The sequence below is a fragment of the Cheilinus undulatus genome, linkage group 6 (genome assembly GCF_018320785.1).
Source record: "Cheilinus undulatus linkage group 6, ASM1832078v1, whole genome shotgun sequence".
In the NCBI taxonomy this organism is placed as follows: Eukaryota; Metazoa; Chordata; class Actinopteri; order Labriformes; family Labridae; genus Cheilinus; species Cheilinus undulatus.
In genome coordinates, this window is record NC_054870.1 from 34,966,422 (window position 1) to 35,108,578 (window position 142,157).

A 142,157-nucleotide genomic window follows, 5' to 3' on the forward strand; every position below is an offset into this window, starting at 1 on the left:
TGTTTTGATCAAAAGCTAAATTCTACTGTGTCTATGAGAGGAGGAAGTGGACAGGCGAAGTGACCTTGGCAGAAGATGATGACAAAAGACAACACACAAACAGCATACACAGCAGTCTGTGTGTGGGCTCTGATGCTCTTTCCATTTTAAAAGGACATTAGGGCTAATGGCAATGGTATCTTAGAGGTTTCCAAGCCTCGACCTTATATACTCAGAGCCAAAGAGCATCGTCCATTAAGTCAGCAAACAATATTTTTCAAAGTCCACGCAGGGCACAGGATACATGGCTGTGGAACAAACAAGCAATGAATCACGTGCATCTGAAAATATGTTGTAATGGAAAAATGTGTGAGATCACAGCTGGGTCTTCAGCCATTTTTCACATGTACTGCTATAAATTATTAGAAAATCTAATGGAGACTGCTCACGAAATAATCCTGGGTAGGCTTTTCACATGTTCCTTATGACGTACGTAAAATGGGCTGATGAGGAAGCGGCGAATAAAGCAACCAAGTCAGATATACGATGCTATGATGACAAATTTTTCCAACTAATACTTCAAAAACATTTCAATATTTCTAAAATAGCAGCATTGAAAAACAGTTGAGATTGCCTCTATCATGAATATTCTACACAATAAATGTAGTTGTAAATAATGGCTTTGTGTTGTTAGTGTAGTATCATTGACTAAACTCCATCTGGTAATGCTTAATCACACAATGCATGAACTCATATAAATAGCAGACATCCATATTTGACATTTAAATTGAAAAGCTTGTAGAAAAAAGCTGTAGAAGCATCTCACGGGAAAAGAAGACTGCTGTCACCAGCTGGTTTCACTTGTTGATTGAAGCCTTTAGAATAAACCCACAAACTTTGCCAAAAAGCTGCTGTGTGACAACTCCAACACCCATTTAAAAACAAATTCATCTTGATTTTGTTTTTTAAAAACCTGATGATGCCTCCTAGTGTCTAAGGCAAAGAAGTGACCTATTTCCCCAGATGGCTAGGAAGCAGATAGAAACAACCTGTAGCAAGGAGAGGATCATTTTCCATTTTTCATCACTGAGTAGTTTGGAATATGCGTTCAGGGAATTATACAGACCAAAACAGGACTGACATTGCATGTCAAGAAATGAGTGCAGTAGTTTGTCTGTCAGGAATGTAGCTTATTTTCAGAAATATTTCATTAAAAAGACAAATTGATGATGGAAAGAGCTGAGGGCAAGCAAACTCATTTAACCTTTCAAATGTTTGGAAGTTAAATAGTTTTATTGAGTTATTCAGGCCTTCAAACTTTTCACGTTCAAACTATAAATATGTGATGAACCTGACTGTATTTCATATCAGCCTGATAAATGTATGGTTCATTGTAGTCTGTTACCTACTTAGTAGCTGTTTGCTAAGATAGCACATTCCCCTTCTGTCTCTCCAAAACTCACTGCAAAAATTCCTTTTATTTTATTTTTTTTAATCAAGGCACTATGCATACAAAAATATTACAGAGGGAAGGATTCCTCAGGCACATCACATTAATTTCATTAGGACTGAATAGAATCCCAGTTGACTTGCCTAGTGGAAACCGGGTTATGACCTTGATTACTTTAGCATTACAAGTTACACCAGTATGTAAGACATAGATTGCTTTGAGGTATCTCCAAGAGGACAAAAAGGGTTTAACTGTTCTCCTACATGACAATTTTTAATGCATTTAGCAAAGTCCACAATATGCATTCTCTGTGCTGTTGAGGATTTTTTCTGCAACATCTGTTTTCATCTGAGTTTGCACTTCTGCTAGCAATAATACTGTATTTGAGCTCTTAATTTATGGTGATAGTTGTGAAGTGCAGGTCCGCAGCCAATGAGTTGCACATGCCCACCTCCGTTTGGCCATTTGTTCTCCGTTTTATTTGTTCAAAATCAAACAGCCTGCCACAAGCTTTATAATATATAATGTACCCCTTTTAAACATAGAATTTCAAAGTTGTACCTACCCCTGCCAGCCTGGTCTGCTATGCTGTGTATCCCAGCACATTGTGAGAAGTGAAGTGACTTCTTAGCAGTATGGCAAAAGTCCCCAAATGCTGTGCCAAGGCAAAGTGGTGTGCCCAAGTAAACAACCAAACATTATAAGTCATGGGCTGTCCATGAACAAGCTGTTATAAAGATCTGACTCTTTTACATAATCCAGATCCTGTTTGAGAGTCCTTTTATTTTCTTCTTTGGTTTCCTATTTAATATGTTGTGTGTGTCTGTGTGTTATTTGATTTAATAGTAGGGATGATCTTTTCCCCACACTGCTTGACTCAAGGCACACCAAGCATTCAGGACAAGTGCTTGACCGTGTAACATTGTTTTATCTGGTGCCCAGCTAGTGAGCAGATTTCATCTGACCCAAATATATTTTTTGGGAAAGTGTATTTAAAAAAAAAACAAGAATTACATGAGTAAAAACCAAACACAATTGGAGAAAAATACCTGCACAAATGTAAATCATATGTCAGGACATTGCTAAACTGGCACCCAAATGAAGAGCAGTTTGGGAGTCAAATGAGTCCACTCTTGTTGGTAAACTGAGCCAAATGTCCCAGATCACTAAAAAGAGCCTTAATTCCCATCACTATACATTACGACCACAACAACTAAAGATAATGAAACGTGTTTCAGAGGCTATTTTGCATTGATATCTATATGGTACGCTTTACATTTTGGCTTGGTCTTAAGTGTGCCTTGAACCAAAAAAAAAAAGTTTGAAATCCGCTGCAGTGCACCATGAATAGGGCTCGTTTTTAAAAGCAACAGGTCTCGTGCAGTGTGGGACGGGGTGGTTGCTATATAAATAAAAGGATTCAGGTTTCCATGTGTTTAAAAAACAAGGCTCAATGCGCCACCATCATCGTGCAATATCACAGACAACTTGTATGGATTGGAAAGCAGCCATTTCCATGAATCTAGACACAAAGAAATTAACACAACCACTTTTCAGCATCAACACTGTAAATGCCAACCTATTGTACGTGCACATGTGCTTCTTGCATGTGGATGAGAATGTTTTTCCATGTCTTATTGCTAAGATTTCTTTTTCTTGTTATCTCACTTGTGCATTAACACATGAGCTGGTGTGACTCTCATGGAAAAAAACACACAAAGCTGGACACATCTCAGGCTCTTAACATAGATGTGAGAAGCTGCATGGCTTGATCCAGCCTGGGATTAGTGATGGCCACAGTCTCTTTGTGGCTCTGTGGCTGCACCGTGGTGACAGCAGCTCAAAGATAAGCCTGCCACTCTGCTTACAGACTGTAAAGGCAGCACTGCTAATTAGCAGCTCTGTCCTGTGCTGATTAATTCATTCCATGTTGCCTCATTTATTTAATCTCACAAAGGTGATTTATTTGCATGGAGTTTAATTGTTTCTTTCACAACTTTCCCAACTGTAGGCCTGTTATGTAAGATTTTATTAAAAGCTGTTTACTTCATTATAACCAGTCAACTGTGTATTGAGTGCTGTGGAAAACTTCCGTAAGATCCATCATGCCTAAGAAGCGTGCCGAGTGTGTAAATAAAGCCTGCGATGGCCGCTCCAGGAGGGTCAATAAAATCTACGAGCTGAAATGCATTTAGAGCTCCTCAATGAAAACCTCATTGGTCATTCTACCCTTGCGATTTGCGAGGATACCCCACCCAATCAATACAAGGACCATTAGGCTTAACAAACCTGGATTTATCTATAAACTGCCAACAGCCTCCTCAAAGTATCAACATATTCTCCAGGGCTGCCTGCCTACCTGCACTGGCTCACAGGCAGGTGGGTCGAACAAAGCAGTGTCACCTACTGTACTGTGAAACTCATTTGTACATGTGGTGACGCAGATAAAACCAGTAATTCCAATAATGTAAGGCTGTTCATGTGCTGTGTTCATACCCCGCTGTTTACTGTGATTTGACATCGAGCAAATGTCTCAATACGGGGCCATTTTTTCTGTAATGAGAGGTTTTATTACAGGATTTTTTGTGTGTCTGTCAGTCATGTCACTCCCTGGTGGCTGCAAGACTAAGATATGAAACTTGAAAGAAAAAAGAAAAGAGTAAAACCTCAGAAAAAAACACAGTGGACACTGTTAATAAAGGTTTGACATTTAAAATGGGAATGCCACGGAAAAAAAAAAAAGGTTGTAAACAGAATACTGTGTTTTAGGGATGGTATTTTACAGTAACTGCATTACTTGAGTTCTTGCATGACCTTAAGAACAAGTACCACAGTAATGGCCAATTACAAAAAAATACTAGTGCGTCTTATACAAACATAGACTTGCTGGTCCACTATGTTTTCTGTGGTGTGCTGCTTATTAGTATTTCAAATTCAAGTTCTGAATGAAATAAGAAGAAATGATTATGTAACAGAGTTATAGTTGTGTACTAGCTATGGCTGCAGCAATTGATTATTTTAATAATCAAATATTCTGACAGTTAATCAGGCATAAGAAATTACTTTTGCCTTATTCAGAAGCAATAATTATACACAAAAGAGATAAGAAGACAGGACTTTTAAAGGTACAGAGCCAGACGTGTTAAATATCCGGGCTAAGGCCAAAAAAGACCAGTCTAAGGGGCTGATTCCACAGACATTTTTTGCTTATCAGGCACAGGCACAGTTTTAAACACAAATTTAGATGTAAAATGGCAACAACTTTATGCATCATTTGGACAGAAATGATGCAGGTCAACCCCCCCAAAAAATTTGGAGTAAAAGTTTACAACTAGAACATTCTTTTTTTTTTCAAAGAACATAAAAAAACAAATTATGGACTAACATATTGATTTTTTCACAAAAATACCGAAAATGTCATTTTGGAACATTATTAAAGCATTTTATGCTGCAGTAAGTGCACAAGTTCTAAATAGAAAAAATATATAGCCTATTTTTTTTAGAATTTAGTTTGGCTCTAAGAATACATTTCCATTTTTTGATCAGCAAGGTCCAATGTTTTTTTCTGCATTTATCTATCATAACATCAGTAAACAACATACTTTTAACCAGCCTGAAAGATTCGGGGCTTTTAAGAAAACATTCGGGGCTTAAGCCCCTTACGCCACCCCATTGCTCTGGTACAGTATGTTAAATCGGAAATATTTACAAAATCTAAAGCCCAGCTTGGACCAAAGATTCACAATGAAACGAGACAGTCTAACCTCCAATTTCCACATACAGCGACCGTGCCGCAAATCGTACTGCGCAGCACATCGCTCCCTCTCTAGTCTATCAGAGCATTTCCACTGCCCATGCTCCAGTCCAGCAGCGGCATGTACCTGGAGCGCCACTCCTCTCCACTTTGTTCAAGATACGCTGCAGATCTATTTTCAGTGCTGGCCGCTACCAATCAGAGTCAATATCCGTTGATCAGAAAGCTCCAGACAGGAAGTCACAAGCGTAGAATATCCTTTTCTTTCAAAATACAACACAATGCACAGACTCCTGGTCGCAAATCATCACTATATCAACAATACGTCTCATCCTGCAGCAAGAGCAAAGGGTCACCAAGAGGTCAGTGGGTCACAAAGCTACAATGGCACCACTGACGAGGAAAAGTTTACTGTTGAGGACATTTAGCCAAAGAATTTTGCATAAAACCACAGATCCTTTAAACAAATATTAACCTTTTACTTCCTTATGTACTCACCCAATGGCAGAAGCAATAATATCATGGACTTATACCAGAGAATTGCAGGTAAGGATTTTGCTGATCTGTGACAGCTTGAATTAAGCCGTCTGATGAAGTCCTCTGCAATTCAGCTTGTCAAGTCACAGATAGCCTGTTGCAGGATTGTGTAAGAATATAAATGAGAAAAAGGGGAATAAAAATCTTATGAAAGGCTATAAAAGCTAATTTCGTTAAACAAAGTCGTGATGAATTTTGGAAATGATTACATCTATCTTTTATCCCCATATGTTTTTGTATGAAACTTCAGCCCGTAAACACTCCTGTCTCCTCCATCAGCGACAGTGTTTACAAGCTGAAGTTTCCAAGTGGAAAATCAAAAAAGATAGCTATAAGATTTACAAGAAGCAGATGGATGAAAAACTGAAGTAGAAACATCATTTTGAAAAGGCTCTAGTTTTTCCACCAGTGCTTGTAAGCTGGACACACGGCACTATATGAGCTAATAAGGCTGTAAGAGCAAAATTTGTCAGTGGAAAATTAATCATTCTCAGTGGATATCTTTGTCATAACAAGACTGAGCTAGCATAAGCATCCTTGAACTTTTAAATGTGTTTTACAGACTGAAGTTTTAGGCCATTAATATATTGTGTTGGCTAAATTGGAGTTGTAAATGTTGGTGAATGGGACATTGGCAGAGATCTAATATCGTGCATTCAAAAACAAAAAACATGCAAACAAAGAAAAAAAACATAACAGACAGGCTACTGTAAAATACCAGGAAAACACCTCAACAAAACTTAACCAGCTAATTTTCCCAGTGTAAAATCTCAGCCTAAGTACATTGTGGTTGTTCTTCACCCACATGCATCTGTGAGCACAAGTACATGGAGAAATCCTGCAACACCATTTTCTTTTTTTCACCACTTAATTGCCTTACTTAGCCTCACTGCTTTTGTAATGGGTAATTGGTTGTCATGACAAACACTCAGTCTATTCATAGCATAGCAAGGCTTGTGCAAAAAAAAAAAAAAAAATACAACCAATGCTAAAACATTTGAGGAAAGGACATTGGAGAGTTGTGATGGAGGATTTGTTTAACTCCGAAAGCTGAGGGGAATGCTAGCCTACTATTTCTCTTTTTTTCCCTGAATAATGTCATTGTTCACCTTTTAGTTACATCTGTGGAAAATTCAGGATGACTCGCTCTCCTACATTATTCTGACTCTGCTGGCAGGAGCTGAGTAGCTTTACTAAACTGAAAAGAATGGAAAACTGTCTTCTTCAATAGATCCATGCTGATATAATGCAAATGCACTCTTTGGAATCTAAGGGTTTCTTTCTTTGTGAACTCAGGAAAACGCCACAGCATGTTAGCATCAAACACAGCAGACAGCATCATCCAAGACCTCCAGGTACTTGTTACCTAAACACATGAATTATTCATGTAACAAGGGAGTAAACTGAGGAGACAGTAGGATCAGCTACCTCCAGCTCTGAATGCTGGATTCATGATAGAGTGTCACCAGTAGAAATCATATTATTCCTTGTTGTTAAAGCACCAATAAAAATTGTGAAACTCAGTGGGTAAATAGAAAGCTGCAAGAAAAAACAATAGTAGCCCAGTGTGGTTACTGCATTTTCAGGTTACATGTTCATAATGTAAATTAGACAGCTAAAGAGCTCTCATTTAAAACAGTAACTCAATCTAACAAGTAGAGACCAGACCAGTTATTTCTTGTGTTGAATTTAAGATTCTGTTCAAGCAAACCAGCACTCCATGTGACGTATATGATGAACAGCAAAGCCAAATTTGGATTTAACTGATGAATTTTACATTATAAGGGAGAAAAGCTGGTAATAATAGCTTACCTGGTTTGCAATTTACCTGCAAAGCATTCTAGTATCTTAAGCAGGGTAAACCAATAAGTTTGAATCAGTCCCGTTGTCGTTGGTGTTTTTCATCAGGCACCATGTAGTCTCCTTTTCCAGACATTTGTGATGCAAAATGGGTCATTCTGAAGAGCTCAGTGACTTCAAGCCAGGGGTGGGCTGGCCATCTGGCATACCGGGCATCGTCCCGGTGGGCCGTCGACCCAATGTGGGCCGGGCCGGTCTGTTAGGTTTTTTGTTTTTTTTTTTGTTGTTTTTTTTTTGTTTGTTTGTTTGTTTTGTTTTTTTGGAATTATTGCTTTGACACGGCCTATCAGACGGCCTATGTGGGGTGGTGCAAGTTTTTTCATTTTCTAAACTTTCTCCTGTTGGGCCTTCCAGCCACTCATCACTGGCTACAGAAGGCTAGCAGCGGCCATCGACACATATTATTGGTCCATTATTTCTTATTGTCAATCAATCATGGGCTGACAGGCTCAGAGAGCCCTGACAGTGCTGTCAGTCACTACAGGAGCCAGGCTGGGGCGGGACCTCGTCTGCAGGACGGGCAAACTGTTCGCTAACTTTAATAACTAGCCAGGAAAAATCTAAATGGGCAGGAATAAAAACACCTGAGTGGCGCTGAGAAACAGCGGACCAAAAAGCTAAAATCTCTTGAAGTTGAGGCTGCTAAATGTGCAAAACTGACGGACCTATTTGGTGCCATTGTCACCATCCCAGCAGCAGCGGGTACTGCTGCGCCGGGAGACGAGCGAGGAGGGGGTCAGACTTAGCAGCTGGAGCCGGTGGTGGTAAAGTCCGTGATCAGCGATGATGAGCGAGTGGAGGCAGACATGGTAAGTAACATTAGCCTGGGGTTGACTAGGCTACATTTTTGAGACATGTCCAAAACAAAGGAAAAAACATTTCTACACTGAATGTGATGTTACATTTATTGATAAAGTCAAGCAGTCATTTCTTCATCAATGCTTTACCTGCAAAGTGGCCCATGAAGCTTTCTGAGTGTAGTATTTAGTCCGTTCTTACTCTTGTTAATGGAGAAAATACATTTTCAACCATTCAGTAAAGTATCCAGTTACATAAAACAGGAAAAAAAAACATGAACTGTTTGTATGTAAAGACTAAAGTATTAGTTTTGCCTGATGATTTTGAATTATCAAGGGTCAAACACCGTAAAAGTATAATGGCTGCACAGAAAATGTTTAAGGTATACATATTTTGACCTGGAGCACAAGACAAGGAGAGATAGGATAGGAAAGGATGGTTATTGTCAGAAATTGTCCAATTTGAGGCTTCAGTAAAAGTGCTCAGGCTATTTCAAAGCTCTAAAACATATTTTCTTAGTAGTTTTGGTGCATTTCTCTGTCCAATGCCAAGCATCAGATGGAGTGATGTAAAGCCCACTGACTGGACTGTGAAGCAGTGGAAACATGAACTATGGAGTGACGAATCACACATCTCTGTTTGGGATGAACTGGATAGGGGATGTGAACCTGGTCTTCTCGTCCTACATCAGTACCATGTACATTAGGCGCGACCTAACAGCTTGGCCATCTGTGCCCCGTATTTTTGTTAAAGTGATTTAGATTTTTCATATTTAATTGATTTTTAATGTTATTCCACAGCATTGTTAAATCCACAGTAGCCATTAAAGACCTCGGCCTCAGACACCATCCAATATGGACCTGGACCCGGACCTAAAATCATTAGAAAGACAAAGAGAGTAGACAAAAAGATGAGTGAGCTGAGACAGGGAGTCTAGGGCCCTATGATTTCCGCTTTAACGGAATCGCGGACAGAATCATGGAATTGACCAATAAAAGCGGAATCTACTATTTAACGCAGACATTGTGGAAATTGAATTAATTTGACTGAAATGCTGTCTTTTAGAAAGAGGAATGTGTATCTGAGGAATATGTTCTGGGGGAACAATTAACTGTGGCACAACTTGTGCCTCACTTCACAAACACCTTCCCTCTCCTAAACAACACAAAGCATGTCAAACCTGCTGCACGAAACATTGGCAAACATCAGGTAGTGCAACACGGGGCAAGAAAACTTATCCGTGCTTCGAGTTATTTTACCTCACCACACCAGAGAGTCATGGAGAGAGAGAGGTGTGTCTGTGCGCAAGGCACACAGCTGAAGTCACAACTTGAGGACCTGCTCACCTCTCGAAGGCTTCAAACTCGAATCAGATGAACTTGAAGTCCCATAATCTAAATTATGTTACATTCAAGTATCAACTGGCTTAATAATTCCTCCCGTAGATACTGTAGTTCCCTTTGGTTGCTTAACGAGCCAATACGTGTCTGCATTAACATAGCAGTCTGATATGAGGCAGACGGACAGACAGCAATGTATGGAGAGAGATGAGGAGAGAACATTAACAGTCAGGAGTAAAAACACAATGCAGCATCAAACTGCATGGACTGTTACAGACTGAGAGAGTAAAGAACATTTACAGGTTTACTTTTAACCATTTAACTGTAATGTGACCTTCTTAATAAGCTACTATCACCCTGTGTTAGAGAGAACAGAAGGATTTCTTCATTTACATTATAAACATCAGTTAGGATGTGACTATACATGTGGATGTGTCTTACAATTATTTTATATCAGCGTTATCCAAACTGTGGCTCCTGGGCCAACTGTGGCCCTTTTTTCCAATAAATTTAAGGTTATTTCTACTTAATTAGTGAAGATTTTATTCATTTACATTAACAGGACAATCTTTTTATGGTAAAATTAGTGGAAAGGTTAAAAACGGAATTCCTAAAAATTAAAACAGAATTTGGCAAAAAATAAAACGAATTTCATAGGGCCCTAAAAGAGAGATTCACAGACAGAGAAACAGGTGAGCTGAAGACAAAGAAAATTTTCATATTTTATCAACGCAACAAGGACCTGAAATCGTACCCAGATCCACATATCCCATTAATTTAAGTTAGACATTATGATGTTCCAGACCTTTGGTTTAATACATTTGCTCTGACTGGACCTCTTTGAATCTTAGTTGATCATCCTGTTCTACAGTATATAATGAACATTTTTACCCCAATCAACCTTAATGGCAAACAAGGAAAATCCTGAGTATTTACCAAAACATAAACAAATAAACAAAATATAAACATGCTTTAGTTTGCTGTCTCAAAAATTCAAATCTATTTGAATAATTATGTCTGTCAGCATTAATTAGCTAATCACAATGAGATTAAGGCCCAAAATTAGTGCGTTACACCTTTTTAACCAATTTAACAGTTTGCTATTTTGTCCCTTTAGGTATCATTACACTTCTGCAGTGTGTTTGTATTCCTGATGGAAAAGAACAACCCCACTGCACCTTTGAATGTCTAAGATCATTTAATAAAATCTGTGGACAATTCATAAGTAATAACCTTCTTGTGATGTCAAATATTACACTCTTTTATTTTCTCCTTTAAGATGTTTATCATTATTTTTTGATATGCAAGTTCCTTAATTCATGGATAATTTAGTAATATTTGATCTAAAGCGTTTGTATTTCAAAATAAAAGTATGTTTACACTCAAACATACCCTTTGCTTAAGAAAGTGCAAAAATTCAAAATAAAAGCATGACCAAAAAAAAGGGAATTAAAACAAATGTGAACTAGATTAACATTGACCAACTACTGAAATTTAGCAATTGTAATGAACTGTTTGACAACCCTGATATATAAAAAAAAATCTAGAGATTTTCTTTTTTTCATTCTCTGAAGTGGATTTTTATTTCTTTTTAAGATAGGACAAGACAGGAGCCACTGGCAATATTTGAACCCAGCCAGTTGTTTTGTGGAGGACAGCCTCTCTGCATGGGACGTGTAGAAAATAACCACTGGGCTACTAATGCCCCAGTCAAAAGGAGATTTTTAATCTTTCATGACACATCTACATGCACTCAAATCTAAATCCTGGCCTTTGAGCTTGCTTTTTTTACTCTTGGAAGGACTATTGTGTATCCCATCTATCCCTCAAAATCTTTGATTTAAAAAGATTGAAAAAAGGAAGGTACAGATGAGTCAGTCACTGCAATTTCCCTATTCAAACCAACTTTGTCATTGACCCTGACCTATTCTTCATCCAGTACATCTCTGAGGTATTTAACACAGCAGCGTTAGAGTGATCTGTTTAGGCTAATGACAGCTCCTAATTTCCTCATAGTAACATTCATATCCTGTATTTTCTTTAGGCTTCATAACCCTGTGAACTAAAAGAGCGTCATCAGCAAGTTAGAGACAGTCAGCTGGTTTAAGTGAAGCATATCTTGGCTCACCACTGAAGCTTGTCTTACTCACTGGGTTCCTTTACTTCCTCCCCATCAACAAGACCCCATGCCCCCCTGTCTATACGAACAGAAGCCTTTCTCTGAACCACAGTAACCACAGTGATGGGCAAAATAGAGAGGAAAAAATAGGATGGGAGAAAGTTAATTTCTTGGATAAGGAAGGTATCGGGTAGGTTTTCCTGTATTAACAGGTTTATTCAGGTGTGGAATGATTTAGAAAGGTGACATCTTTCACTCTTTAGCAATTATAAATCCAAAAGTAAAGGTTCAAACTTTTCCATAGATACCTATTATTCTTTACCAGAGTAGATTACATAGTTGCAAATACAATGAAGACCTAAGTTTTACAGAGCTCAGCACAAAAGAATGGAAATCAATGGTTTCTTTGTGTATACGTAACAGAGAAAAAAGGGTGAAACAACTTTTGCAATTAGATGACTCATATATACAGCAGAAATGAACATAAAGGCTTCTTTTAAACATGGACTCCTGACATTTTCAAGATAATTTCAGGACAATAAGGCCCAAACATCATCATGAACTTGCCTTTCACACAATCAAAGCACTGCGCTTAGGAAGGACAGTAAATCTTTGGATATAATTTGCAGCTATACAATGCACTTCGATATGTGGCTCGCAGACAACCCTAGAAAAGCATCAGCATTTTTGATTGCCCTGCATTATGTCAGTAACAACAACACCACTCTTCTGCAAAATTTGCAAAATAATGTTACCGTAAGTTAGCTAATCACTTCTTATCTTAAGGCCAACTTCAGCCATACATTAGCTCGTCAACACCACTTTCAAGTGAAGTTGGGATCTTTTGAATTCATTTTTAGGGTCAGTTTTTGTTGGGGACTTTTTAAGTCAAGCTAATGATACCACTTCTAACTGGGATTCTCATATTTCAAAATCATTTATTCAATTTATTTGTTATTGTGACTATTGAAGCTAACCTGACAGGCTAGATGGACTGCTTCACAGCCCCACTGCATGGATACATTTCACATCAAGCTCCCATCGAAAGTGTTTGGAAAAGGAAGGTGACCGGAGGAACATTCTGACTGTCACATTCATAACTGGCCAATCAGACAGAAAAGACAAATTGAGCTAACAAGCTAATGCTGCAGTAGATTGTTGATGGCCAATCCTCTCCGTGCGTAAAACCGATACCAAGGCTAGTTGGGAGACGTGCAAAAACGTCTTCCCTGCCAAGACGCACATTAAATGTGGCTTTTGGTTGTTTCAAGGGAAAATATGGTCCAGTTCTGATTAAACTGCTACATCCTAGCTTATAGGTACAATGGCAGCCGCCATTGGATACACTGGCAGACCCCACCCGTAATGATCATAAACTCATGCCAGAACAGACCGGGAGAAGAGCGAAAACATCTTTTCTGAATGAAATGCTTTCAGTGTTGCTCTCTGCTCTTGTTTGAATTAAAACGTGTTGTCCAGTTTGACAAAACTGCTGCTGTGGCTAATTGCAATTAGTGCTAATGTGCTAATTTGCAAATTTGCCCATTGCCATAATTCCTGTAGTCTTAGTAATAGGTTTGTTTCCTTTAGTTGTTGGTGCAAGCTGTCTCTAGATCTGGGGGGACCGTTAAACCAGCTGCACCGCTAACGCTATATTAGCAGACGGAATTTTTGTTTTCCCTCATCAAACTCATCAAATACACAATCCAACAACTCCAAAACGCTCTTGTGGACAAGTTGTGACCTGTACATTCACCTCGCTATGAAGTAATAACGTATAATTATGGAATATTACGGCACATGAAGCAAATACTCTGAATTATTTCTTGAGTAAACCACTGGGTGGAGTAACACAGTGCAGCAGCCATGTCTGGAGTGTAGTTCCGGCTTTGCATTTTACTTTAAAACATCTCTGTCTCGTAATGTTCCAAGATTATTTCATAGCTTGGTGAATGTACAGGTCCCAACTTGTCCACGAGAGCGTTTTGGAGTTGTTGGATTGTGTATTTGATGAGTTTGATGAGGGAAAGCAAAAATTTTGTCTGCTAACATAGTGTTAGCTGTGCAGCTGGTTTAACGGTCCCCCCCCCAGATCTAGAAACAGCTTGCACCGACAACCAAAGGAAACAAACCTATTACTAAGGCTATAGGAATCATGGCAATGGGTGAATTTGACAGAATGCTGAAGTATCCCTTTAACTCTCACAAAGTCATGCCAAAGAAGGTCAGAAGTGAGTCCTTGCCCCAAGTAAAGGAGTTCAAATATCTTGGGGTCTTGTTTGAGTGAGGGTAAAAGAGAGCATCTGATTGACAGGTGCAGCATTGGCAGTACTGCAGGTGTTGTACCGGACCATTGTGGTGAAGAGGGAGCTGAGCCTGGAGGCAAAGCTCTCAACTTACCGGTTGATCTACCTCCCAACCCTCACCTATGGTCATGAACTCTGGGTAATAACCGAAAGAATGAGATTGCAGATGCAAGCGGCCGAAATTAGTTTTCTCTAGTGGGTGGCCGGGCTCAGCCTTAGAGATAGGGTAAGGAGTTCAGACATCGAAAGGAGCCAGTTGAGGTGGTTTGGGCATCTGATCAGGATGCCTCCTGGTCACCTCCCTGTGGAGGTATTCCGGGCATGTCTGGCTGGGTGGAGACCCCAGGGAAGACCTAGAAGGCACTGGAAGAATTACGTATCCGACTGATCTGGGAACGTCTCGGGACCCCCCAGCAGGAGTTGGAAAGTATTGCTGGGGATAGGAACGTCTGGGTGGACTGGCTTAGCCTGTTACCCCTGTGACCTGGCTCCAGGTGAAGATGAATGGATTGATGGACTTACTGAAAACAGTTCTAGTAAAACAAATATTGAAAGTAAAATTATATTCTAGGTACTGCACTGTCTTTAAGATTAAATTCTTCTTTTGCCAGTCACTTCCATTGACGCAAACTGGTCTGACTAATACATTTTCAAATGCAGAGGACATTAATCATTTGTGAAGGACACGGCTGATCCTCAGGCTTCAGCTGTGATTGATTCTTCCTGACTGATTGATTGACTCAGGCCAAATAAGCAGTGAGCTGGCATTTTCTGACACTCTTAGAGAAAATCCGTGCAGACAAACCGTGTCATTCAAGTATGTTGAAGACAGTGATTAAGTTAGCCAACACAGACCAGGGTATTTCTTCCTTTAAGTCATGCATAATGAAGGAAAAGCCATCTTCCAGCAGTAAAAGACATCAACGAGTTTTTTGTTTATTATGCCTCGTCTTAAAGGGATAAGGCTTTTGTTGTTCAGCCATGGAAAAAAGAGAAAGCTGTTTTTCATTAAAAACACTGAGTCAGCCGGTGTCCCTTGTCAGATTTTCTTCCGATTCATTTTCCTTCATTGCCATCCCTTTTATGCATGTCTTTTTTTATACAGACATACAAGACCCAGATGCTCTTTTCATGCAGGACTTTTTTGAAGTGTTTTGTTTATCCGGGAGCTGATTCATGAAATTGAATTTCTTCTGGTCATATTTGATTCTCCTGTTTTTATAATTGCTTCATTTTAGAGAAGGAAATCTGTGAGGGTTGTTTGAATTAAAAAATAAAAAATCACATGACTGTTCTAATTCAGCACATTAACTTTATCACAACTCATAGCATCATAAGCAGACGTGGATCATAAATAAATAAATATCTCCCATTTTCTGACTCTTATATGTCACGGTCAGATGCTAACCCAACCTGAAACTGTTGATTTCTCAGCTCGACAGGGTGCTGTGCTGTGCTGTGGGGTGTAGAGGTGTGGGTGTGACACCGGATGGAAAAAAAGCTCACGCACAAACACCTACTGTAGCGCCTGTGTTTGGCAGCTGCTCCTTTAAGCTCCCACACTGGAAACACACAACAAGAGCACACGCATCAATCTCTTCTGTCACGGTATCCCTGCCTGTCACCATGGTAACGCCCTAAAACTATAGCTGTCTGACAGGAGATTGACTTTAAACTGGAGTAAGTCGCTGTGATTTGTGGATTTGCATTTGAACACATGCACAGCAAAGGTGAGGAAATGCAGAGCTGCACACTGCTCAGGGAAAACTGTTCAGTAATAACTGCTGGATTTACCTTTAAGTGGCTCTGCAGGCTTGAATTTTGAAATTTAACATGATTATAGTTAAAGGCAACCAGTACACATGTTTTTCAATGGGGTTTTAATCAATCCAATCTCTGTTTTTTCATGTATGATAGTATTGAAAGTGTTGAAGCTTAAAAAAACTACATCTATTTAATAAAACCATGCTTGAAAGAAGAATTATTCCATCAAAAGTTGTAAGCAAACTCCAAATTACTGTCTAAATTGTACAAAGGCCCTGGTATCAAATCTGCTGTCTATATTGTTTGAATTTTACTCTTATCATTTAACTTGATGATACCAGTTTATATACCAAAGCGACAGAAATAACATTCCCAGGCACACAATATAAAGTTAATAATAAACAGTTAATAAACAGTAAACTGCAAAAAAAAAAAAAAAAAAACCTGCACACTGTCAAAGAGTGCACTTACACTAGGTAATCAATACTGAGCCCAAGGATGTTTTATCCCTACATTCTAGTTTTTTGTGAAGAGGATTTGGACCAGAGGTGAAAGTACACAATGCTGCCCAACAGACAACATGTGGACATATTGTTTAAAGACAACATTTGCCAAAGTGTTCCTTTTTTACCTTTCCACATTTTATTTGCAACAAGCTGTTCATGATCAATGAACAAATGAACCATCTCCCTTTGCTCTCTCGTTACGCGTCAGGGTCCGATCTGTCACCTGTGCGTATCTGCAGCTGATCAGATGGCAAGGAAGAGGAAAGGAGAGATGAGCTCTGTAATGCCCTCCTGTAAATATATGAGGGAAGTGAAATGTTTCATGCCATATAGCTTTTTTGTCCTTTTTTTACAGTTTTATTCAGAAATGTCAGTAAATTTGTTTACATTGACTTTGTCCCGTGCGAGGTCAACAGATAAACCAATCCTGTGCCGATACTACTGAAGGCTATAAGAAACAGCAAGTCTTTACAAAACGCCTTGTATTGATGACATATGAAACTATACTTTGGATTTAACAACAGAGATTCTTTCTCCTTTAGCTCATAAGATTGACTGTTCAATATAGTTATCAAAATTTTGACTTTTTCCTCGAAATTGTATTTTGAATTTATTTTCGACATTTCAACTTTATTACTATTAAATCTCATTCATTATTCATCTCACCTCATGGCCTTTATCCTCCTCCGTATTTTCCATTGTGAGTGCTCTTGCTGTTTTCAAGCACTGACCTGGCCCTGGCACGGATAGAAGAGTTATGTTGTCTGTGTGTTTCTGGGTGTCTTAAAGTACGACATGATGGTGTATCCATGTGCAGGCCTGGTTGGACTGGTGCAATTTTAGCACACAGTGGGGGAGGGTGGACAATTGCACTTTAACATGGTAGGGGACAACTGGTCCTCCAGTGAGTGCACTGTAAAATGCACACATCTGCTGCCAGTGATTAGGTACCAAATTTATTTGTACAGTTAAAACAGAGCTCCTTTTTGCTTAGAGCTTTAGGTTAAAGCTTTCGATTCTAACCATCACTTCTAAAATAAGGGTTGCACAATACTGGATTTCAACAGATGTGCCAGTATTTACAAAATAATTTCAGGATATCAATACCAGTCTTTCAATGTAGTTCAGACCTAAAACTTTGGTCCTTAAAACACACAATTTAAAGTCTAAAGCTGAACAAAGTAACAAACTTTAGTCCTGCTGATATCATACGATTATACCATGCATGAATAATTGAAATGTAATATATGGTAGAAAAAATGTAACAAACACAACTGTGTTCCACTGTCAAGACACCAAGCTTATTCCAATGTAATCAGAAAACGAGATACTGTTTTCCTTAACTTATTCATAAAAAATATAAGATAATAAAATAAATATATATGAAAAATAAATATAAAAAAGGAAATGAATCCATCCTTCTCCTGTGAAATGAAAATGCCCCAGGTATTTCCTTTCACTGTGACATTTGGTGGTAGATGTCCCCACAGGAAACAGGTTTGTATTGATCTAGGCTGAGAAGGTGACAGGGGATTGATCGTAACACATGACAGCCCTATTTACTGAACTCTTAAACCGGCCTTTCTGAGATTGCCCCGGGTCAGACAGAAAAAACAAATGAAAATAACCTGTCTGTTGTGGCCTCACAAATCAATGCATACAGCAGTCACATGTAAGAGGCTTCTTCAGATAACCAATAATATGACAGGAAGGACAGAAGAAACAAGAACTGTAGTCAAGATTTAATATGAGTTTTCTTTAACAATGGCTTTCTCTTTGCCACTCTCCCATAATAAAGCTTTGACTGGTGGAGAACCCAGGCAATTGTCGTATGCAGAGTCTCACCCATCACAGCAGCTGAAGCTTGTAACTCCTTCAGAGTAGTCATAGGTGTCTTGGTGGCCTCTCTCACTAGTCTCCTTCCTGCATGGTCACTCAGTTTGTGTGGACGGCCTATTCTAGGTAGATTTGCACGTGCCATAGAACTTCTGTTTTTTGATGATTTTCACTGAACTCCGGGGGATGATCAGTGCCTTGGAAATTTTTGTATCCATCCCCTGACTTATACGTTTTAATAACTTTTTCTCTGAGTCGCTTGGAGTGTTCTCTTGTCTTCATGGTATAATGGTAGCCAGGAATACCGATTAACCAGTGACTGGACCTCCAATACACAGGTGTTTTATACCATCACTTGCGCATTCATTGCACTCAGGTGATCCCCGTTTCACTAATTGTGAAACTATTAGCACCGATTTGCTTGACCTTTGTTAAAATAGGCCAGTCACTTTGAAGGGGATGGATTTTTACAGTACATAGTCACTTATTTTTATTACATATTTTATTTAATTGACATAACTTTGCAGGAATCTGTTTTCACTCAGGGTTTTTTGTAAAAAATAAATATATTGATGTTGATAGATTTATAAATTGTTGTACTAATTTAAAATATTTTGGAAAATAATGGGTTTTGAATGCATGAAAGAGCTTGAATAATTTGTTCCAAAATTTATGCAAAAATGATGACATTTTCAGTCAAAAAAGGTTGAAATAATTTCTCTTTTAAGTGCTTTTTTTGCTATTTTATTTATTGTTCATACTGCATGTTATCTGAAAAAAAAAAATCACCATATCTGAGAGTATAATCAGTTACAGTTTTCAATTTCTATTTGAAAGGGTCACAACAATATAAAGACATGCAAATGACAAAAGCATGAACGTATATCAAATTTGAATGTATATTTACAACTGGAGAGGATTATTACTGCCTTTACCTCTTGTCTACGGGATACATGATAAACTGGCATAAAATGGGATTTAATCAGGATGTCTAAGTCTTATATTTCCAAGTACTTTCATGGTGTATTGATTAGGAAAAAAAAATGGATCAAAAATATCTTTGAAGAGAAAGAGAGTATGACTAAATGCAGACTGGGGTCATTGCAGGGCTAAGATTTTCCAGGTCTGTATCGTCCTTTACAAATGTGAAGATATATAAAGGACCAACTTGCAGAGAAAGAAGCAGGGCCTTAGTAACAGTAGAAGTCTGCGTCCTGTAAAAAAATATAAAGAAGCAAACGGATTGGAAAAAATGAAAGCATACACCTTGGATATTTTCCAATTAAAGCAACATTAAGAACTCACACTTGTGGGAATCTTCACTGTGTCTTCCATAAACTTCTGAGTCTCCTTCACCACAGTTGCAGGAAAGTGTCCAATAATGCCCATCTGGTCCACGTACCTCTCACTGTAAACCTGCCAGTGAAAATAACACCTTTCTCATAAATTACCATAACACAAATTAAATATGCTATATGCATTTAACATTTCTTTTATCTTGACATAATCTAAACCCTTTCTCATTTCAAAAACAGTGAAACTGAATATCTAACCAATGGTCTTTCATGACATTTTGCTCAAGAAGGCCAGAGAGCATGCATTTATTCATCACAGCTGTTGCACAGCTTGTGTGTGTTTTGCAACCAATTTGAAAAAGGGGAAACATTTATTCACATACACTTCCAGACCAGAAGACTCCAGCACCCTCCTCTGGTGTGAGTTTAGAATACACATAGACCATCTGACCCTTTCTGATGTTGATGAATCTGCAGTCAGGAGCAATGAAGTCATCCAAGGCCGTGGCCATGGAGAGAACATCTAATTATACACAGAAAGCAAAAGAGAAGAGGGAGCTGAAACAATTAAGTACTTTCTGAAATGGTCACTTATAGATTTTTTGATGGTTATAAAGATATACACAATGCTACATGCTTTTCTGACTTACATGAGCATTCTGCATCTGCACAGGATTTGCTGTCTGCCAGTTTATCCATCTGGATGGCCCTTGTCGTCTGGTGCAGAAGTCCCACACAGAGCAGAATCACCAATGGATAACTCATGCTGTCCTGAAGAGCAGGAGCAGTGTTTAGAACTAAGGTAAACAACCAAGGGAGTCCAGAGCACCTCTGTATGTGGATTTTAGAGGGAACTTAAGGCAATAAAAATCCCAAAACACCCTTCTCAGCCAGGACTGAATGGGCTGAGCCCTTACATCAGAAGTCGCCTGACCAATCAGGGCAGAGAAATTCCACAGCCTCATACTTTTTATTTCCCACAGGGGAGTTGGCTGACTTTTCTCAAATCTCAGTCTTGCTGCAGGAACAAAAAGGCACAGTTCATGTGTACTCTGAGTCTTCAGCTCAGTTAAAGGGGAGTTTATTCTTTTGAAAATTCAGGAAGTATTTCCATGTTGTGGTCATTTTTTGACCATGTGAAAAACAGTGTTATTAATTTTTATGGTGTCTAATATTACCACATATACAGTCTTTGGATCACCTCGAATTAAAATGCAAAAGAAACAAATCAGAGTTAAACAAGCTGAGACACAAACTTACTGAACTTAAGATGTGATGATTAGTTTGTGTCACTTTGGGCCAATAGATAAAGCGTATACTAAACTGTTAAGTGAGGGGCAGGATCCACATTTGAAAAATAGATCCAGGTTAATCAAAATAACACAGTGCCTATAAAAAATAATTACCTCCTTGGATGTTTTACCCCCGAATTGATTTTATAAATCAATCATGATCAATACAATTTGTCTTTTTTGACCAAAAAAGTTATTTAAAAAAAACTCTTTAATGTCAAAGTGAAAACAGATTTCAGTCAAACAAAAATTTTGAATGGTAAAACAAATAACTACATAAATATTCACCCTCCTTATAGTGACTGACCCTATTCAACAGAGGTCTTGCCAATTGGTGCTGGTAGTCTCACAGTTAGTAAAATGGGGATCACCTTAGTGCAGTGAATGTGCCTCAAGTATTATACAGACACCTGTGTCTGGAAGGTCCAGTCACTGGTTAATCAGTATTCCTGGCTACCATTATACCATGAAGACAAGAGAACACTCCAAGTGACTCAGAGAGAAGGTTATTGAAAAGTATAAGTTTCCAAGGCACTGAATGTTCTGCTCAGTGAAATCCATCATCAAGAAATGGAAGGAATATTTCACGTTTGTAAATCGACTTAGAATAGGCTGTCCTCACAAACTGAGTGACTGTGCAAAGCTTTATGAGAGAGTGGCAAAGAGAAAGCCACTGTTGAAGAAAACTCATTAAATCTCCACTTGAGTTCACCAAAAGACATGTGGGAGACTCCGTGGTCAAATGGAGGAAAATCCTTTGGTCTGATGAGACCAAAATGGGGCTTTTTGGCCATCAGACAAGATGCTATGTTTGGTAGACACCAAACACTGCACATAACCACAAACGCACTATCTCCACTGCAGTGGTGGCAGCATCATGTAGCTTCTGCTGCTTCTCAGCAGCTGGCTCAGGAAGGCTTGTAAAGGTTGATGGTACAATGAATGTGCTGAAATACAGGAAAATCCTGGAGGACAGTGTTATTCAGTCTGCAAGAGAAATATGGCTTGGGAGAAGATTTATTTTCCAACAAGACAATGACCCAAGAAAATAGTGCGATCCCTGTGCACATGTCCAGATATACAAGCCTGGTTGAGACCTATCCACACAGACTCAGTGCTGTGATTGCAGCCAAAGGTACTGTACATCTGCCAGATACATCTTACCACCTGAACTTGAATAGCAGTGAAAAACAACCTTGTATTTTACATGTCAGTTGTTGCAGTAACAAGAGCAAAAGGCATGCTATGAATTGTGCTGAGGGCAAGTGATGTAAGTCTAAAATCAATTATTTGCAAAACAAGTTTGTTAAATTCATTATTCGAACCCTCTCTCTGGAACTCTTGGTAACATAAGTAGTCTTTGTGATCAGGAAATAGTTTAACAGGACCTTTGTTTAAGTGTTGCTTAACGATGGGCAACATACTTGTTTTTCCTCTCTTTACATTTGCATACTTTTGCATTGCAACCCATTGTGTCCTTTAAAGCATGGGGTCCAGGACCGCCCAGGGAGGGGCGCCAAAGATCTTAGGGAAGGGTGCAAGGCTTTGTATGCTATGAGGCTACCAAAACTAGATTAGCAAGTATTGATTAAAACCATGATAAAGCAGTTATTAAGTATGATACAGAGGTCTTTTTGATAAGAAAAACACGCACTGGCTTTTTTAGGGTGTTATCAGTGAAACAATTAAAATCTATGTTGATTTTCAGCAGCAGTGTGTCACTTTTTCTTCTCTCTTGGGTCCTGGGGTGGGGGGTGCCTCTCCCCTTTTCTTAAGTACATGTAGGGGGTGCTCCGAGGTCAAATGGTTGGGAAACACTGCTCTAAAGAGCAAGAGAGCAGTGAGTTGGGGCCAGTGCTGGTGTCATACTCTTAAACCAACACATAGTGGCACTGTTGTCTTCTTGCTGCATCAGAGAATTTCTACCACCTCTGTTTGTTTACTGGGTTGTTTTACCAAAGCCATGTATGTAATACTTAACTTTAAAACTGTGTTGTAGACAAAATTAGGTTTTTTTTTCCAAGAAGGTTACACTTTTGAAAGATGTAACTGATTTTAATTTTGGATCTTTGTCCTAAATCTTTATTCCTGAGCTAATACTTGATAGACAAGGAAACACCTTTTGATACATTTATGAGAGCATATTGTTTGTAATGAAAATCACAAACCAAAAGAATCACAGCAGTAACCCAGGTTTAGTTTTCCTCACATTAATTTACCTTTTTTCCAGTTTACCTCGCATACCATTACCTTTCTATTATTATGCCCACACCTTCATCTTTTATTGCTGCAGTTACAGCTTGCAGCAGTATTGAACTGGATTGCATCAGATAAACTTTTGTCCTCGTGTGTTTTTACAAGTGGGAGCCCAAAAAACTAAAAAAGGATAGAACCTACAACCTCTGCAGCATCAAAAATTCAAATAAAGTTCCTTCATTTATACTTTATAAAATAAAACTAATAATTTTGGATGGTCATTAGTGTCAGACGGTGGCCTGTTGCCTCCATTTTACAAATTTTGAACCAATGTAAAGTTTCAGACATGGTCCTGACTGTGACAATTCAGTGTTGAATAATGTGGAAATGCAGTGAAAAGTAGATATGTTGGGAGTTAGTGGTTGTAGCCCAGATTTAAGATTTATTACATTTTCTAAACATCAGATTTCTGCTTTTAATATCTCATTTATATATTTACAAAAAGTCATTTTTGAAAATTATTTCCTCTGTCTTATTTTACTTTTCTAGAACATTGTAATCAAGTTTGACCAACTTGACTGTGAGTGACAGCTAGGGGTTAGGGGTTGTTGGGTGTGGGGTAGTTGTAGTGTTTTGGTGGTAAGTATATGTGAAAATGCGCAAAAAATTAAATTAAAAGAATTTTGAAAGAAAGCAACACAAAACCATTTTAAATTCAGTGAGATATGATCTATAGATATTTAAATAAGGTGGCAGGTAAGTTGCCTTCCCTCTCATGCCAACAGATTTATCTTTTATCGCTCAGATTACAGGTTGCAATGGTATCGAACTGGATTGCATCAGAATAACTTAGGTCCACACTTTTTTGTTTGTTTTACGTGTTTGAACGAAGCAGATTGTCAAAAAAGCAGACGCCACTAACTACCACTGCATCGAAAATTACCCGTTACCCGTTTTAGCAAATTTACCTAAAAAAACCCTCAAATTATAACCATTTCAAAAGTGTAACTATGGGAGATCTTTTGATTTCAGTAAGGTAGGATCTTTACGTTCATCAAAACGTTAGCTGATACGTTTTTATCGCTTAGCTGGAGGAACTTTTTCGCTCTTTTGTCACTATATTATACAAAACTATCTTTATGAAGTCTTATGTAATAATTTTCTCTCCTGGCTGATGCAAAAAGAACTCAAAACGTTGTGTTTGTGGATGCACAATGTTAATGGCCAGGCGGGCGGGGTTTAAAGGTACATGAAATGTTGAACAAGTCAGAAAACAGCGTACCGCTCACACGCGCTCCACAGTTGTATGAATCACGCGCACCCACATTAACATATGACGTGAGCACACTGTACACTCAAAACGACTACCTCGTACCGTCCTGTTATTGTTCGGTTTGAAGAGTTAGAGGGGGTAGGTTCTTTGTTTTTATTTTGGGGGGGTGGTATATATTCAAAGCAGGCTTATTCAACTCAAATACACTCCCACGCGCGGCTGGACCGGGGTTTATTGTAACATTAGCATCATTTTATCGACATAGAGGCAAGCTAGCTAACAAGTTAGGTGTAATAGTAACGTTAGCTGATGGATGAGCGGGTATCGGACTTATTTGGCTCAGGAAATGGACACGGCTCTGGCTCCCAAGCGTCCAACTTCAAACCGGGAAATGGCTATGGGGTAGCCCCAAAAAAGCCCAAGAACAGCAAGAAATCCAAGGCTCGGTTCTCTCGCAACTTCAAACCAAGCAATAACACCCCGTTTCTACCTCCGGAGGTAAGCCTGAATTATTAAGTAAACTGACATTAGAGCTAGCGTTAACAAGCTAATATTATTTACTACACCCAGCAATGCTTGCTAATGATAATGTTAACTTGGGTTTTGTGCAATATGTGATGGGTTAAACGAATTAGCTTTCTTTGTTTTCGTATTTGGGTGAAGCTATCGCTCCATAACTTTTCTCTGTACTCAGTGACACGTAGCTGAATTACCGGTAGTAGGTCCCATAAAGAAAAATGAATGAGTTTGCTCTATTTCGCTTATATTTGCAATCTCACTTTAACTGCTGAATTATGATCGAAATTTCCTTTTGCTTTAGAACACAGTCGTGAGTCATTAAGATGTCTTTGAAGTCGATTGCCAAAGATAGCTTGACTTTTGCTAGCTAGTAGAGGGGGGCAGCTGTGTTTGTAAATATCTAACAGGGGGCGGGTATGTGCTCAGTCGCACTTTATCCGGCTAATGTTACTATTACAGCCCCTGGCTTTCACTCAAAGCCTGTTACAACACAGTTATGAAATTTTAGTCATGAAATTAGTTTATACTGTAAGTTTCATGGACGTTAATACGCTCAAAGTTGACGTTTATACATTTGTTAATAAAGAGCCACATTAGCTATAACCTAAGCAGCTACTGCTCTTCCTGGGGTCCAAACATGAAATCAAAATCCACACAAATTAGATTATCAACAGTCCATAGCAAAACATATAAAGACTGTGATTATAAATGCACCATAACAGGCCAAATACAAACAAGGAAAATCAGGATAAAGTTATTAAAAAACCCTCTCAAGTGCCCGAATGAAATCGATCAATTAAATACGTTATTAAATGCGCTGTGTTTGCACTTTAACAATATTGACTCAATAGTGACATTAAAGTATGTTTATAAAATGACAGAGAAATTGAACATATATCAGTATAATGTACCAAACAATATAAATAGAAAGTATGCAAAGTAAATACTGTTTCCTTTAAAGCTTTCCTAAACGGTGTACATTGATCTCCTTTCACCTTAACCTTTATCCAAATTATGTAGTAGTAGTAATCTTATTCAGTCAAAACACAAGTTCCAGACAGTGTAAGCGGTGTGGACATTTTTTACAAGATTGATCATCATGTTTTGAGTAGTGACTGAAAAAGCATATGCAGAAGCAAACTGATTATAAAAGCCTGTCCTGTATTCTTACCAAATTAAGTTATCAACTTCCAGAAATGCAAAGAAAAAATGACCAAAACCCCCTCAAATTATACCGTTTCTCCTAAATTGAAAATAACTTTTGAGTATCTTTGATTTATTTGCATTATTTTGTTGTAATAAAAGTCACAAGACTTTCATGACATGTAAATTTAGAAAAATAGCATCTGTGCCAGCAGCCTAGCAGTCTAGTATAAGGAATAAATGATATAAATTGTAATATAGGTTGTCTCTATCTTAGTAGTATGTATAGGTCAGTCTTGGCTGTTGTTGTTGTGTCCCCTAACCACTGTAGTGGCTCTTAGGACAAGTCTCAACATATTCCCTATCTTTAGTTCATGCTTCAGCTGATCCCCAGTTTGTCAACAACCACACTGTCCTATTAGCCCTACTATTAAAACACATCTGAGATAATTGCCACACATTTAGATATATTTACTGTGTAATCTTTATGAATTCTTTTATCATTTGGCCATACGAAGCAGCTTTGTATCAAGGCTAGTTAGTCAATTTCTATAGCTTACAATGACTACCTATTCTCAATAGTACTCTGCTCATTCAGATGGATTGCTTTTCTTTCTGTGTTTAAAAAAAAAATCAATAGCCTGTTGTCTCGCTTCTCTTCAGTCTGACAGCTGTTGTGTCTCTGTTTATCCCTCTTTTGTTTTTCTTCCTTGTTTCTCAGGCTGAAGAGGGAAATATAGAGTACAAGGTAAGCAAATAAGCTGTCATGCACAGACAGTGCAGTGTGCAAAGGATGATTTGGTTTCTTTCAAAATATTTTCTTTTTAACTCCTTAAACTGAACAAGAGCTGTAGATCAGCCTTTTTATGGATGTGGAAGCTGTATGTACAGATTGGTCTTCACTACAATAAGCTGTCAGAAATATGTGGCTCATTTGTTTGAATGTATAAAGGCAGTCTCATATGGTCTGCAATGGAAAACTGACACCACAAGGGATTAGCAAGATCATTTTTAGTATCTGGGCAGCAGTTTACCCTACTACATTAACAAAGATGAAGGCCAAATTTAATTGAATTAGTCCTACAGTAATCATCTGTATAGTTAGAGTTAGTTAAACAGTTGTCTAGGCTTTACATCCTTATTTTTCACAGGCGTGGTAAAAAGTTCAGAACTGAATTCTGAAATCTTTCTCTGGTCTAGTTGAAGTTGGTGAACCCCACACAGTACCGTTTTGAGCACCTTGCAACACAAATGAAATGGAGACTGCAGGAGGGTCGAGGCGAGGCTGTCTATCAGATAGGTGTCGAGGACAATGGCATGCTTGTGGGCCTATCAGAGGATGATATGAGGGCATCACTGAAGACGCTCCATAAACTGGCAGAGAAGTAAGTCACTATATTATCAAATTTGACTGATTGTGTATTGTTACTGTTTTAAATCAAGATCTAATGTTATATAAACAATTTGTCAACAGAGGAAATGGATAAAGTTGAATCCAGTTTGCCAAATAATTTTATGACAAAGTAAAGTAAATGTTTTTTGTTTTGCGTTTTTCCTGAAAGAGTTGGAGCTGATATCACTGTCCTGAGACAGCGAGAGGTAGACTATGATGCTGATGAACCTCGAAAGATTGCTGAGGTTCTCATTCGCAAGGTGCCAGACGATCAGCAGGTAAGTAAAAAAAAAAAAAAAAAATAGGCATGTTCTGTGTGGTTTTTGAAATTAAGCTGTTGATTTGTCCTTTTTGTTTTTAAGATAATTCTATTTTTTCTCTGTAATTTAGTTTTTGGACCTACGAGTGGCAGTGCTGGGTAATGTGGATTCTGGCAAGTCCACCCTGTTAGGTGTGTTGACACAAGGTGAGCTTGACAATGGCCGGGGCAGAGCAAGGCTCAACCTCTTCAGGCATCTTCATGAGATTCAGACAGGACGCACATCAAGCATCAGCTTTGAAATCCTTGGCTTCAATAGTAAAGGAGAGGTGAGGAAAGATCGGCCAGAGTAGGCATTAGTATTTGAAAACTGGTACAAACGTGGTACCGGTACCAAAACGTCCGATACCTACCGGTCCGAATTACACCAAAGATATCCATGGTTCATTTTGATACCCTGCCATGCCGAATGAAAGGCAAGATATACGTTACAGAATATGTGTGATTTATGTGCTAAGTTACACAGTTTCCTTTTCTTATCCCATGTTTGACTGGCATCTTATAAAGATGTTTCTGTAAATCATATATTATACCCAGGCACATGACTTTCGACACGTTTTTTTCCTCTTAAAGGTTGCGATTTAGGCACAGTTAAGTCACTGCGCTGTATTAAAATTTTTGATTTAGCACCAGTATTAGAAAAACCCTAATGATACCCAACCCTGTGCCAGAGAATAACCTAAATTCATCCTTTGTATCCTTCTAAATTTTCTATCAGCATCGGTACAAATGAAAAACAACATTACATGGTAATCACAGGGGCCTTGTAAAGTGTCTAAATGGATCAGACATGACTTGTTGATTTTTGTTGGTAACACAGCAAGCAAAAACATTTCATATGATGTCATATTATTGCAGGGTTACAACATTAACTAAACAGCATTATGCAAGAAATGTTAAAAAGTTTTGTCTGACATGACCCATACAGTCAAGTTGATCACAGAGGATTTTTTTTTTTATATATCTTCTAGGTTGTGAATTACAGCGAATCTCGAACAGCAGAGGAGATCTGCGAGAGTGCCTCTAAAATGATCACATTCATCGACCTGGCAGGCCACCACAAGTACCTGAAGACCACCATCTTTGGCCTCACCAGTTACTGCCCAGATTTCGCTATGCTGGTTGTCAGCGCAAATACTGGCATTGGTAAGTATCAAATGAATCATTTAAAGGTGACATATTATGCAAAATACACTTTTTCAGGCTTTTGTAGCAATAATATGTGCCCCTAGCCTGTCCACATTCCCCCAGGAATCAGAAAAATCCCTCTTTCTCCACCTTTCAGAAAATGTGTGCTAAAACTAGCTGTTCTCAGATTTTCCCCTCATGATGTCATGTGGGGAGTTAGCACCGCCCCCAGGTTCGGTTGGCCCTCTCCACTTGAGAGAAAGTTCTGCCCTGCTCTCCTGATCCACACAGAAACAGCTCGTTCTGAGCAGGGCTAAAACAGAGGGAGTTTTTTTTGACATACAATAAAACAATACTGGAGTGTATTTTAGCAACAAACTTCACAGGCATGTTTTAGGGACCTATGAGACCAATATAAACTTCTCTTAAAGCAGTAAAATATGTGACCTTTAAGCTTCAGGTAAATGTGTTAAAATTGTCACTCCTTTTTCCACTGAATTCATTGACTTTACTGTATAGATAAGCTAAGTTGAAAGTGCCTTTGTCAAAGTGACACAAGAGAGTTACAGACACTATCAGGGCCAGTCTGACAGACAGTCTATGTTTGTATACACCCTGCCTCCACACTGTAGTGGGCAGCTGGGGTTTAGCACTTGGCTAACATGTGATATCTGACCTTATGTAACAGACCACCGTTCCTACCACCTCCTCCTTGTCCCCCCGCCTGCCACTAGTAGTCCAAAAATATCTCAAATACCATCCATTCATGTCAAAGTCTTCTGACCCACTGGAGTTAGTTCTTTGCTTGATCCTGTTGAGACTTTAAAACCTAGGACCTGCAGACTCTGTTAGAAACCTTGTATGTCAACATTGCTGACCTTGCAGAAGAAACGTGACACTTGAGCAGAGTTATGCCCCAGGTATTTGAAGCAGTCAGCAGTCCATTTTCTATGATTTACATCGCTATAATTTTGACAAAACATATATTTTAGAGAAAAAGGCTAGATAAGTTAGGAGTCTCTTCACTGAGGCAAAAATGTTGTTTGCTGCTACATGAACATCGTCTTCTCTGAGGAAAGTAAACAAGTTTTTGAGGCAGGTTAGCATTAAGATTGTTCTCTGTGCTAACACCTAAATAAAGCAACTTTCGTTGCTTTCACATATTTTTTTCTTTTCACTAAACTGGTAACATAACAGTATAAAGATGACAGCCTTTGCTAGTTTGCACAAAACCGACTCATGAGCACATTAGGAATAAAATAAAGTGTCTGAATTTCTCACACTCTTTATGAGATATTCCCAGCAGCACTTGATGGTTTCTATACATGTTTCCTTTGACGTGTTAGATGATAAAAGTACAGGGCTCATCCTCGCTCCTCATATTTTTCACTGCAGGTAAAGACTAATTCTCCAGCAGCCATTACATTTCTTTCTTTGTTGTCAAGCTTTCAGCTTGCAAAGTGGTCTGCTCATGTCTCATAAGAAATGGAAGAGGCTGAGCCTAAACCACTTCCTTTATTTGGCACCCTCACTTATGGGTGTTTTTATTTGAACTGCTTTTTTATTGATAGTTCTGCAGAATATGCTCCTACTCATGTCTGTTGCAAAAGAAACTGAGTGCAGAATTTAAGACACCAAGGCTTTGCTTATGGAATACACTGTTTCATGTCCTTTCATGGCTTTTCTTGTTGTGAGAGCAGAAAGTCTTTTAATACAGTCTGGGGCTGTAATAATTAAAAATGTGATGTCAGAAGTGGGATTCGAACCCACGCCTCCAGGGGAGACTGCGACCTGAACGCAGCGCCTTAGACCGCTCGGCCATCCTGACCTGCTGCGGCATGCGCGCTGCTCCACTAGAAGTGCAGAGGAGAGAGAGAAAGGGAGGGGGAGGGGCAGAGGCATGTGCTGCATTTGGGTGCAGATAAGAACACACTGTGACCAAGAGTGTGGAGTCTGCGTTTTGAAGCATACATTTTAAAGACACATTATAGAGCAAGTGTTGCAAATGTTTTAGGACACAAATAGCGTGCAGGTTTGGAGATGGTATTGAGCACAGGCTGCTGGAGTTCTTAGAAAGAATTATGGTACATGCTGCCAGTGTTTGGCTGTCTGTTTTCTGCTGTTTGTCCTGAAACTAAAGTGTAGTGTAGATAGTTTTTGCCTCAGACTCCAGCCCAGTGCTTTTTTGTTGTTGCTCTTGTTTTAGTTTGTTTTATGACTGTTTTAAGAAAAGTCAGATCTTTAAATGCTTTATGGGTACAAGCATTTGTTTCAATAACTGTATTCAGCCACAAACCTGTCTTTTGTATTCAAGCTACTGTGTAGGTTCATGGACTATAATCAAGGCAGTTGTTGTTTATCTTTTGGCCAGTGTGCACATGTAACAGAAGGCATTTAATTGTTGATATACGCAGGAAAACACTGTTATGTCAGAAGTGGGATTCGAACCCACGCCTCCAGGGGAGACTGCGACCTGAACGCAGCGCCTTAGACCGCTCGGCCATCCTGACTTACAGTGAGATTGCATTCACTATGTTAATCGTGGGAGAGGGAGAGAGGGAGAGGAAGGAGGAGGGGCTGTAACATGCGCTGCCTGTGGGCCCAAATAGGAACACACTGTGACCTTCTGTAAAGAGTCTTCTGAAGCAAAGCCTTTAATAACATGGAGTTCTAAATCGATTGCTTGTTATATTTTATTAATACCAATAGCTAGAAGATGTGTAGATGAAAGCTGAACTCATCGAGGAGATGGTATTAGACATTTCAGTTTATAAGCTACTGGCATAAATGAACCCTATTCAACTGGTACCCACCAAAAATCTGTTTTGGAAATGTTTGGTTTATCCATGTGTCCTCAGATAGCAAGGATAACAAACATTTGTCTGTGAAATGGGAAAAATTACCAATCTAGTCAGCTCACTATTTAAATCTCTTTATAGATGTTGAGCATGTTAGTTTTATCTGTCGATGAATTTGAGCCAAATGTTCAATCTTATTTGATATAATTTATATTTTATTGAATTTAACATTAACATGACCACATTTTGGTCGACAGATCAGATAACCCATATTTACATATATAAAAAGATAAATCATATGTAACTACACACACACGCATATACTCATACAAGTATGTATGGTACATATAAAGTAAAGAGAATAAAGTGACATAGAGAAAAGTAGGAAAGGAAAACAAGCAAACAAAAATGACAAAATAAAATAAAACACTAAAAAGATTAGCATGAAATGGATCTTCCATAACTGATGTGCACCATGATTCAATTTATTTTACATCAACACTAGGGACTGTATGTTCATTGTCTACCCACTCTACTGATGTAATTAAAATAGTCCCCACATTTTACCAAACATTTCTCAATTCTGTCATTGCATGCTACTTTTGCTAGCTCTGTGAACCTTTCCAGTCCAAAGTTCAATTATAAGTGTACGCCCTCTTTAATTTATATAGATTTCTGATTGGATATCTCTCCACTGTGCTCTGTTGGTGTTGCCATGTTTATTTGGGTGCCTGCCCTTAAATAAGGCTAAATGGGGTAAATGGGGTCAAGAATGAGGACCATCCCTAGCCACGCTAAAGACAGAAAGGGGACACACTGTCTGCAACCCAAGAGCCACGGTTTAAATTATGAAACGTAGGGTAATGGATCTGCGTAAGGCATAGGACCTATCTTAAGCAGTATCCTTTTCACGTCAAAAAGCCAAAGGGCAGCTTGTTTTTTTAATAAATGTTTTGGCAACCCAACTTCACCCATCACCTTAAAGAACTTGAAGAAGTTGCACCATCTTTACCTTGGGTACACTATATATATATCCCAACAAGCAAAACAAACCAGCGCTCAGCTGATGAGAGGTTATTCTGAGTCTGTGTCACTCTTTCTGTAAATGTGCCATGGGTCAGTGCCCTTAAATCCTAATGCCATAGGCTGACATGTGACCTACATATATCTGAACCAGACATAATAAACGTTATATTTTGTCTCCTCTTTCATGTGCGAGCTGTGTTTTGTTGAACATGACCAAGCAGACCTGTCCCATTCAGGGCACTGCTGCGTGTGCAGAAACTCACAGCATTTATAATAATGTGTTCTTACTGGACCACCAAGTGTGAAACGACTTAATGACCAAATATGGGTTAACATCCTTTTACTGCAGTCTTGGAACCTTCCTACGAGAACACAACAATCATACATCATGGTAAAAATCTATCTGACTTATCAGTTACTGAAATAGTTTATTGACCTTTAGACTTAAATTCATCTGTCTGGAAGTAGTGTTATCTTTTGTCACAGCAACCTTCTACTTAAGGATGTGGAATTCCTTTTATGAGCTTAGGGTTGTTTGGTGAAAACACTGAGCTTTCCATTTATATAACGCAAACTGATCTGTTAAAAACCATATGTAACAGGTTAAATTAACTCCTTGTTTGTGACCTTGGTGATATATTGTTGCAGTAAAGTGCTCTTTAAATGTAGACAGTCATCACTGAGTACCTTCTTTTTCTATCATTTTTGCCAGCTGGTACAACAAGAGAGCATCTTGGACTCGCCATGGCACTGAAGGTGCCCATCTTCATTGTCATCAGTAAGGTGGACCTCTGCACGCGGGCTACTGTTGAGCGTACAGTGCGGCAGTTGGAGCGTGTCCTAAAGCAGCCGGGGTGCAACAAGGTGCCCATGGTTGTGAGCAGCACAGATGATGCAGTCACTGCAGCACAGCAGTTTGCCCAGTCACCCAAGTATGATGACTACATTTAAAGCAAATACAAAATCATTTCTTTGACTTAAAGCCCTTTTAATATTGTAATGCATTCTGATTGTGTGATGTGTTTTTTTCCGTAGCATTACACCAATCTTCACCGTGTCCAGTGTGTCTGGAGAAAGTCTAGACTTGCTAAAGGTTTTCTTCAACATCATCCCTCCTCTCAGCAACAGCAAGGAGCAGGAGGAGCTCATGCAGCAGCTTACGGAGTTTCAGGTAGGTGATCAGCTGACACATGCACACTCTTTTAGAGTAAGTAAACATACATTCAGTAAACATTTGGTGATTTAGAAGTGCCTGATGGTCGCGTGCATCATTGCAGGTGGATGAGATCTACACAGTGCCAGAGGTGGGGACAGTAGTGGGAGGTACACTATACAGGTCAGTGTGTTGAAATCTTTATTCCATCCTTTTTTTAATCAACTTTTTTGGTTGGTTTGTTTGTTTTGTATAACTCTAATTTACGATTCTCTTTGATTGTACAGTGGTATTTGCCGTGAGGGAGATCATCTCATAGTAGGGCCAACAGACTCAGGACACTTCCACAAGTTGACTGTCGGTAGCATCCAAAGAAACCGCTCAGGATGCAGGGTACTCAGAGCTGGCCAGGCTGCCACCCTCGCACTGGGCAACTTTGACCGGTCACTACTACGCAAGGTCAGATACTAAGTACCAAACTTACTAAAATCTTATCTCAGTTAATTGCTTGCCTTTGCATTTAGATGGAGTTTGATATTGTTTTTTGGGAAGATAAGTATCTAGTTCAGGGCTTTATTATTGATTTATATGGGAAAAAGTTACAAGCAGTTGGCACAGGCAGAAACCAAAAGAAATCATAAAACAATAATAGGTGCTGCCAAATGATGAACTAAAACCTTGAACATAGACAAATGTTAGGAGAAAGTAAACCAAAACTTGAGGTAAATTTATGTATCAGATGCCTTTGTTGTATAGTTACAATTCTGCAATAAAGCAAACTTGCAACAGAAGTTAATCAGTTTTAATGGAAACAATGTGTTTGAATTTCATCCACAGGGTATGGTGATGGTGAGCCCAGAGATGGATCCGACCATCTGCTGGATGTTCGAGGCTGAGATTGTGCTGCTTTTTCATGCAAAGACCTTCCACAAGGGCTTCCAGGTTACTGTGCACATAGGTAATGTGAGACAGACTGCCACTGTGGAGGCTGTTTATGGCAAGGTTAGTAAAGCCACTGAGGTTGATGTTTCCCTTCCAGTTTTTAAGCCCTGGATTTTGTGTGTTAAGATTTGTTATACACAGCCTGGATCTGACTTCTGATTGCTATCTTTTGTCTTCTGTATGATGTGATACTGTACCACAGGAGGAGCTGAGAACAGGCGAGAAAGCAGTGGTTCTCTTCAAGTTCATCAAACACCCAGAATACCTAAAGGTGGGGGCTAAGGTGCTCTTCAGAGAGGGCGTCACAAAAGGCATCGGTCACGTCACTAAGCTGCAGCCCATCGCACAGTACCTACCATCCCAAAGTGAGGACGATGAAGCCTAAATCTTCTCAAAGAACCACAACAGAAAAACACCGTCCCACCAAAAAACAGGGTGCTTAATTAAACAACCTCTTGCTTTCTCCAAAGAGCACCCTCTCCCTTGCACCATAATTCCCTTTAAGAGGATTTTGTTTTACCACCCTTTTCCAAACCCCTGTTGCCACCAAAGTCCTCTTCTGCTTTTCAAAAACTGCTCTTACTTCAGTCTGTTTTCTGCCTTTGAGTTGTAAGTGTTGCTTTAAATGGCACTGACAAGAGTAAACCCCTCAGCCACTACTCATCACATTCACAAAGCAACACCTACCAAAGTGATACATTGACCGTTTGGAACACTTAGATGCAATGCACACATTAATGAGTGGCAAGTATAAAACTGCTCTCTCACACCAATGTTTAAGTGCTGCTTAACTCAGTTTACACCTAAATGCACTCCTACCATACATTTTAAAATAGATGCACATACAGACCTGCACTGAAACATTATTGCCAGGGTTGATAAACCTTTGGCCAATGAATCGTTTACAACTATGGCAGGGTGTAACCTGTATCACAAATGACACAGCAGCTTGTTACCAACATAGTGCCTGGATAATAAAAACAAGCCTCCCAGATTAAATCTGTCTTGAAAACAGCTAATGAATTGTGAGGTTGGTTTCACACATGCTCTCCAGAAAATTTCAATACAGTTTGCTGCTGAAATCTTCTCAAGTTGACAGGTTTTCCCTTTTAATTCAGTACGACTTGTAATTGAAAATATTCACGATGAAGGCTTACTGGCAAGCAAGAAAGAGTATGAAGCATGCATAAATGTTGCACCAGGCATGTTATATCTCAAAGCTGGTGCAATATTCAACTTAATTTTCACTCGTGCTCTCTTGCAGTGAATCATCAGCTGTCTGATTTCACATGGAAATTTTTACCAGTTCTGGCAGGAGTGAAAAGGTGAAAATTCAAATGTTTGTGTTGAAATTTTCAGGAGTTATTTGCACATGTGAAAACACCATGAAAAAAAGTGAAAGTCACCAGATACTAGTGTGGATCTCACACATTTTGTTAGTTGTCTACAGGCTAGACCATCAAGCTGAACTGCAGATAAAGGCACTTTATTATAAAGGTAAAGGACAGCATTGTAGGGAATGCAAACGGGAGACCCTACCTGCCAAGAAGACTCACATTAGCAATCACCTTTTAACTAGTTTTATGTCACGTATGTCTGCAAGAACTGTTTTATTGTCACACATGATGCCTCACAATCGATAGTGCGGTGAGATTGCTGCCTATCTTTCAAGTGCTTTAGTTACTCAGGTCAGTGTAGATATGGTGTTAGACAGCATTCCACTCTCACAGAACTCCTCCTGTGGAGGTTTCTATTGCTGAATAGGCAGAGGGATTGAGGAAGAAAAGCAAGGGTGGTTCTCCCAAAGAGATGTTTGAACTTGGATTATCTACTATGTAATGCTGCCTACATACGTAGCTGTTTAAAAGCAATTGTGTTGGAGGTACTTGATGTCGTCTCCTCACTTGTGTTACTGATTTCACTAACTTGGATGGGGTTTAACACAGTGCCTAATGGAGCTACTGTTTTTGTAGCCTTCCATTACACCCCAGAGTTTTAAGACTTAAGTTGGTGCTACTCTTTAATACGTTTTAATATATATATATATATGACGACTTTGGAAATGAATGTTAGATGCTATCTGTTCACGGCTGCTGTTAGCCTCATCGTCTGTCTTATTAGAGCATGTTTGTGTGGATTATACATAAGCTAATGTCCCACTCATATCACTGATACAACTGAAGTGTGTGCCGTTTCGTTACACCCATGTTGTTCAGAGTTGGGTGCACACAATCAAGGAAAGGAGAACTAAGACTGCATTTCAACCAAAATATTTTCTAGCCTTTAAGAAGTGTTTCATCAGGTGTTTGTTTTAACACACCTGAGAATATAATATAGATTTCTAGTTCAAGATTTTACTGTTCATTTTAACACGTTTTTTGCTCGGTCTCCTTTAAGACACTTTTTCACTGTTTTAAATTCACGTTTCAGACCTGTTTTTCTTTTAATTTAAAGTGTAATATGTTGTTTATTTGGGTGAAATGCAATATTTATGTACAGATCCAATTTGTGTATGTTGATGTACATAAATAAAACTTTGTCTCTTTAGAAAGTGTGGTTTGTTTGTTTGTTTGTTTTTTTACTTTCACTTACCACATAAGTGCTTTATCTACTGGCTCACATAATATACACTTCTCACTTCCCAGAAATTTACTTATAAGAAGTTTTATTGACAGAATGATGTAAGACAAGGCAAGAATAGTTGAACACAGATTGATGGGTTCACTGTAGTAGAAAATGTAAAAAATGAACAGGAAAATGAAGTTTGTAACTACAGAACTGTTCTCATATGAAGGCAGCCAGTGTTAAAGTATGAACCCTTATTGTCTTTAAAATGAACATTTTATGACTCAGTTTCACAGCGGGTCTTGATGCATAGCTAATGAAATTCCAGTTCTTTATTTTTCATAATTATGCCATCTGCTGGCTAGAAGGTGAATTTCCATAAATGTAGACATCTACCATGTTTAAATAAGCTTCATTAATTCATCCATAATAGGGGTTGTCAAAAATGTGTACACATAAAATTCTGTTGAATTCTGTCGCTGACGTCGGGCCAAAACCTTGTATCTTTTTAATTCCCTAAAAGTGGTGACTTTGGAGATACGGGTTTTCACCTGACACCTGCAAAATACATTTAAAAGCAATAAAGATTTAAGCCTTTTAACCATCAATTTGTTGAAAATCATCAGTTTCAAAAAAGAAAAACATCATCCAAAGCTGCTGTAATGAAAGGGAAGGAGCAACCATGGTTCAGCTTGGTTACAAGCAATAAATAAGATAGAATATCCTAAAATGAGTCTTTAACCTATTTTTGGAACAACTGAAGACATAGTCCGTGCAAAAAAATTTAGCAATGTTTTAGTATTAAAATGTTGCCAATGTTAATGTGCCATTAAAAAATGTGCAGGAGTTTGCTTGCAGACTACTGCTGTAATACAATTTCATTGAACATAAACATTTTGTGTCTTTCTCATTCAGTATACTCCCCTTCTGCATCAACACACCACCGCAGGTCCTCCACTGATCAAAGCAGAGCAGTAGGTCTTCTTCAGTTGTCTCAGAAACTCTTGTTCTTTTCTAACTTCTGACACAGACTCAAAACGTGTTCCTTTGAGCACAGATTTTAGGATAAAGTCACACACTGCTAGATCAGGTTGACAGGCAGGGCAATCAAGCACTGCGATTTTATTTTTCAGAAACTGCTGATGCATCGTCTTGATAAGAAAAAAAACCATTTTCCACAGTCGTGGCCTCTTTCTTTGGACTTTTCTCGCGGTTTTCCCAGAACCTGTTTGTAATAGTGTTGATTCACCGTTGACCCTTCTGGAACCCACTCCTCCTGAATAATACCCTTGATGTCAAAGAAAATCAACAAGGCCTTGAATTTAGACTTGCTTTGTCGTGCTTTTCTCATCCTCAGTGATGGTGTTTAACAATGCATTGACTGCCGTCTTGTCTCAGGATCATCTTTGCAGATCAAATTTTCATCGCACATAATCACTCCTAAAAAATGTGGGTTTCCTTTAATTTGTTCCAAAATGTCTACACAAGTTAGCTTGCATTTTCCTTTTGACCAGGAGTCTCAGATGCCTTAGCAAAAACATGTGCACTTCAACCAGTAGCTAGCAGTGAACTAAAGACATCACTTGTTATAAGCTTGCAGGTGTTGTGTATGAAAACGAAACCTTCAATATATAACACTGACCGTGAATCACCTGGTTTTATTCTCATAAGCCGTCTCATAACTTAATAGCCACACCTCCTACATTTTAATTTCAGTTTTCCTGTAAAAACAAGCACATTTTTCACTGACTTGTCTCAGGATACAAACGCTTGTTTGAAAGTCTAATTTAGTTATTTCAAGATCTTGAGAAATTAACTCCTTACTAAAGAAGCAAGAGTAAAAAAAGTTGAATGCATGCTGCTTAGTGCTTCTAGCCTTCAATACATTTTTACTGAACTCATTGAAGTTTAAAATTTTGTTACTAATACTGATGTAAAATGCTCCTTCAAGTAATTCCTTTCTTAAAGAGGCAATAGTGGGTCAAATTATTTGCTAATTTGAAATTTAAAAAACATATTTTAATTTAAAAATTAAAAATTTCAAATTAACATTCATTTAATCCCAATATTTGGTCCATACTTTATGTATGTACATAAACATCTGTGACCCTAACTATTATACATTCAAACAAGTTCTGTGTTTTATATCCTTCTCAATATGGCTTCACATTTTCTAGGCAAATGCACAAAATCAAATAAATACATTAGATCAACATATTAATGATAAATATGCATTATTACAAATGTTTATTTTTCCTAATAAAAATGCAGCAAAAATTCAGTTCCTCTTGAAAAAGGCATCCAGTGTGCCTGTACTTCCTCCTGATTTCTGCCTCTTTGGTTGTGGTCCCGACTGGCCTCTGCCTTTTGTCTTTCCTCTGGAGGACTGGGCTGTGCCTGCTGCTCCAACTCTAAGAGGAGCTGGAGAGACATTAGAAGAAGCAGAAACAGGAGAAGAGATGCTGGCTGCACTGGTGGATGAGGAGAGTGAATTCTGGAGGTCTAGAGCAAAGTGATAGTCATTGTGTTCAGGCATGTCCCAGACCAGCACCTCTTTACCGCAGCGCTCACAAGTTATCAGGTCTTCTGTGGCCACATTTGGAGGAGGGTTATTTATCTCTGGATCAGTGTCGTTGTCAACTGTTTCACACAGCAACTTGTGAGGTGTAATCTCTGAGGTGTGCTGCTCCTGTAAGCCTGAAACAACAGGATCAGCATCTTCAACGTCTTCCTCAACATCCAGCTCAGAAGCCTGTCCTGCTTCCACCTTACTACATGGAGAAGAGGTCTGCGAGCTTCTTTCAAGACTTTTCTTCTGGAAGAAAGAGGAAATGCCAGAATTGGGGCTTGGCAGCCCATTTTTTGAGTGAGAGAAAGACAATTGAGAAACGTGCCTTTTGGTGTCTGTCTCCAACTGAGTATCAGTAGCGGAGGTTTTAAGTGACGTTGATTGGATAATTGTGAAATCTTCATCTTCATCCTCCTCCTCCACATCTTTTTTAACCCTCTGACTTTGTTTCTTTGCTGCTTTTTGGAAGAAGGACTGGATGGCGCTGGGTTGTTTGCATGCCAAGTCATTTTTCACTTGAGATGGTTGCTGTGTGGAGAGCTGGGTTGATGGGACATTGCTGGAGAGAAAGCCTGCAATGCCCCCTGCTGACGGGGCATCATTAAATTTGCTCGCTGAGAGATGGAGCATCGTGAGGGGTGGAGACCTGGAGACAATCCAAGACAAAGGGTAATAAGTCAAACCAGATCTATCCAACCAAGGACTGTAATTGTCCAACTGTATTGTTGTATTCTACAAGTAATTACCATGCTGCCTGGTGGTTCCCTGCTGCGTTGAGACTCTTGATAATGGCAAAGCTGTCAGTTGATATTTTGGTGGCTTCATAGCGCACTAAAGCACAACAGCGAGAGAAACTGCTCTGCTTCTTATCTCCGAGCTGACGCACACCGACTGTCAGTAACTTAGCCACTCGACCATTCTGTACAGTGGTGAAGGAAGGAAAGGAAACTGTTAGCATGAAACCAAGAAAGCATGAGAAAATAGATCGTACTTCAGAAATTAAATAACACAACCAACACAGATTTCTCACCGCATCTTTGTCCTTGGTCAGTCTCTCCTCCAGCTCTAAGGCCAGTTGATGAAGCCAGTACTGAACCTTAACAAGTTAGCAATGTTGATTAATGCTAAGGCTTTCTTTATTATAAATTACACTTCATATGTGTTTAAAAAAGTGCTGCCAGTTTATTTAAACAATCGCAATAAGCTACAGGTTCTGTGATAAATTACTCATGATTAATTAGATGTTTTTAATTAGAGAAACATTACATTACAGACAGACTTACAGCTTTCACCTTTTAGTACTTTGTTCTCTCTAGCATCCATATTTTATTGTTTTTTTCTCCCTCATGAATCCTGTGCATCTCGAGGGGGATTGTTATTAATGGCCAAACAAAATGGTCAGAAAGAGCCTCAGTCTGTGAGATAGTGGAGCTTTTTACAGGCATTGAAAACAGTGGTAGTATAAAAAGAAAGAGTGCGTGTCACTGGGAAAAATGATATTGTGGATATAGCTCCACATGTGCCTGTATGTGAGATATGTGCATGTAGGTAGAGGCAGACAGCCACAGGAGAAAGAGAAATCAAGAGCAGATTGTTCACTTATCAGTCAGTCAGGGTTGGTGCTGATTTCTCAGATGGAAGACATTATAAAAGTTAAGAAGTCCATGAACTTTTGGCATGTGTTTTCACCTAGTTTACAACTCTGCTGTGAACACAGGCCTACTGCTGTCTTACCGAAGATCACTTGTGAGCGTAGAGCCTCACTTTGCACAATTTTTTATCTACTCCAGTGTTTGTATTTACTGCGATAACGAACATGCAGTGTTTCCCCCACACAGGCATTACACCTTGGTGTGCATTTGATTCATTTATTTTTGGAGATTGTGCCATCCATGATTGATGAATAATGGCACATTCTCCACTTGCTCTGCCCCTCTCTCTCCTGCTAAACACTCATCCTTTTTCTCCTGTAAATCCACTTGCTGCTGTGGGACCTCTCTAGTCAAAAGTCAGCTTCTACCATTGTTTAGTAAGTGAATTTACCCTATAACTCTGTGGAGCTACCATGATGGTTCTGATCAATTAAATGTCCTTACACAGATCAGCTGCATTAAATTCAGACAGGAGAGAAAACTAATAATGACTTACACTTTAAGGTGCTGATAGAGCATGTTATTGAAGTATTAATGGAATCGTAAAATAATAAACCACTGAATAAAGTGGCAAACTTTTCAAAATATCAGGCACATGAGAAAATTAAAATAGATAATACTACAAACTTAATTATTACAATGAGCAGTAGAATTCAGTTTATAGTTTCTGTAATTCATTTGTTTCAGGTTAAAGTTACTTTTGTTTAAAGACATAAGGGTCTGTAGTGGTACTATTTTATATGTGAGCCTAGTTGACGACTTATTTGTAACTCAGAATGACTTAAGTTATATGTCTGTATCTCAGGCTGTTACAAAATGTTATAGACTTTATATTTGTTGTTAAAATGACTAATTATACTCTGATTTTGTGGGAATAACAGAGTGGGTATGTCTGGTGCATGGTGGGGGTATGTAGAAGGCCTCAGACAGGAGTCTGCTTAGGGCTTTACCACCCTCTCTCCAATGATAAGTCAGTGGGACTAAAAAAGAGAACATAATGATGGGCCAAACCTGCTCTTTTGTAGCCAGCGAGGTCTTCCCAGGGAAGTTTTTACTGCAGCCAATGGACTTGGGAAGCTGTCTGGGTTTCACTGCTTCAAACTCAATTCCCCGGCATAAATCGTACAGCCACTGACTGCAAAAAAGGCAGACAAATATTGTTTTTGGTGTTTGTTTTTCTGGAGCATTTTTATCAAACAATAATATTTATAAGCATTTATTACCAGGTATGCTGGGACAACATAGTGCAAGATTAGACTAATCAAAAAGAGTCAAACTGACTTTAAAATAAAAAGAATAAACCCAAACCCAAAACCTTTTTGACTTAGACATATCTGTTGTCTTACCCTGTCTTTTCTCCAAAGTGTTGTTCTAGGTGTGCCTTAGTGAAGCCAGTAAGATCTCCCATGTTTTCTACTCCAAGAGTTTCTGTAATGGAGGCTCCCAGTTTACCCCCCAGGTTGCGGCTGCATGTGTGAAATGAGCAACACGGGAGTTCAGTGTATAAATAGTCTACATTTGTTTGGTCTTTTACCAGTGCCATTTGTGATGAGATATGTCTCAATGGTAGTGTTTTAACTCACATCTTGCTGATGGGTAGAGAGTTGAAAAGTTCTGTCACTGAGTCCAAAGGCAGCACAGTTTGTCTGTTAGGCTTGTTTAGACCACAGGCTAGTTTGGCCAAAACCTGGAATGGATGTACACTTTAGAATAGAGGTACTGCATCCTCATAACTTGAGTTGTCAAGTAACCAGAAATTTAAACTTGAATAAAGTAAAAAATGCAAAATATTGACACTTGTTTCAACACCTGACCAAATTAAAAAGAAGTCTTAGGCATCCAACAAGGCATTTGCATTTTTTATAAACAAAATTGCAAGCAAAATCCTGCAAACTGTCCAAATAGCACAAATACATTGGCAGTGCTCTCTCTCAAAAAATGACTGAATATCTCTTTTTTTAAAGAAAGGGAAGGGAAAAGTGCTGCTTCTTGTGTGTCCTGAAGCTGTGAAAATCAGAAAAAAAGGCAAATAGTCTGATCCACACAGCACATGAAAAGAGGAAATCAATGTTCACTGCACAAAAAAATGCACACTAACTGCTCAGCCAAGCAACCAGTGCCCTGGGTGCACCTGGCCCATTTGCATGCATGTAAATGAGGGAAGGTTCAAAAATTTGGTACAAAATTGCTCCCCTCGCATGCAAATAAGCCTTGGTGTATTTAGAAATTAATTTACAAAGGCCAGCTCTGACTGCCACAGGTGGTGAAAGTGTTGAATTAAATGGTACAACTCCACCCACATGAAGAGCGCACACACTACTTATTTGGCACACAAAATGTTTCTAGAAATTGTATCTTTTGATTTGATTTTTCATTTGAAAGGTAGAAAGCAAGCTCAAATGGACATGCTTTTCCTACCTTGTTGTGTGATATCCCTGCTGAACAACGGAAACCTGTGACTTTCTCCACTGCTGCCCTCATTTCCTCCACAATGAGTGCACCCACAGTTAGCTGCAGTTCTGCTGAAGTCTGCCCTCCAAGTAGGGCAACAGACGAGGATTCCAGCCACTGGAGGAGACCTCTGGACCTCTGCTCCTCTGGTGACAAACAAGATAATGTTAAGAAAGTAAACTCTGTTTGAGATCTGTGGTTTGGTGAAGTGTCACTTTTTAACATCAGTCATCAGTAATAGATTAGTAAGACGTTTTGCTTACCTTTATCTAAGGCAGCTTCCTCTGCAGATGCTTCCTGGTTTTGTGGGAACCCCTGAATGTAGGTTGTCTTCAGCAGCTGTGGATCAATGTGTTTGTCGGTCATCGTTTTCAGCCTCTGCTGTACAGCAGCAGTCAGATCCATGTAGGCCTCATCTATGCTGGCTCTCTCAATCACAGCAAAGCGGGACATCACCTCAATCACTTCCACACTAGCTTCTCTGTAACTACAAATGAGTGAGGTGGTTATTTTTCTTTACAGACTGTCTCAAAGATGTTTCCATATGATGTGCATTCTGTCTAAAAAATGTTTAATGGCTTTGGAACTTATGTAGAAGTTACATTGAAAGACACCAGGGCTTACTGTGTCAGGTCTGCCTTGCCATGAGACTCACGCACTCGTGCCACCTGGAGATCTGTGCACAGTTTTTTTGCATCGTCCACCCACATGTTCCTTGTGACACCATGGGCCCGAGCTTCGTAGCTCACAGCTATGATACTAAAAGAGGATATATATTCACTTTAGAAGCACATTAAGATGCATGCTGTAATTGCAAACCACACTTTTTAAATCAAATTAAAAAAGATCATAATTGGGAAATAAAGGCGGGTGTGTTACCAACACAGAGACTACTATTTAAATGGTCAGTGCAACTAGTAAACACATGCTTAAAACAGCAGGGATGTATCAGCTGACTGGTTAACAGTAATGAATAAAAGACATTTACAACTGTGACTTTTACTCACTAATGTTATTCAGAAAGTACACCAATCCTGCTCTGCAATGTTATCTCTAGCTAATACCTATGGCTGCACTGATCACAAAAACTGACGTCTCTGTATCAGAAACTCACCTGCCTCCTTTCCACGTCTTGTACTGGGCCACCACACAAGGGGTATTTCTCAAATCTGGGTTGATCCTCTGCTCCACCTGGACGTAGAAACAGTCCATGTCCACTAACGCCACCACCCTTTCTTTTCCGTACTCCATCACGGAGAAGAAGACGAATTAAACCCCAAACAGGTCAGGGTACCGGGGAGGTCTTCCCACAAACTTAAATTTAACCGAGTGCTGAGTGGTACCCCTCTTCCTGCTGCTTTGTATTTCGCGCAGATTCCGCGCAGTTGTCAAAAGTTACATAAAAACGTCATCAACAGGCGACGTGGACTTCAACGGCGGCCATATTGATAAGGTCAGGCGAGCGAGCCCCTAACTTCGAAAAGTAGTAGCAAGTCATCAACCCATGGACTTTGAAAATAACTTAATTTCTCAAGGCTGGCGAATTTAGGATGGAAACTCAATTTTGACCTAACTTTAGTTGGTTAATCTGTAATTGTGGCCCATTTTTCGAACGTAGTTAGCATGCTACAATGAGAAATGATGGGGTTGGCGGGAAAACATCGCCATCTTGTGGCGAAGTCAAAACGTAGACATATTTTCTGAGGCAGCAGCTTGAGTTTGAAGCAACAAAGCAACTAACAAATCAAGTAATTTGAGTATTAAATTGCCTGAGAGTGTGCTTTATGCGTGCACATGTTTGATTATCAATAGTTGCTAACATTTCATGGCCTGTAGAGCTCACAGTTCCCACCCTCTATTTTGGCAGTGCTGGTTCTAGCAGTCAAATTTGCAATACAAATCCCCCAGATATTTAGTAGAATCGTTATTACAGTGCTTTTCATGCATGAACCAAACTAAACAGCTACCTGCGTACTTGTGACTAAAACATTTGATTCTGGGCAAACCGATCCCCAATGAGACTGGGCCCCAAAAGCTTTCCCCTTTTCCCCTCCTTAAGGGAGCCTTGATGAGCCCTTATTCTCACATTCTTATTCACTAGTTGGACTGTTTTTTCAAGCTTTACTTTTCAAGTAGGCTTTATCATGTATTTGTGCATAAATATGTCTCTTGCAGAACTAACAGTAAGGTTTCTATTGTCAGCTACTTCATTCCTAATTTTATGTTAATATTTATTGCTGGTAAAGTTCACCTTTAAAGTTGCCAAATGCCAGCCTATGAGTTGTGAGTATATAAAATATTCAAATTTTACAGGAAATAAAGAACACTCTGTTGAAATGTAGCTACAATTTGCAGCCTTGCAAACAGCCAGCTATGCAAAAGGTGAGGAACAGCATTCAAAAAGAGGAAGAGACCAGGTTAGAAAGGCGTGCCGTAATAATAAAAATTCTCATATTCTGACAACACTGGTGCAGACATGACTTCTCCATTTTTCTCTTGCGTAATACTGACTGGACTCATTGGCAAGTAGAGGTTTTCGTATGCATGTATAATTTAGAATATTGTGTAAATAGCTCACTGTTGTGTTAAAATGGCTGGTAACTGAATTTTTGGTGAATACACCGTGTAAAATAAATCTAAATAAAGCTAAATCTTGATACTTGCAACACGTTAGCACACAGTAACCTGCAGCCACCTGCTAAATACATAATCCACTTGAACACTAAAAAAGCTGATGCTGTTGTTTTTCAGGATTTCACTGTCAAATTACAACGGTGAGTAAGGTGTCAGTCAAAGCAGGGAGCTCCATCTCCATACCATGTCTTTATGGGGCTTCTCGCACAGGACATGTGAAATATTTGTGTAGAGGACGATTCTTTGCATTCTGCTTAGCAGCAGTCAAGACAAATCAGCCAGACAAAAAGGGCAAGTTTTCAGTTTCAGATGACACAAACCAAAGAATCTTCACTGTGACTATAAATGATCTGGATGCTGACAAGGATGACACCCATCACTGGTGTGCTGTGGAGATTAAGGGGGCTGATCTCAACAAGGAATTTTTGCTGTCAATCACCACAGGTAAAGTCCCTTGAAAATAAATGTCATATATTCACTAACTTGTAATAAAATCTGGCTTTGCTTTGATTTTTATGTCGTCCTGTTTTAAAGATATTCCAAAATTGTACGTGGACCAGCAGGAAATGACAGCGTTCGAAGGAGGAAGTGCGACTGTTTTGTGCCACTATAAATATGTAGACATGAAAGGTTGGTGTCAGCTGGGAAGCACCTGTGTTACAGAACACACAGGAACAATAGGTGGAGCAACAGTCATCATCAATGATACAATCCCAGGTATTTACAATGTGACCATGAGTGGACTGACAACAGCAAACAGCGGCTGGTATTTGTGCAACAGTGAAGCTTTTCAGATGCCAGTCCATTTAAGGGTTCATGAATTGACCTCAACAACCGCAGGCACCACAATAACCATCAACACAAGTAAGATACTAACAATTCTAAAACTATTATAAAAATAAAGCCAAATGGAGACAGATTAGACGGATAAAATCTGACAACACGTCATAATCTTGCACTGAAGAATATTTTCATGACATTTACCTTAAAAACAGTTTAACATGAAATATGAAACTAGTCATGTAGCCTACAGCTGACAGAAACATAAATCCTTATATTTATTTACTCAGACTTTACAGGGACACTGCCAGCAACTACTCAGCCTTCGTTCATTCAAACAAATGCATCTTTAACAACAAACTCCAATGGTTATCCAGCAAGTGGAGGGAGCCTGCAAGATAAACACAAGATGTAAGTTCAGCTCTGGTTTGTAATTTAATCTGCATATTTATCCTTCTCAACTCAATATATTTCCTTATACAGTACTGCTCTTTCTGTACACCAATCTGTTATAAAACACTAAAGCACATGTTTGAGCATGACTTTAAGGTATGATTCTTTATCATTTGTCTTGGAGTGAAAGAAAGACTTTTCAAGTCAAGCTCAAATGCAATTTGCTTTTGACAGTCCATGATGTTTAGTATACACATCAGAAATTCCAATTATAGCAAGATTCATGCATTCAATTGGCAAGTCACATTGTTCTGATAAGACCAGATTTTAAAGGCAAAAACAGGTAATTTAAAAAATGTCCTAAATTGCTTTTAATAAGTAAAATGATTCAAGCTTTCTGTTGTGATTAATCTCAATCTGCAATCTCTAGTTGATCACAATTAATTTCTTCTCTTTCTCACATTTTTAAATTCCACTACTTTGCATTAAACATTTTTGTTTCATTATGGATTTTTGTACTGTCATAAACTTAGGCTGAATAACTTCCTTCATTTATTTTAAAAGAAGATACAGAACTTTGGGCCAATCAAACACTAAAACATGAACTTAAACATGGGAACAAAGGAACTTGTTATGCAATGAAAAGGAAATGTGGTAACAGTAAAATGGTAAATGTTTGATATCACAAGCTGCAAATTACTTCTGACTTGTACAATGAGCTGTCTGAGTTGTTTTTGTGAAACAGGACATTAAGGTGCAGTTTCAGACTTAGTTAATTATTATTTAATCATTATTTGAAATTAATGTATGAATGCAAACAGCATAAGTAAAAAGAAAAACAGGGCTAGAATAATGTACCTCCTAGTGTCTTTAAATTAGTTTACCTAATTTCAATATAATTACATTTTACAAGAAATTTAGACTTAAATTTCTGCTTTTTATATTTGATATAGCATATTTATCTGGACATTGCAGGTAAATTTGGCTTACAAGTGAACTGAGATATTTTGCACTAGAAATCAGACAAATACACTTCCTATTATTAGAGTTTTGCAGTGTAAGTGAAACAGAAAAGAGAAAATTACATATAGAAGACAATTTTACGTAGAACAATTTTTTGTGCAAAACACATCGCTTTTCACTGTAACGAATTGCACATCCTTTATCTTCTAGCTCCACTGAAGTGATGATTCTCATCATTGCCCTTGTCTCACTGCTGCTGTTCATTACTGCAGCTTTGATTGGATGGAGGATGATAAAACATAGTAAGTTTGTTGTAAACTCTGCTTTAACAAACTCTGGAATTTGTTAGTGTGTGTTTTATTAACATGTCTTTTTCAAAACCTGATGTGTTTTAGGAAAGACCAAACCTGTGGTGGGTGACATCTGCATGGTAAGTTTATATTATGACTGGTGATGTTTGGCCATGTACTGTCATCTTCATCACTTCTTTCTCTAATCTGTACACTCACTATAGAACACATGAAGTAAACAGCATCAGACCAATAATTTACTCAATTACCTGGTAAAATATACTTTCAATTATTTTTTTTCACTATAAATGATCAGATCTATTTAGTTTTGGTACAAGGGAACATAACTAATTGTGCAAGTGAACGCATACAGTTCCTGTAGCAAGCATTCGCCCTTTTTGGATGTTATACCATTTTAGTGATTTTATAAATCAAGCACAACCAATATAGTTTGACTTTTTTGACAAAAAAACTTCATGTAAAAGTGAAAAAAGATTTCTATAAATTAATGTTAATGAAATAGAAATACGTAATGTCAAATAAGTGATTGCATAACTAACCCCTTTTAGAGAGTCTAGCCTTATTCAATAAAGGTCTAGCCAACTGATGTTAGTAATCTCACAACTAGTGAAATGGGGATCATCTGAGTGCAATGATTGTGTCTTATTGATTGTAGTATAAAGACACTTGTGTCTGGAAGGTTCACTTACTAGTTAATCAATATTCCTGGCTACCATTACACCACGAAGACAAAAGAATACTCCAAGTGACACAGAGAAAAGGCTATTGAAAAGTCAGGGGGTGGATACAAAAACAAATATGCAAGGCACTGAACATCCCTCGGGGTTGAGTTAAATACTTCATCAAGAAATGGAAGGAATATGGCATGTGTAAATCTGCCTGGATCAGATCATCGTCAAAAAACTGAGTTACTATGCAAGAAGGAGACTAGTGAGAGAGGACACCAAGTCACCTGTTACTACTCTGAAGGAGTTACAAGCTTCAGCAGCTAAGTTAGACTCTGCATCGTCAGCTGTTGTCTGGGTTCTTCACTGTCAAAGCTTTATGGGAGTGTGGCAAAGAGAAAGACACTGCTGATGAAAACTCAGATTAAATCTCCACTAGGCATGTGGGAGACTCCATGGTCAAGTGGAAGAAAGTTCTCTGGACTGTTGAGACCAAAATGGTGCTTTTTCACCACCAGACAAGATGTTATGTTTGGCAGACACCAAACACTGCACATCACCACAAACACACCATCCCTACTGTGGAGCACAGTGGTGGCAGTATCATGCTGTAGGGATGCTTCTCAGCAACCGTCCCTGGAAGGCTTGTAAAGGTAGAGAGTAAAATGAATGACTGTGAATGTGGGAAAATCCTGGAGGACAATCTTTTTCAGTCTGCTAGAGATCTACAGCATGGGAGAAGATTTATTTTTCAGCAAGACAATGATCCAAGTGTTAAACTGTCCTGCTGGGTTTAGTTTCATGGGTTTATTCATACACTATATGAAGCCAATTGTTTCAAATATAGAGTGACAAGTCCATTTTATTGAGAAAATGATTAGGAAATTGGACATATTAAAGTCAATTATTTTTAAATTATGTATTATTCTTACAATATTGTAAATTTAATTTCCATCCATCACAGAGCCCTCGACCTGAGAACGACCCTGCACTCCTCTATGCTACTATCAGTCATGATAAACATGGAGCAGCCCAGGAGAAGGTAAAAAAAGTTTTTTTTTCACCTTAAAAGAATTGAACTAGTGTGTCTTTACCCTGAAATTCTATGAATTTGGCTGTGAATTTCACCTACCAGAACCATGAACCTGAAGAAAGCGTGATGTACAGCACCATTATAATGAAGGATCATCTTCAAGTATGTGACAAGGTAAATTCATGGGCATCTAATTTAACTAACCATTTGTGAATACATTAAACAGACCAGTACTATTATTAGTCCATAATTACACAACACTTTCATCTCTCTGCTTCCCTTTTGTCATTAGGTTGAACCATCAGATGGAAGTGTGATCTACAGCACAGTGAAACCTACAGAAAAGTAGCATCTGCAAATGAGCCGAGGAGAATGGAGGACATTTATACTTCAAATGTGGCAGCACTAATTGGAGTCCTCATGCTCTTTAACAGCATATTATATATTTTTGGATAATTCAGTCAGTCTTGCTGTCTTTCGTTGAGATGTACACATCATGAAAATGTATGCTCTAAAACTTATGAGCATAGTTGAGTTTTAGTTTGAAATATTGTGTCACTGCAGCAGTCAGACCTGTGGGCTAAAATGACCTGCAAAACAGACTTAACAGAGGAAGTGGTTTTCTAAAGAAAATAGTTTTTCTCAGTGATCCAGCCATCAAGCTGAAACCGTGCTAATGTAACCCAAAGTGATTCAGATATAGGCTTACTTCAAGTGAATATTAAGTCCTTCCACATGCACAAGTTTTGACAAGATTTACATTTCAGTACCAGATCTAACTCAGTATTAATTTTATGAATTTTTCTTATGCACTCAGTCTTCATTTCTTCTTCTATTAGGTAACCGCAGCCTTTACTTGAATGGTGGTCTAATACGTCTGTCGCAGCATATAGCATTGCCATGGAGAAGCTGGATTGTGAGTAAAAGACTGCATAATGCAGTGGAAACTGCTACTAGAAGCTGCTCTGCTGTTGCTGCATCTCAATGAGGGTTTTTGTTACTTACTTGTGATTGACCACGATCGTACTCTTGCATTGTTCTTAAGTTCAATCACTCCAACTCACCTCACAATAATGTTTTGGCCCTGCCAACTGCTTAGCAGGGCAAGGTAGGCAGCTAATGTCTTGTCTTGAATTAAGAACAGTTCAACAGAAGCAGCACTCCACCTGGTGTATTTACTAAACAGTAAACCAACATTTTGGTTTTCGAGTTTCTCATAATAAGGGAGAAAAGCTGTTGAAAGTGCCCCTCTAATTCGCACTGCAAGTGATCCCAGAGTGCTTTGAAAGTATCATGCAGCGTGTACCAGGGAAACTACTTTTAACAGCCTTCTCCCTTGTGTGAAATCTATCAGCAAAACTAAAATGTTCATTTACTATTAAGTAAATACACCGTATGGGGTGTAGTATTGAATGAACAGAGTCCTCAATTCAATATAAGACGTAAACAGTAAAGATGGGCAGAGTTGAGTAATGCTGGTTGTTTTGATTTAGACCCCTTTGGAGGTGGACTTAACACACTGGGTGTTTAAATTTTTAAAGTTTGACCAATATGAAGCTAACATGCAGTCAAGATTTTGTACAGCTGGATGGATGGAAGGATATTCAAGAATATGGACATACTGTGGCAGGTCCAGCTTTTCCAAAGTACCTCCAATCCAGTAGAATTACAGGGCTTAAGTACAATCTATTATTGATACTTTCAATCTGTTTGAATTTGGTTAGGCCCACTGACAGATATAGGGGTTTACCAATAGTACTGATTAATGGAGAAATGCAGATGCAAAGTTTCTGCCTGAAATCTATGGTATGTTCTTTGCAAAGTTGCACAATCTGTTGTTTCTGCCCATCAGTGCTAGCATTTAACCAGGTTGTCCAGATGGAGTCTAGACACTGGTGGTGGTGTTGAGAGATGCAGGATCAGATGAGGAGTACCAATGAGGTGGCATGGAGGAAGAGACTGAGCTATGCAGAATGAGCATGAGACCTGTGAGGACCTGAACTAGACGCTGATTTACTGAATGGAGGCGGCGGGGGTGGAGGAGGGTTGCAGCGTCTGCACAGAGAGAATGACAGATTTAAAATCTGTCAGGTGCATGGTGATTGGTCAAATGAGGTTGTGGCAGAATCTGATTAGCTGAGTACTTAGGAGAGTGAGTGCCCACAATCAGCTGATAGTCTGAGCGGGAAGAGAGAATTCTCATTCTTTTTTTTATTAATCAATGACCTTGGATTTCTAACTGAATTTCAATCATGAGTTGTCTCATGTGTACTTACCAAAATGCAGGAAATTAAGTGTTAGATATTCAAAATTTCGTGCATATTAATGACTTTGATCGAATAAATGTTGAACTGTTGTGAAACACGTGTCCCTGTCTTTAAACCTCAGGATTACCAAATTGCTTAAAAATTTGAATGGTCCACCCCCATTTTGATAGGTGTACTCTGACAAAAGGATTGTTCTCCTTTTAAATCATTTGAATCAGCTCAGCACATCAGCTGAGTTAACATCAGTTTACAGTTTATTAAGGGAATACAGGCTTTAAAAGTGCAAGAAATCATCAATCATGTTGGGCGTTAATGACCAAAAATCTTCTTTGTCCTAAACCATGACGTTTCATAAATGGTGCATTAAAACTGAAAATTCAGTCCTGGTCTAGTGTACCAAGAAATACATGCCTTTAATTTTTGGTGTGCAAAAAGTGGTATTAATGATCTCAGTTCAGGTCTTACAAAGGTATTAAAATCTTTAAATTTAAAGTTTTAAAGTGTCAACCCTGATAATATAAACAGCAAGCATCAATGTAAAGAAATGACAGACACATCAGTAGTGTTTGAAACTTTTTGAAACCCAGCATCTGTAGTTCCCAGTTCTCACTTTATTGTATTTTACATCTAAGGTCACTCTGCAACCCAAAACAAAAGAAACTGTCTGTACATAAGTGGTTCTGGTAGCTATTTTGACACACTACGTACGTGCTTCAATCGTAGTATAAAACTGAAAAACCTCACAGCGGTGTTACTTTTACTCTACTTTTTATGGTTATCTCTCTTAACATAAACAGTTTACTACATGGTCATTCTCTTTTTTATCATACATTTATGAGAAAGCGTGGTTTAGCCTGATTTATTTTTAATAAAGTTTAATGTCTGTACTGTTTATCACATGAGGAAAAACTTCAAACTAGGTAACCCATGACTGCTGTCATATTCAGGAGCAAATTGAAACTATAGAAGTTATAATGTAGTACCTCTGCACTCACATCGCTCACTAATTTTACATAATAGAGCTGTTGTATTATTTTCCTTGTCAAAGGTCACATTTATTTATAATCCTGATTTCTAATTGCAGGAGAGTTAGAAACCCAGAGTGATAGTCTTACAGACTACTGTGTTCAGTGACTGAAATGCTGTAGAGTACAGCTTACAGAAAAAGCTTGTAATGTGTGGCGTATCAGTGTGACCATGATTAAGGATTAAGGAACAGATAAGGAGAGAAAAAAATGATCAGGAAATGTAACTGCTGTACACACTTTCATCAGCATCCTGTTCAAACTGAGGGCTCTATCATGAATATCACTGCTGAAGAAGCACGCTACAATTCACAGCAGTAAGGGTCAGAAGTTCAACGTCTCAAACGGAACCAGAAGTGAGATATTTGAAGACTAACAAGATTAAATTTATCAAATTAAAAGAGACTTTCGACCTTGCTAGTTGCTCCTTAAAATCCAGGTAACTCATTTGGGACCTATAGACAGAGTTTCCTGCCAAAAGACAGCAACATTTTCACGTAAGTTTTTGAGTCATCATTTTTAGTTTCTACATGTTTAAAATGTTTCTTTCCATCACTTTAGATATTTCCAGTTATTCTAGTCTTAACAGGAAATAGTATTGATATATTTTAAGGTCTTTTCATATGGGTAAACATAAGTGTTGTTTCTAATAATCAGCTCTGGTATTTTGGAGCCCTGGTGTTCTTTTTTCAGCTTTCACAGTCACATGATTTACACCCAGTCTACAGCAGACCACGGAAAATACCAACATAGATTATTATGGAATTACATTTACACACATCTTTAAACCACTGTAAGGCTACTTCCTTACATCAGAGGACAAATTCAGTGACTGCACTGTATAATAAAGAGAATTAGGAAGTAAACCCTCAGTCTAACTGTGCACTGCCTCATACTGTTCCTGCTTCTCCCTCAGAGACATGGCTTTTCTAATCAGCTGTCTTCTCATCCTCACTGGACTCACAGGTAAGTCTCAGAAATCACCTGTAGAATCACCTGTTTGAACTAGCCTCTTATAGCAGAGGTAGATGATTCAATTCATGGTTGTTGTCACACGTATGTATGATGTTGTAAGATGTGAAACCGTCGGTAATATGAACATCTACAATGGCATAAAATACATTGGAAACTTATCTAAATGTATATATTAAAACATTATGTGTTTTTGCAGGAGTTCACAGCATATTGACAGTCAAGAGAGTAACAGCAAGAGCTGGAGATTCAATATCTATTCCATGTTTGTATGAAGCAAAATACAAAAACCATGTAAAATACTTGTGTAAAGGATATTACTGGAATAGCTGTTCATACTCATTTAAATCAAACCAACAAAATTCACCAAAGTTTTCAATCTCTGATGACAAAGAGCAAAGAGTCTTCACTGTGACGATCAAAGATCTGACCCGTACAGACGCGGATTATTACTGGTGTAATGTGGAGATAAATAATGGGGCAGATGATGGAATACGTTTTCAGCTGTCTGTCACTGGTAAGAGCCCTTATATTATCTTTATGCAAATTTCAAATCCTATGTGAGCTTGTAGAAACACTAGAGAGGGTTTACTCATTTGTGGGTAAATGCGTGTTTTCAAGGCTGACAATGAGATGTTTTTGAAAGTGAATTTTTAATAACTTTAATTTAAGGCTCATGTGAGAAATCTTTAACCAATAATGAAACTGAAATGACCTACAGAAGAAAACAAGTTCATCAGAGAGAGGACTAACAAGTTAAATCTTAATGACTGAAACTGCTGCTAGAGTAGCAGTCAGATGCGCTGATTACCAGCACTTTTATGAAAACATTTTTAATGCAAAAGATCCATTTTAAGTTGTTTGTAAAAAGATGGATTACACTAAAAACAAGCTCCCACAGCTACAATTGCTTCCTCTATAAAAACAATTGAAAATTTAATAGAAAAAATATAATCCACTAGTTTGAATATTAATAATAGAGTTTAAACTATAGTGTCATCTATAATTTTCCATTATTTATATGGATAACTATTGTATTTCTTTTAGATAATCCTGATCTGTATGTGGATGATCAGAGGATTACATCCTATGGAGGGGATAACGTCACCATCAAGTGCTTCAGTCGTTACTCTGGAAGCAGTCAGTGGTGTCGGCTGGGTGGCTCCTGTGTGACGAGCTCATCTGGATGGATAGGCAGAACAAAAGTGACCATCTCTGTGAAGTCCAGTGAGGTTTTCACCGTGAACATGAGTGGACTGAGCATCGAGAGCAGCGGCTGGTATCTGTGTGCTAGGGGAGACATACAGATGCCAGTTCATGTAAATATTACTGCAAGGCCTTCTATCAGTAAGTAATAAAGTAAAGTAAAATTGAATAACAAACATGAAATGATTTATTATGAATATTGGTGACAGTCATTTGTAGAAGATTTTCTTAGAAGCAGAACAGAATATAAATCTGTTATTCTTGTTAGTTTTGCAGTCTTGTTAACTTTCATTATTCAAAGTGTGTCCCTCTCTCTTCTTTTTTTACAGACCCAACATCTACACCCCCAAATAGACAACACAGGTTGGTAGTCTTTATTTAGATGCAACTGCACAATCTGTTTATAGTTGTCAGGACTTTTCTTATTTCATTAATATGGTTTTGCTGTAATTGTGTTTATGCTGCAGTCCTGCTCTGGAGAAGTTCCTTGTCCCTCTGAGTTTGTTGATCTTCTTCATGATAGTGACTGTGGTCGCCTGGTTCCTCTTAAAAAGACAAAGTAAGTGTTTTCTCAACTGTTTATTTTTCATCATGTTCTCACTTTACATGACAACTTAGTGTTAATGAATTCTTCAATGTGTTTTTTTTAATGTTTCATCTCCAGAACAAGCCAAAGCAGAATCATCAGCAACAAAGGTACAGCAGAATGATTCCTATTCATTTGACTTTGCCAAACAACACTCCCTAGGGTTAGACTCAGACCCGGCTGCAGAAACAGATTGGGGGGGGGGGGGGGGCACACCTTTTCAACCTAAATTTTATTTGCTTCAGGCTGAACAGTAGCATTGTGGCCACTTCTACAGTGCTGAGAATTTTTTCTCTCACTAAAAAGAGGCAGTTCATCCCAAAATCTAAAAAAACAAACAAAAAAAAAAGTGGTGTAGTGCTATGTGTCGATTTAGTCAACTCAAAAGTCAAGGATTTATGTCAAGAAGAACAGCAACGGGGGCTGCAGTGTGGAGGAAGCAGCGCCATACAGCTTCACTTCTGTTAGAAACATAAGCACTGAACTGAACACTGGAGTAAACATTCATTCTAGGAGAGGTAGCTACAGCAGCTAGGGAGCACAAAGAGCACAAGGAGCAGTGTTACCATTCTGCCTACAGGTAACGTAAGTTAATTTGACTAGGAGTATTGATGGAGTATCTGTGAGGTGTGTGTTGTGTGTTGTTGTTGACGTCGTCACTCACGTTTCTTCCATGCAGATGAGTTACGCTGCTTGGTGCTGCTCCTTGTGCTCCGTAGCTGCCGTAGCTAACCCTCCTAGCATGAATGTTTACTCCAGTGTGGCTGTTGACTTCGGTGCTCATGTTTCCAAGAGAAGTGAAGCTGTATGGCACTGCTTCCTGCTCGCTCCCATCTGTGTCGTCACTTGTCCTCGGTACTTTTGTATTTTTTTGGAAATAATTCCACATGTCCATGTTCAGTTCACTGCGCACTAGTGACGGTGAAAATTGCCATTGCCTTTGTTCGTTGGCTGGACTGGTTTAATTGTAGGATCGACAAATTGAGAATAATAATAATAATAATAGGAATAATAGAAGATGGCTACTCCTATGACAAAAACAAAACCCAAATATGGACAGCTTCAAGTCCCAGGGTGGGCACGCCCCCCCGATGCCCACCCATGCTGCCGGGTCTGGTTAGACCTGATATCATGTTTAAATGTTTTAAGTAGGAAATTACATTAATTTAAATACAGAAACTCTGCTGAGCCAACAGTTAACAACATAACAAACATAAATGAACCAGTCTGGTTAGTGGGCTACACTTCTTGTTTCTAAAGTCATACTCTCTGTTTGACAGACTGAAGAGGAAATAACATACAGTACTGTAACAATAAGGAGTAAACCCACAAGACAAGTAAGACAAAACGTTTGTTTTATTTTTATGAATTTAAAAGCAGATCCTCTTCAGGTTATTGTTAATGCTTCATGTTTCTTTATGTTTTACCCTAAATGACTTTCCTTTAAGTTTGTTCTCATTATTTTTTCTTTCATTAGGTTCAATTGGAAATAGTTTTCAGTTTTTTTGAACTTGTTCAAAACAATACACCATGACCAGAGCAATGTTTCATTGATCTGTTTTAAGCCTGTCTCTTCCGTCTCTTTATTTTTACCCAGATCGAGGCAGATGCCGACGTGACATACAGCTCTGTGGTTATACCAAACAAAGCCAAAGGTACATTTGAAAACATTTAGATTCAACGTCACAGTTGTTAGCAGTCTTACAAAACTGGAGTCTTTTGGTCTTTTTTAAAATCATTTTAATTATCCTTTTAAGCCTAATTCTTTTTTTTCCCCAAAGGTTGAAGTAAAATTTGATGACAAACCACAAGGAGTCAGAGAGAAATTTTGAATGTCCTTGTAAGGGTTTTACAGAAATGAATTTTTTAAAATATTCTTTTAAAACGCAATTCAAGTATTCCTAAACTTTTCACCCCAAACACAGTCTCAGTCAGTCTCTCCTGACTAATGTGTGGACTCACAGATTCTCTGCTCCATGAATTTGTGGATTGCAGTAAAATCAGAAGATTTGGTAGAGAATTGGCTATTAGAGATTTTAGAAATGAAACTTAATTTCCATCCATCAGTTTGTATTTTGCAAAATGTTTAGAATATTATTGCAACATCTGCAAAGTTGGATTATTGTTTTTTCTTCATTAATATTCAAGAAACGTATCTTAAAACATTGGAAATGTACATTTCCTCTTTCATTAAATCAGTGGAAAAATAAATTGCCTTATTATATGGATATTGAAAAGCTAATAACCGTTGAAAAAAACAAAGTGACCAAAATTGACGACATATGGGGAAAAGTCATACAAGGGCTGAGCCCATAAAAAGTTCTAAATTTAACAAATTGATTAGTCCGTCTCGTTGGTAAAGCACTCTGGTACTTCCTGTTGATTGTGTATGAATTGTTTGTGCTGATGATCTTTTTTCAGTAGGTTGAATAAAGACACAGTAAAAGAGAAACACCATATGATATGTTTAATTTGCTCTATTATAGATATTTAAGTAATGGTAAAGGATGTCAAGGTATTGAAGCTGAGCTTGTCTGTTTTCTGTGTGGGTTAAATTCACTTCTATGTTGATTACTTTATTTTATTTTTGTGCATGTGTGTGTGTTTTACTTTTCTGCACTGTCTTAATTATGAGTGTGTATCTTTATTGTCATCTGTGTGTAATTTGTTCACATTGTTGACATTTCTCTATTGAGTTGATATAAAATAAAGTTGATAAAAACTCATGGACAACTCTAAAGTATGAAGCTCATTAAACTGGACAGATCTGTGAAACTCTGATTTCTGTGCAGTGTATTTCTAGGAAATAAGACAACATTGATAGAGAATTGGACTTCAATTTTGCAGTGGAACAACAGTGCCATCTCATGGATTTGGTAATAATAGTTCCAAAAGGTCTTATTTGTTTGGTTTAATTTGAAATCACTACAAGCATGTAAAAATAACTTATAACTCAATAACAGCAAGATAAGATAAATAATCCCTCCAGCAAGTCCTTGGCCTACCCTTGGGTCTTCTTCCAGTCGGACATGACCAGGAGGCATCCTGGTAAGCTGCCTGAACCATCTTAACCTGCTCCTTTTAATTTGAAGGGGCAGCAGTTCTACTTCAAGACCACTCCGAATGTCCAAAGCTCATGACCGTGAGGGTTGGAATCAAGATCGACTGGTAAATTAGGAGTTTTGCCTTCCAACTGTACAGTACGAGGTCTGCAATACTGCTGATGCTGAACCAATCTGCCTGTCAATCTCACGGTCCATTCTACTGTCAACTGTGACCAAGGCCCTGAGATTCTTGAACTCCCTCACTTGGGCCAAAGACACCCTCCATGACCCTGTGTATGAAATTCACAGAATCGGAGATACGGGGCAGCCCATATCTCCAACATGCACCGGGAATGTGTTCATCTTTGTGCCCAGAATGCGGACACAGCTCTTGCTTTTGCTACAAAAGGACCTGATGGCTCGCCACAGCAGTCCCAGGACCCCATATTCCTGCAGTACCCCCCACATAAGCCTCCATTGGGCGAGGTCATAAGCCTCTTCCAGTCTACACAACACATGTAGACTTGATGTGCCCATGCTTCCTTAAGGAGTCCTGCAAGAGTAAAGAGCTGATCCACTGTCCCACAGCCAGGACAGAATCTGCATTGTTCCTTCTGTAGCCAAGGTTCGACAATCGGTCTCCTTTCGCAGGGGGCTGAGCAGTGTGATACCTAAATAAGTGTAGCACACCCTCTTGTCCACTGCCTTAAAAATATGAACCATCACCCCGGTCTGCCGCTCCACAGGTACTGTCCCAGACATCCACACAACATTGAAGAGGTGTGTCAGCCACGACAGCCTTATGACATCCAGCATCTTAGGGTGACCCTCATCTACAGTGACGCCTTACCACCGAGGAGCTTTTGACCTACCTCAGAGACCTTGGACAAGGATATATATGAGTCTTCCCTCAGATCCTCAGACTCTGCCTCCTCCTCGAAGGATGCATTTGATGGATTCAGGAGTTGCAAAAAGCATTATTACCTACCAATGATATCACCAGTCCAAGTAAGCAGTTCCTTTTATTTTTCCCAAAGACATCACAATCCTCTCAGCTGTAATTAGAATTAGCATTCTCTTCAAACTGAGGGGCTGTTTCATAAATACTGACCATTCTCTTTACTGTCTTTGTGAAACCACAGCGTGGAGGAGCACACTGCAATTGTGTGTAAGTTCACACTTCTAGAGTTCAGAAATGTGTCGTCTCAAACAGGCCCAGAAGTCAAATACTTCAAGAAGACAAACAAGAACTTTGAAGAGATTCTGACTTGGCCCGCTGTGCAAGAACTCCTTTGAGTAGTCCATACCTTTGAAACCAGGTGGAGTCAGTGTGATTTACCAACAAGCTACAATTCATGTGAGATTGATAATTATAATTTTTCATTTCTACATGTTCAAAGTGTTTCTTTCCATCACTGATGTTTCTAGTTGTTTCTAGTCCAACATATTTTATAAATGCACTTTATGGTCTGTTCAACTTGAAAACAGTCAGCATTGTTTTGTGTTAGACGTTATAAGAGGATAAACACATTTTGGTCAACACATCAGAAGCACTCACGTTCTCTTTTCAACTTTTACATTCACGTAATTTACATCCAGCTTACAGTAGACCACGGAAAATACTAAATATAGATGATTTCACATTTATATTTACACTTCCAGCCAATGTACGGCTACTTCCCTACAGCACAGGGAGGACAAATGTGACTACTGTACTGTATAATGAAGAGAGTTAGGAAGTAGACCCTCAGTCTACCGTTTCTGCTTCTCTCTCAGAGACATGGCTTTTCTTTTCTGAACTAGCTTTTCTCAGCTCTTCTTATTCTTATTTCTTATTTCTCAGCTCTTCTTATTCTTATTTATATCAAATGATTTGACAGTGACAGAATGGACCGTTATGGTTATTTGCTTTCAGACCCCTGAAATAGAAATTTTTTGAGGCATATCTGAAATCATAAATGTCAGTACAGACATAAATGAACCAGTTTAGTAATTGGTCTACACTTCTCATTTCTAAAGTCATTCTTTTTCCTGCTCTCTCTCTGTTTGACAGAATGAAGAGGAAATAACATACAGTACTGTAACAATGAGGAGTAAACCCACAAGACAAGTAAGACAAACCTTTTTTTCATTTTTATGAATTAAAATCAGATCCTCTTAAGATTATTGTTTTTTCCAGTGTGCCGTTCAAAGAATTTTTTAGGAGGTAGTCCTTTTTTGTGTCAGTGTGTTTTGTTCCTTTGTTTGCCTAAACGACCTTCCTTTAATTTTATTCTGTTTGTTCATTCATCAGACGACATGAGCAGAGCAATGTTTCATTGATCTGTTTAAAGCCTGTCTATTCTGTCTCTGACCCAGATCGAGTCTGATGGCTCGGTGGTTATATCAAACAAAACCAAAGGTACTTACATTTTTCAGCTATGCTAGCGGCAGTCTCACAGTCTGGAGTCTTTAGGTCTTTTAATCCTTGTATTTTTTTTTTATTTTAAAGTCCATTTTTTTCTCCCCGGCAAGTTGAAGTCAAAGCTTAATAACAAATCACAAGGAGTCAGAGGGAAGTGTTGAATGCCCTTGTAAGGGTTTTTCCAGTAATGGATATTAAACATTTGTGTTTTGAAAGCATAAATCTAAGAACTGCAAACTTTTTTTCACCTTTCTTTCCCCATTCTGAACTTCAGCAGATCATCTTGACCATGTCCAGATGCCAGCACACGTGGACGAAATTGTTGGTACCCTTCTATTAAAGAAAAAAAAACATGATGGTCACTGAAATAACTTGAAACTGGAACTTCTGAATAATATGTGGACCTCAAGCTGCTTGGAGATGACCTTTATGTTTAACACGCTTGTCTATCTTTTTCTTTTTAATCTCCTGGGACAACTGTCTCTTTAGTGAGACAACTGTCTCTTTAGTGAGACAACTGTCTCTTTAGTTTGTCTGTGGTCCATGTTCAGTGTGGTACACACCATGACACCAGACAGTACAGTGACTCCTACTCACCCTTTAAACAGGCAGACTGACTGATATCAAATTTGAAGACACGTGATGCTGAGGACACACCTCAGTTTAACATGTCCATATGGTCAAATTATTCTATATCTTTTCTAGGGGTATCAATTTTGACCAGGCCATTAATTTGTTTTTTATAATGATTCTGTTGAACCACAGTTCGAAACTAGTGGCTTATTTTCACGAGTTAATTTTCAGTAAATGTTAATTCATTATTACTATTTATTGCTGTTTTTACCTTCCCAGGGACTACAGATAGAAATTAGCTAGCGAGCTAAATCTGGTACAAAGCATCTTTCCTCTTTTGAGACTAATGTACTTTTGTATTCTGACCCTGACACAAATAAACTTAATATACTAAACTAACTAACTTCTGTCAGTTTCAAGTTATTTTAGTGACCATTGTGGGTTTTTCTTTCTTAACAGAAGGGTACCAACAATTTTGTCCATGTGTGTATGTACCCTGGTTGCTGCCATGTGATTGGCTGATTAGATATTTGCATTATGAGCAGCTGAACAAATATAACTGATGAAGAGAGTGTGAGGAGTGTAATATTTTTATTTCTTTAGTGATATTTTTCAGTCTGTTCTTGTCAGTATTAATGTTTTGATTCTGTTTAAATCACACACTGTTAATTTTAATAGCTACCTTGTTTTTCTGTTACAAGTACAACATTGTTAACACTCTGAGCTGTAGAATGCAGAAATTATACCATTCTTTGTACAGTGCATGCTAAAACTTAAATTCTTGTAGCCAATGTAAGCATACTGTCACTTCTGAAGGTCAGCTTCCTGGAACATAGAGGTATCCCTGCTGGGGTTATCATCATATCACTCCTTCCTGTCTGCTCTCCATCCAAAGTGTTTTCATCCTCTCCTGTCACCTGAACTGCAGACTGAAATGCATTTTAGAAGTATGTGGAGACAATGAATGCTTTGTTGAACTCATGACCTTCAAGTGTTTGTGGTATGAATTTCTCAAGGAGGACTGAGAGATCACACTACAACACTACTGTGGACAAAAGTCAGCTGAAACCCTGATTCATCTAGAAAACATCAAGAGACCTTAAAGCTGTCATCATCTTTTTGGCATCTAAGACAATGGACCACATTTTCCAAATATGACATTTCTCTGTGAAATCAGAGACCACTCTGATGTATCAAGCTCATTAAACCGGACAGCTCTGTGAAACTTTGATTTCTGTACAATGTATTACAAGGAAATAAGTTATGTGGTTGATAGAGGATTGTACTTAGATGTTGGAGTGGAACTAAAGTGCCATCTTGTGGACTTGTGAGTAATAGTTTCTAAAGGTTTTATTAGGTTGAATTAGAAACTAGAATGAGCATGTTATGATCACTTAAACTTTGTTAAAACATGTTCTTCAGTTTATGCAAAATTATGCATGATAAAACTCTATTGTGCTCCGTTTAGATACATTTGTGGGTAAGTGGCATTAGATCTGATCATACATTTATTCTGTGCTCTACAGTACGTATATCGTGGTTTGCCTTAACAGTAAGAAACTTACTGCTTTGCAGTCTTTGATTCTTTTTTGCAACAACTGAATGAGAATGGATTCATCAGCATCCTGTTCAAACTGAACACACTGCTGAAGAAACCTAGTAAATTCACTTCTAAGGGTCATAAATGTGACGTCTCAAACAGGAGCGTGAGTCAGATATTTGAAGAAGACAAACAAGAACTTTAAATATTTTTGGACTCTGCTCACTGCTCCTCAAATACAGACAACTCATTTAGGACCAAATGGACACAGACTGCAATTTTTGATATTCAGCTGGACTGCAAAGTTTTAAAGGATTAACTCAAAACAGTCAACACTTCTGAGTGTGTATATATTTACACATCTTCAAACCTATGTAAGACCACTTCCTTAAAGTAGAAGGAGGACAAATGTGACTGCTGCACTGTATAATAATGAGAATTAGGAAACAGACCCTCAGTCTAACAGTGCACTGCCTCATTCTGTTTCTGCTTCTGCCTCAGAGACATGGCTTTTCTAATCAGCTGTCTTCTCATCTTCACTGGACTCACAGGTAAGTCTCTGAAATCACCTTTAGAATCACCTGTTTGAACTAGCCTCCTGTAGCACTGGTAGATGATTAACCCTCCGGTATCATTCATGAGCGATACCCTAGTAAGCGGTCTGTGAAAATGTCAACTGAGAAAAACAACAATTAATAAAAAGTGATATATTTTTCCCACTCTTCTTTATTTATTATTTTCATCCCTGTCCAAAACTACCAAATATTTCAATATTTTTTTTTAACGATTTTAACCCTGTAAGTGCTAGTTTGACTGCAAGAAGCCATGGTTGTTTAATATGAAAAACAAAGAAAATTGATTATTTTCTAAACAATTAATATCAGGTGGCTGGAGTATTTCTTTCAAGCATTCTTGGATTTGTCAAAGATTTGCAGAAAAAACTGTTTTGGTGCATTATTTTTTTTTTTTTTTTGTGTGTTGTGTCCAATTTAAAACTTTACTCCCTAATAAGTCTTTCATGAACAAAAATGTCCCACTTACTCCCACTTTAAACATTTTTATTCATCTCTCTGCTATAGCAGAATAAAACAATGAATTTGTTAGTGTCAGTGACTGTTTTTGAAAATACCCCAGCCCACCATCATGTATTATATAGAAAACACCTCATTTTATGTGTGAGATTTTCATATGAAATAGTGACACGTGTATTCAAACGAAAGAGTTAAAATCCTGAAAGTAAATGAATATTTAGTTGTTTTGATCAAGACTGAAGTTGACTGAAAGATTTAAGCCTTAAAAAAGTGGAATATATCACTCTGTAATAGCTTCATAGCATTTTTCATAAGTGGAAATTATTGTCAACAATTGGCTTAGTATGGAGTAATGTTTCACAGCTGGAGACTAAAAAAAGAAAACAATCATGCATCAAAATCAATTGTGTTACTAATTTTTAGCAAATCCAGGACTGTGCTTAAAAAAAAATCCCCTGGCCACCTGATAATTGTTTATAGAAAATAATCTTGCAGTCAAATTGGCATTTAAAGGGTTCAATTTTTTTGTTAAGAACTGATTAAAAAAAAGGGGGGGGGGGAGTATCTAAGTTTTTATTTATATTTTTCCATGTATGTTGTATTAGTGTAGTAAATGTGTACAGAGTGAACTGATCCTTTAAAAGGTGAATTTCAAATTTCAGAATTTGTCATGAAAACAGCGTTCCTACTAAATATCATGCCATTTGCAGAAACACTGACAAAACATTTTTTAAAATAAAAATAGAAATGTAAAAATTCATCTTTTTTGACAAAAATGTCCAGAGTGATACCGGAGGGTTAAATTCAGGTGACACAAGTAATATCATCCATGCATATGATCCTGTAATATGTGAAACCACAGCTAATAGAACATCTAAAAAGCTTAATACACCACTTTCCACATTATTAAGCAAATGACATTTTTCTCTTATTTTCCAAAATATTTATGCAAATGACAATCAAAGTATTTTTCTAGTCATCAGCCATTAGAGCATAATTCAAATGTTTTTGAACAAACTTCACAATGATAACTGTTTTTTTTTTTTAATAAAAATCTCAAAATCCACTTTTCCACATTATTAAGATGAGAGTTTTAAAACATTTTATTGGTTGTAAAGAACTGAAAATGGTCATTTTTTTGAATTTCCAGCATTAGGAGGTCATGTTTACTGAAATCAAAGCTATTTCAATCAAAAACATCTTAACAGGCCAAGTTCCATGTTAACATAGGAGCCCTTCTTTGATATCACCTTCACTATTCTTACATCCATTGAACTTGTGAGTTTTTGGAGAGTTTCTGCTTGAATTTATTTGCAGGATGTCAGAATATCCTCCTAGAGCTGCTGTTTTGATGTGAACTGCCTCCCACCCTCATAGATCTTTAGCTTGAGGATGCTCCAAAGGTTCTCAGTAGGGTTGAGGTCAGGAGAGGATGGGGGCCACACCATGAGTTTCTCTCCTTTTATGCCTATAGCAGCCAATGACACAGAGGTATTCTCTGCAGCATGAGATGGTGTATTGTCATGCATGAAGAAAATTTTGCCACAGAAGACGCTGCTCTTCTGTTTTTTTTTTTTTACCATGGAAGAAAGTGGTCAGTCAGACACTCTATATACTTTGCCAAGGTCATTTTCACACCTTCAGGGACCCTAAAGGGTCTACCAGCTCTCTCCTCATGAATCCAGCCCAGAACATGACTCTGCCCCCTCCTTGCTGACGTCACAGCCTTGTTGGGACATGGTGGCCATCCACCAACTATCCACTACTCCTCCATCTGGACCATCCAGGGTTGCACGACACTCATCAGTCAACAAGACTGTTTGAAAATGAGTCTTCATGTGTTTCTGGGCCCACTGCAACCGTCTCTGCTTGTGAGCATTGGATTGGGCAGCCGAATAGTAGGTTTATGCACGACTGTAAGCCTCTGGAGGATCCTACACCTTGAGGTTGGTGGGACTCCAGAGGCACCAGCAGCTTCAAATACCTGTTTGCTGCTTTGTAATGGCATTTTAGCATCTGCTCTCTTAATCTGATGAATTTGTCTGTCAGAAACCTTCCTCATTATGTCTTTATCTGCATGAACCTGTCTGTGCTCTGAATCAGACACAAATTTCTTCACAGTACGATGATCACGATTAGTTTTTCATGAAAAAACTAATATTTTACACTATTTGACACATTTCAGCAGCAGAGAGATCCTTTTTCTTTCCCATATTGCTTAATAATGTGGAAAAGTGGATTTTGAGGTTTTATTTTTAAAATAATAATGGCTATCTTATGAAGTTTGTTCAAAGACATTTGAATTATGCTCTAATGGCTGATGACTTGAAAAATACTCTGTCATTTGCATAAATATTTTGGAAAATAAGAGAAAAATGTCATTTGCTTAAAAATGTGGAAAGCAGTGTCAACTAAATTTATATGAACTGACATGCTTTGTTTACTTGCAGGGGTTCACAGCATATCGACAGTCAATGACATCTCTGTGAGAGTTGGAGGCTCAGTCTCTATTCCATGTCTGTATGAAGCAAAATACAAAAACCATGTGAAATACTTGTGTAAAGGATTTTATTGGTCTGGATGTTCATACTCAGTTAAGACAAACCAACAGAATTCAGCAAAGTTTTCTATCTCTGATGACAAAAAGCAAAGAGTCTTCACTGTGTCGATCAAAGATCTGACCCGTACAGATGCGGGTTATTACTGGTGTAATGTGGAGAAGAATAGAGGAGGAGATGATGGGGCACGTTTTTACCTGTCTGTCACCGGTAAGAGCCCTGATATTATCTTTTAATACATTTCAAATCTTGTGTGATGGTTATAGACTAGCTATAAAAACACTACACAGTTTTATTGTTTGCTGTGAATGTTAGTTAAGATGCGGATGTCAATTTTTCTTCATCATAATTAATCAAACCTTATTGTTTGTTTTGACACACTTTGGTTAAACCACTGCAGCATCTTCCCCTGAAGCCAGAGTGATGTAGAATAAGTCCATCACTGAGCTTTAAAAGTCACAGACAGCTCAGTGGACAGGTCCAAAGTTACCTGCACCTGGTGACGGCAAACATTTACCTCTTGACCGTTCCCTTATTTCCTCTTTATTACATACCTGTTTTCCCCTCATGATTAAGTAAATGTAATAGTCTTCAATCTACTTTGAGTTCCTTATTTTCTTTTAGAATAAAGGAGGTAAAATAGTGGAATCTCAAATGCTGAGATTAATTGAAGTTAGCAATAGAAATTTTGAGATTAGCTGCAATTAAAAAATGAATTGCTAGCCTGCCTAGTTATTTTTACAAGGCTTATAATGAGATGTACAATAAAAATATTTTTATGGGTTTTATTTAAAGCTCCCGTGAAAATCTTTAACTGGTTGTGAAGCTGACTAAAAATCAAATACTGATTTCTTCTTAAAGCCTCCAAAAGAATTCAAGATCATCCAAGAAAAAATGTGATATTTAGTTATTTTAATCCCTGAAACAATTTACAATCATTCATCATAAGTTTTGCATTAGAATTGCAAGATGATTCAGTTTGAACTTTTTTTTTTTTACTGAAAATATAACCTCATATGTACAAAATAAGACCAGCAAGAAGAGAAGTTTCCCATTTTGTCTCCATGAGGCCCAAAATCAATACCACTCACAACTTCCTCTCAGTAGCTTTAACCAAATTTGCACCATCAATTGAGTTTGATAGGCTGCATGGTAGTCGCTATTTCCTCACAGCAAGAAGGTTCCTGCTTCGCCTCCTGGTCAGGGCCTGTTCTGTGCAGAGCTGGCATGTTCTCTGTATCCTGTTCTCTGAGTGCTTCCTCAGACCACCAAAGTCATGCTTGTTGGGTTGATTGATACCCCAAAATTGGCTGTAGATGTGGTTGTTTGACTGGCAATTGGCCCTCATTTGTTGCCCAATGACAGGTAGGATAGCCTCCAGCTCCCTGCAACCCAACACAGGACAAGTGATGTAGAAAATGGATGCATAGAATTAAGTTTGATGATTACTTTTTCCATGCACAAACAGTACAAAAGGAGTTGATGAAGCTCTGGTACATCAGTTTGACTGTTTGTAATACAATTTAAACAATGAATCATCTGTAGTTTTCCATTTTTTATACAGCAAATTATTTCATTTCTTTTAGATCATCCTAAACTGTCTGTGGATAATCAGAATATTACAGCCTATGAAGGAGATAACGTCACCATCAAGTGCTTCAGTCATTACTCTGGAGGAAAGAAGTGGTGTCAGCTGGTTGGCTCCTGTGTGACGAGCTCATCTGGATGGATAGGTAGAACAAGAGTGACCATCACTGCGATGTCCAGTGAGTTATTCAGTGTGACTATGAGTGGACTGAGCATCAAGAGCAGCGGCTGGTATCTGTGTGCTAAGGGAGACATACAGATGCCAGTTCATATAAATGTCACTGAAAGACCTACAACCAGTAAGTATTAGGATGAAATTAGAATTAAACATAAAATATCATCTTAAATGTTGTTGAAGTGCAGCTATTTGTAGAAGATTTTCTTAGAAGCACAACAGAATATAAATCTGTTATTCTTGTTACTTTTGCAGTCTTGTTAACTTTCATTATTCAAAGTGTGTCCCTCTCTCTTCTGTTTGTACAGACCCAACATCTACACCTCCAAACAGACAACACAGGTTGGTAGTCTTCATTTGGATACAGCTGCACTATCTGTTTATCGTAGTTTGGATTTTCTCAATTCATTTGAATGGTTTTGCTTAAATGTGTTTATTCTTCAGTCCTGCTCTGGAGAAGTCCCTTGTCCCTCTGAGTTTGTTGATCTTCATCATGATAGTGACTCTGGTCACCTGGTTCCTCTTAAAAAGACAAAGTAAGTGTTTTCTCAGTTGTTTATTTTTCATCACATTCTCACTTTAAATCACGACTTTGTGTTATTTATTACTTCAGTAACTTTTTGATGTCTCAACTTCAGAAAAAGCCGAAGCAGAATCAGCAGCAGCAACGGTACAGCAGAATGATTCTTGTTCATTTGACTGACTGGACCTTTATGGTCTTTTGCTTTCATAAACAACACTCCCTAGGGTTAGACCTGATATCATGTTTAAATGTTTTAAGTAGGAAATTACATTAATTTAAATACAGAAACTCTGCTGAGCTAACAGTTAACATAACATTACAAACATAAATGAACCAGTCTGGTTAGTGGGCTACACTTCTTGTTTCTAAAGTCATACTCTCTGTTTGACAGACTGAAGAGGAAATAACATACAGTACTGTAACAATGAGGAGTAAACCCACAAGACAAGTAAGACAAAACGTTTGTTTTATTTTTATGAATTTAAAAGCAGATCCTCTTCAGGTTATTGTTAATGCTTCATGTTTCTTTATGTTTTACCCTAAATGACTTTCCTTTAAGTTTGTTCTCATTATTTTTTTCTTTCATTAGGTTCAATTGGAAATAGTTTTCAGTTTTTTTGAACTTGTTAAAAACAATACACCATGACCAGAGCAATGTTTCATTGATCTGTTTTAAGCCTGTCTCTTCTGTCTCTTTATTTTTACCCAGATCGAGGCAGATGCCGACGTGACATACAGCTCTGTGGTTATATCAGGCAAAACCAAAGGTACATTTGAAAACATTTAGATTCAACATCACAGTTGTTAGCAGTCTTACAAAACTGGAGTCTTTTGGTCTTTTTTAAAATCATTTTAATTATTCTTTTAAGCCTAATTCTTTTTTTTTCCCCAACAGGTTGAAGTAAATTTTGATGACAAACCACAAGGAGTCAGAGAGAAATTTTGAATGTCCTTGTAAGGGTTTTACAGAAATGAATTTTTAAAAATATTTTTTTAAAGTGCAATTTAAGTATTCCTAAACTTTTCACCCCAAACACAGTCTCAGTCAGTCTCTCCTGACTAATGTGTGGACTCACAGATTCTCTGCTCCATGAATTCTGGGATTGCAGTAAAATCAGAAGATTTGGTAGAGAATTGGCTATTAGAGGTTTTAGAAATGAAACTTATTTTCCATCCATCAGTTTGTATTTTGCAAAATGTTTATAAGGAAAATTCATACAAGTGCTGAGCCCATAAAAAGTTCTAAATTGAACAGATTTATTAGTCTGTCTCATTGGTAAAGCACTCTGGTACTTCCTGTTGATTGTGTATGAATTGTTTGTGCTGATGATCTTTTTTCAGTAGGTTGAATAAAGACACAGTAGAGGAAAAACACCATTTGTTTATTTGCTTTATTGTAGATATTTAATAAAGGATGTCAAAGTATTGATGCTGAGCTTGTCTGTTTTCTGTGTGGGTTAAATTCACTTCTATGTTGATTATTTTATTTTTGTGCATGTGTGTGTTTTACTTTTCTGCACTGTCTTAATTATGAGTGTGTATCTTTATTGTCATCTGTGTTTAATTTGTTCACATTGTTGACATTTCTCTATTGAGTAAAGTTGATAAAAGCTCACGGACAACTCTGATGTATCAAGCTCATTAAACTGGACAGATCTGTGAAACTGATTTCTGTGCAGTGTATTACTAGGAAATAAGACAACGTTGATAGAGGATTGGACTTAAGTTTTGCAGTGGAACAACAGTGCCATCTCATGGATTTGGGAATTATAGTTCCAAAAGGTCTTATTTGTTTGGTTTGATTTGAAATCACTACAAGCATGTTAAAATAACATAACTTAATAATAGCAAGATAAGATAAATAATCCTTCCAGCGAGTCCTTGGCCTACCCTTGGGTCTTCTTCTAGTCGGACATGACCAGGAGGCATCCAAGGCACCCAAGGATATAGATGAGTCTTCCCCGAGATCCTCAGACTCTGCCTCCTTGGAGGAGGATGCGCTGTGGATTCAGGAGTTCCCCAAAGCGTTCTTTCCATCTACCAATGGTATCCCCAGTCCAAGAAAGCAGTTCTTTTTATTTTTTCAGAAGACATCACAACCCTTTCAGCTATAATTAAAATCCTGTTCAAACTGAGGGGCTGTTTTATAAATACTGATCATTCTCTTTACTGTCTTTGTGAAACCACAGCGTGGTAGAAGCACACTGCAATTGTGTGTAAGTTCACACTTCTAGAGTTCAGAAATGTGTCGTCTCAAACAGGACCAGAGGTCAAATACTTCAAGAAGACAAACAATAATGTTGAAGAGACTCTGGCTTGGCCCGCTGTGCAAGAACTCCTTTGAGTAGTCCATACCTTTGAAACCAGGTGGACACAGTTCAGTCTGATTTACCAACAAGCTACAACAAATCATGGGAGACTGATAATCATAATTTTACATTTCTACATGTTCAAAGTGTTTCTTTCCATCACTGATGTTTCTAGTTGTTTCTATTCCAACATATTTTATAGAGGCAATTTATGGTCTGTTCAACTTGGAAACCGTCAGCACTGTTTTTTTGTGTTTTAAAGTTTTAAGTGGATAAACACATTTTTGTCAACAAATCAGAAGCACTTATGTTTTTTTATCTTTTCAGCTTTTGTATTCACATGATTTACATCCAGTTTACAGCAGACCACGGAAAATATCAAATATAGATGATTTCACATTTATATTTACACATCTTCCAGTCAATGTAAGATCACTTCCCTACAGCAGAGGGAGGACAAATGTGACCACTGCATTGTATAATGAAGAGAACTAGGAAGTAAACCCTCAGTCTAACTGTGCACTGCCTCATTCTGTTCCTGCTTCTCCCTCAGAGACATGGCTTCACAAATCGGCTGTCTTCTCATCCTCACTGGACTCGCAGGTAAGTCTCAGAAATCACCTGTAAAATCACCTGTTTGGATTAGCGTCCTATAGCACTGGTAGATGATAGCAACCATGGTAGATGTCAGAGTAATATTATCTATATATGTTACTGTATCATTGTGAAACCGCAGCTAATACAAACATCTATGATGGTGTACAAAATACTGTAAGGTTAATCCAGCAAACATATGTATTAAAACATTATGTTTTCTTGCAGGAGGTCACAGCATAACAACAAACAGCAAAGTCACAGGGATGGTTGGAGGCCCAGTCTCTGTTCCATGTTCTTATGTGGACAAATACAAAAACCATGTCAAATACTTGTGTAGAGGATATTACTGGAATAGCTGTTCATACTCATTTAAATCAAATCAAAATTCACCAAAGTTTTCAATCTCTGATGACAAAGAGCAAAAAGTCTTCACTGTGACGATCAAAGATCTGACCCCTACAGACGCTGATTATTACTGGTGTAATGTGGAGATAAATAATGGGGCAGATGATGGAGTACGTTTTCAGCTGTCTGTCACTGGTAAGAGCCCTTATACTATACATATGCAAATTTCAAATCCTGTGTGAGAAGTCAGGCTATTAGCTGGCCATAAAGACACTTGACAAGGTTTTACTCTTTGCCTTAAACATGAAGTTGATTACCCCTATTTTTTTTAAAAGCACAAAAATCCTAAATGAAACAAAATCACATTTAAATGCAAAATAGTGAATTTCAGGCTAATCACAATTGATTAAAGAAATTCTGACACTTGAAATTAAAAATATTCATTGTTTGCCCTCCAGTTACAGTGCTTTCAGACAGACTTTAGACCCCTTATTTTATGTTGCAGCCTGATGCTACATAAAAGTTAAAAAAAAAAGTTAAAAAAAATTTAATTTCATTAATGTTCACTCATCACACACCATCATGACTGACAACAGAATTTTAGATTTTTTTTCCTAACCTATAGAAAATAAAAAAAACTGAAAAATCACATTCATAATTATTGAGACTCTTCACAGGTTCCTCACATTTCTCTTAATTTTTGCTGAGATATTTCTACAGCTTGTTTGGAGTCCATCTGTGGTAAATTAACCTGAACATCTCAGGATTAATAAAGTGTCTGACTGTCTACAGAACAGAATATAAGTCTCTGTTTTGTTAACTTCACAGTCTATGTCTTGTTTGCAATAATTATTCAAAGTGTGTCACTTTCTCTTCTGCTTTTCCTGACCCACTATCTACAGCTTCAAATGAAAAACACAGGTTAGTAGTCTCTTCATCTGCAACTGCATGTTTTAACTGTTTATAGTCTGGACTATCTAAATGGATTTGAATGAATTTGCTCTAAATGTGTTTATGCTTCAGTCCTGCTCTGGAGAAGTTCCTTATTCCTCTGAGCTTGCTCATCTTTATCTTGATCGTGACTTTGGTCACCTGGTTCCTCTTAAAAAGACTAAGTAAGTATTTTCTTAACTGTTTATTTTTCACAACATTCTCACTTGAAATTATTACTGTGTGGTGTTGTCACTGAATACTTACACCAGTTTTTAATGTTTCATCTTCAGAGCAAGCCAAAGCAGAATCAGTGGCAGCAACAGTAAGGCATAGTGATTCTTGTTCACGTCAAAATATTTGACAGAGACTTGATGGGTCACTGATGTCATTTGCTTTCAAACAAGTACTGCTGAAGGAAAACCCCTCTGCAGTCTTATGACTAGTTTTGTCTTGGCTGTTTTTATTAGGAAATGGCGGTAAAACACTCAAAGATAGAAACTTTACTGAGACATGTCACAGACATAAAGAACCTATTTGGTTATTGGTCCACATTTCCTGTTTCTAAATTCACTCTTTCACCCTCTGCCTCTCTCTGTGTCTGACAGAATGAAGAGGAAATAACATACAGTACTGTGACAGTAACAACCAATACCACAAGACAAGTAAGGCAAACCTTCTGTTTCATTTTTATCACATATTAAAAAACAGTTCCTTTAAAGATGATTGATTTTTCTCAAGTAGGGTGACATCAGCTAAATTGGGCCATCAGGTAAAATGGGCCATTTAAGGTTTGAGCCTCCTAGCTCTTTAAATTTTAACAGCCAATGGCTGCAAATAATTTCAAATGTTGCCACATTTGAACTTGATACAAAACAATTGATTTGATTGGTCTGTGGTTGCTATGTTCCAGACTGCTGAGGAGAACTGTGAGATGTGTGGCCTGGCAGACCAATCTTACTTAAAAATTATAAGGTTGATAAATCTCTAAAAAACAGATTTACATATACAAAAAAGTGTGTATAATGCATGTTGTGATAGCCTTCATCAGATATAATGCCAAATTTTTGCTTAGCTAACTTATTTTTTATGAAAAAGCATTTTTTGTTGGTGGCCCAATTTACCTGAATGTACTGAGGTAAACTGGGCCATGCGTTTAAGCTAAAATGGGCCACCTTCAGAGTTGAGTTTTAGCAAATATTTTGATGGTTCCTCTTATTAAAGAGCATTAATATATGAATATACAAATATGTTACAGCATATATTGCACACCTCTTCACATTTCCCGTCTATGTTATCCCTCCTGAATTGCCATCAGGATTAATAAAGTACAGTCAATTCCATTCTATTCTATGTAGGTCCAATGTGTGTGTGTGTTTCAGCTTTGGTGTAGGGTGCATTGTGAGCTATGCACACACATATAAACACACACACACTTGACAGGAAAAGGTGAAAGAAGCATGATATTAGCCTATCCTAGAAGTGCTACTGGTAGCCTATATGTATGTAACATGTGTATGTAAGTAACATAAAAGTATGATATTCCCAGATTATGGCAAACAAGAAAGAACAGCGAAGAGAGGAGAGGAGGAGGCAGGAAGAGAGACAAAAGGAGAGGAAGAGAAAGGAACAGAGAGGAGACAAGAGCACTAGAAAACCAGTGAGAGTTGAGGAGAGGAGGAGAAAGGAACAGAGAGGAGAGGGGGAGAAAAGAAGAGAGAGGGAGAAAAAAGGAATGTTATATTGTGTTATATGTGTGTTAAAATTAAAGTTAATCTGATTGTTTTATCAGAAATGACTCTGTTTTGCTCTGCATTTTAAGCGGCTCATTTTAGCTGATCAGGTGGCCCATTTTACCTGAACACTGATCATCTCAAAAATGTGGGAAAGCTGATGTAAAAGTATTAAAAACAGTCCCTTTTAGTTATAAAAACAAAATCCAGTGTCATACATTGCTTTTTCTTAGTTTCCTAAGCAATTAACCAAAAAAGTGGCCCAATTTACCTGATGTCACCCTATTTATTCCATACATTTTTAAAAAACAAGGGTTTCCTATGAATGCTTCTCCTTTCTTTATGTGTTTCCCTCAAAATAGCCTTCCTTCAACTTTGTTCTGCTTGTTCATTCAGGCTGAATAGTTTTCAGTTTTGTTTAGCGTGAAAGAGAGAAGCCATCATGACCAGAGCAGGTTTCACTGGTCCCTTTAAAGCCTGTCTCTTCCGTCTCTTTATTTTTACCCAGATCCAGTCAGATGCTGACAGTGCTGTGACGTACAGCTCTGTGGTTATACCAAGCAAAACCAACGGTACATTTAAAGTCATTCAGATTCAGGCTTACACGTTTCAGCTACAGTACTGTGAAAAAGTATTTGCCCCCTTTCCGATTCCTGATTTTTTTCTTTTTTTTTTGCATATTTATCACACTTAAATGTTTCAGATCATCGAACCAATTTTAATATCTCACAAAGACAACCAAAGTAAATACAAAATGCATTTTCTAAATGATGGTTTTATTTATTAAGGGGGAAAAACCCAAACCTAAATACTTTTTCATGGCACTGTAGGTTAGCAGCACTCTCACAAAGCGGAAGTCTTTTAAAATCCTTTTATTTTCTCTACTGAAGTCTCATTTTTCTTTTTTTTTTTCCTCAACAGGTTGAAATGAAAACATCATGATGTACCACAAAGAGTCAGGGAAAGATGCTGGATGCCCTTGTAAGGGTTTTATTGTAATGGACTCACTAAAATTGTGTTTTGCAAATAGCATACAAAATATCTACTTGAGGTTTAGAGCTAACACATTTCCTCCAGAGTCACTGCTCAGTATAATACAAGATCCACAGGGCATGAGTATGGAACAAAAACAATAGAAAACATGCGACTAGCCAAGTATTTCCAGACCTTAAGTATCTCAGCCAAACACCTGAACAATCAGCTTCAGCTGTTGCTGAAAATATAACTGACTTCTGTCTGCATGAGAAATGTTTAAATGGTATTACAAAGTTGCTGTAAAGTGTTAATAAATCTGTATTTTAGGTTTGTTGTACAACCAGCCACTGTATTTTGAACCACAAGGCCAAATATCAGTCATGCAAAATATCTCAAAGTTATTAATATTAAGCTTTAAAATCATGAAAAATGAGGCAGGAAAATCTGCTCTCAAATGGTGTGGGCGTGTCAGTTGAATGGTCGAAGCCACGCCCACTCACTAGAATTACTAATAATACTGATGTAGAAGAATGGCCTGATGGGATCAAACTGATAGAAAGGGAACAACTAATCAAATATATAACAACTTGCTAGTGTCTCAGAACAGACAACAAATCAAAGCAGGAAGCAGATGGGCTACAGCAGCAGAAGACCACACAGGCGCCATTCCTGTCAGCTAAGAACAGACACCAAGGCTAATACCACACAGACTTATTAAAATGTACAACTGAAGTTTGTAAGAGCCATGCCTGCTCTGATGAGTCTTGTTTTTATGCTGCAGCATTCAAATGGTCATGATTTGCCATTACAGCCTGATCGGTCGAAGTGCAATTAAGAGACTCCTGAAGACAGTGTTTGCTTTGTTGAACTAATGAACTTGGACAGTCTGTTGCATGAATCAAGGAGAAGCGAGAGATCACACTACAATAGAGACAAGGCCAGTCAGGGGAAACCCTGTCTGCCATGGAGCAACAGTGTCATCTTGTGGACTTGGGAATAATAGTTCCAAAAAGGCTTGTTTGGTTCAATTATGAACTAGTATGAGCACGTTATAAACACTTAGAGTTGTTAGAAATGTTATTCAGTTAATCAAAAGTTATGCATGATTATATTCCATTTTTTACTCTGTTTTGATGCATTTGATTTAGTAAGAATATATTTTTTCATTTAAGTGGTTCTCTGCATCTGAATGTGTAATTTACCCATTAAATGGATTTATTGTCAGCTGATTTCAGAACAATCAACAATCAACAATTTGAGACAATTCCCTTTGACATTTTATCAAGATGGATTTTTATACAGTAAAGCCTCAAAGTTCAGACTTTTATTTTCTTTGCAAGTCATCTGCCTCATATGATCTCACTTTTCCCTTTTTATAACTATTTATCCATTAGATTAGCCAGGCATTACATCTATCATTAACAGACCCATTTATTCTTTACATCATGGACTTTATTGTTATATTCTGTTTTTATATTTCTTTGTTTACATTTAAATGTTAATCCTATTTCTCAATAAATATTCCCATATAGATTTTGTTGCTGTCTTTGTGCCTTTTTGAGTGAAATTTACAACTTCACATAGAGATTGAATATTTGTGACTAATTAATTTCTTTTTATCATATATCTACAATTCTATGATTGATGCCCTGAGGAATATTTTCATCAAGGATGAGTTTTATTAAATAAATGTATGCTACATTTTATATTCTGTCTGTATCTCTCTGAGCCATCACACTCTTCACAGCTGTGACTAGAAAGATACTTCAGCATCCTGTTCAGACTGCTCCATAAATACCGCCCATGCTCTTTGCTGTCTTTGTGAAACCAGACTGCTGAAGAAACACAGCACAAAGGTGTTTCAGTTCACACTTCTAAAGGTCAGAAATGTGACGTCTTCAAAAGGACCATCAGTCAAATATTTGAAGACAAAACAAGAACTTTTAAGAAATTTTGACTAAGTCGACCAATCCTCTGAATTCAGATACCTCATTTAGGACCAACTGGTCACGGTTTCCTGTGATATGCCAGCAGGATACATTAATCAATGTGAGTGTTTTGTCCATGACTTTTTTTTGTTTTTACCTGTCTAAAGTGTTTTGTCCCAACACTTTTGACTTTTTCTGTCGGATCTGTCTAATTTGATATTTCATAGATGCACTTATGGTCTGTTTAAATCAGTTAACATCAGTTTTGTGTTTATTATTTGGGTGCGTGCATTGCAAAATTTGTATGTATGGAGTCTTCCCTACATCAGAGGGAGGACAAATTTGGCAACTGCACTGTATAATGAAGTGAACTAGGAAGTAGACCCTCAGTCTAACAGTGCACTGCCTCATAATGTTCATGCTTCTCCCTCGGAGACATGGCTTTTCAAATCTTTCACCCTCTGCCTCTCTCTGTGTCTGACAGAATGAAGAGGAAATAACATACATAATCTGTCTAACTGTACTCACAGGTAAGTCTCAGAAATCATCTTTACAATCACCTGTGTGAACTAGCCTTAGAGCACTGGGAAGAAAGTGTAGTCATGGTAGTTGTCTCAGGTGAAGCATCCATGCATATGATGTTGCAATATGTGAAAACACAGCTATAAGGACCTAAAATAGCATCTACATCACTGGAAAGTAAATCTAATCGAATGCATGTATTTAAACATTATGTATTTTTGCAGGAGTTCACAGCATATCGACAGTCAAGAGAGTTGCAGCTAGAGCAAGAGAGTCTATCTCTATTCCATGTTTGTATGAAGCGAAATACAAAAACCATGTCAAATACTTGTGTAAAGGATATTACTGGACTAGGTGTTCATACTCAGTTAAGATAAACCATCCAAATTCAGCAAAGTTTTCAATCTCTGATGACAAAGAGCAGAGTCTTCAGTCTGTGATGATCAAAGATCTGACCCATACAGATGCTGATTATTACTGGTGTGCTGTGGAGATGAAAGATGGGACAGATGATAGGGCATGTTTTCAGCTGTCTGTCACTGGTAAGAGCCCTTAAATGATCTTTACATCAATTTCAAATCCTGTTTGAGGCTGTAAAAACACCAGAGATGGTTTCAGTGGTTGCTGTATTTCTATAACTTTTATAGAAATTAGAGTAGTTTTTATTGAAACTGACTAAAATTAATGTTGATGCCTTCTTGTAGCCCACAAAAGACAAGAGGATCATCTCAGAAGTTTATTGTTATTTTCATGCCTGAAAATATACTGCCACAGGGTAGCAGTCAGATGAGGTGATTAACAGCACTTTATGTCAAATTTCCATGCTAAAGATTCATTGTAAGTTGCTTGTGAGAAAAAAATGAGAAAGGATAAGATTTTTTGACAGAACCCACATGGCCAGAACAAGACCACAGAGTCTCAGGTTCTGGAGCCTCAGAACCTCGGTGCTTTCTGGCGACCCAGCCCGGGTTCACACTAGTTTAAGCAGAACCAAAGTGGACGGACATGAATCGCCATGTCCAGCTCCACTTTTGCCCAAGTCTTTCCCGTTGTTTTCTTTGTCAAAAGTCACTTTTATTTATAATCCCGACTTCTAATTGCAGGAGAGTTAGAAACCCATAGTGTCAGTCTTACAGACTACTGTGTTTAGTGAATGAAATGTTGTGGAGAGCAGCTGACAGAACAAGCTGGTAATGTGTGGCGTATGAGTGTGAACATGATTACGGAACAGTTAAGGAGGGTAAAAAAATGTAGACGCTTTCATCAGCATCCTGTTCAAACTGAGGGCTCTTTCATAAATACCACACTGCTGAAGAAGCACGCTACAATTCACAGCGGTAAGGGTCAGAAATTTGACGTCTCAAACTGGACCATGAGTCAGATATTTGAAGAAGACTAACAAGATTAAATTAATCAAATCAAAACAGAGTTTTGACCTTGCTTGTCACTCATAATCCAGGTAACTATTTTGGGACCTTTGGACAGTTTCCTGCCAAAAGACAGCAAAATTTTCACTTAAGTTTTTAAGTCATCGTTTTTAGTTTCTACATGTTAAAATGTTTTTTTCAGTCACTTTAGATATTTCCAGTTATTCTAGGCTAACAGGAAATCGCACTGATATACACTGCCTGGCCAAAAAAGAAGTCACCACCTGGATTCAATTAAGCAAATAGGTACGAGCCTCCTATTGGATAATTACTGCATGGGCGATTATCTTTCAGCTGGCAACAAGTTATGTAACCTCAGCTGATGCAATGAGTAACTTCTCATTTCTTAAACAACCATGTCAAAAGACACATCCTGTGGTCGTGGAAAAGATGTTAGTCTGTTTAAGAAGGGTCAAATCATTGGCATGCAAAAAAGGCTTCAGTTTGCTAGGGAGCATAAAGATTGGACTCTGGAGGAATGGAAGAAGGTCATGTGGTCTGATGAGTCCAGATCTACCCTGTTCCAGAGTGATGGGTGCATCAGGGTAAGAAGAGGGGCAGGTGAAATGATGCACCCATCATGCCTAGTGCCTACTGTACAAGCCTGTGGGGGCAGTGCTATGATCTGGGGTTGCTGCAGTTGGTCAGGTCTAGGTTCAGCAACATTATGTGCCCAAAGAATGAGGTCAGCTGACTACCTGAATATACTGAATGACCAGGTTATCCCATCAATGGATTTTTTCTTCCCTAATGGCACGGGCATATTCCAAGATGACAATGCCAGAATTCATCGGACTCAAATTGTGAAAGAGTGGTTCAGGGAGCATGAGACATCATTTTCACACATGGATTTGACACCACAGAGTCCAGACCTTAACCCCATTGAGAATCTTTGGGATGTGCTGGAGAAGGCTTTGCGCAGTGGTCAGACTGTCCCATCATCAACACAAGATCTTAGTGAAAAATTAATGCAACACTGGATGGAAATAAATCTTGTGACATTGCAGAAGCTTATCGAAACAATGCCACAGCGAATGTGTGCTTTAATCAAAGCTAAAGACGGTCCAACGAAATATTAGCGTTTGTGACCTTTTTTTGGTGGCGACTTTTTTTTTGGCCAGGCAGTGTATTTTAAGGTATTTTTAAATGGGTAAACATAAGTATTGTTTTTTAATATTTAGCTCTGGTTTTCTGGAGCCCTGATGTTCTCTTTTGAGCTTTCGCATTAACGTGATTTAAAACCAGTCTACAGCAGACCATGGACAATACCAACATAGATTATTTTTCGCGTACTTTCTCACACATCTTCAAACCACTGTAAGGCTACTTCCTTACATCAGAGGAGGACAAATTTAGTGACTACACTGTATAATAAAGAGAATTAGGAAGTCAGTCTAACTGTGCACTGCCTCATACTGTTCCTGCTTCTCCCTCAGAGACATGGCTTTTCTAATCAGCTGTCTTCTCATCCTCACTGGACTCACAGGTAAGTCTCAGAAATCACCTTTAGAATCACCTGTTTGGATTAGCCTCCTGTAGCAGATGATTCCTGGTAGATGATTCAATTCATAGCTGTTGTCACAAGTATGTATGATGTTGTAATATGTGAAACCATAGATGATATGAAGATCTACAATGGTAGAATACATTGGAAACTTATCTAAATGTATGTATTATATTTTCTTGCAGGAGTTCACAGCATTATAACAGTGGGGCAAGTATCAGGGAGAGTTGGAGATTCAATCTCTATTCCATGTTTATATGAAGCAAAATACAAAAACCATGTCAAATACTTGTGTAAAGGATATTACTGGAATAGCTGTTCATACTCAGTTAAGATAAACCATCTAAATTCACCAAAGTTTTCAATCTCTGATGACAAAGAGCAAAGAGTCTTCACTGTGACGATCAAAGATCTGACCCATACAGATGCTGATTATTACTGGTGTGCTGTGGAGATAAATAATGGAGCAGATGATAGGGCACGTTTTCAGCTGTCTGTCAATGGTAAGAGCCCTTATATTATCTTTACATCAATTTCAAATCCTGTTTGAGACTGTAAAAACACCAGAGATGGTTTTAATGGTTTCTGTATTTCTATCATTTTTATTGTAATTGTCTTTATTGAAACTGACTTAAAGCTGATGCCTTCTTGTAGCCCACAAAAGACAAAAAGATCATCTCAGAAGTTTATTGTTATTTTCATGCTTGAAACTATACTGCCACAGGGTAGCAGTCAGATGAGGTGATTAACAGCACTTTATGTCAAGTTTCCATGCTAAAGATTCATTGTAAGTTGCTTGTAGGGATGTCCGATATTGGCTTTTTTACCGATAACCGATAACCGATATTGTCCAACTCTTAATTCCCGATACTGATATAAACCGATACCGATAATACGCGGGGTTTTTCCCACTAAAACTAATGTAAGGTAACAACATCACATATACCCTGTTGTGAAATTAACACATTATGCCTAATTTAGTCACTTTATTGTGATGCCCCACTGGATGCATTCATAATGTAACAACAAGGCTTTCAGATGCATTTGATTTCCCTGTGCAAAAATGAGAAACAACTTCAACTTAAGTCATGGAGAAAAGTGCCAACATGGCACTGCCATATTTATTATAAAAGACAAGTGCTTTTTTTTTTTTTCTTATTTTTTACATGCTTCAAACAACAGCTTGGATCATGCTCTTCCTGAGATAATCCTGACAATACCCGGCCACGACAACTAGGGCAAAATACTTAGTTTTGACTTCTTCACAAATGGCAAAACTACAACAAAAACATTGAAGGCAAACAGCTTCAGTCCAGACTAGAGTAGTACTAGTAATTGTAAACAAAGGAGTAAAAATGTTAGCTGATCTAAACTCAGGTTAAAATCATTTTTGAAAGATTTTTATTTATTTATTTATTTATTTTTTTTTTTTAATGAAAATCCGATACTGATAATTTCCAATAATACATTTTTATGCTATTATCGTCCGATAATATCGGGAGGCCGATAATATCGGACATCCCTAGTTGCTTGTGAGAAAAAAATGAGAAAGGATAAGTTTTTTTGACAGAACCCCCATGGCCAGAACAAGACCACAGACATGGCTCTGGCTCTGGCTCTGGTTCCGTTCTGGAGTCTGAGAACCTCGGTGCTTTCTGGTGAACCAGCCCAGGTTCACACCAGTTCACACCAGTTCTGCTTAAACTGGTGTGAACCTGAGCTGGTTCACCAGAACCTCGGTGCTTTCTGGTGAACCAGCCCAGGTTCACACCAGTTTAAGCAGAACCAAAGTGGGAGAACATGATGGATGTGTACATCCAGCTCCACTTTTGCCCAAGTCTTTCCTGCTGTTCTGTTATTCCTTCGTCAGTTTCTTGAGTTAATTAATCTGGTCTGGTGAACCCAGCCTTCGTTATCTCTTCTGCAAGTTTGACTTGCCCCTCCTTGCACTACTCTCCAGATTAACCTGGAACTCTGTCGATGCCCAGATTACAACCAAACATTGTGTCTCCCTAGCAGACAACTTTTTCTCAATTTTATGCTCGTCTCCACAACATAGAAAGTGAAACCCCCACTAATAATGTCACAGTTCCCAAGAAAGAATCAACTATTTTGGGTTCCAGCTGAGAACCAACTTTTCAGGTTCAGAACCAATTTTTTTTTGGTTTGAATGCGGCAGCCAGTTCAAAATTAGGTTCAGGAACCGGCACAGAGCCCTGTCAGTCTGAAAGGCCTAAAAGAAAGAGATCATTCTACTCTGTCAGCAGGGGGCACCAAAGTAACCAGGACTCAACACTTTCTCACAGGAGCCTTAACCAAATTTGCACCTTTAGTTACAGTTGACAGAGACTTTCTTAAAGCAATAAAATGCTAATTAAGCCAACCATGTACAAGACTGAATGTTTATAATATTATTCAAACTGTAACATAATCCATAGTTATCTTTATACAGAAAAACCTATTTATTTGTCTTTCAGATAATCCTGATCTGTATGAGGATGATCAGAGGATCACAGCCTATGAAGGAGATAATATCACCATCAAGTGCTTCAGTCATTACTCTGGAAACAGTCAGTGGTGTCGGCTGGGTGGCTCCTGTGTGACAAGCTCATCTGGATGGATAGATAGAACAAGAGTGACCATCTCTGTGAGGTCCAGTGAGGTTTTCACTGTGAACATGAGTGGACTGAGCTTTGAGAGCAGCGGCTGGTATCTGTGTGACAAAAGCACCTTTCAGATGCCAGTTCATATAAATGTTACTCAAAGGCCTTTTACTGGTAAGTATTTTTTTCTTTCATTAGGATCAATTGGAAATAGTTTTCAGTTTTTTTGAACTTGTTAAAAACAATACACCATGACCAGAGCAATGTTTCATTGATCTGTTTTAAGCCTGTCTCTTCCGTCTCTTTATTTTTACCCAGATCGAGGCAGATGCCGATGTGACATACAGCTCTGTGGTTATAACAAACAAAACCAAAGGTACATTTGAAAACATTTAGATTCAACGTCACAGTTGTTAGCAGTCTCACGGTCTTTTAAAATCATTTTAATTATTCTTTTAAAGTCCAATTCTTTTTTTTTCCCAACAGGTTGAAGTAAAATTTGATGACAAACTACAAGGAGTCAGAGAGAAATTAGAGAGAAAAAAATTTTTTTAAAGCGTAATTTTAAGAATTCCTAAACTTTTCACCCCAAACACAGTCTCAGTCAGTCTCTCCTGACTGATGTGTGGACTCACAGACTCTCTGCTCCATGAATTCTGGGATTGCAGTAAAATCAGAAGATTTGGTAGAGAATTGGCTATTAGAGGTTTTAGAAATGAAACTTAATTTCCATCCATCAGTTTGTATTTTGCAAGCTGTTTGGAATATTATTGCAACATCTGCAAAGTTGGATTATTGTTTTTTCTTCATGAATATTCGAGAAACGTATCTTAAAACATTGAAAATCTACATTTCCTCCTTCACTAAATCACTGGAAAAATGAATTGTTTTATTATATGAATATAAAAGAGCTAATAACCATTGAAAAGAACAAAGTGATTCAATTTGACAACATATGGGGAAAAGTCATATAAGTGCTGAGCCCATAAAAAGTTCTAAATTTAACAAATTGATTAGTCCGTCTCGTTGGTAAAGCACTCTGGTACTTCCTGTTGATTGTGTATGAATTGTTTGTGCTGATGATCTTTTTCAGTAGGTTGAATAAAGACACAGTAAAAGAGAAACACCATATGATATGTTTACTTTTGCTCTATTATAGATATTTAAGTAATGGTAAAGGATGTCAAAGTATTGATGCTTAGCTTGTCTGTTTTCTGTGTGGGTTAAATTCACTTCTATGCTGATTACTTTATTTTATTTTTGTGCATGTGTGTGTGTTTTACTTTTCTGCACTGTCTTAATTATGAGTGTGTATCTTTATTGTCATCTGTGTGTGGTTTGTTCATATTGTTGACATTTCTCTATTAAATAAAGTTGATAAAAACTCATGGAAAACTCTGATGTATCAAGCTCATTAAACTGGACAGATCTGTGAAACTCTGATTTCTTTGCAGTGTATTTCTAGGTAATAAGACAACATTGATAGAGGATTGGACTTAAATTTTGCAGTGGAACAACAGTGCCATCTCATGGATTTTGGAATAATAGTTCCAAAAGGTCTTATTTGTTTGGTTTCATTTGAAATCACTACAAGCATATTTAAATAAGTTAGACTTTGTTACAAACACTATTCAGTTTTTCCAAAGTTATGCATGATCAAACTCCATCTTTATACTCAGTTTTGATAAATGAGATATGTGGGTAATTTATATTTGATCTGATACATTTATTCAAAGGTCAGTATAATGGTTTGAATTTGGGATTAAGTCAGTAAACAACAATCAAATATCCATTCATCCATTTTTTATTCTTATCCAGGACAGGCCATTGTGGCAGCCAGTTAAGCTAGTCCCCCCAGACATCCATCTCCCTTTATCCAGCTCTTCCTGGGGGATTCTGAGGAATTCCCAGGCAAGATAAGATAAATAATCCCTCCAGCGAGTCCCTGGCCTACCCTTGGGTCTCCTTCCAGTTGGATGTACCTGGAAGATCTCCACAGGGAGGCGACCAGGAGGCATCCTGATCAGATGCCTGAACCATCTCAACTGGCTCATTTCGATGTGAAGGGGCAGCAGTTTTACTTCAAGATCCCTCCAATTGTCCAAGCTCCTCACCCTATCTCTAAGGCTGAGCTCAGACAACCACCTGAGGAATCTCATTTTGACCGCTTGAACCTGCAGTGTTATTATTTATTTCAGTTATTACCCAAAGCTCATGACCGTGAGGGTTGGAATCAAGATTGACCAGTAAATTAAGCCTTCCAGCTCAGCTCCCTCTTCAACCCCACTGTACGGTACAAGGTCTGCAGTACTGCTGATGCTGAACCAATCTGCCTGTCAATCTCACGGTCCATTCTACCCTCAACTGTGAGCAAGGCCCTGAGATTCTTGAACTCCCTCACTTGGGCCAAAGACACCCTCCATGACCCTGTGTATAAAATTCGCAGAATCTGAGATACGGGGCAGCCCATATCTCCAACTGCACCAGGAATGTGTTCATCTTTGTGCCCAGAATGCGGACAGAGCTCTTGCTTTGGTTAGAGAGGGACCTGATGGCTCACCACAGTGGCCCCAGGACCCCATATTCCTGCAGTATTCCCCACATTAGCCCCCATTGGGCAAGGTCGTAAGCCTTCTTCCAGTCCACACAGCACATGTAGACTTGATGTGCCCATGCTTCCTCAAGGAGTCCTGCAAGAGTAAAGAGCTGATCCACTGTCCCACAGCCAGAACAGAATCTGCATTGTTCCTCGAGTAGCCCAGGTTCATCAATCGACCGTAGTCTCCTTTCCAGCACCCTACTTTCGCAGGGGGCTGAGTTGTGTGATACCCAAACAAGTGTAGCACACCCTCTTGTCGCCCATTTTGAGAATATGAACCATCACCCCGGTCTGCCACTCCACAGGTACTGTCTAAGACATCCACGCAACATTGAAGAGGTGTGTGAGCCATGACAGCCCTACAACATCCAGGGCCTTCACCATCTTAGGGTGAATGTCCTTACTGCCAAGGAGATTTTGACCTACCTCAGAGACCTTGGACAAAGATAGAGATGAGTCTTCCCCCGGATCCTAAGACTCTGTCTCCTCGGAGGAGGACGCATTGTGGATTCAGGAGTTCCCCAAAGCGTTCTTTCCATCTACCAATGGTATCCCCAGTCCAAGTAAGCAGTTCTTTTTATTCTTTCAGAAGACATCACAATCCTTTCAGCTATAATTAAAATCCTGTTCAAACTGAGGGGCTGTTTTATAAATACTGATCATTCTCTTTACTGTCTTTGTGAAACCACAGCGTGGTAGAAGCACACTGCAATTGTGTGTAAGTTCACACTTCTAAAGTTCAGAAATGTGTCGTCTCAAACAGGCCCAGAAGTCAAATACTTCAAGAAGACAAACAAGAACTTTGAAGAGATTCTGACTTGGCCCGCTGTGCAAGAACTCCTTTGAGTAGTCCATACCTTTGAAACCAGGTGGAGTCAGTGTGATACACCAACAAACTACAACTCATGTGAGACTGATAATCATAATTTACATTTCTACATGTTCAAAGTGTTTCTTTCCATCACTGATGTTTCTAGTTGTTTCTATTCCAACATGATATTTTAGAAATGCACTTTATGGTCTGTTCAACTTGGAAGCCGTCAGCATTGTTTTTTTGCGTTTTGACGTTTTAAGAGGATAAACACATTTTAGTCAACACATCAGAAGCACTTACATTCTCTTTTTAACTTTTGCATTCACATGAGTTACACCCAGTTTACAGCAGACCACAAAAAACACCAAATGATTTCACATTTATATTTACACATCTTTCAGTCAATGTAAGACCACCTCCCTACAGCAGAGGGAGGACAAATGTGACCACTGCATTGTATAATGAAGAGAACTAGGAAGTAGTTTCCGGTTATTTCTAGTCTATCAGGATATTTTATGAATGCATGTTATGGCCCGTTAAAATCTGTAAACATCAGCGTTGTTTTTAATATTCAGCTAGACAGCAAAGTTTTTGAAGGATTAACTCAAAACAGTCAACACTTCTGAGTGTGTATATATTTACACATCTTAAAACCAAGGTAAGACCACTTCCTTAAAGTAGAGGGAGGACAAATTTGGCAACTGCACTGTATAATAAGGACAATTAGGAAGTAACCCCTCAGTCTAACAGTGCACTGCCTCATACTGTTCCTGCTTCTCCCTCAGAGACATGGCTTTTCTAATCAGCTGTCTGCTCATCCTCACTGGACTCACAGGTAAGTCTCAGAAATCACCTGTAGAATCACCTGTTTGGATTAGCGTCCTGTAGCACTGGTAGATGATTCAATTCATGGTTGTTGTCACAAGTATGTATGATGTTGTAATATGTGAAACTGTAGGTGATAAGATCATCTACAATGGCATTTAATACATTGGAAACTTATCTAAATGTATGTATTAAAACAATATGTGTTTTTGCAGGAGTTCACAGCATATTGACAGTCAAGAGAGTAACAGCAAGAGCTGGAGATTCAATCTGTATTCCATGTTTGTATGAAGCAAAATACAAAAACCATGTAAAATACTTTTGTAAAGGATATTATTGGAATAGCTGTTCATACTCATTTAAATCAAACCAACAAAATTCACCAAAGTTTTCAATCTCTGATGACAAAGAGCAAAGAGTCTTCACTGTGGCGATCAAAGATCTGACCCGTACAGACGCGGATTATTACTGGTGTGCTGTGGAGATAAATAATGGGACAGATGATGGAGTACGTTTTCAGCTGTCTGTCACTGGTAAGAGCCCTTATATTATCTTTACATCAATTTCAAATCCTGTTTGAGACTGTAAAAACACCAGAGATGGTTTTAATGGTTTCTGTATTTCTATCATTTTTATTGTAATTGTCTTTATTGAAACTGACTTAAAGCTGATGCCTTCTTGTAGCCCACAAAAGACAAAAAGATCATCTCAGAAGTTTATTGTTATTTTCATGCTTGAAACTATACTGCCACAGGGTAGCAGTCAGATGAGGTGATTAACAGCACTTTATGTCAAGTTTCCATGCTAAAGATTCATTGTAAGTTGCTTGCTGGAAAAAAAATGAGAAAGGATTAGATTTTTTGACAGAACCCACATGCCCAGAACAAGACCACGGACATGGAGCTCGTTCTGGAGTCTCAGAACCTCGGTGCTTTCTGGTGAACCAGCCCGTGTTCACACCAGTTTCAGCAGAACCAAAGTGGGAGAACATGATGGATGTTTACGTCCAGTTCCACTTTTGCCCAAGTCTTTCCTGCTGTCCTGTTATTCCTTCGTCAGTTTCTTGAGTTAATTAATCTGGTCTGGTGAACCCAGCCTTCGTTATCTCTTCTGCAAGTTTGACTTGCCCCTCCTTGCACTACTCTCCAGATTCACCTGGAACTCTGTCGATGCCCAGATTACAACCAAACATTGTGTCTCCCTAGCAGACAACTTTTTCTCCATTTTACGCTCGTCTCCACAACATAGAAAGTGAAACCCCCACTAATGATGTCACGGTTCCCAAGAAAGAATCAACTTTTTTGGGTTCCAGCTGAGAACCAACTTTTCAGGTTCAGAACCAATTTTTTCTTGGTTTGAATGTGTCATCGGTTTCAAAATTAGGTTCAGGAACTAACACAGAGCCCTGTCAGTCTGAAAGGCCTAAAAGAAAGAGATCATTCTACTCTGTCAGCAGGGGGCACCAAAGTAACCAGGACTCAACACTTTCTCACAGGAGCCTTAACCAAATTTGCACCTTTAGTTACAGTTGACAGAGACTTTCTTAAAGCAATAAAATGCTAATTAAGCCAACCGTGTACAAGACTGAATGTTTATAATACCATTCAAACTGTAACATAATCCATAGTTATCTTTATACAGAAAAACCTATTTATTTGTCTTTTAGATAATCCTGATCTGTATGTGGATGATCAGAGGATCACAGCCTATGAAGGAGATAATATCACCATCAAGTGCTTCAGTCATTACTCTGGAAACAGTCAGTGGTGTCGGCTGGGTGGCTCCTGTGTGACAAGCTCATCTGGATGGATAGATAGAACAAGAGTGACCATCTCTGTGAGGTCCAGTGAGGTTTTCACTGTGAACATGAGTGGACTGAGCTTTGAGAGCAGCGGCTGGTATCTGTGTGCTAGGGGAGACATACAGATGCCAGTTCATATAAATGTTACTCAAAGGCCTTTTACTGGTAAGTATTCAAATAAATCAAATTATAGATGTAAAATAAATGTTGAAGGGCTGTCATTTGTCACAATTTTAAATAAAGACAAAAACACATTTTTGATACAATTTGAAATTCTAGTATTTTGCATTTTAAACTGCTTTGTTTCATTTTGAGTTTTTGTGCTGTTTAAAACCACAGGCAATGGACTTCCTGTTTGTATACAGACCTGCTTTTATTCTGAAAAAAAAAAGGAATTTTGGTTGGATCAAAGATTATGACATGAGCTTAACCACAGAAAAAAGAACATATTATGGATTGAAAAGCAAATAAGATAAAGGTAACAAAGTAATGTTGATTTAACAAGGTGCAGGTGTCTTCTGACTTGTCCACTGAGCTGTGTGTGGGTTTTTTAAACTGAAATGAGACATTAAGGAGCAGAGGTGGACTTATTTCACATCACTGCAGCTTCAGGGAGACATTGCAGTGGCTGAACCAAAGCATGTGATGAAAGGCACTAATTATAAATGCTATAAATGCTATAAATGTGTGTCACTTTCTCCTCTGTTTTACAGACCCTACAGCTCCCAATGAAAAACACAGGTCGGTCTTCTTTCACTCAGATACATCTGTTTTTTGACTGTTTATTTTCTTAATTAATTCTAATATTTATTCTTTAAATATTCTGGGATTCATGCTGCAGTCCTGCTCTGGAGATGTCCCTCATTCCTCTGAGATGGTTGATCTTTGTTGTGTCAGCGATTTTGGTCACTTGGTTCCTTGTCAAGCGATATAGTAACTGTTCTCTTACTTTTTTTCTTAAAAAATCTCACTTTACATGTCTGGCATTGCCATTGATTACTGAAAGGAGTTTTTCTATTGTTTCACCTCCAGAACAAGCCAAGGCCAAATCATCATCAATGACGGTACAGCATAATGGTTCTGACTGAAACCAAAAACACTGACATAGACACTATGGACCATCATGGTCATTTGCTTTCTTATCACTGATACTTAGAGGGGCAAAAGCCCCCAAACTTTGCAGCGTTATGATAAATTCCTTCTTTGAGTGTTTACTTATTACAGCCATACAGAAAGTGAGTCAGCCCTAAACCACCATGACCAGAGCAATTATTCATTAATCTGTTTTAACACCGTCTATTTTGTCTCTTTGTTTTTACCCAGATGGAGTTCGATGCTGCTTATAACGTGCAGGACAACGCTGTGGTTATAACAAACAAAACCAAAGGTACATTTAAAGACATTCAAGTTAAGCCTCAAATTTCTCAGCTATATTGACAGCAGCCCCACAAAGCTGAGGTCTTTTATTTATTTTTCTTTATCATTTTATTCTCTTTACTGAAGTCTAATTTTTCTCCTTTTTTCTAACAGATTGATGTAAAAGCTTAATAACATGCCACAAGGATTCAGGGAGAAATGTTGGGTGTAAGAGATTTTACAGTAATGAACTAGTTAAACGTCTGTGCATTTGAATACTAATTCTGCACATACAATATAGACCACATCTACTTGAAGTTTGCAGCTGGCCCTTTTCCCCCTGGAGTCACTGCTTAGGATAACTTAATATCCATGGGGTATGAGTAGACATCCAAAACAATAGAGGTGTGCAGAAGAGTCTCTGAGCACACAACATGTCAAACACATGAGCTACAGCAGCAGAAGACCACCGCTAATATCTCCTTTCTACGACGAACAGGAAACTGAGACTAATGTTTTCATGGTTTACCAAAACTGCACAATAGAAGATCAGAATAACCATCCTGGTCTGATGAGTTAATGCCCAGATGCCTAAAGGTGCCGGTTGCTGTAATGTGATTGGCTGATTGGATCATTGCTCTAATGAGCAACTGATAAGGTGTACCTAATGAAGTGGTCACTGAGTGTATATTTCAGCCCAGCTTACTCACCAGCATGACTTTAAATCCCAGCTTTACACTTCATGCATAAATATATTAAAGATTATGCTTCATGTTTATCCAAGATTTTATTTTATTTTATTTTTTTTTTGCCTTTTCTTTTGAGCATTAATATTTGATCATATTTGGGTTGTTAATTTGTCTTTTTCTGTTATAAGTGTGAGATTGTTTATACAATAAATATTATAATGCAGAAATTCAGCCATTTATAGTACTGTGCATGGTTTTATGCTGTAATTCTAATGTCAGAAAATTTAGCTTGTAGATAATTTTATGTTTTTGATGTTCTGTATTTTCTTTTGTATTTTAAATACTTTGTCTTTAAATCAGTGCCTATTTGAAATAATTGTACACTTGATCAAATTTAATGTGCCTTTAAACATGTAATCCTAGGTCTGTTATAGTAAGAATAATCATTAATACTGATGTGAAAATGGTGTTGTTCTCTCATTTTATTAGCCCAACACAGCCTTTACCATGTTTCATTTTTTTAAACAGATTGGTGTTGATACTTTAAAAAAGAAAATGTCCCCAAAAAAGGTGGCAGTGAGGTTCAAATCAGGATTTGAAGTATACAGTCCTGTATCTGGGGGTGTTAGTAGCTGTAGCTCACTGGGGGGTTGGCAGTAACTTAGTCTGTAAGGAGTGAGTTGGGAATTTAATGGACTCTGACTCAAGTATCGTGGGGTTTTCCATAGGATCAGAGAACAGTGTTTAGACATGTGCAAGTATTTTATTGTATGTTTGTTTAGCATGTTCATTAGCACACCGTAAAATTGAACTTCCTGATTAATAAAGGATATCTTCTCCTTCTTATTACCAGTAGCTTTTTAAGACATCACGACCTTTACAGCCAGGAATTGATTAATCACAATAAATTATATATATAGTTCAGAGTCCAGATTTCCTGGTCATTTTATTGACTCTAACTGGCCTCTACCACCACCCTGAGGAAGCAGACAGTAACAGCAGGAAATCTGTTTTGGCAAACAGACAAACAACAAGTTTATGATAAATAAAACTACACCTTTTACTGACTGAATAACAGAGGTGCATAAATAACAAAAATATTATGATGACACAATATTGATTAGATGATCATTTTATGTCTGTGACACCACAGGGTGAAGATCAATATCAGGTGAAATCTGATGTAATCCAATAGTTTGGGCAGGGTAATCTGTGTTCAGGTACATTTTAACCATCATAATAAAACACACAGCACAAGCAAAGATAAGTATATTTAAATTAAGACTGTACTATCCACAGCAGTAGTTTATTCCTGATCCAACCACGGAGCCTCCTATATTCAAACATCAACAAAGACTATATCTGGGGTCCCTGAGTCATCCAATAAACAGTGGTAAATATGTAAACAAATAAAAGTCTTTATTTTTCTCATAATAAAAGTTATGATTTCATCTGAATGATGTCTGAATGGAAAAAAAATTGTGACTCCCTATCACATCAACTTCTCTTTTGCCCAGAGGCTCAATTTTGTGACATGGGCCTAAAGTGAAATGCAGTGATCTGTAAGGTAAAAATAATTCATTTCAACAGCTTTGTAAAGATGCCAAAAACATTCAAGCCGAGTGAGAAGTATCTGACTTTATTTGGTAGCACAAAAGTGGTGTTGCAATGGTGCATAACAGTTAACACAGAAGAGGAATAAAATCTCTCAGAGACTATAAAACAGCAGTGGCTTCTTCTCCTAACATGTTGCGTTAATATATACATAAAAAAAGGTGAAATCAAAGCAATAAAAAAATAGGCCTGCAAAGTGTGAACTTGTACACAGTAGGCAGTGACTGATGCAGGATGTCTGAGGAGCAGGGGCGAAAATTATAAGATACAAAATAAAGGGCACCTGCTGTATGCAGTGGGTCACCTGTGCAAATTACATTGTCAAACAATTAAGTGAAACTCTCAGAAGCTCTGGTTAGGATTCTTTTTTTATGATTAAAACAATACTACTAAATATGGCACTTTGTTCAAATTTTGTCAGTAGGGCACTTAAGAGGGGACTTTGTCTAATTTAGTCTACTCAGAATTCACTTAAGGGGGATTAGTCAATTTCTTCTTGGAGGGAAATTTTTAAATTTTGTCTACTTAGAGCTTACTTAGGAGGGCACTTGTCCTGTTTTGTCCTCTCAGAAGGGACTAAAAATTAATGAATTAATAACTTAATGAAATTATGTCTGCTCAGAGCACACTTTGTCAATTTTTTTCCACTTAGAGGGTTATTAAGGGTGCATTTTGTCAAATTTCAGCACCTCAAATGATCCTAAATGTAGCACTCTATTACATTTTGTCTGTATGCTAGGGGACTAAAGAGGGAACTGTCCATTCGGAGGGCACATTACCAAATTTTGTCCACTCAGGAGACACAAAGGGGTCACTTTGTCAAATTATGTTGAATTTACAGGTTATTAAAAGAACACTTTGTCAACCTTTCTCCACTCAGAGGGCACTTTGTGAAATTTTGTCCTATCAGCAGAAACTAGAGAGGGGGCATTGTCACATTTTATTCACTTAGAAGTCACTAAGGAGGGCACTTTTTCACATTTTGTCTTAGAGGGTGCCCTAGAGGGTACTTGATCATGTTCATCGCATTCAAGAGGGAACTTTCAATGTGTTTTATGAAACATTAGTGTGGGGGTGTCTAGGAAGCTCACGAGTCCTCACTGTGAGGGTTAGGACTTTTTCTCTATATGTGCCTTGAAGAAAGTGACCTAACACATTAAAGCTATATTAAGAAACATCTGCTGATAGGCTGTTACACAATGTAGTTTCTGCAATCCAGTATTTCCAGTTTATCCTAACTGCTTTTCTTCAAGAAGTAAACAACACAATCTGTAACAAGACATGAAAGAAACAAGGCTCAGATATGAAACTGATACCCTAAAGAGAATTAACACACAGATATGGAAAGCCGATCTACTCGCATATGACGCAACCGGTGAATAAAACAATATTTTAATCAGGCATATGTGTGGCCGTCCTGGGTCCTGAGGCGGGATGTGATAGGTCTGCTTTTTAGTGCAGTGCAGTCTCCTTCAGCTCGCCCTCCAACCGGTGACGCCTGCCTCGGCCGTGCGGTGTGAGGAACTTCTTCATTAAAGTGACTTTAGTGTGCCGCTAGCTCCATCCTCTGCCGGTAAGAGAGCCATTTATTCAGCTGGACACTCTCAGTTAACTCTTTAACGAGCAGTGGTTAATGTAAAACTGGACTTTACAGGCACCGGTACTCTGCAGGCTAACAAACTTAGCTAAGCTAGCTGCGCTCAGCATGCTGCGAGTGACACATGCTGAGTTAAAGCAGGGTAGGTTTTACTTTCTACCACACGAGTCATGTTACAGAAGAGTGTTTGGGTGTTTTAGAAAGCTACTACCTGGAAATTTAACTCACGTGTGACAACTGTTAACTATAGTGTCTGTAATCTCCTTAAGGCCTAGCTAGCAGTAATAAGGTTACTTGGTAGCTGATAATACTAATAAACTGGCTAATTATCGCATTCCAGTAATTGGCCTTTGTAAGGTACTTGCCACGCCTTGCTACTCCTGCCAACTCTCGTGGATGAGTAGTTTTAACTACGGCTAGGCTTTAACTTGGCACTTCAGTGCGGCAAAATGGCTCCTCTCCCGCTCCGTAACCTTGTCCAGACCCACGTTCAGCTGGGACTACCTACACCACTGGAATGAAGTGACTGTGCTAGGCGTGTTTTAGGAGACGGTTTTGACAAACAGTGCGATCGACTTAGCTAGAACCTACGCCCTTAACGAGGTAACCCGAAACATGTCAGTCAAGGTGCACATCACAAGGTGTGGTACAGTGTTTACACAACTGTACAGAAGACACATACTCTTTAATAAGAAAGAACTTTAAGTCTGATCAGCTGCACTGTCATAGTGACCGTTGGGTTGTAATTCCCCTCTAAATCTAGCTTTCACTTTCACTCAACAGGTGTGTACATCCTGGCAGAACAGATATGACAGCAAGTCATACCTTCAAGTGTTTACTTTCTCTTTTACATTACATCTGGCTTTTCTGGGTACTTTGCAAGTACTTTTAAGTGTTGCTGTACATATCAATAAAACATTAAAATATTACTTGTCGGTTTGTCAAATTGACAATGTATAGATTTTGTTTATTTTTTAATTGAAGAAAAACACTTTTTTTTAGGAAACATGTAAATAAAAATACAATTCCCAGGCAGCCAGTATGGGTAGATCTTTATTTTTTTATTCATAAACAAAGGCAAACTCCTGAGAGTCTAATTAGAACTAATAACTTACACTTGCAGCAGTGTTTGGTTTTGTAATTGAGTACTTTTCAATACTGTTAATTCCTTAAAAATATCTAGTTTATCTGTAGATATAATGTTATGGATATTCTACAGATTGAAACCATCCTAGATGGACTGGTAAGAGGATAATCTGCCCTTGGTATCAGCTTCTCCCATTTCAAAAGCTAGTAGAAAGTTTTGATGTTCAGAAACATGTCCTTTGTGATTGTTCTGTCACTGTTATCTTAAAATCCTCCTAGTAATGTAATAAGGACTAACGAAGGCCAGACTTTAACTCTGATGACCTCTCAACAGTCAGAGTGAAAATAACTTTCATTTCACAAGCACCTCAGTTCCAGTTAATGCTGAAAAAAAACCTGCACTTCCTTTACTACTTAAACAGTAAAAACTGACAGAATGTCATGTCTTATGCATTTTTGTACTAATTAATGTAAATTGTTATTTTATCTGTGTCATGTTACTGCCATATTATTGCTTTATTATAGTTTTTTTATGTGTATATATATAATTTTGATCATGTCTATTCAGCATTCTGGCACCCTTTGCACACCTTGCAACCAAGGCTGCTCATAAGGGGGGGGGGGGTAAGGGCAGAGCTTTCTGGGGCCTAGCTGAATGGTGGGGGGCCTGTGGACTTAAGGGAAATAATCATCCACTCTAAAGTTAATCTTTGATGGCCATATTTTATATTTAACCTGAATGATAATCATTCATATCAAAGCAACAAAAAATATTTTATCTATGTTTGCTGTAATACATTTTAGCTTTTTCTTTCTGAAAGCAGAACTATCTTTTCTTTTTTCTGATGTTAACAATGTGGACAGGCACATAGACTGAAGAATTTAGACAGTATGTCAGACTTCATAGCTATGCCATGATCTGCACAAATGTCTGCATGCCAGAGAATAAAGTGGATGGAACCAATTTATTTTATAGGGAAAAATAATGAAACAGTTGCGAAAAGAAAAAAGGCTAAAGTTGTTTTTTGGGGAAAAGCAGTTAAAATGAGTTCTAGGTGACAAAAATTTGTCAAAAGAGGCAAAAGATAGTTAAGGGGCCTTAAAAGGGTTTAAAAGAGGAATGATTAAGTAATTTAAACATCAGAGTGCAATGATAGCTTTTCTCACTTTTCAGCACCAAAACAAAGTAGGCTGTGATAGCTGAAATGCTAGCACCAATACTACTGATCTGACACATGCTTTTATCTCCACAATAAATTTCAACTGGGAAGGGCCCCCTCACTGGGTTTTTCAGGGGCCAAGCCAATTCTGTGGGTAGGCCTGCTTCAAATCATACCATCATTGCACATTGACCAGTATACTGGTTAAAATACCTAACAACAGCTTGTAAATATTAAAATCTTAATTTCTATATTCCTTTTTTTTCATATCACAAATTCCTATCGCGTAAGCATTCTTTCTATAACAAAGATTGTCACAATAAAAACAACACTAAAGCTTTAGTAAATAAGAGATTTATGTTTACAGTTTACAAAAAAGGTCCTAGTATATCTATATATATCCATACAGGCATTGATCTATGCCAAAATGGAAATATTGTCATATTGATATCAGCAAAATATGCTATCATGCATCCCTACATTTCAGCTGTTAAAGCAATGTGCACATCTCACACTACTTTATGTACCTTGAGGCAAATTTGACATTGCATTTTTCTGGTCATAACATTTTGGTTTCTTTAAACTATTTTTTTTTTGCCAAATACTTCAGGCATAAAAGTCTTTGTGCTTTGATTCTTTCTACAGAAAAAATGGCCGTGCCTCCCTGCTATGCTGACTTGGGCAAATCAGCCAAGGACATCTTCAACAAAGGCTATGGTAATTTTTCTTTCAGTCTGATAGAGTAATACACTGGTATGTATTTTTTGTACTGCCTGGTCTATAGTTAAAGTTTTTTTTTTCCTTTCCAGGATTTGGCCTGGTGAAGCTCGATGTCAAGACGAAGTCAGCCAGTGGAGTGGTAAGGTCATTTCTTTGTGCTTAAGAATAATACGATGGTTAACTTCATGGTCTTAAAGCTACATAGAAAGATGTGCATTTTGTCATAAAGTCAAGCTCACAGATATTATTGCTCAAAATACTTGGGATAAAGGTGGCCTGTTGCTAATCAGAACAATGGAGAACAATGAACCTTAACAATGTCAGGCCAAAGTATTGTAATAGTCAAAACTGATTTTTTTTTTTTAGATTACGAATTGTGACAGATTCATCATAGTTTTTATCATAAAATTGGTGATTTTTGTGTAATGATAGCGTGACCGTCAGATATGTGGTAGAACTAACGGTTTATTCATCATTCACACGTTCTTATCTGTAAGTTTTTCTTGTGATTCCTTATTTCTCTCCAACTGTCCCTTTCAGGAATTCAAAACTGCTGGTTCCTCCAACACTGACACCAGCAAAGTTGCGGGCAGCCTGGAAACTAAATACAAGAGGCCAGAATACGGCCTGACCTTCACTGAGAAGTGGAACACTGACAACACCCTGGGAACAGAAATCACCGTTGAAGATCAGGTCGGGGGAAATATTTAAGATTTGATATGCCTGTTCTGAGGCATGTTGGAAAAGTAACTGAGGGAGCATGACAGGACTCTGTTACAGCTTTAAGTGTTTTTTTCCCTTCACAGATTGCAAAGGGACTGAAGTTGACTTTTGACACAACCTTCTCACCGAACACTGGGTAAGATAAATATATAAACTATTTTCCTCATACCTGAAAACTATATTTTATGTGTGTTTACTGAGACACATTAATCTGCACACTTAACATTGTCTGTTCTGCCTGGTGGGCTCTTCATGAGTCATTTTTGCAACCTGATCTGTGTTGTGCGTGTTTGACTAGAGCAGTCACCTGCCATGTGACCCCAGTCCCAATAAGGAACTTGTTCTTTGTACAGTATTACTGCGTTCTGCTGTTGGGTTTTAGTTTTCCTCTTTCTTTCCTCTTGTTTTGAAGTTTTTTGTCCAATTATTCAGGAAAAGGAATGATTTCGAAAATTAGTGTCAACAGATACTCAATGTTTGTTTTCTATGAAGTGTAAATCACTAAGCGGTTGGCACATGATACAGAGAGGGCGTATCCTCTTTCATATCAAGTGTGGGGGTTGAGGGTGGAGCAAATGTGGCTACACTGATACAGCATGTAGACTACAGTGTCATGCTCAGACTAGGAGTTGAGTGTTAGCAGGAAGCCATATGATAGATTCAATTTGAATATTTTGATTAAAAGGCTCTAATTCAAAACTGAGGAAACATTTGCAGGTTTGGATCCATTATTCAGTCTTCAGTCTCTGTGGACTTAAAAAAAAAAAAAAACACAATCCCTCTTAAGCAGGCAGCTGGCAGAGTATGTAGGGTTAGTAAAATCTCTGGGGGCTCATGAATGTAAAGTAGAAGCTTCAAAAGTGGGTACCCCAACACCTTCACAAGCAGGCAAGCTGTCTGGTTCTGCATGTTTTGTTTGTTTGTTTGTTTGTTTACATATACTTTTAATTTATCAAAAGGCAACATGTTTTTTTCTTTGCTTTATCTCTACTCCCATCAAAATATATGATGAAAATGCATGCTTTATGCATTGTAAAAGAAGATTTTATTACCTTTTACAGGGTGTCTGCAGGGTCTTAAAGGTATTAATAGTTGATAAATCAGTTTAACCAAAATTAAGGCTATTAAAAAGTTTTAGATACAAGACTATAAGGGCTTTAACTTTGATATTTGATTTTTTAGATTAATCAGAAGAGGTTGTCGGCTGTAAAATGCTTTAAAATCAGAATTAAAGAGTATTATAAGTATCCTGAAGTGGGCAATTATACCTTGTATTTTTGCTCTTAAAACCTACATGTATGCTATTCTACTTCATCGCTGTAACTGCAGTGAGGGGCCATCGGCCGACTTTGAGAATCAGTGGGTAAACTGAAGTTGTGTTTCTCATCGACAGCAAGAAGAGCGGCAAAGTTAAGACCGCCTACAAGCGTGAGTACGTCAACTTGGGCTGTGATGTCGACTTTGACTTTGCTGGCCCCACCATCCACGGTGCTGCTGTCGTCGGTTACGAGGGCTGGCTCGCAGGTTACCAGATGACCTTTGACACTGCCAAATCTAAGATGACCCAGAACAACTTCGCCATTGGCTACAAGACAGGAGACTTCCAGTTGCACACCAACGTGTAAGTAAAAGTTCTGTTTTCCCTCTACTTGTGCATTTAGTATACTGTTGTGACTATCAATCAGGAAGGCGGCATCAGAAATGAAAACCAAAGTCCAATCACCAACAAACCCCAGGCAGCGATGCATGATATTGTTCATGCTTGCACATAATAAATAAATAAATAAATAAATCAAACCTACATAAGCATGACCTATATGAGCGTACAGCTAGTTTACTGTGGCTTTGATTTTACATTTGCTGTACTCTATAAATGGATTAATCATAACTGCTGTTTTCAATATATTTTAAAATGTCCATCTAAAGCTCCAGCAAAATGAGACACCTTTGTTTGAAAACTCCTTGGTTGCTGAACTCTTAAATGCCAACAATCAAACCATTAAGTTCCACATGAAAGCTTGTTTGCTGATATATCATGGACTGGTTGCTGATGAGTTTTGGCTTTAATAGGCAGTACAGAAACTGCTGAATGATTTTATTGTCCTGTTGTTACGCACAGGCCAACAGCCATTCCCCTGAGGCCGACTCGGCTAATTTATCAATCATGAATAAATGATTCCATAGAACACTTCCTTTATCTGTGATTATGCCCAGAATGATTTAAAATGTCTCAAAAGTTGAAACTGAGATCATTGTTTTGCTGCAAGCTCAAGACAAGTCTATCCCAAACCATCCACTCTTCTTCAGTTAGAATTACATAAATGTGACCCAATAGCATAAGCTCTCTCTTATCCTCATAATCTTTAAAGCAATGATGGAGCTGAGTTCGGAGGCTCCATCTACCAGAAGGTGAGCGACAAGCTGGAGACGGCTGTCAATCTGGCCTGGACCGCTGGCAGCAACAGCACACGCTTTGGCATCGCAGCCAAATACCAGCTGGACAAGGACGCCTCCGTCAGTGTAAGTAGTGCAGCTGAGGCCTTTCACACTGCTAGTTCAGGCAAAATAACTAAAATGTGATAATCTGACTGATTTTAATGCTGTTTTTTGTTTTCTCCACAGGCTAAAGTAAACAACAATAGCCTTATTGGTGTTGGATACACCCAGACACTTAGACCAGGTATGCTGGTTTCCTACAGGTTCATAGAAAGCTGGTGGATGTTTTTACACACAGCTCTGTTTTTAGTATACATCTCTGAACTGCACATACATTTTGCACACAGCTATTGAGTTTTTTAGAGAATACTACATTTTCCTGTCAACATTCCCTCTTTAAGATAAATTTGTATTTGCATTTGTACCTTCTAACGTGTCTTCTTCTTGCCTGTGCAGGTGTGAAACTCACCCTGTCTGGCCTGGTCGATGGCAAGAACATCAATGCAGGAGGCCACAAGCTGGGTCTGGGCTTGGAACTGGAAGCTTAAGCCCTCCTCATACTGCAAGGGACTAGGGAATATCAGAAGAATCTGGCCTTAAATGTATGTCCAACTCAAACCAGCAGGGGGATATCGTGGAGAGATTGGTTCAAAGGCTACAACAAACTTGTTGAGTACCACTTCAAGTTGGTGCTTCAGTCATTGGTATATTTTACCTTTGTTGCTTCTTACTTTGTAGTTGCATCTATTCAAGAGGCAGTTGGTGGCATATAACTTAAAGATCATGTCATTGTTTCTGTCCAGCACTGCCATAATAATGATATCCAATTCAATCCCTTCATCAACTCTGTATGGCTTTATTGTGAGAATCCTAGACACTGTTTTTCTTAATGAGAACATCAGTGGATGGTTTTGTGTGGTGAATGTTGTCAACCTTCTCTCATGAGCATCTGATATTCCTTTGTCGTCTACAGTTTTCATTTGCAATCATTAAGTACACTAGGCTTTTTCTGCTCTTATTTAAAAACTGCTGCACCCTTCCTGTTCATGCACACGAGGACAAACTGAAGCTCTATAGTTTTGTTTTGTGCCGGCCATCAGGGTTCATCATGTTCTGCTAAGCTTCCTTTAACTAGGCAGTTTCTGGGTTGCTTACAGATAGGTTTGTATGTATGAGAAGAACCTGTATGCTTGGCCAGGCAGAATTATTTTTGTTTTTTTCTGTGATAACAGAAAACTGGAGCTACATAAATGTTCACAGTAATGCCAAACTATCATCGTGTGGAAGAGGTGTAACCTAAAGTGTGCACTTGTGGAAAAGTCCCTGCACTGGGCTGAGACAGAGCCCACAGGAAGTCTTGGGGGTCCTTATGTGTATGTATAAGTTTTCAATAAAGTCTTTGAACTCCACAAACTCTTTAAGTATGTGATATTGAGATGTTTCTAACCAGTCATTAATATGCTTGTTTTGTGAATGTTAACCTTCAGGAAGCATGCTGTTAAGACTGTAAGACATCAGTTATAATAGTTAAGTGCTCAAAGACGTTTTTAGGCCTGGTGTATGTTTATAGTTTATTTTTTTTGCATGGCCTAACACCAGCAGGAAAAATGCTAAAATTCAATGCTTTTAATGTGATGACAGTTGTCCATATATAAAGCCATGCCCAGGACACTTCACAATCCCAGTTTGACAAGACTGGAATATCAGGATTTTCCTTACCTCTTTCATCTAGTTTAATGCTGGACTTGGAATGAAAATCACGAAAAGGACACCTGCTGTATGTGGTGTGACACCAGCATCCCAGAGTTGTCTTACATTTATTGCAAAATCTGTAGAAACCCTGGTTAAGATAAAACATTTTTTCTATGACCTTTCCTACTTCACCTCTGTAATAAATCAAGATGAATTATTAATGTTTTAAGCTTTTATTTCACAAGGATACAGAGGTGATGTTAGTAACACTTGTAGCACTGTCAGATAAAGTGCTCTTGAGTGCCCTTTAAAGGTTTCATTTAAAGGACACCCTAGAGAAATGTTATCATTAAATATAACTAACAATATAAGCGTTAACATGATTTCAGTGAACTGAAACAAAAGAGGTTTTCATTAAGTTCAGGGAAATTGCAACTTTTTTTTTCCCTTTCCAACCACTCAAATTTAATAAATGTCGTAGATTGGACCCCAAATGGAGCAATAAATAAATAGAGACAAGACAAAATATGTAAAAAGCAAATCATTACAGAAGGACATGCATGCATCTCATTTTAAGCAATTTTGAGACACTGGATTTAAATTTTGTAATTTCCTGAGGAATTTCAATTTCCTTTTATCCTGGAAGAAAACAAATGTGTTATCCAAAGAAAAATGGATGAGTAGAAATCTTAAGATAACTGAAATTTACTCTTCAGAGGAAAATTTAACAATAGATGTGTTAATTTACTGAATATCTGCTTTGAGCTTCTGTACACACTATTGCCTTTTTTCTCTTGGCACATATACACAACCCACTTGAAAGAGCTTTGTGACCCACTTTTGGGTCCCGACCCACCAGCTGAGAACAGCTGCCCTAGAGGACGCTTTAACCATTTGTCTACCATAGGGGCATCCAACAGGGCACTTTTGCTGCCTTTTTATCTTTTTCTAACATTAGGGCAACATTGAGGACAACCACCCTCCTCTGAGTCCCCCAGTGGTCTAGTCAACAGGATAGCATTTTCTCCCTAAACAACATTAAACATGGTGTCTATATTTGCCAGAGTGACATTTTACAATCCCTCAAACCCAGTCATATTTCCCTCTAGGGGGCCTTCTGTTTACAACAGCAAAGCTATTACAGCTAGCTATCATAGGCACAAGTTGTTTTTGAAGGATAGCTAGTCCACATCATCTGCTTCTTGATATATACATAGAATCATTTGTTCTTCATTGTTTCATTCTTTTCAGAGTACAAGATTGTTAATTTCACATACAGTTCTTGTGCCGAAGCTTTTATTAACATTCCTCAATCTGCTCCAAAATGACCTATGAACTCAACCACAGTCACAAGGACAATGATGCCAGCATGCACTGATTGGTCTGGATCATACCTGTGGTGTTGCCAGTATGTCAAAGAAGACGGGACAAGATTTTGTTGCATAGTCTGACATGGTGTTATGGCAAAAGACTGAAAAAAAGTCACATCTAATCCAGCCATTAGAAATGCCAACGTTCTAATTCCCTACTTTAAACTTAAACGGGTGATTTAAGAAATATTTATAGAACAGAGGAGTTAAATACAAGCTGAATACTCTTAGGTGTGTTTGTTTATACTTACAGTTTAGTAAGAGGAGGCACCTGCACTCTAAATTCTGTTGTGAATGTCTCATGTGGGAAGGCTTAAAACCTCTCAGAAGTCAGAGGCCATTTAATAAACAAAGCCAAAAAGAGATCAACTGCAGCATTTTTTGTCAAGCAATTGAGATGCATGCAAGCACAAGAGTGACTGAGCAATTAGATTCCAATTAACAGTACAGAGTGGGCTGGAGAAAACAGTCATACTAATGGACTAAGGAGAACAAAAACTTCAGAGGAGGTCTTTAATTACAGGTAATCAACTAGACACCATGTTTTAAGGTAGATGCATTTTAGCGACTCTACATAAAATGCAATCAAATGCAAAGTAAGTATTTGCAGGTAAGGAATCTAGGATCAAAAACGGCATGTCTTTGTTAGCAGTTGTGGTATTGCCTGTGGCAGGGTGCACAAATATCGAGGCCTTTTTTTAATTTTGCCTTTATTTCTCATTGCATTTCAAAGCAAACCATCAAACTTCACCTCTTTACATTCATAATCTAGTAGATGGTGAGTCAAAAGTTCTTCATACATCATTTCTTGTTAAATTTCAAAGGCAAAACAAGAATCATGCTCTCCTTTCAAGTCATGCATCCTGATGAGTGCAGTTCTTTTATTGCTTTGCTTAAGCATTGAATATGTTTCCTTTAAAAGCCCTTCTCTGTCCCTGATATGTGCTTTTCTCCTGCTGTGTCATTGGTAGAAGAGGCTTATCCTCCCTCTAGCTCAGCAGATATCTTCCTGTAATGTTTGCACTCTTATGTCGCTGCTTTGCCACCGTCCATCTTCTCAGGTTTACCATGAGGCTCTTTATTTTTCTCTGAAACCTCAGTTAGCTTTGACTTCTGCTTCTGTCCACTTTCTGCTGCCCCCTGATGTTCTTCTCTAACATCTGCATTTGTTTTCTCCTTTAGTAAAACACCTGGGACTGCATTGTTTGGCTTCTTACCCTGGGCTTCAGGAAGACTATTCAGCTCAGATTTATCTAAACCTTTATTATCATCTTGGATGTGTTTTTCTGCTCTGTTCTCTTCTCCTGTATCTTCAGTTGTTTTCTTTTCCTTAATCTTGTTGGTTGTACTTGAAGATACTGGAGCCTTATTTGAAGTATGTTTAGTCTTTTCAGGTAAAGTGGTCTCTTTGGGTTTTTCAGCTGTTTCTGAAGCCAAAGTGGAACCCTTGTCTTTTTCCTGATCACTGTGAAGCTCTTGAGTTTCCCCTGATACTTGAGATAAACTGGCCAAGGTTTCATCAACAGGCTTGGTCTCTTGATCTCTCTCAGCGTTTCCTTTTTTACCATCATCATGCTTTCTCTCCTCTGGTTCTAAAGGATGATCTTTATGCACTGTAGTGCCTTTTTGATCTCCTGTGATTTCATCTTCGTCATGCCCTTCCCTGTCCTTGATTTGACTTGCTAAAATTTCACCTGTAGCGTTTTTATCTATGCTACCGTCACCCTTATAATCTGCTGCTCCCTCTGTCTCTCCTTTGATCTTCCCACTATCATCACCTCGATTTATGAAATCTGTGTGATCCTGCTCACTATCAGACACCTGCTCACCATCTGCCTCTCCACCGTCTTTATGACCATCTTCTTCCTCCTCGCTGCTCCCTTTATCCCTTTTTGCACACTCCCCCTGGCCCCTTCCCCCCTCACTCTCCTCTGACGCCGTCTCTTCAAACTCAGACATCTCTATCTCCCTGGTCGTCTCCGTTATGATCTCCTCTACGAACTTGTACTGCGGCTCGGCTCGTCTGTACGGTGCCCCCGGTCTGCTGAGGCAGGGCAGGGTGTAGACAGGGGACTGGTGGTAGATGTAGGGCAGGGAGATGTGGGAGTCGGACATTGAGGATAGGCGAGCCTCCTCGCCACAGAGGAGTTTCCTGCAAAACAATAAAAGAGGTCAGTTTTATCTGCAATGACAACTACTGTATTAAAGCATAAAGGTATTAATAATAAACATAAAGCTCAGATTTATTTCATGCTGTTTACTCTCACAAAATCACTCTGTTACATTCCTTTTATTTATCTACCCCAGTAGCTGCTAGGTTGAGGAAATTCACCATACACTGCTCAAAAATACCTGCATTTGGCTGCTGGAGTGCCAGTTTCCTACCCTTGTAGCATTGTACAGCTTGTTGAGAATATAAGAAGATGGACTGAGACACATTTATGTTACAAACCCCTGCTTTTTCATCCTGCAGATAAGACCACCCATAAGGGGACAACAAAGGAGAACTTTCTGGGGCCCATGGAGGTCAGCAAAATCACAATGTTTTGTGAAGTTTATCTGCAATACTCATTTTTTACTTAACCCTTACACATAAAAGTAGTAAAATTGTATCTATCATGCTAAAAAAAAATTTTTCAACATAATACATTTGATCTATAGGTGTTTTATGCCCACTAATCAATGCTTTAGTTTAAAATAATTTTGTACTTAAATATACAGAGAAAATATGGCACTTTTGCATTCAAAGACTGAGGGATTCCAAATAGTGAAAACTCAAAATAAAGAGATGTACAAGTGAGCTGAAATTGAGCCAAATGCAAAAAATACAGCTATAAGCATGTGCATTTTTTTTTCTAATTATAGCTGTCCCACTGTAGAATATTTTATGGATTGCATTTTTACAGAATAAATGACTAACAGAAAGAAAGAAAACCTACTATTTGTATCTGTTAATTTAAAAAAAGCTAAGAGGTCTAAGAGGACATGCATCCATGCACTTACTCAGTTTTCCTGTGATAATACATTAATTTAAGTCATTTTCTTAATTTCATGAGATTAACTCTTAGAGAAAAACAATCTTTGTAATGACAAGATACTGCGATAAATTGTTTGAGAACTCAGGAAAGAGACTGGAAAGAGACAGGGAAGTAAACTGTCTGATAGTTGTTTTAAGGTATGGGCTTCATTTTTAGTTGTTCAAGCATATAATGTTGCTCTTTGTTTTGGTGAAAGCATCCTGCAAACCCCACCCGGGATTCTTTCCTCCACTTTGGGAGCCACTGCCCCAGGCAGCCACCTGTAGCTGATGGTATACTTGTGTATTTGTATATAGTTTAAGGCTGACACATGATTTATATTGTCAGTATGTATGGCAGAAACACTGGCTGTAAATACTGGCAGAAATTTTCATACCTGCCTATTTAACTTTGAAGCTATCATCTGCTGACATATCATGTTGATAATATCGTTCATCCCTGATTTTAAACTTTCACATAACATTTATAGAAGCCCTAAGCAGACATGTATATACATTTTATTTTACTCTGTTTTCTGTGATAATGAGCAAATTTGAGTCATCTTGGCCTACCTCCATAGCCCGTGGTGCTTTTCCTCATCTTTGTCTCTCAGTGGCCGAACACTGGTAAAATTTCCCCCGTCTTCTGACTCAACTGATTCAATGGCTGTATGTTTAATTTACTCCAAAGGGACATTTCATTTCTTTTTTGCTGTAAATTTGTTTAAAAAAATCCAGCAGATGTACGCCATGGTGGCATAGATTCATCACACAAGTATGACTGAGGCTTTATTTGTTATCACAGGAGAGCTAAAATGTTTAGATACATGACCATTTAGGGCTTCCGTAGAACTAGGTTAAATCTCCTTTACCCTAAGAAACTTTACAGAAAGACTTTCTGTGTCACACTAAAGCAGTTTTAATTCACCATGAGCAAAATTTAGCAACACAGCTCCCAGGACTATGAAAGTACCGGGTAAAACTTCCCTTTACAAGCAGAAACCTCTGATGTTGACTGATGTTGAACAGCCATCTGGTGGACTGTGTGCAGCTTTGAGGAAGTGAAATGAATAACGGAAACTACAATGAGATTTTTAAACATCAATAAAAAGCCAGGATGCTTGCCTTAGATCATTAGGCTTAAAGCCATTGCACTTTTTATACCTTGAACCCAGATGGATTCTGCACACCTTACCGGTAGGACAGTATCTCCACATCCAAAGCCATCTTCACATTTAACAGGTCCTGGTACTCCCTCAGATAGCCAGACATGTCAAACTTGCAATTTATGAGCTCATTTTCGAGCTCTTTGATTGTGTTCTGGATCAAGAGAGAAGAGAGAATATGTGTCATGATAACCACCTTAACTCTGAACATGGCTTCCTCAGGATAAAGTCTCACCTGGTAATGAATCATCTCTTCCTTGTGCCTGTCCTCCACGTCATGCAGCTGCTTCTCCAGCGCCTCTCTGGTGCCTTTAGCGCAGTCCAGCTCGATGCTCTTGGCTTGGAGCCTCCTCCTGTACTCCTGGATCTCCTGCTGGCTCACCTTTATCGCCTCCCTCTTGCTCTCAGCGGCCTCCGTTAGTTTTGCAAACTGAGATCTGAACGTTTCTCCCACCTGCTGGAGGTCTGACACGGTATGACCTTCCAGCTGCGCTCTGATGTCCCTCAGTGCGGCAGTGACGCAAGGGTCGCCAAATCCGTGCGCTCTGACGCTCACCTGCGCATTCTGGATTTGATCATGCATCTCTGACACTTCGGCCTCGTGGTTTCTCTTTAGGGAGTGGATTTCGTCCACGAGAGCTTGCGCCTTCTTATCCAGGTGTAGCTTGGCCTGATACGCGTCACTGATGTCCTTCTTGAGGAGCACGATACTTCTCTCTGCGTCTGATCTGCCGCGCGCCTCCTGTTCGTGTTGCCTTCTTAACTTGGACAGCTCATCCTCTAAATTTTGATGATCGATTTCAATCTGATGCTTCTGCTTAGAGATTTCCTGAACCAGCTGTCTCAGTTTCCTCAGCTCTGGCCCGTATTCCTCCCTCAAACAGGATGCGGGCTTTGCTTTACCTCTGATCTCCTCGATCTCCCTCTCCAGCTGCTGATTCTGCTGCTCCAGCTGGTGCACCTTTTCTATGAATCCTGCAAGGCGATCGTTCAAGCCATGCATCACATCCTTCTCTTTAAACCTAAGACTCGTGCTCGTGGACGTGATATTAGTATTTGCTACCGCGCGTGCTGGTTTATATTGTAAATACTCATCCTGAGGCGCTCTGTGAGGAAAGCTGAATCTGTTCTCCATGCTGTATCTCGTGTTGACGTGCTGGATCAACGCTGCAGAGTGGCTTCATGCGGGGTTTTTATAACCACCGCCAAATGCTCGCTCAGCAGATCGGAGCTGTCCACGGTGCTGAAAAGGTGTAGCATCAGCTGATGCTGAAGTGAGGGCTTACACTACAGTCTGTCGCAGAGAGCTGTGACGTGGGTTAACGAACTGCACATGTCAGTCAAAAAGACAGCAGGAACTATTATTGTTACTGAGTCAGTCTGCAGGACTTCCATGTTTCTTAGACCTTTTTATGTGCTGTTAAAGTTGTTGTTTTTCTTCATTATCGACCTGCTACAGCACTTCACCGATGACGTCACAAACACCACCTACTGGTCCTTTTTAGACACTTCCTCTAAACTAGCCAAGGTTTACTCACACCTTTTGTGTCAGATTTGATTTATATCAAAGCTAGGAGTCATTTAATGATTTGGAGACCCACAGGCAAAGACCAGTATGAGGCTCTACCCCACAGGTGTCAAACTCAAGGCCCGGGGGCCAAATCCGGCCGGTGGAACAGTTAAATCCGGCCCGCAAGATGATCTCATATTTCTGTTATAACTGGTCCATCAGTATGAGGTCTGCAGATTTCCTCAGGTATAAGAATGTGAACTTATCATTGATGATTTAAAATATCCTTGTTAAGTGACAAAATCTGAAAAAAGTAAGGAGTAAAAATATTTAGACAAGAAGTCAGGAAGAAAGAAATTAATTTGTGTTTTAATTTCACATTTTCAATTTAGCATCTCACAGTGAGGACTCAAATTTTGGATTTTGACTTTTAATGTTATACTTGTAGCATTTCAACTCATAATTTTGACTTCTATCATAATATTTGTAGCTTTTAGATTCATAATTCTAATTTTTAAGTGATATTTTGACCTTTTTAACCAATTATTTTGTATTTTACCTCATGTTTTCAACTCCAAACTTTGACTTGATAATCCAATAGTTTGACTTTGAAGACTCACAGTTTAAAAATTGTAATCATATTTTGACTTTTAATTTCATGATTGTAATTTTTGTTTCATATTTTGACCTTTTAAACTCATGATTTTGATTTTCTTTCTAATATGTTTGCCATTAAAAATCATTATTTTTCAATTGTATCTTTTGACCTTTTTGAACTAATAAATCTACTTTTCTCAGATTGTGAGCCTTTAAGCTGATCTTTTTAGCTTTTTAAATGTCAAAATCATTTAACATCAATGCTAAGTTTTTTTCTTTTTATCATATTTTATGAAATATCATATTATTAAAGGTGACCCAGTTAGGCCCTCAGGTTAGTCCTGAATCCAGAATGCTGTGATTGAGTTTGACACCCCTGCTCTACCCTATTTAGCCAAAGGAAATCAAAGCCAGTGACCAAAACAAGTGTCTACAAGACATCATAACTCAAACTCAACACATATTTTACCATGCCTATAGGTCAGGTGTAACTTATCATTGAGAATATATGCTCACTATTATTGCAAAACTAATTATTCTGCCACAAATAATACATTTTTATTTATTGAATGCCATTTAATCCCACGGTAATATTTTGATTTCAGTATGGCTAATGGATCTACCAAATCAAAATTTGCTTGATCTGAAGATATTTTAGGGCTTTTTGAGCAGCTTGAACCTTGCTGTTGGTGGGGGTCCTCCCCACAGACTTCTTTTGGATAACCAAAATCTATTTTGATGCTTTTTTATTCACTCTTTCCCCTTATTTACATTCAATATAAATGCAGATGTAAATCAGCTTTAAGCTAACTCTGGTACAATGCATCAAATGGAAACATTTACTATTTTATTTTACATGGTCCCTTTATAAATAAACAAATAAATAAACAATGTACACACCTTTTATCACTGAGTGTGTTTTAGATGTATACATCATACCTGCTGCAAACCTATAATAGAAGGTCTAAGGCCCCTTTAGAGTACGAAGCCTCAGGACCTACCTTTGACTAATGGTAAAACCATGAATGATTAAGTTAATTCTGTCTTGTTATGTGTTATTTTCCTATCAAATAAATCAAGCCAATGAAAGTAGGAATAAGCTGTTAATCTCATTATATTTTTGTAAAAATAGAATTTCATTGGACGGTGTTAAAATGGAAACAAAATTCAAACAAAATGTACATGCCAGGAGCCTGGAATGTCATCAACAAATGCTTATTCTAAGAAAACTGAAACACTCCAAACCGGAGTAGAATTTTTCTTGCTTGCTTTCTGCAGCCATCTTCCACTGCTTTATTGTAACAAAGGGATTCACATTTGTCTACAGATATTTCAGAACACAGAGCAACAACTTAAAGCTGTTAAACCACCAGTTTAACCATCTTTAATGATCATTTTTGGGGCTTTTTGCCCTCATTAGATAGAAAGAGAGACAGGACACATGGGGCGAGATAGTGGGGAAAGACGTGCACCAAACATGCACTGAGACTGGGAATCAATCCCGTGGTCAGTGCATTAAGGACTATAGCCTCAGCACATAGGCGCCTGCTCTACCAACTGAGCTAAACCAGCATCCTAGCCCTCTTAATCCTGGGTATGATAAGTAACAATAAGGCTGCCTTTAGTGCAGATTTTGAGAGTATCTTCTTCTAGATTGCATGACCTGTGTAGGAATTTAAGCCCAACCTTTCAAAGAGAACAACAGTAATTGGATAATTAGCTTATCAGTTTTTTTAAGGGCATGTTTGTGCTACCCCTTTATTTCACCCTCACATCACCTCATGAAAGGCTTAGAGTCACGCTGAGGGATGGCATTTTCATTTGGAACAGGTTTGTGGTATTCTAATTTAAGAATTAAATCTGTAATAAAGGGGAACAACTTTGAACTTTTTGGTGTAACTGAGGATGCAGACCCCCTCTAAAACTGAACAACCAAACAGCCTTGTTAGAATGCAATAATAATTACTTCAGAAATGTCTGCTGAGCTCTGTAAATCACGATGAAGGCAACGTAACAGTATGAGCCATCAGTCTAGATACCTTCCTCATGTTTATTGAGGTCATGAGAGCTGAAATAAATCAGTTTGAAATCACTTGATGTGTCCAGGGCAATCATATGTGCTATGTCTCAATGAAAATCTGACTGGATAGTGCTCCACACGATAATTGAGGAAAAAGATCCAAGACATCCCGCCAAAGCAGCAAAAGAGAATGCTTTAGTCAACCTGTAGTTTTCCCAACATCCACAATAAATGCATTCCACTAAAATCTTTACTAAGTTGGAGAGAAAGACATGGCAGAGAGCCACTAAGCAAGAAACTACTATCTGTTAATATGCAGGGTGGAAACTGAGTAGTTAAATTTACTCAAATTATTGGAATTTTTTGTAGTTTTTTAAGTACATTTTGAAATCAGCACTTTTACTTCTGCTTAAGTAGGTTTTAACCAAAGTAACTGTTATTGTTACTTGAGTACCATAGTCTTGTACTTTTCCACCAATGTTGACTACACAGTAGAGAGTAGAGATTCCACATCACATCCCGAAATGGCTGTTGTAAAAACTGGAGTGTTGATATCTCAGGGTTAAACATTTCAGAGCTGACTTTAACTCCTGAAGTGTCATTTTAACTCCATTCTGAGTAAAATTGCCTTCTCTTCTGGAGATATTCACAGTGTTGATCCACCAGCCTTAACTCAACTCTGTAGAGTCAACTGATCTAAGCTCCGCTCACAGCCATTTCAAACCTGGGGGTTGTCTGGGTGAAGTTTCCCATCATGCCGTGTTAAAATGTGTTTGGCTGTTGTACCGTGATCCCTGAATTTTAACTATAGGTAGTGGAAACCAAAGTTATAATCCTTTTGGATGTTTCATTATTATTTTTTATTATTATTTCGTTTTCACTTTCTTTATTCAATTTCACTTTAAGTTTTATTAGTTTTTACTGCTGGTTTGTTCGTTTGGTTTAGTGTTTATTTTGCAAAACTGCTTCGTTTTAGTTTAGTTTTATTAGTTTTTGAGTTAGTTTTATTTATTTATTTTTTGATCATGTCAAGGCTGAGTGAACATCGTACATTTTTACAAACATATTCAAACAGGGTACTCCTCACTTAAAGTTTTACTTATTTAAAGATGATGTTTGAATACAACTCCAGGCAATAAAAGTACCACTGTGTGAAGTCTTAACCAATCAAATCAGGCCATTTTCATTCTACAGACTTGGGTGTAGGTGCCAGTCAGTATGGTTGTGTCAAAGACTAACAATAAGGATATTTTGTCTCTATTTTTCTTTTATTTTTGTTGGTTTTTGTAAACGCATCATGCAGTTTGAGTTAGTTTTTTTTATTGAACTTAGTTTTTATTTAGTTTCAGTTAACTCAGATGAATTTTAGTTTTAGTAATTTAGTTAGCTTTAGTTAACCTTGGTGTGGATGAATATAAACACTTCTGAAGTGTTAAATTTAACTCTGTATGGGTTGAATTAACACTGTCAATTTTGTTGTGTATTTAACCTTATCATAGAGGTGTGACTTTACCTGTTGTTCTTGCCGAAAAGGAAAGATCATATTTCATTCTTCAGTAGCTACTCAGTACTTCAAGGAAAATTAAGATGAGATACTTTTTACTTTTGCTTGAGTAGATTTATAGTCCAGTACTTTTACTTGTACTTAAGTACATTTTATCCAAAGTAACTGTACCTTGACTTGAGTACAATAGTTGTGTACTTTCTCCACCTCTGGTGAAACCTTTTTGTTCCAGACTTTGCAAACATTGCAATCAACATGATGGCGTTACTGCTTCATATCATGTCATTTGGTTGGATTACTTTTTGCAGAGGTATTTAAAATGTATTTGCAATATTCCTCCCAATTCTCAGCTGTTTTGCTGTCACTAGCCTAAAATTTACTCTTTAACTCCAATAAAGGTTCATACCAACAATTATTTAAAATTCATTGATATAGCCCAAAATAAGTATGTCAACATGTGAACACATTCAGAGCTAACTGAAAGCTCTAAATGTCATGTATTTTGATGTTTGACACTCTATTTTTTTAAATCTTGTTGGAGACAGTGGACAAAGATAAGGTTGACATGTTTAATCTGCAATCAAACCAGCATTCACTGCATCATTGCAGGTCAACAGGAGGCAATTCACTTCTTCCAGACAGTGAGTTAGCGTTTAATAGCAATGGTCAGCCCATCCGCCACAGTGAGCATGCTCAGATCAATCCTCTCGTCTTTGTGGAGCTTCTTATTAAGGGCGTCCAGAGCCTGCGAGTTGTGGTCATCATGTGCTGGATTTATGACCCGTCCGCTCCACAGCACCTTTAAAAACAACAAGAAGGCTTTGCCATTCAACATGACATGATGACTTTCTCTTCCAGATTCTCTGCTTGTGTTTTTTAAGATGTACTTACGTTGTCAATCGCAATGATGCCTCCTTTTCTTATGAGCTGAAGGGACTTCTCATAGTAGTTATCATAGTTTAATTTATCAGCATCAATGAACACAAAGTCATATGTTCCAGCCTCCCCAGCTGCTATCAGCTCATCTGATCAAAAAGAGGAGAAGCTTAAAATGCAGTGATGAGGGAGTCACTTTTTCTTTATAACATGAATCAATGGAAGAGCTTACCCAGTGTCTGTAAGGCAGGCTGAAGCTTTACATCTATCTTACTTTCAACACCAGCCTACAAAATGAGATTACATTTTGTGAAGTGAATACATGGATTTTAAGAGTTTATTCTTCTTTAATTGCTTTTCTAGGAGAGTGTCAGTGAAGGCAAAGCAGGGATTGATTTTCCTGCTTGACTTTGCAACTTTACATGACACAGTCTCCTGAGCAGACACCTTTTTACTCTCCGTCAAGCAGGATTGAAAGTGACAGAAGGTAGATGTATAGTCTGCTGTCTGCTGCACTATTTTACTCTGACAGAGGCAACACTTAATCTTACTACACCTGCAAAATGTCACAACCAAGTGTGTCACTGGAGTTTGTGCAACAAAATGCAGCATTTCAGATCAAAGATTTGATCAACTAATCCAGATTTTAAGAGTTTTCTTTTAATATGTGTAGACAATGAGATTCATGCCAGTTGAATAGAAATATCCTTACCTCACTGAAGAATGGTTGGCCAATCTCCGCATAGCTTTGTTCAATTTCACACGCCACCACGTGTCCATTCTCCGGCATGGCCAAAGCCATGCTCAGTGTGTTGTAGCCAGTTAACATCCCTTAAAAATACAGATTAGGCTATGTTTAAAATAATAATGTGTTTATTTGTCCTAAGATAAGTCACAAACAGCTCAATAATAGGGAAGCAATAATACCAAATGTAAAAGCTGCTTAGATGTAGCAAAATAAAATGGCTGAAATGTGTGAATAGAAGCAAAAATTTGTTTAGAATAGCAACAAAATAAAAATAAAAATGGCACGCAGTGGCAAAAGGGTTGGAAGTAGCAAAAGAGGGAAAGGAGTGACTAAATGGGTTACAACAGGCAACAAAACTAGTTGAAAGGAGCAAAAAGAAGTGGCATCAATGGAAGGCAAGTGGCAAATTGGGTTAAAAGCGACTAAAAGAATTTGCAAAAATGGGCAAATAGCAGCAAAAATTTGTTTAAAGTCACAAAAAACTCATCTCATTATGACATCTCTTGATGGAAATATTGGTAGTTTTCAGCTTCGTTCCTCTAGGAGGGTTTCTTACCTGGACCTGGAATAATTTTCAGAGTCCCCTACATTTAAAAGTCTAGTCTCTTTGGATCAGTAATTTCAACAACAGTCCATGTAACTGAATAATGTGACTGCCTCATTTATCTGCTGTAAATCTTTCTTCATCCCTCATATTTGCCTTTCATGTTAAATGTATGTTTTTTTTTACCTTCTTCTAATTGTAACTGGTGTGCTGTCTTGGCTAGATGTACCTTGAAAAGCACATCTTTTAAAGTTGCCTTTCTATGATTATTGCACATCTCCTGTTTAGTTTTAAATGAACTCACCAATTTCAATAGCTTTAGTTCCATTTATCAGTTTAATGAGATTTGCCATAAACTGGGCTTGTTCAGCAGACACCATCATGATGCTCCACTCATCTTCAAAGGTTTTCTGGAAATAAAATAAAATAATATATATGATACGGTACTGTTTGATTAAAAAAATAGATCAGCAACATTCCCTGGCAGTTCCCTGCCACCTGTTCTCTAGGACTATGCTGCCCTCTAGTGGCCCTCTGTTCTAATGTTCAGATCCTGATATTCTGTATACAGCTCAGAAAATTAGAATATCAGGAAAAAGTTCAATATTTTTGTCACTCATGTCATAAAGTGAAACTTATATATTATATAGACTCATTACATATAGAGTGAAATATTTCAAGCCTTTATTTCTTGAAATGTTGATAATTTTGGCTTGCAGATAATAAAAACCCAAAATTCAGTGTCTCAGAAAATTAGAATATTGTGAAAAAGTTCAACTTTGGAAAGTCATGGTGTCACACCCTAATCAGCTAATTAACTCAAAACACCTGCAAAGGTTTCCTGAGCCTTTAAATGGTCTCTCAGTCTGGGTCAGTAGGCTACGCAATCATGGGGAGGACTGCAGACTTGACAGATGTCCAGAAGACAGTCATTGACACCCTCCACAAGGAGGGCAAGCCACAAAAGGTCATTGCTAAAGAAGCTGGTTGTTCAAGTGAAGGTTGAGTGAAGGAAAAAGTGTGGTAGCAAAAGGTGCACCAGCATAAGGGATAACTGCAGCCTTGAGAGGACTGTCAAGCAAAATCCATTCAAGAATTTCGGGGAGCTTCACAAGGAGTGGACTGAGGCTGGAGTCAGCACATCAAGATCCACTACGCACAGACCAATCCTAGAAATGGGCTACAAATGTGGCATTCCTTGTGTCAGTCCACTCCTGAACGTCAGAAGCGTCTTACCTGGGCTGTGGGGAAAAAGAACTGGACTGTTGCTCAGTGGTCCAAAGTCCTCTTTTCAGATGAAAGTAAATTTTGCATGTCATTTGGAAATCAAGGTCCCAGAGTCTGGAGGAAGAGTGAAGAGGACTAGAATCCACGTTGCTTGAAATCCAGTGTGAAGTTTCCACAGTCAGTGATGATTTGGGCTGCCATGGCATCTGCTGGTGTTGGTCCGCTGTGTTTTCTGAAGTCCACAGTCAACGCAGCCATCTACCAGGACATCTGAGAGCACTTCATGCTTCCTTCTGCTGACAAGCTTTATGGAGATTTTCCAGCAGGACTTGGCACCTGCCCACACTGCCAAAGGTATAAAGTTGGTTCAATGACCATGGTGTTACTGGGCTTGACTGGCCAGCAAACTGGCCTGACCTGAGGTCTGGAGATTTCCTCCTGTTCAAAAATGTAAACTTAACCTTGATGATTTATAATACCCCTGATGAGTCATAAAATGTATAAATAGTAAAGAGTAGATATCATTTGATTAAAATTCAGGAACATGGAAAAGAAATTTGTTTTCATTTCATATTTCCATTGTTGTATCTCACAATCATTACTCAAAGTTATGGTTTTAACTTTTTGTCTTATATTTTGACCTTTTACAATCACAGTTTTAAATTTTGAGTGAAAGTCTGATCTGTTAACTCATATTTTTTTATTTTATCTCACATTGTTTTATCTCACATTTTGACCATTAGAACTCATGATTTTGAATTTTATCTCCATATTTTGACCTTTTAAACTCATGATTTTTACTTTTTCTTACATTTTGACATTTTCAACTCCTAACTTTGACTTTTATATCTTATTTTGACCTTTAAAACTAATGATTAAGAATTGTATCTTATTGTTTTGACCTTGAAAACTTGTGATTTGCAATTCTATCTCATTTTTTGACCTTTAAAACACACAATTTTGAATTTTATCCCATATTTGACCTTTTAAACTCATGATTTGGACTTTTATCTGATATTTTCACCATCAAAAATTATGATATCAACTTTCTATCTCATATATTTGCCTTTTAAATACATTATTTTGACTTTAAATGTCACATTTTTACCTGAACCAATAAGTTTTTCATTTTCATTATCTGTAAGCCATAACTATCAACATTTCAAGAAATAAAGGCTTGAAATGTTTCACTCTATATGTAATGAGTCTATATAATATATGGGTTTCACTTTCTGAAATGAGTGACAAAAAATATTGAACTTTTTCCTGGTATTCTAATTTTTTGAGATGTACCTGTATGTTTGTCTTTAGCTGTTAAGTTTAGATGTACAGAAGGGCAAGGTAATTAAAATATGACCCAAACCAAACAGCTTGAATTCCAGGCATGCATGTCCTCTGATTTTCTCTTGATTACCAAAAAGTTTTCTGCTGGTTTTTCAAAGTTTAGAACTTCAAAGCTACAGTCATCTTTAGTTTTTAGCCTGCAGCACCACATGTCCGAGCGGCCATCTTCTGACCTAAATAACCAGCTGATGGCTGTGGCATGCTAATGGATGGCCACATGGGCCTTTCCATGCTAAGCTATAGCCCATCAAAGGATTTAGATTCATTTAATGGGAACACATTTTGGAATATACATTTTGAAGTTTGCCACAACCTGCTCAGCTATCCTGCAGTAAGTGGTAGAGGGAGTTCTTAAAACTTTACTTAAGCAAAGGCAAAAACACTTTGGAACAGAGATGCCAGAACTTTAAACTCTGATATGATACCAAACATCAAATTATGTGGATTAATGTGTTTGATATCACAGAGAAAAATGTAATGCATCCAGTGCCTTTAACAAGAATTCATCCCATTGGATATCCTTGACTTTTATTGATTTTTATAAATCACTCATAGCCAATATAATTTCCCTCTTTAAAATCAAAACTATGTTATTTGAAATAAGTGACTGCAAAAATATTCACCCCCTTTAATATTTTCTAGATGCACTGTATCTTATGAAACAGATTACATGTTTTATAAAGCTTTTGTTCTATTTGACATTAATTGACACTGAGTTCAGTATTTCAAAACAGGTGGCAACAGAAAGTACCACAAATTGAGATACCCTTACATTCAAACTATTCTGTTAGATATATGTCATTACGTTGTAATTGTATTTAAAAAAAAAAAACACCAAATCACCTCGGTTTGGTAAAGCATAAAACATACTGCAGAGTGACCCATTTCCTACAGCCAGATACAACATAAAGAGTAAAATATTTTTGTGCTAACATAATGATGTTTAGACAGTATTTTGATGTTGATGGTTCAGTTTGAAATACTTAATTTGTGTTTTGCAGTCACATCCTCGTGTCTTTTATGTTTAAGTTTAAATACTTAAGAAATATTTACATTAATAACTCTAAAAATAGTTAATATTTTGAAACACAAGCTCTGTTGGATAAAATGCTACTCGAAACAAATATTTTCACTATGTGTTTTAGTCACAGAGTAAGTCACAGAGTCTGTGTACATGTAATGGAACAGAAGTAAACATAATGCGGCAGAATGACAGAAGTCAGAATCCTCTGTGTGTGTTTTGTGGTTTGTGGTTCTCTTACCAGTTTGAGCTTGGTGAGCACCGGATGCTCCCTGAGTGAGTTGTTCACTACATACTGCAGGATCGGGTTGTCGCTCCCTCTGCTGTGGCTCTTCCCAGTCAATGCAGAGTGTCCCACACCTGAAAGACCAGACACAAAACAGTGGCTTAAAACTGTCTGTCACTAAACCGATGGTATGAAGTAAACCAACAGTGCATACCTGTCAGTACGATAGCAAGGGCCATGCAGATTATCATCTTAATATCGGTCTCCATGATATCCTGAGCTCTACTGATGAACGGTCTGAGACTGAGTCTTCACTGTCAGTTTGTTTTGTACTAACTGTTTGTTTGTTTAACCTTGTGAGGTTCCAATTATTGATTTTTTAAGCCTGTTGCAAAAGTGGAATTTTGCTTCTTTAAAGAAATGTTTGTTTTAAGGAAAGTTTGTCTTTATGCAATCTTTCAGTTTACATTGTGAGGTGAAAAATAAATGTAGAAGACATTAACCTTTGGTAAAGCTGTTTTATTTTATTCCATTTAAATTTTTAGATAGGTTTTTATTTTTTTATGCCTTTAATGAAAGTAGGGCATACTTTAGAATAAGAACTCTTGTGGTGCTCAGCTTTTAGGACACTGTGACACCAAAACAAGAACTGTTTTTCAATGTACAGTATATCGGTCAGTAAATTAACTACAACAAAAACTATAAGTTTTACCCCATATTTTTATGGAATACGTTTTACATATTGAATTCTGTATGTCATCATATCATCAGACCATTGCCAACATTGTTTGGATTTTCACAGATCAGCACCTGATCACATCACCGTCACATCCTTCTCTGACATGAGTGCTTCAAAGAGGAAAACAGCTTTAAAATCAGAAAAATATTGCATGTTTTTCTTCATAATTCATCCAGTGTAAGTAAGGGGGTGGATATAGAGCAATTCCCAAGGCCCTGAACATCCCTGAAGTGTAGTTACAGCCATCATCAAGAAATGGAAGGAATATGGCACATGTGTAAATCTGCCTGGATCAGGCCATCTCACAAACTAAGCAACAATTCAAGAAGAGACTAGTGAGAGAGTTCATTAAGACTCCTATGACTACTCTGAAGGAGTTACAAGCTTCAGCAGCTGAGATGGGAGACTCTGCATACAGTTGTCGTCTGGGTTCTTCACCAGACAAAGCTTTATGGGAGAGTGGCAAAGAGAAAGCCACTGTTGAAGAAAACTCATTAAATCTCAACTAGAGTTCACTAAAAGGCATGTGGGAGACTCCATGGTCAAGTGGAAGAAAGTTTTTTGGTCTGATGAGACCAAATGGTGCTTTCTGGCCATCAGACAAGACGCTATGTTCGGTAGACATCAAAAATTGCACCATCCCCATTGCGGAGCGCGTTGGTGGTAGCATCATGCTGTGGGAATGCTTCTGGGCAGCCGGCCATGGAAGGGTTGTAAAGGTTGAAGGTAAAATGAATGCTGCAAACTATAGGAAAACCCTGGAAGACAATCATCTTCGGTCTACAAGACAATTATGGCTTGGGAGAAGATTTATTTTCAGACAAGAAAATGACCCAAAGTATACAGCAAAAGCTACACAGAAACGGTTTAAGGACAACAAAGTGAATGTTCTGGAGTGGCTGAGCCAAAGCCCAGACCTCAGTCCAACAGAGAATTTGTGGCTGGATTTGCTTCCTGTGCAACCTGATGGATCTGGAGCATTTTTGCAAAGAACTTTGAGTAAAATTGATTGATTGAAACCTATCCACACTCACACATTATATTGCTGATGATTGATTTATAAAATGAATTAAAGGGTAAAACATCCACCTGAGTGATTACTTTTTATAGGCACTTTATTGTGTTGGCTATCATTTTTGGCTTGTGTGATGACTGAATGAACTACAGGATACATGCACATGCCCTTCTTTCAGAACACACATTACATATTTTCTTTGCGCTTAAATGTAAAGTAGTCAAAGGTTAATAAGCTATGTTTTGTACAGTAAAATAGATGGAGTGTTTTCATAAGCCACACTTTACACCAGCAACAAGGAAAAAGACGGTAGCCTGGAATGTTCAAAAAGAAATTTTGGGGATGTGAGTGGGATGCGAGGTCTCTCCAAGGACACACTGCTTCCTCTGTCTATTCCCTTAATTAAGAATGCACAGCTACAAACAAAAACACACCGCAGACAAGAATGCATCAACTAAATGAGCCATGACATGAACTGTCTCTAAAAAATGTTTGAGTTGTGACGAGGAACGCGAGGGGATGTCTCCGAGTCTGTGCACACACTTCTGCCGAGGTCCTCTCGGTGAAAATGAGACGCCGTGTTTCTCTTCCTCTCTCTCCAGCTGCTTCAGGCCTCTGCTTATGTGACGCTAATTGTTTCTGCTACTTGTGCCAAGTACCTACTCTTCCCCAGCACATTCTACAGACAGGCTCTGGTCCCTCAGCTGCTTTTTGTGTCTGTTTAAGGAATGAAAAAATGTGTGCTGCCATCTGCAGCGAGCACACCACTGTTCCTCCTCCCGGCCGCGACTGTCAGAGTGCCACAGTGATACACATTCACACACTCTCTCTGAGGTGGAAGAAAGTGTGTGGTAGAAGAAGGAGAAAACAAAACTGACACGTACAACTGCTAATATGAAACAAAATAATTCAAGAGGTTCCTGTTTTGATGTATTCACTGTACTTCTGACAAAAGGCTTTTAAATTTTGCACTGCATACAGAGAAGAAAAGTAGGTAAAAGATGCAGCCAAAACTATATACTAACTCATATGCAGGTCACTTTACTTTGTTGTTAAGCATGACCTAGATTACTAAAACTACTGAGCATTAACATATACATAAATCTTAAAAAGAAAAGGCTCCAAAAAAAGTGATAATCAGTCAATAAAGATATAACAATGAGGAGAAAACGATATATGAGTCATTTTTTTTTAAAGAACAAACATAATAAAACAAAACTCCTGACATTAAAAAATAAAACTATGAAAAACACTGTAACATTTTTCAAATAAAGCTAAAAAAAAAAAAAGATAACATACAATTGTGGTTCTTTAATTTTTATTTTCAAGAAACAACGCTAAAGAATGAACCATTTAATGTAAAGTACACCAAAAAACTCAGAGAAATGCTTTTAAAACTCCTGAGAGAAGTTTCCAAAGCTAACTTCTTTATGACCTATACAATCAAGATCATCTGCATAACGATTTATAATATCTACATAGTAATTTTTATTGCCTAATGCCTGCAGCCACAGGGTAGGTTAAAACAGCATTATATTACTTTGTCACAGTTAAGATTCTGCAAGAGTGCTGTAAAAAAAAAAAAAAAAAAAAAAAAAGACTGGGGCATTTTTAAGGACTATTTACAAATGTACAGGTCCAAATTAAATAGATGAGAGGTGACACTCTGGCCACAGCGGGGCGCCAAAACCCAAATCCCAAAAGGTCTTCACAGGAGCTTTAAAGACCCTGTAAAGTGAAATCCAAATTTTCTGTCTTAATACAATAGAAATGTTGGAATATGGTTGCTGTAAACATGTGAAAGCACTGAGATTAACATGTGACTGAATTTTGGATTTAGACCTTTAGAAAGTTTTTCACCTCTGTCCTGGTTTGGTTTGATGTAGGCGGGGCCAATATGTGGACTCGTGATGTCACGAGCCAACAGTGGGGAATGACCCCACCCCTCTAACACTACAATATAAAATCACACAGCTGTAAAATTGACTTTTTCTCTTCTTCTAAGGTCAACGAAAGGTCAAGAGGCAGGCTAATGGCATGAGTGCTCTCTTTAGATTGTGGCATTCTATTTATTTGAGAGTGTCATATTTCTCCTGAGTGGGCGTGGCTTCTGCTCATTCAACAGACACGCCCACGCCATCACCACCAATTTTATGTATATATATACTTGGAGATGTTTTATTTGACTGAAATTTGATTTAGGGATTCAAAACACAGTGACCTGTCATACAACAAACCTGGATAAGGATCTATTTTCACTTCACACCTTTTCACTTCAAAATGATGTGAAGAGGTGGTGTGGATATGTTGTAAGAAAAACCATAATGGGCTACATGTAGGTTGCTTTATTTGATTTGCATGCCTCTACTGAGAAATATCCCAAATGAAAACATACAAAAATCTTCCAAATTAAGCTTTAAATTTTGCAAAATTTGGTCTTCATGTTTAACTTTTAAACAGAAACTACATGTTTACTCTCTTGGATTATAATTAATGCCTGTTATAGGCTATGTATGTTGCATGAAGAAACACGTTTTCTAGTACTGTCAAAAATTTCAATTGATTCTGATTAATCAATTACAGTTACAATCAATGTTGTTACTATTATCTTTAAATGTACTGTTAATGCAATCCCTCTCAAATTATTGAATTATGAAGTTAATTGTTAATTAATGAATTCAAAAGCCTAGAATTAATTTGATAACTAGTAAATTCTAGGGCTGTTAAGAGTGATTCACATTAAATGTGATTATCTACCATCCACAATTAGTGCACTAATATTTCCTAATTGCGATTAATCAGATGCCATAAGTTTACCTTCAAAAAAACGTTGGTTGAGCTACGTCAGTGTATCCCTGCAGTTACTATGATGTTTTAGACTGGGATAGAAAGGGTGTGATTAACTGCAGTTAAATACAGAAATCCTGTGATCAACCACAATTAAAGATTTGAATCTTCTGATATCACAAAATCCACATGGATATATACTGCCATTGTTGTGTATTGCCCTTTGCATTGTGATGTCAAATGGTTGAATTTGTCTTCACATTCAGTGTCACTCTCAGCCTTTTATTGGCCAGTGCAGTTTTAATGAAAGGGACAACAAATAAGAAGTTCTGTTTATGTAGATTAAGGTGAGTACAGTTTAGAAACATGAAGAAGAACAATGCAACCATTTGACATCACCACCACCAGAGTGCATTGCAAAACAATTGCAGCAAAAAGTAAGTAAAAAATTGCAGTTTTTACTTATCTTATACCGGGGCTGCACAGTGATGCAGTGGTTAGCACTGTAGTCTTAAAGCAAGAAAGTTCCTGGTTAAAGTACTTCGGCTTCCTCCGAAAGTTCAAAGTCATGCTCGTTAGTAGAAGTAGAGACTCCAAATTGCCCATAGCAGTGAGTGTGAGCATGACTAGTTCTCACTGTTTGCCAGCCCTGGGACAGACTAGTGACCAGTACAGGGTGTACCCCCCCTCACTGGCCAGGATCTGCCCGTGCCTCCCACCTGAATAGACCCTGAATGGGATTAGCAGTATAGATAATGGATGGATTTTCTCTCTTTTCCTTGTACAACATACAGATAAAGGACACTCATGTAAGCTATTCAGAACATTAGGTAGTAATATGCAGGATTTCCTAAAAGTAAAAACAAAAAGATGTAAAAATGTACAGAAATATACTTGAAGAGGGGGTTTACTAAATCAGGAATTAGATCAGTGTAGGTGAAAGCCGCATTCAGAACTATTTTATATGTACTTGAGTCTGTACTTCATTTGCAAGAACTAATAAGAAATACAGAAATTCTAAACTCAACACAACAAAAGGTAACACTTTATTGATGGGCCCAACTTACCTAGTAATTCTACAGTAATAATTATCAAGTAACTTCTCAAGAAAAAGTTGAGAATAAGTTGTAATAAGTTGGCATTTTACCAAGTAATAACTCAGACATATAGTAATGTTAAGGAAGTATTTACCTTGTAATAATTTATTAATTATCAAGTAATTTCCTGTAATATTGTGGCAATTCTCTGGTAATTTGGTTGTAGTTTACCTCAACCCCTAATCTATGCCCTAACCTGAAAAATTACATGGATATTATTCAGGAAGGACTCACCTTAATTTAGTGTGCCATCATATTTCTGGTTAATTATCGGGTAAAATACTAGCTAATTACCACTGAATTGCCACAACATTACCAGGGTTAGGGTTAGGGCAAAATACCACCTGATTATCTGAGAATTGCTACAATATGATGAGGGTTAGGGTAAGGGTGAAATACCACCTTATTACCAGAGTATAGTACAACATTACCAGGGTTAAGGTTGGAGAGTTATGGTTAGGGTGAAATACCACCCAATTACCAGAGAATTGCCACCATATTACAAGAAATTGCTTGTTAATTAATAAGCTGTTACTAGGTAAACATTTCATTAATATACCATATTCTGAGTCATTACTTGGTAAAATGCCAACTCATTACTATGTAATTACCATCTTATTTTTAAGAAATACTAACTTCCACTTATGAAAATTACTTGGTAATTAGGGCCCACTAAATAAAGCACTAGTAATAAATAATAAATATCTTTAGAAATATTATAAAAACACTTCATAATTTAGAACATCAGGCTAAAGAAAATATGAATTAAATGTATTCAGTAAATCCAAGATAATTTTGTACCAAATGGGTCAAGGCAAAAGCCTTGACTATAAAACAAAAAATAATCTTGAATTTATTATAAGATAATAGCACAAAAATAGCAGACATTCAAAATCACTGATAGTGTGTATGTGGGTCTCTTAGATTTAGCATCTAAAAAGCATTTAAAGCAAACAAAATAAGCCTAAAAGGCATTTTAGCATTTCAAACTTTACAGACGTACAGGGAAGATTGAAAATTGACCATTAAACTGTGTCTTTTTATTTAATTTCTAAGCATAACTACAGAAATAAAAGCCCTATCTCTAGCTACTCAGAAGCCCAACTTTATTCAACTTTTTAAGCACTTGAGGGTTTATTGTAGCTGTTTTTTTCCTTTTATTCTAAGATGTAGTACCTCAAAATGACCAGGAAGTGGCAGTGTTGTTCAGCTTATCCACAGCCTCCACTCTGCAAACTCAAAGCAAGCCAGGCCTCGTCTCTTCCTGTCGGTGAGCTCGTATCACTCTTCCTCCTGTTGAATTGACCTTTGACACCATCACAGAGCACACAGGGCCGTACATATTGACATTCTTGTAATGCCACACGGCTGTTACATCATCAGTGTGTTTATCACAGCGAGGCTGCTCTTGATGCTCTCTAATAACAGCAGTCAGTTTGGCTGTGCCTCAGCACGCATGAATATTAAGTGATGCTAATCACAGTGGAGAGAGCCATGTCAAAACGACTGACAGACGTTTCTCCGCATTCAATTGACACCCTCAGATTCGTCCTCGGTTTGACAGGAGCGTCTCCCGACATGACAAGTCTGTTTAAAGCTTCCGGAAGAGGCTCGCACACATTCACACGCACCAACACGCAAGATAAGAGATGCACTGACACTGATTTTTACTCAAACTGGGCCACTGAGCAAGACCCGAACAAAATTTTATCTTTGCGAACACACGTACAGCTTCAGTTATGTAGGCCACATGGAGGGCTGCAGAATGTAGATGAGGAAGGAACAAAGTGCTTCCAAATGCTGCTTTTCAATCATGGAAACCAGGATTTATTGTGCCGTGTTAAACTACAGTTTATTTTTTGGATAAGCTTTCGATTCTTCATCATCCTCTCTTTGTGTATTCAACCCATACGCGACAAAAAGAAGAGGATCTGCCCCAGGTTTAAAAAAAAAAAAAAAAAAAAAACGGAAATGAATGGCAGGTGTGGTTGTTTGACTTTCAAATCACCCAGGCATCTATACGATTAACCTGGCATGTAAATAAATACAGAATTCAATTTCCATGGAGTCACGCCATAAGATGACAGTCCTCAAAAAGATCAAACAGGCCTGCTGCAGGGCACGTGAGCCACAGTGAAGAAGCCTCGGGTGGATGAAAGGTGTTGACACCTTGAGCAAGCCACAGAAAGAGACAAATGTCACATCCTCAGAAACAATTACTGAGTGAGCCACACTCTTTCTATAGCCAGCAGGTCTCCTCTTGTTATTCTGCAGGACAAAAGCAAGACAATGAATTTTAACTGCCCAGTTTTCTTCCTGAAAGAGAAGATAGAAATTTTTTTCTAATGGTGAAATTCAGATGAAAGGCTGCTTCAAGCCAGTACAATATAAGAATAACCCAGTCGTTAAATATGATTGAAATACAAACAGCAACGTGTAGCATAATGTGGTTAGTAGGAGAGGGTTAAATGGAAAGAAACTTTGCCGAGAATGAAACCAATAACATCAGTCTAAGAGTAAGATAATTACACAGTAATAGCATTATTACCACTAACGAAAGTAGTGACAATTTGAGGTAATAAAATGTAATTAAATACATGTAGACTAATTTAACGGAAAAATGTAAATGATAATATGAAGTGTTTAAAAAGTAATATTGCACAATTCAGATATTCATATCCATGTAGCATATGTCCAATAATAAAAATAAGATAGCAGAAGTTGTCAATATTGAAAGTAAAATTTTACATCCCCCAAATATTGAAACTAATTTGCCAGCATCCCTCATGATAATATGTTTTGCACATGTCCCAGATATTGCAAGAACTATTGTGCATATCCCCAGTATTGACATTTGATATGTATAACATTTTTTTTTATTTCAAGTGACCTATTGCAAATATTCCAGATAGTGAAAGTTCAATTGCATACATATCTTATATTAAAAAGGAACAAGCCCTCAACATTTTCCTAATTTGAGAGTTAAATAACATACATATGTATATCATGTTAAGAGGACTACTACAAATGTGCCCAAATATGAGCCAATATTACACGTTTTTAGTACTGCATGTTTAATTGGGTAAATTCTTTATATTAAAGTAACACTGCACACATCTCCAATATTTAAACTAATTTGCATACATCCCTTCAATTAAAATAACTTTTACACCATCCCTGACATTTAAAGGACTATTGCACATGTCCCAAATATTGCAAGAATTATTGCACATGTCCCCAGTGTTGAAATTTAATATGCATATATTCCTTATTTTTTAAAACAACTTTTTCACATGACCTTTGTATTTAAAGTTATGTTGCACATGTTCCAGATATTTAAGATTCAACTGCATACATCTCTTATATTTTTAAAGGCATATTTCATTAGTCCACAACATTTTCCTGAATTAAAAGTTCACTAGCATGCAGCGCTTATATTGAAAGGACTACTGCAAATGTGCCCAAAATTGGCAACAATATTTCTCATGTTTTTGTTCTGCACACTCAGTTGGACAGATTCTTTATATTTAAATTTACATTGCTCATATAACCCATTATGTTCAAAAGGTATGCTGCATGTGTTCTCAGAGAAGAAAGAAATATTACACATGTTCCTGATACTGAAAGATGAAATTCATTCATCTTTTGGATTATAAGGACTATTGCACATATCCTAGATATTTAAAGTGATAAAGGACATATCTTTGATACCCAATTTTACATTACACACACCTCATATATTTAAAATATAATTGCACATGTCAAAAATATTTGGAGAAAGAGAAGAGACATTGCACATGGCCCAAATTTTAATATTCACTTAATTAAAATATTTCACATGTCTCTTATTCTCTTACACCTGAAGTTATATTGCCTGATCATTAAATGAATAATCCACACTTTCAAGACATTTGAAAACAAAAATGACCACTGCTATTAAAAAGTTTTGTTGCACATGGTTCCTATATTGATGGGAATATTGCACATGTCCCTGATATAGAAACAGATATAACACATATTCTGAATGTGGGATGCAGTTTTTTGTTGTTGTTTTTTTTAATATATCCCTGATACTGAAACATTGCCCATCTCCAGTACTGACACATACTGAAAGGAAAATTGCACATGTCCCTAACAGAAAAGGAATATTGCACATCTTCAGTATTCAAAGACTTGCATATGTCCCAGGTATTGAAAATAATATGGAAATATTGTGAATATTCTTTGGAATATAACACATGTATTTAGTTCTTGAAGGTATATTTCCTATCATTCCTATACTGGCAGGAATATTGTGCATATTCCTAATATGATTAGTAATGCTGTACACATTCCAGATATTGATAAGAATAGCGCACATGTGTAAAATATTAAAAACTGCAGATGTTCCTAATATGCAAAGTAATGTTGCACATGTCCCCAGTACTGAAAAGTATATTTTGCATGTCCTGGTGAATGAAAGTATATTGCACATGTTCCTGATATAGAGGGAAATATTGCACATGCCCTTGATCTAAAACAATAGTACACATGTTTTTGATGATGAAAATAATCTTGCACATGTCCTTGATGATGAAATAAATACTGAAAGGAATACTGCACATGATCATCTACATAAACTTACTGTTTCACATTTTTTTCATGCAGAGGGTCATAATTTTATAAGCTCACTTTTGCCTCACTCCATGTCCATTGTAACTACATCCTCCTCTTTTATAAGCCTTATTCTTATTCGACTGCTGTGTCCCATTGTGACCGCACTTCAGGCACTAATGATAATGTTATAACCCAGACCAATTTGCCACAGCAATCAGACTCACTTAATTGAGTTGATTATAAGCCCACTGTCTGAGATGACCCCTCCGGACTCAGGAAAAAAAGGGGGGAAGACGGAGGGTGTGGATGCAGGGAGTGACGGTTTCTTCAGGCATTCCATCACTGCGCAGGATTCACATGAGATATGACTGTTTGGAGGCATGAGCAGAGGCATATGTGTGTGTGTGTGTACGTGTGGTGTTGGGAGATGGCGTGTTGGGAGAAGCAGACCTTCAGGGAGGTGTAAAAGGAAGAAAGAGGAGTGGGACAGTCGCTGGAGGAAGGAGGGGGGTTGATGACGGGGCTCCGGGGTCTCAAAATCACAACACAGCCTCTGTAATAGAGCCGGACACACACCACATCTGAAGTTAATCCAATCAAGGCAAGACACACAAACATAAGGTCAAGAGCAGCTTGTATTAGCGCGATGATGTCAGGGAGGAGTGGTGGAGTTAATTGACTATCAGCCTGTTTGAAACTAGAACAGAGATAGAGGGAGGAAGAGAAGCAGAAGGTCCAAAGAGAGTCCAGCCAAAAGGAGATCAATTCAAGAACAATGACACAATATGTAGTTGCACTGGCTGGAGGAGATGCAACTCCACATTTAGATTTATTCTCAGTTTAATTTAATGATGTTGAAATTTCTGTTTCATTATTTTTCACTTATCTAAAAGCATCAATACACTTTTTGAAGAATATTTGAATATATATTGAAAAATAAAATAGAAGCCTTACATTATGGTACAAACAGTTTTTTTAGCACAAGATGTTAAAAAACAACATATTTTATTCCTTAATATAAACTGGTATAGCACTTTTGACTGTAGCATATAAGGGAAAATTCAACTCCAAACACTTGAAAGTTTTTGTTGTATTTGTAAAAAAATTAACATTTTTTTTTTAAATTTATGTAGATTAAAAAGGACATCCTGTTTTTGACCTTTTTTTTTTTAATTCTGGTAAAGTTCTTTGACAGCTAACTTAGCAAATGTTGCTTGTTTTATTCAATAAAAACACTATTCCTACAGAAAATAGACTCAGACTCAGTCAATAACTAAACTTTGGTATTTTTGCAATTTAAATGTAAAATTATGATCTACACACGGCTTTAAATCTCAGAGTTTATGAGGTTTATTCAACAGTTTCATTTGGATCAGGATCTTTTTTCTGAGTGAGAAAGCTGTGTACAAAAATTCAAACATACACTCTAACAAACGCTGATGCAGTTTACAGTTTACAAATATACAGTATATAATTTTTAACAGTTTGGACATACCTGAAAGTTAGATTGAAGTGTGCAGGTACAACCTTTTAAAGGAAGCCCATATTATTTCTGCTGCCCTGTTTTTGAACTGGACCTGTGTGCTGCACATCTTGTATGTGTTTTAATGTGGTTTGTGGTTCTTCATTAGTAGCTTTGTACTACTGGATATAAATCAGAATAACTGTTGCTTCAATTGTTCTTATGCACTAAAGAGGACAGTAAAGTGTATTGTATCACATAGTGACGTATTGTATTGTTTCGTATTGTCTGCATCGTATCGTGGTATTGTATCATATCGTATAATATCCTACAAAGCCATATTTCTTTACAAGACTAATATTGTCTGTTTTAACCATTTTGTATATAAAATAACACAAGGGACTTCTACATTAAGAAAAAATTATAGTAGATTTACATATGCAGGCTGTTGTTGTGCATTTCCTCTGGGTAGTGTTGTCAAATGATCCCATTGTTCTTCTCACATCTTCCTGACTATACTCACCTCGATCCACGTTATGGTAACTTCTCTCCTGATCATCTTCCTCACTAAAAGTAAACTCATATCAAATATAAAAAGGCTTAAAGACAACACACAGGAACAGAAGAAGAACAATGCAGCTACTTTTACTTTCACTTTATCATGACTTGTATGATCACTGATGTTTGTGTTGACATGATAATGCTGCTTTTATTTTGGGGGTTTGTGCCTTTATTGGAGAGATAGGACAGTGGATAGAGCTGAATCAGGAATGGGAGAGTGGGGAATGACATGCCATGAAAATGCAGCAGTCTGGACTTGAACCAAGAGGCCAGCTGCACCCTTTAATTTTAGCTTTTGATATATTTTGTCTGGATTTTTTAACTCTTCATTCATAGTGCAATTATTTCCTTTTTTATCTCTGATATGCTGAAACTCCTGAACTCTCAAAAGAATATTGTGGAAAAACTTTGAAAAATTGCTTCAAGTGATAACAAGCATTTAAAAAAAGATAATTTATTTCAATTTAACCAGCTGCAAGAAGATAACTAGAGCTGCAACTTGTTAATTTGAGTTACATAACCTGAATTCAAATTCTTGTTCACACTTGAAGCAATTTTTAAAAACCCACGATTTTCTTTTTATAGCGTGTCTGCACAACAAGTTTACCCTTTTTATATCAATACTGATACATTAAACCAGGAGTTCTCAAAAATTTTTAGCTCACGATTCCCGAAATAAAGCTGGCAGAGACCGTGAACCCCCACTGTACCTTCTATCTTGGAATAGCCTTGTGTAGATTTTCATTTTAAGGATTTCCAAACATTACTTTGATTTCAGTGTAAATCTAACCGAATGGCCATGTTTTTGTTTTACATTTAACTAGTTTTATGCATTTAAAAATGAAAATAGGTCAAATATACCACTTGAAATAATTTAAAAATCTCCTCTTTTTTCCAAGGCATCTGGTGACCAGTGTCGCTTAAACCCCAAGGGGGTCCCATCCTCCATGTTTAGAACCACTGCATTAAACCATTTGACTTTACTACTCAGTGCAAAGGCAGCCTATATATGGATTTAATTCAGTGTAAAAATCTAGTGTGTTTCTCTGTGCAGCACAGTGTAAAAGAAAAAAACACTGTATCTACTAAAAAATGCTTCAGGTGGTAACAAGTAGTTACGCAGGTTTGATTGCAAGTTATAAAGTTGTTGCTCAAGTTAATTCCACACAGCTTGTTAATCTGAGTTGAATAAACTCAGTTTAATTGCTTGTTACCACATGAACCAACTTCTTTTAAAAAAGGCACATAGATTTCTTACATAACTAACTGATGAAGTCAACATGTCTTTATCTGTAGGTTTCCTTTTAAATGTTTGAGTAAAATGACAGAAATTAACTTTAAGTCAGTTTGAAATTCTCTTGTCCCAAGATCAGTGTAAGATCAACTAAAATTTTCTTGTACCTGGATGTCATAAATGCCTTATTTGCAGAGAACAGAGAGCTCTCAGGAGTTTTGAATGGTTCAGGAAAATTATAACCCCTCAGAATGATGTAAAGGATGAAATTAATCTGGAGCTGAAGTTATGGAACTCTCAAAGAAAATGGGAATGATCTAAATAGGGCTATCTTTGGCATAAAAACAACAAAAAAAGATAAAGTTCTACAGGCATGATTGAAGAATCATAATCATAAAACAGTACTAAGAAAAGAAAAGTTAGAGAGTCCTCTCGTAAGGGAGAAAACACTCACAAATGCAGAGACACAGCCGTCCCACCCCAACCAAAAAAAAAATAAAGACGTGCAATTGCACACGCTGACTTGCAGTATTTTCAAAAATAAAAATATCCTGTCCGGCAGTACACTAAAAAAAAGATGTCCCACCCAACAATCATTCACTTTATTAAAGCCTGCTGCAGGTGTGTTTTTGCCAGTGATTTAGAGGAACGAGGTACGGCACGAGAGGAAATGGCAGGAACATTTAGTTGCAGGAAAAATGATCCAGCATTTATTGAATTGCAGGGATTAAATTTACCCAACTGCAATGTATTTAAAACAGCTCGATTAAAGGAAAATTAAAGCTACTAACTGGGAGCTACAGTCATTTTTACAAGGTCCCTTTGCTTTATTTAGTTCCAAAGAAGCTCTAACTTTCTGCACAGACTACTTCAGTAGTGTTAAGAGTGAAGATGCACGATGGATTTAGCCATCTGAATGCGGAAACGTTTGTTTATGATACAACAATAGAAAACAGTCTTCTGCTCTGAGGATTGTGCCGTTTTATTTGCAGTCAAACAGGACACACTAATAAGAGACACAGAGCACATTGCCGTAATATCTGGGGATGGAAAGCAAATGTGCTTTTGAGCGTCAAGAATAGTGGTCCCTTTCATAGGCGACTTGGTTCCACCCATGATCGAATGCAACATTCTAAAAGGACTATTTACTCTTTTCATTTCCTCTTGTGTATTACAGACGAAGGAGCGTGTGGCTCGCTGTATGAAAACAGGGCCTGGCCTAATGTTGCATGAAGACCATGGTGAATTCATATTGATGGGAAAGCAGCCTCTGAAGCCCAGCAGCCATGATTTTTTCATAAGCCACCGGGAACAAGAAGTCAGTCAGCTGACAGGTGCTAACGCCGCCAATTGTGCCGTGGATAAGAGATGGGACACGGAGAAAAGAGGGAGAAAAAAAAGCCAAGGCAACGACTGGCTCTTCTTTTCTAAGCACTTTTGTGTGCAGATTGTGTACGTGCTGCGTTGTGTGCGCTCCCTGCACCCTGTTCCCCCTTCTATAGCTGCAGAGGATTTTACGGAGGAGACTGTGTAAACACCAGAATGCATGTCAAATATGATGAGTCTTGATAGCTGTAAAACATACCCAAGGACTGCTCCTCACTTATTATCTACAACCAGAGCCCCGGAGCTATGTCTGCATCCTTCTGCCTTCTCTCCACGCATGTCGCGCCACAAGTCCCTCTCTGGAAAGCATTGATTATTTTGGCATGAGCCAGGGAGAAAGAGAGAGGTGTGATTTCTTTTGTGTTTCCTCAAGAAAGAAAGGGGGGAGGAAAAAAATCAGCAAAAATAAATATTTTTGTGAGCGCGGTGCAGGCACGAGGAAAATACGAGCACATTGGGGAAGAAATAAAGATGATGGATTTGCTGGCTGACGTGTGCCTGTGTGCCCTGTATAAAAAAGGTGTTTGAGTTTTTGGCTTGCTGCATTTGGTGCATTGTTTTTCTTCACGTGCATGTCGTTTTTCTGAGCCGTACACCTAGAATAGTATTATCTGTATGTAATGCTGCACCTCTGTTTGCTGCTGTGTGAGTGTGAAAGGAGCAGAGCGAGCGAACCTGCAGGCGGTGTGAGGCTCCAGGGAACCACTTGAGATTGCAGGCAGAGGGACTGATAAGGCAGCTAGCCATTCATCAGGCCAAATGAAGGCAGTAAAGTTGACTGGAGGAACCCAGGCATCGCCCCAGGATGGCAGTCGGCGTCTCGGTGGAGACCTGTGACTAACACATGTGAGCAGACATGCAAGCATGTACATGCGCACACAAATAGGTGAAGAATAGCAGGTGAATTGACTAGGATGAGGTATAGGATTCAGAAGAGAGTAACAGACCTCCAGCAGCAGAGGCCGCATCTCCTCTGAGCTTCACCCAGCGTCTGAGGCCTCCCGTCTGGAGCACAAGTGGCCCCGCTCTGCTCAGAAAACATCCATCAGACTGATATTACTGTAATCCAGAGGTGATACATTAGCTGGGGTGCCAGGGGGGCAGTGTGTGCCGATGATGGAGCTCCGTGGCGTTGTCACAGGGGCCTCTCAGAGAGAAAGAGTCGCTGCTGCTGGAGCCTGCTCACTGCAGCTAACACTTTCCTCCTTTCTGTCACTGTTTGGATTTATTCCACAGTAATGCTCTTTGTATTTTCTTCTTAATCACACCACCCAGAGGATGGAGACATATTTCCACCAAAAGAAAGTGCCTGAAAGTTGCACACTTATGAAAGCAATACATTACTTAAGCACTTAGGCCAGCCAAAGAGGAGAGATGAAGCTACTTTAGGGTGCTGCTGCTCCGTTTATAAGGCTATATTAGTGTCTCACTGGTGCTTTGATAGAGCGTGTACCATCAATTTGCACAAAGACTCTATCTTTGCTTACATAAATCCCACCTCGGGGTTATTATGAATCTGATTTATTTGCTGCGCTTATGTTTATTATTGTGTTTTATGGTTTATATTCCGTGTTAAACGCCATCAATAGGACTGCAGAGCATGTGTGTCTCATCCTGCGAGGGATGAAAATGGTTTATGGAGCTGTGAGTGCCAATAAACAGGCAGCCACAGCCTTTTGGATGTACATCTTTAATGTTTTATGCATGATGAACTCAATAGTTTAGCACAGGGTTCAAGGCCAAATGGTAAGCGCTGACAGGACTTCCCAAAGGCAGATGCACGCTACAGGCACAGGGCGGAGATTGAGCCGTATGTTAGAGAAGGGATGCTGTCATGTTTTGTTGATCCGTCCGTACGTATACCTGCCAAATGGACGAGAGTACGACATCCCACAAGCAAAAATGAATGTTTGGCAGGGGGAGGCGGAACTTTCCTCCTCTTTAGTGTCCAGTTGTGATCTGGTGATCTGGACACGCTCATCCTGATGTTGTCTTGGAGCAGCAGATAGGTGTGGTGTGGGAACTGTTAGGGATCTGTCTTAAAGAAGATGAAAAGCAGACAGTTGACCAAGGACAGCTGGACAGATTGTTGGTATCAGAAAATCTGAGAACAGACACTTCTCTAGCAGCAATAATAGCATTAAATGTGTCCACTCTGAGGCGTTCTTTAAATAGATCACAGCCTGGTTGATCTGGATATCAGTAATGGGAAACCCACGGATGCTGAGGTTTTTAGTAAAGGCTGTCTCTGCTTTGGATGCATGATGCAGTCCTAAAAACAGTGTGAACTCCCTGCTAATCTCTGTGACTATTGTTTGTCTGGGACTGGTCTGGTTTGTTCCAGGTTAGTGTAACACAGGCCTTCTTTCTCCACAATAAACCCTCTGTACATATATTTCATTGCACCACAGCATGAAAACAACTAGTACCACTTTCTAATCAGGCATGAATTAACACTGTATAGATCACTGAAGCTCCTGTGAGGAGTTTTCAGCTGTGTATGAAACAGGATAAAGTTAATATTGATGCAACTTGACACAAAAGCAGAAGAGACCATTTCTAAATAGATTGTTTTGTTTTTTTTCTATTTGGTTATTTCAAATATCCATTGCAAGGATACGTCTCTGGACAACTGCTCATTGAAAGCGCTTGGGATGGGCAGAACATTTGAAAAACAATCTTGGAGAGTGATTGGACCAACCGTCTCATTCATCAACGCAACGATGCATATAACATAGTGGAGCATGCACAGCTCTGGAGTGAACTTCCCACAGTTGCCGCAATCGCTGCTACGTACTATTTGAGCTAGTTGGTGAATCAAACTCACACTGAGATGATCTGGAGAAACACAAAACATCTTTTCCACCAAGAAAAGCTTTCTGTGCAGTTCTTTGCTCTTCTTATAACTGAAATGTCATCCAGTTTGGATAAAACTGCTGCTGTAGCTAAATCTTAGTTAGGTGCTGCACCAGCTTACAATACAACTAAAACCTGCCCTAACCATGATAAACTCGTGCCAAAGCCATCCATCCATCCATTTTCTATGCCACTTATCCCGTTGGGGGTCCCGGGGGGGCTGGAGCCTATTCCAGCTGTCATTGGGCAAGAGGCGGGGTACACCCTGGACTGGTTGCCAGTCAATCACAGGGCAGACATATGAGACAGACAACTAGGCACGCTCACACTCACACCTACAGCCAATAAAGAGTCACCAGTTAACCTAAAGAGCATGGAACCTTCTTGCTGTGAGGCAGCAGCGCTAACCCCTGTGCCACTGTGCAGCCTCATACCAAAGCCAAGCAAAAATGTTTTTTTTTTTGTCAAAAAAAGCTTCAGTGCAGTTCTTTGCTCTTCATTTGATAAAGAAATGTTGTCCAGTTGTGATGAAGGCTGCCGCTAACTACATCTGAGCTAATCGCTCCATTGGGAGCCACTGTTACTGACGTCCAGTACAACCCCGCCCGTAACTACCTCCTTGCTCTCCTCAAATGGTGCTTATTGGTCCAATCAAATCTCAGACTGGGCCAATTGGCCAGGGCAAGTATTTTGTAATTGCAGTTTCTTTCTTAGTTTCTTTCTTTATGTGTTTGTTTCTTTTCAACCATTCATCTACTTCTTTGCCATGTAGCTAAAAGCAATCATTGCAAGTGAACCTGTTGTCACAGGTGTACGAAAAAAGGTACCTAGCCATGCAGTCTCCATCTGCAAACATTTGTGATACACACTGGATCATTCTAAAGAGCTCAGTGACTGTGATAGATGTCACTTTTTCAAGTTTGTGAAAGTTCTTCCTTGCTGGATATTCCCCAGGCAAAGCGGTATTATTAGAAGGCGGAAGCGTTTAGGAACAACAGCAACTCAGACATGAAGCGGAAGGCCATGTAAACACCAAATACTGGATGGAGTATTGTAAAGCACACCTACACTGGATTGTGGGGCAGTGGAAATGTGTTCTGTGGACAGAGGTGTCAAAAGTATTTACATTCATTACTCAGGTAGAAGTATAGATACTAGGGTTTAAAAAGACTTCTGTTGAAGTTGAAGTATCAGCTCAAGCTTTTTACTCGAGTAAAAGTATAACAGTACTGGTTTCAAACTACTTAAAGTATAAAAGTAAAAGTAATGTAAGGGGGGAAAAAATGCCATTAAGGACAAAAGCTTAGGCCGCGCCACAGGGGTCAATAGTGCACTACCTCACCTCCCCAATAAAACATTTTTCTAAAGGCCATAATGACTATAATGTTATATTAAAATGTTAATGTTGAAAAATTTGGGATGCACCCATTCCAGAATGAACGCATTTTAGTACAATGCAAATACATTCAAGAACTATATATGTGTACTACTGAGCATTAACATGTGTTTCATGGAGCAGATGACTAGTTGCCTACAAGTATTGGTCTTCCTGGCTATCAACCCCCTCGCTGATGCTTGGTTGGGACATTTCACTCAAGTTCTCCTGAGTCTCTGCCATGGACATCTTCGTGCTAGGCTACATACGTCTGCTATTTCCTTTCTGGAGTGTGACGTGATTTATGTCATGTGCACAGGTGCGATGGATCGCGTACAAACCAATAGGGTGTCGGAATGGTACTATGTTTATACTTCTTATCAAACCACAATCAAATTAACTCTATCCGGATGGCGCGATCCATCTGGATAGGTGAAATGAAATAGGAGTAACGAGGCTATTTTTAAAATGTAAGGAGTAGAAAGTATGGATAATTGCATGAAAATGTAAGGAGTAGAAGTAAAAAGTCAGCTGCAAAATAATTACTCCAGTAAAGTATAGATACCGAAAATTTCTACTTAAGTAAGGTAACAAAGTATTTGTACTTCGTTACTTGACACCTCTGTCTGTGGAGTGATGAATCTGTTTTGCAGTCAGATGGGCGAGTCTGGGTTTGCTGGAGTCTGGGAGAACATTGCCTACCTGACTGCATTGTGCCAGCTGTGAAGTTTGGTGGAGAAGGGATAATGGTGCGGGGCTGTTTTTCAGGGTTTGGCTAGGCCCCTTACCTCCAGTGACGATGAAGGACCAATGCATACTTTCTTCACTATCGCCAAGTACCTTACTCAACCCAACTTCAAAAATACTGAACTATCCCATTAAACAAATAAAACAGCCATGAATGTACACCCTTAAGTCTTTTTGTATGCATGACAGGATGTTGAAATTCCCTGCACAAGACAATAAAATAAAACGATAAAGAACGCAATCTCAGTCAAGGTCTTTCTCAAAACATTTACCGATAATCATATTCACTAATGGGACTACCAAACACTTCAACGTGTTTCTTCTTCAAGGCCAGATGAGAACGACTCAGCTCCATCATCATTCATAGATCCACATTTCCCAAAGTTTCTCTGCCAGGTGTAAATGAGCCAACGTGTGGATTTCCACATGTTTCCACCCCGGCTCCTGTCTCTGCTGTGAGTGAGTCTTTGATAGCTGTTACACCATGAGACAGACAGGCCTGTGCCGAGACGATGGCATCAAAAAGCCAACGATTGACAGCTACTGACAGCCATCTTCCTCCTAAACACACTTCAGGTCCCCCTGCGCTCCTTCTCTCTCTCTCTCCCCCCTCTCTCTTTCTCTCTCTCCATCTCTGTCTTTTCTCTCTCTGTCGGGGGAAATTGAGGAGACTCGGAGATAAAGAGAGGCATGTCGTAAACTGGCACCTGTCATCGTGTTTTGTTTTGGTCAGGGCGCGGAGAACATTCGTAAAGTTTTAAAAGACATTTTGAAGGTTTTTGTACTTTTACAACTACAATTTAAATCTCTAGGTGATGTACTCAGCCCCTGACATTTGTTTGTCTCATTTTTGGGTGTAAGATGATTATTGAATAAAAATGTACATCTGCAAGAATTCTTTTGAGCTTGAAGATT

The 142,157-nt window shown here is 38.2% G+C and overlaps 10 protein-coding genes and 2 non-coding genes across 14 annotated transcripts; 6 read left to right on the plus strand and 6 right to left on the minus strand.

The window, feature by feature from the left end:
* Nucleotides 1-18,203: 18,203 nt before the first annotated feature.
* Nucleotides 18,204-20,393, minus strand: LOC121511391 (otoraplin-like). Its single transcript, XM_041790049.1, has 4 exons — nucleotides 20,195-20,393; nucleotides 19,928-20,067; nucleotides 19,555-19,665; nucleotides 18,204-19,463 (listed from the first exon to the last, which is right to left on the minus strand). Exons 1-4 carry the CDS (start codon nucleotides 20,307-20,309, stop codon nucleotides 19,440-19,442), a joined length of 390 nt encoding a protein of 129 aa, XP_041645983.1. The 5' UTR covers nucleotides 20,310-20,393; the 3' UTR covers nucleotides 18,204-19,439.
* Nucleotides 20,394-24,380: 3,987 nt separating this feature from the next.
* Nucleotides 24,381-37,230, plus strand: gtpbp2a (GTP binding protein 2a). Its single transcript, XM_041789872.1, has 12 exons — nucleotides 24,381-24,803; nucleotides 26,689-26,715; nucleotides 27,168-27,352; nucleotides 27,530-27,638; nucleotides 27,751-27,948; nucleotides 28,651-28,825; nucleotides 33,344-33,563; nucleotides 33,667-33,802; nucleotides 33,909-33,967; nucleotides 34,072-34,243; nucleotides 34,622-34,786; nucleotides 34,929-37,230. The coding sequence occupies exons 1-12, from the start codon at nucleotides 24,615-24,617 to the stop codon at nucleotides 35,109-35,111; spliced, it is 1,818 nt and encodes a 605-aa protein (XP_041645806.1). The 5' UTR covers nucleotides 24,381-24,614; the 3' UTR covers nucleotides 35,112-37,230.
* trnal-cag lies at nucleotides 30,553-30,635 on the minus strand. Its single transcript has one exon. It is a non-coding gene; the product is annotated as a tRNA-Leu (tRNA).
* Nucleotides 31,235-31,317, minus strand: trnal-cag. Its single transcript has one exon. It is a non-coding gene; the product is annotated as a tRNA-Leu (tRNA).
* A 1,152-nt stretch (nucleotides 37,231-38,382) lies between the features above and the next one.
* polh (polymerase (DNA directed), eta) lies at nucleotides 38,383-45,338 on the minus strand. Its single transcript, XM_041788653.1, has 10 exons — nucleotides 45,078-45,338; nucleotides 44,588-44,722; nucleotides 44,227-44,450; nucleotides 43,931-44,109; nucleotides 43,096-43,199; nucleotides 42,859-42,978; nucleotides 42,524-42,647; nucleotides 40,891-40,956; nucleotides 40,607-40,779; nucleotides 38,383-40,506 (listed from the first exon to the last, which is right to left on the minus strand). The coding sequence occupies exons 1-10, from the start codon at nucleotides 45,212-45,214 to the stop codon at nucleotides 39,570-39,572; spliced, it is 2,199 nt and encodes a 732-aa protein (XP_041644587.1). The 5' UTR covers nucleotides 45,215-45,338; the 3' UTR covers nucleotides 38,383-39,569.
* A 1,101-nt stretch (nucleotides 45,339-46,439) lies between these two features.
* On the plus strand, nucleotides 46,440-53,093 carry LOC121511275. The gene is made up of 8 exons (XM_041789877.1): nucleotides 46,440-47,041; nucleotides 47,132-47,461; nucleotides 47,668-47,788; nucleotides 48,944-49,035; nucleotides 49,129-49,163; nucleotides 50,674-50,751; nucleotides 50,845-50,916; nucleotides 51,035-53,093. Exons 2-8 carry the CDS (start codon nucleotides 47,164-47,166, stop codon nucleotides 51,089-51,091), a joined length of 753 nt encoding a protein of 250 aa, XP_041645811.1. The 5' UTR covers nucleotides 46,440-47,041; nucleotides 47,132-47,163; the 3' UTR covers nucleotides 51,092-53,093.
* A 1,236-nt stretch (nucleotides 53,094-54,329) lies between these two features.
* On the plus strand, nucleotides 54,330-63,085 carry LOC121510764. 3 transcript variants are annotated; one of them, XR_005991988.1, is made up of 11 exons: nucleotides 54,330-55,000; nucleotides 55,206-55,523; nucleotides 56,054-56,353; nucleotides 56,542-56,575; nucleotides 56,680-56,771; nucleotides 56,877-56,908; nucleotides 58,079-58,135; nucleotides 58,396-58,453; nucleotides 60,589-60,850; nucleotides 60,985-61,199; nucleotides 61,896-63,085. XR_005991988.1 is itself a non-coding variant. In XM_041788984.1 (9 exons), the coding sequence occupies exons 1-9, from the start codon at nucleotides 54,955-54,957 to the stop codon at nucleotides 58,582-58,584; spliced, it is 942 nt and encodes a 313-aa protein (XP_041644918.1). In that variant the 5' UTR covers nucleotides 54,330-54,954; the 3' UTR covers nucleotides 58,585-60,709. The 3 variants fall into 3 exon arrangements, 2 of the variants coding, with proteins under 2 accessions (XP_041644918.1, XP_041644916.1); XM_041788984.1 differs by lacking the exons at nucleotides 60,985-61,199; nucleotides 61,896-63,085 and having other exon boundaries at nucleotides 58,580-60,709; XM_041788982.1 differs by lacking the exons at nucleotides 60,985-61,199; nucleotides 61,896-63,085 and having other exon boundaries at nucleotides 58,396-60,709.
* Nucleotides 63,086-64,864: 1,779 nt separating this feature from the next.
* Nucleotides 64,865-71,386, plus strand: LOC121510773. Its single transcript, XM_041788992.1, has 9 exons — nucleotides 64,865-64,910; nucleotides 67,985-68,158; nucleotides 69,535-69,834; nucleotides 70,019-70,052; nucleotides 70,155-70,246; nucleotides 70,349-70,380; nucleotides 70,625-70,681; nucleotides 70,943-71,000; nucleotides 71,129-71,386. Exons 1-9 carry the CDS (start codon nucleotides 64,865-64,867, stop codon nucleotides 71,131-71,133), a joined length of 798 nt encoding a protein of 265 aa, XP_041644926.1. The 3' UTR covers nucleotides 71,134-71,386.
* A 1,686-nt stretch (nucleotides 71,387-73,072) lies between these two features.
* LOC121511286 (CMRF35-like molecule 1) lies at nucleotides 73,073-78,631 on the plus strand. Its single transcript, XM_041789894.1, has 8 exons — nucleotides 73,073-73,145; nucleotides 73,365-73,679; nucleotides 74,387-74,405; nucleotides 74,508-74,599; nucleotides 74,708-74,739; nucleotides 75,023-75,079; nucleotides 76,656-76,719; nucleotides 77,069-78,631. The coding sequence occupies exons 1-8, from the start codon at nucleotides 73,100-73,102 to the stop codon at nucleotides 77,071-77,073; spliced, it is 630 nt and encodes a 209-aa protein (XP_041645828.1). The 5' UTR covers nucleotides 73,073-73,099; the 3' UTR covers nucleotides 77,074-78,631.
* Nucleotides 78,632-96,224: 17,593 nt separating this feature from the next.
* On the plus strand, nucleotides 96,225-103,935 carry vdac2 (voltage-dependent anion channel 2). Its single transcript, XM_041789878.1, has 9 exons — nucleotides 96,225-96,377; nucleotides 99,293-99,364; nucleotides 99,457-99,506; nucleotides 99,908-100,060; nucleotides 100,174-100,226; nucleotides 101,484-101,711; nucleotides 102,460-102,610; nucleotides 102,713-102,770; nucleotides 102,983-103,935. The coding sequence occupies exons 2-9, from the start codon at nucleotides 99,298-99,300 to the stop codon at nucleotides 103,072-103,074; spliced, it is 852 nt and encodes a 283-aa protein (XP_041645812.1). The 5' UTR covers nucleotides 96,225-96,377; nucleotides 99,293-99,297; the 3' UTR covers nucleotides 103,075-103,935.
* A 2,580-nt stretch (nucleotides 103,936-106,515) lies between these two features.
* Nucleotides 106,516-110,905, minus strand: LOC121511493 (neurofilament light polypeptide). Its single transcript, XM_041790218.1, has 3 exons — nucleotides 110,006-110,905; nucleotides 109,800-109,924; nucleotides 106,516-107,740 (listed from the first exon to the last, which is right to left on the minus strand). Exons 1-3 carry the CDS (start codon nucleotides 110,903-110,905, stop codon nucleotides 106,615-106,617), a joined length of 2,151 nt encoding a protein of 716 aa, XP_041646152.1. The 3' UTR covers nucleotides 106,516-106,614.
* A 5,051-nt stretch (nucleotides 110,906-115,956) lies between these two features.
* On the minus strand, nucleotides 115,957-121,696 carry comtd1 (catechol-O-methyltransferase domain containing 1). The gene is made up of 7 exons (XM_041789013.1): nucleotides 121,602-121,696; nucleotides 121,403-121,521; nucleotides 117,874-117,979; nucleotides 116,990-117,108; nucleotides 116,510-116,564; nucleotides 116,293-116,426; nucleotides 115,957-116,200 (listed from the first exon to the last, which is right to left on the minus strand). The coding sequence occupies exons 1-7, from the start codon at nucleotides 121,654-121,656 to the stop codon at nucleotides 116,048-116,050; spliced, it is 741 nt and encodes a 246-aa protein (XP_041644947.1). The 5' UTR covers nucleotides 121,657-121,696; the 3' UTR covers nucleotides 115,957-116,047.
* Nucleotides 121,697-142,157: the final 20,461 nt, after the last annotated feature.

Excerpts from the sequence above, each read along its gene's own strand:
- LOC121511391 (XM_041790049.1), bottom strand. The coding sequence starts at position 20,309 with ATGAGTTATCCATTGGTGATTCTGCTCTGTGTGGGACTTCTGCACCAG. Across the intron at positions 19,666-19,927 it reads GAGTCTTCTGGTCTGGAAGT|GTTTACAGTGAGAGGTACGT; the intron begins GTATGTGAATAA and ends TTTCACTGGCAG. Across the intron at positions 19,464-19,554 it reads CAGTGAAGATTCCCACAAGT|GACGCAGACTTCTACTGTTA; the intron begins GTGAGTTCTTAA and ends ATTTTTTTACAG.
- gtpbp2a (XM_041789872.1), top strand. The coding sequence starts at position 24,615 with ATGGATGAGCGGGTATCGGACTTATTTGGCTCAGGAAATGGACACGGC. Across the intron at positions 28,826-33,343 it reads CAGCGCAAATACTGGCATTG|CTGGTACAACAAGAGAGCAT; the intron begins GTAAGTATCAAA and ends CATTTTTGCCAG. Across the intron at positions 33,803-33,908 it reads AGCAGCTTACGGAGTTTCAG|GTGGATGAGATCTACACAGT; the intron begins GTAGGTGATCAG and ends GCATCATTGCAG.
- polh (XM_041788653.1), bottom strand. The coding sequence starts at position 45,214 with ATGGAGTACGGAAAAGAAAGGGTGGTGGCGTTAGTGGACATGGACTGT. Across the intron at positions 44,451-44,587 it reads GGCAAGGCAGACCTGACACA|TTACAGAGAAGCTAGTGTGG; the intron begins GTAAGCCCTGGT and ends ACTCATTTGTAG. Across the intron at positions 42,648-42,858 it reads CACTTTGGAGAAAAGACAGG|TCAGTGGCTGTACGATTTAT; the intron begins GTAAGACAACAG and ends CCTTTTTTGCAG.
- LOC121511275 (XM_041789877.1), top strand. The coding sequence starts at position 47,164 with ATGACAGCGTTCGAAGGAGGAAGTGCGACTGTTTTGTGCCACTATAAA. Across the intron at positions 49,036-49,128 it reads ATGGAGGATGATAAAACATA|GAAAGACCAAACCTGTGGTG; the intron begins GTAAGTTTGTTG and ends GATGTGTTTTAG. Across the intron at positions 49,164-50,673 it reads TGGTGGGTGACATCTGCATG|AGCCCTCGACCTGAGAACGA; the intron begins GTAAGTTTATAT and ends CATCCATCACAG.
- LOC121510764 (XM_041788982.1), top strand. The coding sequence starts at position 54,955 with ATGGCTTTTCTAATCAGCTGTCTTCTCATCCTCACTGGACTCACAG. Across the intron at positions 56,772-56,876 it reads GTTCCTCTTAAAAAGACAAA|AACAAGCCAAAGCAGAATCA; the intron begins GTAAGTGTTTTC and ends TTTCATCTCCAG. Across the intron at positions 58,136-58,395 it reads GGAGTAAACCCACAAGACAA|ATCGAGGCAGATGCCGACGT; the intron begins GTAAGACAAAAC and ends ATTTTTACCCAG.
- LOC121510773 (XM_041788992.1), top strand. The coding sequence starts at position 64,865 with ATGGCTTTTCTAATCAGCTGTCTTCTCATCTTCACTGGACTCACAG. Across the intron at positions 64,911-67,984 it reads CATCTTCACTGGACTCACAG|TTAAGACAAACCAACAGAAT; the intron begins GTAAGTCTCTGA and ends GTTCATACTCAG. Across the intron at positions 68,159-69,534 it reads TTTTTACCTGTCTGTCACCG|ATCATCCTAAACTGTCTGTG; the intron begins GTAAGAGCCCTG and ends CATTTCTTTTAG.
- LOC121511286 (XM_041789894.1), top strand. The coding sequence starts at position 73,100 with ATGGCTTCACAAATCGGCTGTCTTCTCATCCTCACTGGACTCGCAG. Across the intron at positions 73,146-73,364 it reads CATCCTCACTGGACTCGCAG|GAGGTCACAGCATAACAACA; the intron begins GTAAGTCTCAGA and ends GTTTTCTTGCAG. Across the intron at positions 75,080-76,655 it reads CAACCAATACCACAAGACAA|ATCCAGTCAGATGCTGACAG; the intron begins GTAAGGCAAACC and ends ATTTTTACCCAG.
- vdac2 (XM_041789878.1), top strand. The coding sequence starts at position 99,298 with ATGGCCGTGCCTCCCTGCTATGCTGACTTGGGCAAATCAGCCAAGGAC. Across the intron at positions 100,061-100,173 it reads AAATCACCGTTGAAGATCAG|ATTGCAAAGGGACTGAAGTT; the intron begins GTCGGGGGAAAT and ends TTCCCTTCACAG. Across the intron at positions 102,771-102,982 it reads CACCCAGACACTTAGACCAG|GTGTGAAACTCACCCTGTCT; the intron begins GTATGCTGGTTT and ends TTGCCTGTGCAG.
- LOC121511493 (XM_041790218.1), bottom strand. The coding sequence starts at position 110,905 with ATGGAGAACAGATTCAGCTTTCCTCACAGAGCGCCTCAGGATGAGTAT. Across the intron at positions 109,925-110,005 it reads AAGAGATGATTCATTACCAG|AACACAATCAAAGAGCTCGA; the intron begins GTGAGACTTTAT and ends CTCTTGATCCAG. Across the intron at positions 107,741-109,799 it reads GTGGAGATACTGTCCTACCG|GAAACTCCTCTGTGGCGAGG; the intron begins GTAAGGTGTGCA and ends ATTGTTTTGCAG.
- comtd1 (XM_041789013.1), bottom strand. The coding sequence starts at position 121,656 with ATGGAGACCGATATTAAGATGATAATCTGCATGGCCCTTGCTATCGTA. Across the intron at positions 117,980-121,402 it reads TGCTCACCAAGCTCAAACTG|AAAACCTTTGAAGATGAGTG; the intron begins GTAAGAGAACCA and ends TTTTATTTCCAG. Across the intron at positions 117,109-117,873 it reads AACTAAAGCTATTGAAATTG|GGATGTTAACTGGCTACAAC; the intron begins GTGAGTTCATTT and ends TGTATTTTTAAG.